This window comes from Suncus etruscus, chromosome 6, assembly GCF_024139225.1.
Source record: "Suncus etruscus isolate mSunEtr1 chromosome 6, mSunEtr1.pri.cur, whole genome shotgun sequence".
Taxonomy (NCBI): Eukaryota; Metazoa; Chordata; class Mammalia; order Eulipotyphla; family Soricidae; genus Suncus; species Suncus etruscus.
Window position 1 is genome coordinate 38,677,327 of NC_064853.1, and position 144,179 is coordinate 38,821,505.

The 144,179-nt window shown below is 42.6% G+C and overlaps 4 protein-coding genes and 2 non-coding genes across 6 annotated transcripts; all 6 read left to right on the forward strand.

Annotated features, from left to right (window-relative positions):
* Positions 1-18,457: 18,457 nt before the first annotated feature.
* Positions 18,458-18,564, forward strand: LOC126012951 (U6 spliceosomal RNA). The gene has a single exon (XR_007497292.1). It is a non-coding gene; the product is annotated as a U6 spliceosomal RNA (small nuclear RNA).
* A 3,528-nt stretch (positions 18,565-22,092) lies between these two features.
* Positions 22,093-48,319, forward strand: RHBDL2 (rhomboid like 2). The gene is made up of 7 exons (XM_049775525.1): positions 22,093-22,333; positions 23,222-23,370; positions 27,538-27,650; positions 38,153-38,253; positions 41,494-41,554; positions 46,742-46,803; positions 48,140-48,319. The coding sequence occupies exons 1-7, from the start codon at positions 22,094-22,096 to the stop codon at positions 48,317-48,319; spliced, it is 906 nt and encodes a 301-aa protein (XP_049631482.1). The 5' UTR covers position 22,093.
* On the forward strand, positions 29,624-29,730 carry LOC126012911 (U6 spliceosomal RNA). Its single transcript, XR_007497255.1, has one exon. It is a non-coding gene; the product is annotated as a U6 spliceosomal RNA (small nuclear RNA).
* Positions 48,320-56,206: 7,887 nt separating the features above from the next.
* On the forward strand, positions 56,207-62,318 carry GJA9 (gap junction protein alpha 9; the record flags this gene model as incomplete). The annotated part of the gene is given in 11 exon segments (XM_049775526.1): positions 56,207-56,292; positions 59,652-59,854; positions 60,623-60,744; positions 60,746-60,806; positions 60,809-60,868; positions 60,871-60,969; positions 60,972-61,133; positions 61,316-61,392; positions 61,428-61,579; positions 61,900-62,170; positions 62,172-62,318. Coding segments are annotated over 11 exon segments (1,440 nt in total), but the record flags the coding sequence as incomplete, so codon positions are not given.
* A 2,301-nt stretch (positions 62,319-64,619) lies between these two features.
* Positions 64,620-72,079, forward strand: MYCBP (MYC binding protein). The gene is made up of 5 exons (XM_049775114.1): positions 64,620-64,703; positions 64,930-65,002; positions 69,349-69,397; positions 69,647-69,776; positions 70,861-72,079. Exons 1-5 carry the CDS (start codon positions 64,620-64,622, stop codon positions 70,903-70,905), a joined length of 381 nt encoding a protein of 126 aa, XP_049631071.1. The 3' UTR covers positions 70,906-72,079.
* Positions 72,080-77,456: 5,377 nt separating this feature from the next.
* Positions 77,457-99,221, forward strand: RRAGC (Ras related GTP binding C). Its single transcript, XM_049774880.1, has 7 exons — positions 77,457-77,708; positions 79,385-79,588; positions 81,387-81,586; positions 86,667-86,781; positions 88,432-88,574; positions 93,397-93,545; positions 97,696-99,221. The coding sequence occupies exons 1-7, from the start codon at positions 77,472-77,474 to the stop codon at positions 97,845-97,847; spliced, it is 1,200 nt and encodes a 399-aa protein (XP_049630837.1). The 5' UTR covers positions 77,457-77,471; the 3' UTR covers positions 97,848-99,221.
* Positions 99,222-144,179: the final 44,958 nt, after the last annotated feature.

Genomic DNA, 144,179 nt, shown 5'->3' on the forward strand with positions numbered 1-144,179 from the left:
TACACATTTGAAATACCTAAGAACATTTTGGGGGAGCCTTAGACAAGGGTAATCCCAGGGAGAATTCTATGCAGCTTAAATTAATTCCCCTCCAGCAATCTGATGCCCTGGGGCCTATGTGCCTTCTAGGTGGCCATTTTGTGCTCTACTTATGACTTGCCTCCAGGTTTACCTCCCACTATGAATAAGAAATTGGACAAGGAGACTGACTAGTCACCAGAAGTCACAGGATATATCCAGAACCAACCAGTCTGTTATACTGAGCAAATTTTCCTCCGGGTGAACTTTTTCATGCCCCTCAGTTGGAAATTTCTTAACATTATTGCTTCATACTTTGTGTCAGAGTTGGGAGATAATAGCCTGGATACAAAGATGAAACAGAGAAGGTTACTGCTCTTAAAGGACATAATAATCTCAGAACATGACCTTTAGCTGGGAGAAAGAAACTCAGATAATTTAACTACTATGGTGTTACACAGAGCATATCCAGAGTGCCAAGAATATCAGTGTCCTCTGCAGTTCCACACCAGGGCTATGCAGCCCCCCCTCAAGGACTTCTTTCTACTGCCCCCATCCCCCGCCATCTGACTGAAGATAGGTAGTCAAGATTTAGGGAATGGGAAGAGGGAGAAAGGATTGAGGACACTTCTTTCCTTGCTCTGTTTCTGCTCATTAGGGGCTGTCCCCATCTGTAACCTGTTTCTCATCTCCAGCCCCAACTCTCACTAAAACTCCATTAACACCTCTTTCTTCCCCTGTCTGTGTTCAGGGTTTATCCTACTGGTGCTCTGAGGACCATATGAGGTTGGCTACATGCAAGGTAAATGCCCTACTCCATGTACTATCACTCTGGTTCCAACATCATTTTCATTTTGATTGGACTGGGATAGAGTCTCACAAATACCTATGTACCTGATAAGAACCCCAGAACTCCAAATGGACTATACTGGTCAGCAGACACCTGGCAACGAAGCCCTCTCAATATTAGTCATATTTATCCTCATCAGCATCCTAAAAATTACACCTCTGATGACATTTCTCCACCATTTTTTTTTGTACCTGATGTATACCCATTGTATGTTTCTTATCTGTGCATGCATAGTTCTCATAAATAAGCCTGAGTTTACTGAAAATCAACTAAATATATCAACTAAATATATCTAGACTATGTCACTAACTCTACCAAGCATAAGCCCAGATGCCCTCTTCTTCTTCTTCCTCTTCTTCTTCCTCTTCCTCCTCCTCCTCCTCCTCCTCCTCCTCCTCCTCCTCCTCCTCTTCTTCTTCTTCTTCTTCTTCTTCTTCTTCTTCTTCTTCTTCTTCTTCTTCTTCTTCTTCTTCTTCTTCTTCTTCTTCTTCTTCTTCTTCTTCTTCTTCTTCTTCTTCTTCTTTTTTGTTTTTTGTTTTGTTTGCTTGCTTGGTTTTGGCCCACCCCTGTGATGCTTGGGAGCTATTCCTAGTTCCATACTGGGGTTTACTCCTGACAGTGCTGGGGAACCACAGTTGTGCAGGATCATGCTCTGAAGTTTGCATTCCAGTCTATATTGATTAGATGTATCTCTTCCTCCTCTCCCTCCTCCTCCTCCTCTTCCTTCTCCTCCTCCTCTTTCTCCTCCCTCTCTCAGCTGTGTTATTGTTTTGGGAGGACACAAGGTGATGTTGGATACTCTTAGCTCTGCTTTCTGGAATCATTCCTGACAGAGCTTAGAGCACCATAGAGGATGCCAGGGATCAATCAAACCTAAGTCAGCTGCATGTAATGAAGGCACCCTTCCCATTGTACTATCTCTCTGGCCCTGATCCATTTCATTTTGATGACAGATACATTTGGGGGTGTTAGGCCAGACTCAGTGGTGCCCAAGTTTTTCTTTTAGCTCAGGGCTCAGGGATCACTCCTGGACATCCTCAGTGGACTGACTGTACATAGTCCAGGAGGTCAAAAGAGGGTTAGCCACATGCAAGGCAACCCTAACCCTGGTACAATGCCTAACCCTGGTACTATCACTCTAGGCTCTGAAAAATGTTTTTACCTCTTCCTTGTGGCCCCACAAAAGTTTTTTGTTTTCTTTTCTTTTTTGGGTCACACCCGGCAGTGCTCAGAGGCTACTCCTAACTGTATGCTCAGAAATTGCCCCCAGCAGTCTCTAGGGATCATATGGGATGCCAGAATTCGAACCACCATCCTTCTGCATGCAAGGCAAATGCCCTATCTCCATGCTATCTCTTCAGCCCCACAAATGATTTTTAATTAAGCGTTTACTTGAATTATCATAGTTTGTGACAAATAATTTTCATGTTTACTTCCTTCTTCCTCTTCTTTTTTTAAATTACAAATGAAAACCACAAACAGGTACAACAAAGACATTTTCTCTCTCACTGGGTCACCCAGTCTGAATTTATTGCACTGGCTGGGCAGGCAGGTGTGGGTAGGGAAACAGTCTGAGCAGAAAGTGGGGGTGGCTGAGATGGGGGCATCAGGCTGAGGCTGGATGGACTGGTATCCCTGTCTCCATTCACGGTTATCGAGGATAGGATTTCTTCAGTGAGCCCTGTTTTTCTCTGCAGAACAAACCCCCATTCTCCACCGCCCAGACTTGCAAGGCATGGCCTTCACATTCTGCTTGTTTCCAGCCTGGATCTCTCCAGTCATTCTTCTTGCAGGCCCTCATGAAGGAGTTAAGATACAATCAAATCTTGTCTCTGTTGATCAAACTTTCTATGGTGGGGCTGGAGAGATTGTATAGTGGGAGAGATAGGCAAGGATGGTTAGCTTGTTTTGCAAGAAGTTGATCTAGGTTGAATTCCCAGCATACCATAGGGTCCCCTGGAGTACAGATAGTATGAATGTGGAGCCAGGAGTAACCCCTGAGCCTCGCTAGGTTTGCCCCCCCCCCCAAAACCAACAACAAAAACCCCTCAACTTTTCTGTGACTCACAGAACCTACTCAGTGAAGTTCAGTCCAGGCACAGAGGGTTCACCCTGCTCTCTCTCACCCACCTCCTTATAAGTCTCAATTCCAAGAGCATCCAGGGACTTAGCCATGCCTCCAGGCCTTCCTGCTCTGTAGTGTGGAATCTTCAGTTCATCTTTTTGTTTTGTTTTGTTTTTGGGTCACACCCAGCAGTACTGCTGGCTCTATGCTCAGAAATCACTCCTGGCAGACTCGGGGGAACCATATGAGATGCTGGGATACAAACCACCGTCTGTCCTGGATGAACTGTGTGCAAGGCAAATACCTTACCGCTGTGCTCTCTCTCCCGCCTTCTTCAGTTCATCTTTCACCGTTCAGGTTATCCTTTTTAGTGCTTTTTTCCCCCAAAACTCTCCCAGGGATCAACCTACAGAGCTCCCAAGCACCTTCTCAGGGGATCTTTGTTCACCTCCTCATCCTCAGGGCCTGAGCTGGACCCTTTATTCCAAATATAGGACCTGGATACACCTTCCCCAGGTTTTGTATCTCCACCCCGGAGCCCAGTGATAGCCTGACTTCACCCCAGAGGGTTTCCCCTGCATGCTCAGCGCAAAGGACTGGAGACCAGAGTGGCCGGCCTGCACGAAGGTGGGGGCCGGGCCAGGCCAGGAGCTGGAGCAGAGGCCGGCCGGCCCCCTGGCTCCGATCCAGGCGGGTGGAGCGCGCCGACTCATTCATCCTGGGCCAACCCCGGGTGCCCGCCGAGCTGGCTGGCCCGGCCCCGGCCGCTCCGCAGGGCAGGGCGGGGAGTTCCCGGGCTGCCTCCCGAGCGCGCGGGCTGGAAGCCGCTGGACGGCTCTGGGTGGGGAGACACCTGGGGCGCCGCGTGGGCTCGAGCCACCGGGCGCGGAGGCAGCTCCTGGGCCGCGACGCCGAGAAGCCAGCGAGTAACCGCTCGCGTCTGGGACGTCCAGGCCTCGGCTCCCCCGGGTAAGCGGAGCGGGGGGGACCCCAGCCGCATAGCGCGCGGGGGCCAGGCCTGGAGGAGTCGGGGGGGACCGTGGGGGATGAGTTCCCGGGAGGATGCAAGGTTGGGGGGAAGGAGGCGGAGCGGCCGGTGCTCCCGAATCACATTCCTTCCTAGTTAGTGGCCCTGCTGAATGGGCGGTTGGGATGCTGCGACTTTGCTCTTAAAAGTTGGCAACAAGTGGGTGCGAGCCCTGTTGTAGGGAGGCCCGCACCTGATAAAGTCTTTCTGCCCCGATGGGTCACTGATTCTCTCCCTTCTTCATGTTCTTCCCAAGTCTCCTCTCCACTTCTGTGTCCCACACCACTCCCCCTGGGTGTCCCTCCAGCCTAGGGCTCCTGGGCATAGGCCTTCAGCTAGGCCCACTGCACCAGGGCTCTTGTTTTCTCCTTCTTGGATGGGAGCCTAGAGATCCCATTCATTCATTCTTTCGTGAGGTATTAGACACCACTTGGATTCTTCAGGGAAAGTACTTGTAGTCTGTTCCTACCTGGATAAGATGACTTGAGTTTCTTTCACCACATTTAATGATGGTCTATTAGCTGGCGGGTAGCCTGGTGTTGTGGAAAGCTGCTTTGAGGCTATGAAGAGTTTTATTATAAATAAAAATTATTATAAATGTATAGATCTTTATGAAGTGTTATAGCTCACCTCTCCTTTCCTCTACTGTAAAATGAGACTGTAGACCACAAGAGTTGAGATCTGTTAAGCGCCAAATGGAGTGCCAGGTATATCCTAAAGCCCAGTAAGCATCGGTGCACCTCCCTCTCTTGTACTTCCCTTCTGCAGTGTCCTTCCTTTAGTCCCAGGCCCCAGTTCCTTCCTTGAGTAAAGATATAAAAGACTCTGGATGCAGGACTGGGAGTCGGGCTTATAGGGAAGTTTCCTGCTGCTAGTTTGAGGGCTGGGAGCACCAGTCATCATGCTGGGTGTCTCAAAGGGAAGTTACTCTGAGCCAGGAAGAAGGGAGCCAATCAATGCTTCAAATCAACTCACCTTGTCAGGGTACAGGTCTCCACAGGCTTGCTTTCACATTAATCATAGCCTGTTAATAATTGTTTATTTTTCGTGTGTGTGTGTGTGTGTGTGTGTGTGTGTGTGTGTGTGTGTGTGTGTTTGTTTGTGACACCCGATTGTGCTCAGGGCTTATTCCCGGATGGTGCTTGCAGGACCATACGGGGTACCAGGGATTAAACCCAGGTTGGCCAGGTACAAGGCAAATGCCTTACTCACTGTATTATTGCTCAGGTTCCCCATTTTATAGAACATATGGGGAAATTAAACAAATAGGCTAAGGGAGTTACTTAAAGTCATATGACTAAAAAGTAATGGTTCCATAATTCAAACCTAGGTCAGACTTAGACTCCATGCTCATTGTTCAATTCCAAGTTTCTCCATATCAGAAAGGACAAAAGGGTTTTGCCCTTCCCCAACAGCCAGCCAGCCTTCTTTCCTTCCTTCCTTCCTTCCTTCCTTCCTTCCTTCCTTCCTTCCTTCCTTCCTTCCTTCCTTCCTTCCTTCCTTCCTTCCTTCCTTCCTTCCTTCCTTCCTTCCTTCCTTCCCTCCTTCCCTCCCTCCCAGGGGTGCGCTCTGGGATTACTCCTGATGGCATTTAGGGACCATATGGGGTGCCAGGGATTGAACTTGGATTGGGTACATGTTAGACAAGCACCCTACTGGCTACTATCACTCTGTCTCCAAGGACTGCTTTCTTTAAGTAGGGGGAACATATGCCTTCCCTGATTCATTAAGTCATTTACTCCCTTGTAAATCATCCATCTCATCAAGGGTTCCCCAGTGGGATTACATATTGGGTCACAGTTGTTTGATAAATATCTTTTATGTCCCTGGTATTGAAATGTTCAAGGTATCCTTTGTGGGTAAATGAGTCCAAAAACATTTATTGATCATTCAGCATTCTCTAGAAATTCAGAGAAATGAAGAAGTTTTATCTTCAGGATATTTTCAGCTTTGTGGAAAAAATAGTGATAACACAAGGAAGACGACAATACTGTGGACAGGAACAGAAGCTGCCTAAGGATCTAAGGGGAATATGTTTAATCCTACTATGTCTGTGTAGTTTTCCATAATATTTTTAGTGTCTAGTACTCAATCAGGCTTTGCAAAAGAGGTTAAAAAACTTTGGAGATCAATCTCTCTCTCCAACCCCACTCCTGGGATTGAATCCAAGGCTCCATACATATAAGACAAACTCTACCACAGAGCTACATCCCCAACACTAGGAACAGAGTCTGGGTTTCTTTTTTTAATTTTATTTATTTGGTTTTTGGGCCACACTGGCGGCGCTTAGGGGTTACTCCTGGCTCTGGGCTCAGGAATCGCTCCTGGCAGGCTTGGAAGACCATATCGAATGCCAGGATGCTGGAAATTGAACCCAGGTCCTTCCTGAGTCAGCCACGTGCAAGGCAAGCAAGCACCCTATCGCTGTGCCATTTCTCCACCCTCTAGAAATAGTCTTGAAGTGGGCAGTTTCTTGTTTTTTTTTTTTTGTTGTTGTTGTTTTTGTTTGTTTGTTTTTGGGTCACACCTGGCAGTGCTCAGGGGGTTACTCTTGGCTCTATGCTCAGAAATCGCTTCTGGCAGGCTTGGGGACCATTATAGGATGCTAGGATTTAAATCACCGTCATTCTGCGTGCAAGGCAAATGCCTTACCTCCATGCTATCTCTCTGGCCTTGGCACAGTTTCTTTTATCAGGAACATGTATAGGGAGGGAAAGTATTCTAGCAGAGGCAGATGCTCATGAAAAGGCCCAGGAGGAGGCTGAAGTGTAGATTATATGCCAGTGGCCCTGAAACTGGGGAAGCTTAGTATGGATAGCACTAATGAAATCCCTTTCCTTATACCCAAATTCTGCATGTACTTTTTCATAAAAGCAATCCTTTCGCTTTTATGAAAAGCAATTTGTTCTTTTCCTTTGCTTTGGTAGTTCCATCCTGAATCATTCTGTGATATAGTGAGTGTGGAATATTAAAATACCAAACAATAGTTTTTTTGTTCCTGAGAGAGCAAGCAGAGAAAGTAAAATAAAATGAAGGAGGTGGGGCCAGAGTGACAGCATAGTACGTAGGGCATTTGTCTTGCCTGAGGCCAACCCAGGTTCAATCTCTGGCCTCCCTGAGTATAAACCCTAAATGCCACCCAATATGGCCTCAAAACAAAACAAAACAAAAAATAAAAAGAAAGAAAGAAGGAAGGAAGGAAGGAAGGAAGGAAGGAAGGAAGGAAGGAAGGAAGGAAGGAAGGAAGGAAGGAAGGAAGAAGGAACAAAACCCAAAGATAAGAAGGAGGGGTGACTTACTATACACACTTAGTATTTATTTTGTATATTTATTTGTTTATATTTTGTGTTTGTTTCGGGGTAACACCTGGCTCTGTGTTCAGGTCAAAGTTCGGAGCGCCATTTGTTGCATTAGTTAATTAAAGATGGGGCTGGATGGCAATGGATGGAGGCCTTTGTGCTTAGGCCCCAGCCACGTGGCTTCATCCCCCATGCAGCCGGTGAGTCCCAGGCCCAGGTGAAATCACTCTCACATGCAGGCATTAGGAAGCATCTTTATTCATGCCCTGACCACCACAGGTGTGTGGCCTATCTCATAACCTTTCAAGCATTCGGCCATTCTTAGCCCTGCATCTTATAATTCAGCCATCTTCCTCCGAGAGCCCAGCAGGGCCAAAAGGCAAAGACCCTTAATCCCCTGGCTTCCGGGTTTATCTACCTATTCCAAGACCCCTCCCAGGAATGGGCCGGGTCTTGCAGGTAAGGTCACACCTATTATCCGGTTCCCAAGACCCCTCCCAGAAATGGGTGGGTCTCAGATAGGTACCCTACAATGTAGGATCAGAGGCAGTGCCTGATTGAAATGGGATCAGCCATGTGTATGTCAGGCTTCTTACTCCTGTACGATTTTTCTGACTCTCATATTGTATTGTAAAATAAATATTTAATTAGCTGAAAACATGATTTAAAGGACTGAACTTGTGTTGTGCATATAGGAAGCCCAGGTTCATTCTGCTGAACATGATTTCCCAAGCATTTATAGATATGGCTAGAACCCCTTTTAAAATTTATTTGGCACTAATTATATTCTGATGGTATTTTTTTTTTTTTTTTTTTTTTTTGGTTTTTGGTCACACCCGACAGTGCTCAGGGTTACTCCTGGCTCTATGCTCAGAAATCGCTCCTGGCAGGCTCAGGGGAACATATGGGATGCTGGGATTTGAACCACCGACCTTCTGCATGAGAAGCAAATGCCTTACCTCCATGCTATCTCTCTGGCCCCTATTCTGATGATATTTTAAAGGTTTTTTTTTTTTTTTTTTTTTGGTTTTTTGGGCCACACCCGGCATTGCTCAGGGGTTACTCCTGGCTGTCTGCTCAGAAATAGCTCCTGGCAGGCACGGGGGACCATATGGGACACCGGGATTCGAACCAACCACCTTTGGTCCTGGATCGGCTGTTTGCAAGGCAAACGCCGCTGTGCTATCTCTCCGGGCCCTATTTTAAAGGTTTTTTTTTGTTTGTTTGTTTTGTTTTGTTTTGTTAATGTCACACCCGGTGACACTCAGGGACTATGTGTTTAGAAATCGCTTTTGGCTCAGGGGACCATATGGGATGCCAAAGATTGAATCCAGGTTCGTCCTGGGTCAGCCGCTTGCATGGCAAATGCTTTACCGCTTGCTCAGACCCCTATGATTTTATGGATAACTGGTTACTTAATTAATTTTTTAATGTTTTAGCCACTGTGATTTACAGTACTGGAAGTGGTAGTGTTTCAGGAGTAACACAATCCAGCACTGTTCCCTTCCCCAGAATGTCCACTTTCCTCTACCACTGCCCCAATGCCCTCTCCCCAATCCTAATCTCTATATACTGCATCTCTCTAGTAGTTTACCACTGAAGACAAATTCTTAGTTTCGGAACATTTATTCTCTCTCTTTTTTGTTTCTTTATTACCCACATATGAGATCATTCTGTTCCTTTAACTAATTTTACTCAATATGATACATCTAAAGATCCATTCATGTAGCAGAAAATTGTGTGATTACATCTTTTCTTATAGCAGAGTAATATTCCATTGTATATATGTACCATAATTTCTTTACCCAGTCATCTATTCTTGGTCACTTAAGTTGTTTCTAGATTTTGGTATTGTGAGTGAATAGTACTACAATGAACATAGACATGAAAATGTCTTTTCTGGGGCCTGGAGAGATAGCACAGTGGTGTTTGCCTTGCAAGCAGCCGATCCAGGACCAAAGGTGGTTGGTTCGAATCCCGGTGTCCAATATGGTCCCCTGTGCCTGCCAGGAGCTATTTCTGAGCAGACAGCCAGGAGTAACCCCTGAGCACTGCCGGGTGAGACCCCCCAAAAAAAAAAAAAAAAGTCTTTTCTGAATGGGTCTTTGGGGAGGAGGTAATTACCTAGAATTGGAATTGCAGGATCAATTTCAAATTCTATGAGAAATATTCATATTGTTTTCCAAAAAGTCTGAACCAGCCAACAGTCCCACCAACAGTTAATGAGTTCCTTTTCCTTCACTTCCTCACCTCACCAGCACTGGTTCTATTTTGATGTGTAAGTCTCACTGGTATAAGAGAATATCTCGTTGTTTAGATTTGTATTTTCTTAATGATAAGTTATGTAGAGCATTTTTTCTTTTTTAAAGTAAAATCAGGGGCTGGGAAGGTGGCGCTAGAAGTAAAGTGTCTGCCTTGCAAGCGCTAGCGTAGGATGAACCGCGGTTCGATCCCCCGGCGTCCCATATGGTCCCCCCAAGCCAGGAGCAATTTCTCAGCGCATAGCCAGGAGTAACCACTGAGTGTCAAACAGGTGTGGTCCAAAAACCAAAAAAAAAAAAATAATAATAATAATAAAGTAAAATCAGATTTTATTAAGAAATTCTGAGGAAGGAAGAGAGAGACAGAGAGAGAGAGAGACAGTGAATAATAGAGTGAGAATAATTAATTCAAGAGAGAGTACAGGCTTCTCCAAAGGTGAAGAGAGTTCTGGCATTCACCCCAGCATTAAAGTATGAATATGGTCCACCCCATGCACATGTCAACTGCATCTCTCCTCTTGAGGTATGTGCTTTCTTACTTTCATGCTGGATTGCTTACCAGGGCTTGCTCCACCTTTGGAGAAGCCTGCTTTCTCTTGAGCTTTCTATTTTCCCTTGCTTACCCTCTTCCTCTTCGTCCTCAGTATCTTTACATAAAGTCAGTTATAACTTCCAAAATAAGTGAAAGTACATATCCCAAGAGGAGAGATGCTGGTGACATTTGTTTGTACCCAGGCAATACAGAAGTGCTACAGTCATACAGGGACCCAGGATGCACAAGTAAGTACAATGTAGAACATTTTATGATATACACTTTGACTATCTGTACTTTTTTTTGAAGAACTTTCTGTTCATGTGTTGTCTCAGACAGACTATTTTTTGATGCAGTTGTTTGTTTTCCTTATAAAGTTCTACCTGTACTTTATAAATCATAGACTTTAAGCCTCTAGCCAATAGTCTCTTCTGGTCATTGTTTCTTTTGCAGTGAAGAAGCTTCTTGGTTTTATATAGTAGTTATCTGTTTATCTCTGCTTCCATTTGTTTGACCAATGATGTTGGTTAACTGAAACTATCTGTAGCTTCAACACCAGGAAGTGTTCTACCTATGTTTTCTCAGTATTTATGTCTCAGAATTTCTCAGAATTTATGTCTGATGTTGAGGTTTTTTTTTTGTTTGTTTTTTGTTTTGGTTTTTGGGTCACACCTGGCAGAGCTCAAGGGTTACTCCTGGCTCTGTGCTCAGAAATCGCCCCTGGCAGGCACAGGGGACCATATGGGATGCTGGGATTTGAACCACTGACCTTCTGCATGAAAGGCAAATGCCTTACCTCCATGCTATATCTCCGACCCCCGATGATGTTGAGGTTTTTAATCAATTTTGATTTGACGCTTGTGCATAGTTAGAAAGGGATCTGCCTTCATTACGTGTGTGTGTGTGTGTGTGTGTGTGTGTGCATGTTATCCCAGTGCCATTTGTTGAAGAGGCTTTTCTTGCTCCATTCCATACTTTTAGCCATATTTAAACATTTTTTTTTTCTTGGTTTGTTTTTGGATTACACTCAGCAGTACTCGGGGTTTACTCCTGGTTCTGCACTCAGGAATCACTTCTGGTGGGCTCAGGAGACAATATAGGATGCCAGGGATTGAAATTGGGTTGGTTGTGTGCAAAGCAAACATCCTACCTGTTGTGCTATCTTTCAGGCCCCTTTAAGGCAACTTTAACAAATTATATTATGTCACATAGATGCTCCGTAGTAAAATCAGGATTTACACTCTAGCACTTTTCTCCAGAATTTGTGTTCTTGGGGTGGGTGGATGAGATGGTAACATGGTTAAGTCACTTGACTTGCATCCAGCAGACCAAATTCAAGTTTTAGAGTATGCATATTATTTGCTAAACCTTGCTAGAGGTCACTCATGAACAAAGAGAGTTAAGAATAGCCACTGGGGGGCCCAGAGAGATAGCACAGCGGCGTTTGTCTTGCAAGCAGCCGATCCAGGACCAAAGGTGGTTGGTTTGAATCCCGGTGTCCCATATGGTCCCCCATGCCTGCCAGGAGCTATTTCTGAGCAGATAGCCAGGAGTAACCCCTGAGCGCCGCCGGGTATGGCCCAAAAATCAAAAACAAACAAACAACAATAACAAAAAAAAAACAACAAGACAAAACAACAAAAAAAGAATAGCCACTGGGGGCTGGAGCAGTAGTGCAGCGGTAGGGCACTTGCCTTGCATGTGGCTGATCCAGAACAGACCTGTGTGATATCCCTGTGTCCCATATGATCCCCCAAGCCAGGAGCGATTTCTGCGTGTAGAGCCAGGAGTAACCCATGAGTGTCCCCGGGTGTGACTCAAAAAACAAAACAAACAAACAAAGAATAGCCTCTAAGCACTGCAGGGTATGGCTTCCAAATCCTAAATAAATAATAAAAAAAAAATAACTTGTGCTCTTACCATTAAACTACTCTACCTTAAACTTAGCTTTTACCTTTGTTATACAAAGTCACAACCTGGGTTAGTTGTCAGGAAATGCAAATGAACTCATTTACAGGAGTAATTACATTGAATTTATTTTTGTTTTGGGGCCACACCTGGCGGTGCTGGGACCTACTCCCAGCTCTGTGCTCTGGGATTGCTTACAATGGGGCAATTGTGGGGCAGGATAGAATCTGGGACTTCTGCATGCGAAGCATGTGCACTAGCCAGTTGAGTTATTTCTCTGGCCAAGGAAATAATTTGAAATGCAGGTGGATGTGCTCACAGACAGAATTATTCAAATCTGCTGATGAATTTGACAGTAAAGATTCCAATTGACTGACTCAGACAATTGGGTTCTTTGGTGGATGTTTTCTGTAAATGAAACTGGCTCATACTGTAGTTCCAAGATTTGGGTAAAAACATAGCTAAAACAGGTCTCTAATGAAGACTGCTGGAAAATTCCATCTTGGAACTGATTTTTAACTTGGAACAATCTTAGTGATTAAATTTAAATGTTGAAAAAGAAAAAAGAAAAAAAAAAGGGTTGTGGGGCCAGAGAGATAGCACAGGGGTTAAGTAAGGCACTTGCCTTGCAAATAGTTAATTTGGATTTGTTACTCTGGCACCATATATGGTCCCCTAATCCTGACAAGGAGTGATCCCTGAACACAGGGTCAGGATAAGCCCTGAGCACCAGTAACTGTGACCTCTAAAACTAGCCCCCCCCAAAAAAAAAAAAAAACTCTTTTGTGCTTGAAAAAAAATTCCCCTGGATTTTGGGGGGAAATATAGCTATATTCAATAATTGTTCCTGATAGGAATCTGGAGACCAAGCATGGTGCCAGGAATAGATCAAGACTGCAAGGGGAGGAAGGGCACACTGTCCCTTGTGTCATTTCTCTGGCTGAGTGACCACACTTTAAAGTTTTTAATTTATATTAAAACAACAGGGATATACCTGGTAATACTCAGAGTTTACGTCTAGCTCTACACTCATGAATTTTTCCTGGTGGTGCTTGGATGGGATGATAGGAATAGGTTGATCATGTAGAAGGCAAGAGCCATACCTACTGTACTCTAGCCCCCAAATTATTTATGGATATTAAAGATATGACTTAATGAACACAGAATAAAGCACTTGCCCTGCTAGTGTGAGGTTATGGGTTTAGTCCCCAGTATTTCCTATGGTTCCCAGAGCCTCCAAGGTGTAATTTCTGAGTCCAGAGCCAAGAATAGCCTCTGAGCACCTTCAGGTGGGCCCAACTCCCCCCCCCCACTCTTTAGGGGATCAAAGAGCAACAACAATCTTGCAGTTTTCTGGTGAACGGCATTCATAAACATCATGTCTTGTGCATTTACAGTACAGGAGGCTTCCAAAAAGGTGAGGTGAAGGGGCTTGCCTATTGGTATGCAATGGTAGAATTGCAGCAAGAAGCAAAAATCTCAAAAAAAAAAAAAAAAAAAAAAGGGGCCGGGTGGTGGCGCTGGAGGTAAGGTGCCTGCCTTGCCTGCGCTAGCTTAGGACGGACCGCGGTTCGATCCCCCGGCGTCCCATATGGTCCCCCAAGAAGCCAGGAGCAACTTCTGAGCGCATAGCCAGGAGTAACCCCTGAGCGTCACAGGGTATGGCCCAAAAACCAAAAAAAAAAAAAAGAAGCAAAAATATCTTTTTTCTTTTCTTCTTCTCTTCTTCTTCTTTTTCTTTTCTTCTTCTTCTTTTCCTTGTCCTCCTCTCTTCCTCTTCTCCTCCATCTCCTCCTCTTCTTCTCTTCCTCCTCTTCTCCTCTACCTCTTTTTCTCCTCCTCCTCCTCCTCCTCCTCCTCCTCCTCCTCCTTCTTCTTCTTCTTCTTCTTCTTCTTCTTCTTCTTCTTCTTCTTCTTCTTCTTCTTCTTCTTCTTCTTCTTCTTTTCCTTGTCTTCCTCTCTTCCTCTTCTCCTCCTCCATCTCCTCCTCTTCTTCTTCTCTTCCTCCTCTTCTCCTCTTCCTCTTCTCCTCCTCTACCTCCTTTTCTCCTACTCCTCCTCCTTCTTCCACAACCAGCAATGCTCAGGGGTTACTCCTGGCTCTGCCCTCAGAAACTCAGCTTACTAAAAGGCCTTCTGTCTTGCAAAGTCTCCCTATCCTCATCCATCAGTTAAAAAAATAAAAAAATCAGTCCCTTCAGAACCTTATGTGGCTAACTATTTTAAAAATAAAAAGATAAATGCCCTATCTGCTGTGCTATATTGCTCCAGCCCCTTTATAAAAAGTTTTAAAAGGATGAGGCTGGAGTGATAGCACAGCAAGAGGGCATTTGCCTTGCATGTGGCTAACCCAGGACAGACCAAGGTTTGATTCCTGGCATCCCATATGGTCCTCTGAGCCTGTCAGGAGCAATTTCTGAGCACAGAGCCAGGAGTAAACCCTGAGCACTTCTGGGTGTGGCCCAAAACCCCCCAAAAAATCTTTTAAAAGGAATAATTATGAGTTCCAAAGCTATAAAGATATTCAGGACTGATTTTTGGGTATACAATGTTCCAATGCCAATCTCTTCAGTATCTAATATCCTCCCCAATGTCCCCAGTTTTCCTCTCCCCTCCCACAGACTATCTCTGTGGCCGGAATTTTCCCCTAACATATCACTCATATCCCCATCCCAGTGACAAGTTTCCTACTGAAGATCAGTTCTCTGAAGTAGAATTTTCTGACTGATATTTCAGTATTCTATTACTCCAACTTATTCCTTCCTTCTGCCATCACTCATTTAATAGTTTATTCAGCAAACACACCTACAGAAGGGTTATAAAGTAAATTTGACCTACTTTTCTGGAGCTATACAGAAACAGAAAGGGACATTTTTCAACTGTTATGAGTGCTGGGAAAAGAGCCAAGGACTGTGGGATGAGTGAAGCTGGGGCTGTTACTTCTAGGAGGTCAGAAAAGATTTCCAGAGGGGGTATTATTGGTCTGGAGGAGTTGCCTTGGTGCTTGTATTGGGAGTGGGGGTGGTTGTTGAGTGGAGAACAGAGGAGAAAGATTTAGGTGGAAGGCCTGGCAAGGATAAAGACCCCAAGACTATGGTACTTAAGGGTACATTAGGGTGGGCCCCAGAATTGGCTCAGTGATGATGCTCCAACCTTGTAGGCATTTGGCTGAGAGTTTGATTATGCTGAGTGCAGTTCTGGTAGCACGTTTGGAATCTCTGGTGCTGCCACCAAGTTGTGTTGGTATTGGAACTGAAATGTGCAACCCTCAGCAAACACTGCAACTTGTTACTGAATGCCTTAACCAAGTGTGTCACCGTTACCCTGGTTATTACAGCAGCAGAAGTAGCAACAACGACAGAATTCCTTAGGGAGGCAGATTCACAGACAAAACCCCAGTATAGACCTTGTGTATACAAATTTCTCTAGCAAGAGTGTTGAGTTTTGACTGCACTTGTCAAATACCACTGTCCAGGGGTTCAGAGATAGTACAAGGGATATAAGGTTCTTTTTCCTGGAGCTACATATGATCCACTAGGCTCTGCCAAGAGTGACCCTGAGCAAAGAGTCCCAAGTAGCCTTAGAGCATGACCTGGTGTTATCCAAAAATCACACCTCCAAAAAACAAATTCCAATAACTCCTCCCAAACCAACGTACCTCTGCTCAGGTCACTATCAGTTCAAGAAGCATCTGTAACTGAGGCAATGAAAAGAAAAATATTTAATGAAGTTACTTACAAGGATACTTTCATTAGATACATACAAATAAAGGCAGTGATTGTGCCCTCTTCAGAATCTGAAGCCATGTCTGAAACTCATAAACAGTGTTAGCTCTGGAATGAAGGAGCGTCAGGGCTTTCCTTTACCCCTGTGCTCTTGTGTTCCAGGTTTGTTAACTCAATGAAGTAGTGTCTGTCTTTGGGAATCTTCCAGATTGCATTTCTTAGTGTTGAAAGCAATGTTGAAAGCCCAACCACAGTCAACAACTGTGATGTGTTGGGGATTGCTGAGAAATAAGATAAAGTTCTTGTATTCCTACTGCCATGTGTCTTATTACTAGTATTGCTCCTATTCCAACAGTGTACAAAAGGATCTAAAATAGCTCTGTGGTAAGGCAGAGTGGCTTAGTAGAGAGGGCTCAGGGTCTAACCTCAGAAAAATGGGCTTGGGCTATGACTTTGCTGGGCTCGGTGTATAATTCCAAGTACCATTTTTTCTCTTTATCATTGTACATTTATAAAAAGGGAGTGAGGATGACATCTGATCACCAGGGAAACCAGAAGAATCTGCCACAATAATCTAAGTGAAGTAGCCTTGCAGATGGCAGGGGAGGATTCATGATTGCTTTTGAAGGGGAGAGTCACAGAATAGTTTTGCTGAGAGGCCCTACTTGTGCAGAGGTCCTGATTCCTCATCCCTTTGCTCACAAACCACTTGGAAAGCAGCTTTTTTTTTTTTTTTTTTTTTTTTTTTTGCCACTCTCAGCAGAGCTCAGGGCTTACTACTGGTTCTGCCTTCAGGGATCACTTCTGATAGAGACTGAGAACCATAGGGGATGCTGGAATTCTAATCCACCTGGCCACTGTAAGGCCAGTGCCTTAGCCATTGTACTACTGTCTGGCTCCTGGAAAGCAGCTTCTGCTTTGTTTTGTCTTCTGTTTTTGCATCCATGGGACCAAACCAAGGCTGTCTTGTATATAAGACAAGTGTCTTAACCCACTGTACTATCTCTTGGCCCCCGGGAAAGCAGCTTTTAACATGGTCTAGTGTGAATATTCAGCAACTTAGAAAGCAGAGTAATACTCTTACCCTAGTTACCCCCTCAACTTAGAGGAAATGTGTTCTGCTTCAAAAAGAAAGAACACTTTTGTGGAGACATTATTATTATTTTTTGGTTTGTTTGAAAAACTTTTGCCTATTTATTCCAAGTGTTTCCTCAGAGATCTGGCAGAAAAGAAAACAACTACAGCCACAAACCCATAATATTGAAATGCTGGTTTTCAATTTCTGTAGCTAAAAAAGGACTCGTGCTGGTTAAAACCACAGAGACAGTTGCAGACTCTGGAATGAAATGATGATGGTTTACATGGAGATGAATGACACTGTTAATTGCTGGGTGCAGATGTCCAATCTGTGGATTCTCTAATTACCCTTGTTGCCTAGCAACACCACCAAAAGCCTGCCCACTGGCCAAACTGGGCAGCAGTCGAGCACATTCACCCAGCTTGCAGCCCAGTCTCCTAGATGCTCAGACCACATCAAAGTTCAGTGACTTGTCCTCCTAGCACCCATGAATAGGTGGGTCGAAGCTGTTAAATGCAAAAGAAAACAAAACCAACATTCAGATATTTAAAATATGCTTGGTTGAATGCAGCCAAAAAGCCATTAAATGATACTATAACCAAAAGTTTCTTCTGAGGAGGCCTTGTCCCCAGGAGGGTGGCTTACAAGAAGGGAATGGAGCCTGATTTAGTCCTTCAGGTCTAACCTTGCAGTTAACATCTGAAGCAGGGAGTTCTTGTGGGATTGAGCCCTATGTGGAGCAATCCTACATATCGAGTGCCAGAAGTGTCATTTGGAATAGAGAAGGTTTTTCTTTAATTCCTTAAAGTTCATTCTATAAAATTATTTTACTGATTTAATAAATCAGAATCTCTTTCTGTCCCTTGCAGGTCAAGAACCTAACACCTGGTTCTGTGCTTTCTTTAAGCTTATTCCCAAATGTGGAATAAGAGATGAGTTTGACTTGCATGAGGAAGATCCCAGATAAAGTTTAGAAGAGTTTCTTTTTTTCTTTTTTTGGTTTTTGGGCCACACCCAGCGTTGCTCAGGGGTTACTCCTGGCTGTCTGCTCAGAAATAGCTCCTGGCAGGCACGGGGACTATATGGGACACCGGGATTCGAACCAACCACCTTTGGTCCTGGATTGGCTGCTTGCAAGGCAAATGCCGCTGTGCTATCTCTCCAGGCCCTAGAAGAGTTTCTTGACTATTCAGATTTCTTAGGGTTCCTGGCCTGCAAAGGACAGAAAGAGTACCTTCAATATTTCTGACTGACTGACTATAAACTGGAGGTCCTAGGGCTGGGGACATAGCTCAGAAATCAGAGGCTTGCATGAGTGAGGACTTGATTTCAATCTCCAACACTGCACAGGATCCTCAAGTACTACCAGGTGTGGTCCTGGTGGGCCCAGGTATCACCAGGGTAACATTGGTGCCTAGCATGCTGGGCCTGAGTAGCTCTGCATTGCCAGGTCTAAGTGTAGTATCTGCCCAAATGATTGTCACTAGTAATGATTGTCACTAGTAATATCCCCCAGATTCCCTGAGTACTGCTGCAGAGACTCCTCAGATTGTTGGTGTGTGTGTGTGTGTGTGTGTGTGTGTGTGTGTGTACCCCATAATCCTCTCTACAGGTTCAATTATATGTAAAAATGACTCACAGAACCAAGGAAAGGCTTTACTTACTATTGCCAGTTCATTAAAAAGATACTACTCGTGCTCGCTTCGGCAGCACATATACTAAAATTGGAACGATACAGAGAAGATTGGCATGGCCCCTGCGCAAGGATGACACGCAAATTCGTGAAGCGTTCCATATTTAAAAAAAAAAAAAAAAAGATACTACTCAGGACAACTAAATATAAGAGATGTATATGATAAGGAAAATGAGAAGAAATTGCTCTCTTTTTTAGCCTGTAATGTAGAGGCATTCTAACCATCTATTCCAGTTGGCATTACAGGAACATTCATAGTATGGAAAGCCAGTTTTTTTGATCCTTGAGTATGCATGTGTGTTAGGTCAAAAGTGGACTTATTCCTGAATTTGTGTGTTCTTGAGAATTATATGAAAGGTTTTCATATATAACTTAAGATTAAGAAGTTTAAGCTTATTAAACAGTTTAAGTAGATGAGTCCTCCTGGTCTCTCTTCAATATCCAGGCCTCTCCTTTTACCCATCTATGACATTAGACCCTGTTCCTGGATGCCTTGTCCTGCCCTGTTCCCTGGTCCTGCCCCTCACTGTTTGCTCACCACCAGTGTATGATGCTCTGATCTTGCCCCCTACACTTTTCTCTATCCAGTGATGCATTCCTGGTCTGGAATCTGCATCTAGAACCCTGTCACCTTGCTTGGATTTGCTGTTCTGTACTCTCATGCTATGCTTCTGTTGGACTGTAACACAGAGTCTCTCTATCCTCTGTCTTTCCTTAGACAAACTACAGCCATGTTCATGTAGATGTTGCTGCTCTGCCTTTCATCAGGGCATTAAGGGCAAAAGGAGAGAGAGAGTGTTGTCTGACTGATGGGGAACTTAGTTTTTTATATTTGGCCACACATGGCAGTGCATAGGGTTTACTTCTGGCTCTGCTCAGCGACCATTCTAGTAGGGTTGGAGCACTATATGGGTTGTCAGGGATTAAACATGGATTGCATGTATGCTAGGCAAACACCCTTTCTGGCCCCCAGGGGTTTCTTTTTAACTCCTGCTATTTTCTACCCCCCAGCCATCCTATTATCTATTTTGATTGTTTACCTTTTTGCAGGTGAGATTTAAACTAACTAATTAGTTTACTGGTGCCATTCCCTTCCACTTCCTTTGTGTAATGTATATCTATATAATTTGATTTGATTTTGGGAGAGTTGGGAAGGGCTTGGGCTTCCATTTCAGGAACAGTGTGGGTCTTTAGAGGTGAAATGGTTGGAAACCGAAGCTTTATTTACTATAGCTGATTTCCAAAGCCCTTGGAGTCTATAGGCCATACCCATGCAAGGACAAAATCAGTACCATGACCTTGGATCAAACTTGCTTTGTAAAGCCCTAGGGAGAGGTACCTCAGGCCTAGTAGCAGATTTCTGGCCCCTTGACACAAAGAACTATTGAAGGACTGTCTGAAACACAGCAATCCTATGGAAGCACATTGGAATCTTGGATAAGTTTCAGACTGAAATCAGTCTAAACCAACCAGCTTCATAATATAGTTTTGTGTACTTGCTCAGATTTCTAGAAGTAGGGTGGTTCTGTGAAAAGGCAGATAATTATCTGTTATATTCTGTAGATACATAATTATCCAGTTGCCTTCCCAAAAGGTTGCAGCATGTTATGCCCCATAAGTCACATGGATTTCCTCATAACCTAAGGTGCCCATCTGATCAGTAATGTTTCCTGGGTGGTGGTTGTACTCAGAAATTGAGGTGTAGCCTCAATTTCCAGTAGTATAACAGGAAATCTGATGGGAAAGTTACATAATAATCTATCTACCTCAGTGAACTGAACCAGTAACACAGAAGGCAGGACTATCACCAACCACAGCCCAGTAAATCCTTAGACACAGACTAGTAATACCATGGAGAGAGATAACAATCATTTAAATTGACCATTGTTTATCTAAGATTTGATAATTCCAGTTGTCTTTGTGTTGTAACAAGTGATATGAAATAAATCTGCTTATGCCTGCATGGGGGCAAGTATGGGTGGTGGGTGTGGATGACTGGGGATACAGGTGGTAGGACTGGTGCTGGCACATTTAATACCTGAAATGACTGTATTATGAACAACTTGGTAAATGACAGGGCTATAATAAAAATTTGAAAGAAAAAAGTAAAGTGAAGTGTGGGGGCCGGGGAGACAGGGAACATCAGGCCCAAATCAGCACTTGTGAGCACCAAGCACACCCAACATTTGAGGGGAGAGAAACTAGAGAGCCCTTGTTCTCAAGGAGCAGGGCACATAGCCAGGTGCCAGGGGCAGTTAGAGTGGTCAGAGAACAGAAAACAACCAACACTCCAATCATGCCGGCACCACCTCTTTTTCTAGAGTCTCATGTAGCTGGAACACAGGGCAGATCTCTTGATGGCTCAGGCCCAGGAGGAAGCAGGCACTTGAGTATCAGCTAAACGGCAGGGGACAGAGGTCTTGGCAGCATAGGAAATATCTCACTGAAATCATGGCAATTGTGGGCCTAATGTTGTACAATCTCTGGAGATTTTGAAATCTGGAGAAAGGAAAATTTGGGGGAAATGTAATGTTTCTTCCTAACTCCTTTTCTAGCTATAAAATTGTGATGCCAGCAACACAGAATTTTATTTCCTCTTGAAATGATCATATGCATTACTTAACTTTACAATAGATATTGTTAATATTTATTATTCTTTCTTTTTTGGTTTTGTTTTTGGGTCACACCTGGTGACACTCAGGGGTTACTCCTGGCTGTGCACTCAGAAATCGCGCCTGGCTTAGGGGACCATATGGGATGCCAGGGGATCCAACCGCGGTCCGTCCTAGGTCAGTCGAGTGCAAGGCAAACACCTTACCGCTGTGCCACCACTTTGGCCCCAATATTTGTCACCCTAATGTTGTTGTTTTGGGGCCATACTTTGCTCAGGAGTTACTCCCAATTCACTGCTTGGAAGTGACTCTGGCTCTATGCTTGGCAGGGGGGGTCACTCCTCAAGAAGTTTTTGTTCATTTCATTTCCCCAATTTTTTATGGTTCTCAGGGATTACTTCTGGCTCTGAGCTCAGGAATCACTCCTAGCTGGGCACAGGGGATCATGTGGAATGCTGGGGATCGAATCCAGGTTGACTGTATGCTAGGCAGGTGCCCTCTCCACTGTCCTATTGCTCTAGCCTCCCTTTTCCTCAGTTTCTGATGGGTCAGTTTTTTTGTGTGTGTTAAGCACTACCAGTCAGTGCCTTATATACCTTGAATTTTACCTCTTACTAAATGGTTGTTGGGTAAATAATTTCTTCCATTCCATGGGCAGTCTTTATATCCTCCTGATCATCATGTCCTTTGAGGTGTAGAAGCTTCATAGTTGAATATAGTCTCATTTGTTTATCTTTGCTTCCACTCGCTTAATCAGTGGTGGTTCATCCTTGAAGATGCCTTTTAGATTCAATGTCAAATAGAGTTCTGCCTACATTTTCTTCTAAGTACTCCAGTGATAAGGTATGAATTTGAAGAATATAGGGGTAACAAGTCATTGACTTCCTTTTAGTAGTTCACATTAAAACCTTGGAAACCAATGGTTGTGCCAGAGAGCCCAGGAAAAAGCCATGGCTGGCAGACTCTAGGGTCAACTAGCTTGTTTCTACCTTCATATTCCTTTCAGGTAGAGTGAGATACCTGGAATGGTGACTCCTGGGGATTTGGAGATGGAGGAGGTGAGTTTGAGTATGGATGAAAGTGCCAGAGACACTCTGGAGGAAGAAAAGGAAAGAACGAATGAGGGCAGTGCTCCCCCCAAGAAAAGAAAAGTCTTCAGGATTGTCTCAAAATGGATGCTTCCTGAAAAGTCCAGACCAATATACCTGGAAAGAGCCAACTGTTTTCCACCCCCTCTGTTTATCATCTTCATCAGCCTAATCGAGGTAAGTATGGAGGACGGTGGAAAAGTATGGAGGATAGTCACAAACTAGTTGGAGGTTTAGATCTGATCTGGCCAGGTGGTAGATAAGAGCTCAACAACCCCTTTTATATACACCCCAAGTCCACCTTCTCCACTGGAAAGGGAGAAAAATGCTTTTCTCTTTCCCTGGTCTATCCTTTGGAGGCCAGCAGTGACCTAATTTCATATTAATCTGTAAATAAAAGACCAATTGGTGGGGGAGATAAGGCTAGAGAATTTCAAGAGAAAAAGGGTTTAGGAAGAGTTTTTTTAGAAAAGAAGTTGCAAAAAAAAAAGAAAAAAAAAAAAAAAGAAAAGAAGTTGCATAAGTTTTATAGTGCAGGTAATATGGTTACAATATAATTAATATAAATTTGAGGGACAAAGTCATTGCACTGTCTGCGCAGCAAAAGGCCCAAGGCCTGTCACGTCAAGTCCATCTCTGCATACTTTCCAATTCCACTCACTTGCTGGTAATCTCAGTTTTGTAGCCCAAGGCCAAGGACTTGCCATCATTTGATACTGCCCATTCACGTTGATTTTGTACTTCTATACCACAGATGAGTGAGATTATTTGATATTTGCTCTTCACTCTCTTGACTTCCTTCATTTAACACGATGCCTCCTCTTTCATACATGTTGCAGTGAACAATAACTTTCACCTTCAGAAAGAGTCTTTACAGTTTGAGCCAGGGCTGCTACTCCCAGGAAGAAGCAAGCTTTTTGCCTATGTTTGATATGGACGTTCATTTCTGTCCTGAGCATATGCCATGAGTGGCCTCCAGCACCTGGTTCATGCCCAAGGACACTGATAGGCCACTTTGGTCAGTGTGAAAGCTTGGCTCACCTTCATGCCTGTCCTTATTGTCAGCTGGCAGTGTTTATTTACTATGCTGTGTGGAAGCCCCAGAATCAATGGATCACCTTGGGCACGGGCATCTTGGAGAGTCCTTTAATCTACAATCCTTTCAAGAGAGAGGAAGCCTGGAGATTTGTCTCGTACATGCTGGTACATGCTGGGTAAGAAATGGCAGTGATGTCCCTGTTGACAGAGGTGATGATAAGGAATGGTAACTCCTGGGATCAGCGATGTATCTCAGTGGTAAAGCACTTATCTTGCACGTTTGAGGCCGTGGGTTGGATTTTTGGCACTGATGGGGACAAAAAAGAAAAGAAAAAAAAGAATTGTAACTAATTTACCTGATTTCTCTATTATTGATAAATCACTTTCATATTCATATCTTGTTTAATTCTCACAGCAACCATAGCAGGCAGGGTGCTACGCACTGCTTTATTTCTGAGGCTTGGGGTGTAGTCACTGGACCTGGTCATATAGCTCAGTTGTAGAACTAGGACCTCTGCCCATTTAAATCTAGTGCACTTCATATTGCATTATAATTGCCATCATACTGGTCTTTACATAGGAATATTAGCGAGAAGAGACCTGTTACACCTATCACTTCATTACACCAAAAGAATGTTCTTCTAGCTGGATACTTGAGTGAGTGAGTGAGTGAGTGAGTGAGTGAGTGAGTGAGTGTGTGTGTGTGTGTGTGTGTGTGTGTGTATGTTGCTGGAGATTGAGTCCAAAAAATAAACATGCCAAGAATATATTATATTACTGAACCACATTCTGATCTTTCCCTCTGCATAAATCAGTTAAATATTTCCTTCACTATTAAAGATATAGATCTTTAGTCTTCCTTTCCCAGTCCACATTTACCTGCTTTTGTCTGGTTTCCTTCCTTCCTTCCTTCCTTCCTTCCTTCCTTCCTTCCTTCCTTCCTTCCTTCCTTCCTTCCTTCCTTCCTTCCTTCCTTCCTTCCTTCCTTCCTTCCTTCCTTCCTTCCTTCCTTCCTTCCTTCCTTCCTTCCTTCCTTTTCCTTCCTTCCTTTCTCCCTCCTTTTTCTCACTCCCTCTCTCTTTTCTACCTTTTAGTTTTGTGCTTGATTTTTTACATGCTAATGGCTTTTGATAATCTTGCTTTGAATCCGTGCTTCACCACACCCATGGTAGACAGTGAGCAGCTTCCTGCAGGCACCATCTCTCTGCTGTACTCCTGGAGTTTTAATGGGGCCAACTTTACCTCTGTGATCTACCCAGCCCTGGACTTTCAAGGATAATACTTTTGACCAGTGGCAGGACACAGAACTCAGAAGTTTCACAAGTCAGGGACAAAATCACCAATTGTCCAGTTTCTATTACAAGTCCACACTTTCCATTGAATAGGTATGTCCAGAGAAAATATGGCTTCTGTATATATGGACTTAAATTATATAGGAGGGGCTGGGGAAAGAACTGAGAGCATGGTTTGCATGTGGGAGCTTCAGGTTCTATTCCCAGCAATGCATGGACTCTTCAACTCCACTAAGAATGACCTCTGAGCACCTACATTGGGAGCAGCTCCTAAGAACACTGGTTGTTTCCCTAAAACAAAAAATTAGTTAAATGAATAAAATAAATTGGTAATAGATAACAACTAGTTAAGTAAAAATGGAAGGCAGAGTAGCATTCTAAAATAATATAGCAGTACTTAATCTCTTTGTGCCTCAGTTTCCACAGATATAATAGGTTACTTTTTTCTTATATAATTGCTACAAGTAATTGAGATGATTATCATTGTGATTTTTATTTTTAATAACAATTTTTTTTTTTGGTTTTTGAATCATAACCAGCAGTGTTCAGGGGCTACTCCTGGCTCTGTGCTCTGTGTTCTGTGAACCAGGGTTGATTGCATGCAAGGCAAGTGTCTTAATTCCTGTACTGTCTCTCTGATCACCTTTAAATGTCTTAAATTGACATAATGCCTTCTAGCATTGCAGCACTACAAGTTAGCATTGTATGTATGACATTAGGTTAAATATTGGATGTTCAATTCTATTGTTTCCCCCTTTGTCCTGATTTGCAAGGCTGCGTAGGATGTTTTACGTATAGGATCTCATAAGTCAGAAACACTTTTGAATGCAAATAATGAAAAAATTTAAAAGAATTGGGGCCAGAGAGATAGCATGGAGGTAAGGCATTTGCCTTGCATGCAGAAGGCTGGTGGTTCAAATCCCGGCATCCAACATGGTCCCCTGAGCCTCCCAGGAGTGATTTCTGATAATAGAGCCAGGAGTAACCCCTGAGCGCTGCTGGGTGTGACCCAAAATCCAAAACAAAAAAACCAAAAATCCGGGGCCGGCGAGGTGGCGCTAGAGGTAAGGTGTCTGCCTTGCAAGCGCTAGCCAAGGATCAGGACCGCGGTTCGATCCCCCGGCGTCCCATATGGTCCCCCCAAGCCAGGGGCGATTTCTGAGCGCTTAGCCAGGAGTAACCCCTGAGCGTCAAACGGGTGTGGCCCAAAAACCAAAAAAAAAAAAAAAAAAAAAAAAAAACACCAAAAATCCTGGGAATTAACCCACTTTCTCCATAGGAAGCCCACAGAATAGGTGGTGGGTTCATCAGTGCTATAAAACCTTGACTCAAGGTCCTCTGCTGACATTCTGCTTTTCCCAAAACTGTCTCTCCTGGTTCCGAGTTTTTTTCCCTGATTACATTTAGTGCAGCAGTGGACTGAGGTTGTACAGCCACTGGGGCATCCATCTCTTTAGTCAAGATGGAAGCTCATTCTTAAGTAACACTGTATCACATTGCATCATGTTGGCTGGAACTATGGACCCTGTGCCCTATATTTAAAAACATTTGGGGGTGGGGTTATTTTGGGGCCACAACTGGCAGTTTTTAAGGATCACTCCTGGCAGTGCTGGGGGACCACATGCTGGGGATGAATGCAAGGGAAGCACCCTACCCACTCAGCTGTCTCTCTGATTCCCCGTTTCTCCTATTAAGAGAGGATAGTAAAGCCACACCATCAATTTCAGCCTCACAGGAGGAAGGGAAATGGATAGGGATTTACTACAGTGATCTAAATGGAAAGAGGGCAAGATAAGAATGACAATAGCTCCCTAGATAGTCTGGGTTTAAGTCAGAACTAGAAAAGTGAATAAAATTTTGTTGAAAAAGTTAGAATGTGGGGCCGGAGAGATAGCATGGAGGTAAGGCATTTGCCTTCCATGCAGAAGATCAGTGGTTCGAATCCTGGCATCCCATATAGTCCCTCAAGCCTGCCAGGAGTGATTTCTGAGCATAGAGCCAGGAGTAACTTCTGAGTGTTGTTGGGTGACCCAAAAACAAACAAACAAACAAAAAAAACAAAAAAAAAAAAAAGAAAAGAAAAGAAAAAAAAAGAAAAAGTTAGAATGTCCATCTGGGGCATATGATAGAATCTCATTTTTTGTGCCATGTCTGCTTTTGCGAGCAGAAGAAGAGTGCTCAGGTGGTTTTTAGGGGGGTGGTTATTGATCACCTTACCCACAAGCTGTTCCCAGAGAACTGAATGTGATGGTTTCTTTGAATTTATTCAAATTTACAAGATGCACATTTTCTTTATGTCTGAAGACTCCATGAGACTAATAGTCCATGAGACTAATTTTGCTAAACTATTTTATTTTTAAAATGTTTTGTGTATTTTAAACCATACCCACATATGGTCAGGGCATAGGGCTGGCTTTGCGCGCAGAGATTATTCTCACCAGGGACGAGGGTGGAGATTAAGACCATACCTGGTAGTGCTCAAGGTTTACTCTGGCTCAGGGATCACTCCTGACAGTACACAGAGCACCAGATGTGGCACAATCAAGGCAAGTGCTTTAATCTCTCTCTCTCCCTCTCCTCTCCTCTCCTCTCCTTCTCGCTTCTCCCTCTCTCTCAAATTTACACACACACACACACACACACACACACACACACACACACACACACACACTTTTTCCCCAGCAGAAAAAATAAAACAGAATACAAGAGTAAGGAATCGATGCTGAGCTGCCATGAAATGGCACCATCAGTCAAACCCATATGTGAAATTCATGTTCATTAACCCAGTCTCATTACTCTTCATGATGTTATCAGGGATTTTTATAATACAGAACTAATAAAATAAATTCATACTTCAAAATATCACTTATTTGTTCTGAATATTTAAGCTCTATGAGAGGTCTTATTTTTGAAAAATTTGCTTCTAAAATATGAGGAAATATGATACAAATTAAGCTAGTCCACAACTAGCAGTAGTACATTAATCTCCTACAGAAGTAACTGCCGGAATGCCTTCGAATTCCAATTTGACAACTGTGTTTATCTCTACAGCGTTCAACACATCTTGGGGAACCTTGTTATGCAGCTCACTTTGGGCATCCCTTTGGAATTGGTGCACAAAGGCATCCGGGTGGGGTTGGTGTACCTGGCAGGAGTGATTGCAGGTTAGTGTTCAAGGTCACACAGCATCAACATCTTTGAACTCTAAGGATTAAAAGCAAAAGGTTTATAGTGAACCTGCAAATAAAGTGAAAACTGATTGCATTCCTCATATGTGCTGGAGAAAGGGATCAACATTAGAGAAAAGAAAAGCATTTTGGTTTTTGGGCCACACCCAGCGATGCTCAGGGGTTACTCCTGGCTGTGTGCTCAGAAATAGCTACTGGCAGGCACGGGGGACCATATGGGACACCGGGATTCGAACCAACCACCTTTGGTCCTGGATTGGCTGCTTGCAAGGCAAACGCTGCTGTGCTATCTCTCCGGGCCCAAGAAAAGCATTTTGAGTTAAATTACCATGCCTGCCTCAGGTTCTCTCAGAGACAGAGGTCTGCACAATTGGAAGCTATAAAAAAATTTTTTTTTGGATTTTGGGCCACACCCGGCGTTGCTCAGGGGTTACTCCTGGCTGTGTGCTCAGAAATAGCTCCTGGCAGGCACGGGGGACCATATGGGACACTGGGATTCGAACCAACCACCTTTGGTCCTGGATCGGCTGCTTGTAAGGCAAACGCCACTGTGCTATCTCTCCAGGCCCTGGAAGCTATAAATTTTTGGTGTAGAGGTTCCTATATTGAGTAAATGCCTAATGCTAGACCACGAAGACCAAGTTAATGATTCTTGGAAGTAACATTTCCATATTTGCATTTTAAAGAAATAACCAGAGGCGTGTAGAAAAGTGCTAATATTCTGGCCCAAACACAGTCCAGTAGGAACTAGTAGCAGTACCAGTGATCTCTACCACTGGATATGTCTCATATGATCTAGTATGTTGTGGCAGACAATATTAAAGTTTTTCTGTTCAGTTATTTATTTACTGGGAACATTTAAAATGTAAGTTTTAATAAAGGTAAGTATAGATTTATGTACAGCTGTAGGAAATTCATACCTAGAAGCTCCATATACCCTTTAACTGGTTACATCCAATATAGTAAAGGTACAAAATATTTCCAGTACCACAAGGATTTCTCATATATATATATTTTTTTTTGGTTTTTGGGCCACACCCGGTGACGCTCAGGGGTTACTCCTGGCTATGCGCTCAGAAGTCGCTCCTGGCTTGGGGGACCATATGGGACACCGGGAGATCGAACCGCGTTCTGTCCTAGGCTAGCGCAGACAAGGCAGGCACCTTACCTCTAGCGCCACCGCCCGGCCCCGATTTCTCATATTTTTATAGCCATTTTCTTCCCTCTAATTTCCCTTCCTTTTGGCAACCATTAAAGCTGTTCTCTATATAGTCCATTTTCTCACTTAGAAAATGTTATAGATAGACTAATACAGTAAAGGGTCCTTAGGGATTGAATTTCTTCACTTAGCATAATTTTACAGAAACTTGTCAGTTGTTGAAGATATCTATATAACACCTTTATATTCATATTCGTATTTATATATTTAATTTTATTTTATTTACATTTATATTTAGAATGTACCACATGCAATGAATATACTACCATTTGTTAACCCCTTCACTTATTGAAGAACAATTGGATTTTTAGATTTAGGCTAGTACAAATTAAAGTGTTATAATCATTTGTACAGCTGTTGGTAACTTATGTACTGAGTTTTGTGGATATAAATTTTCATTTCTCTAGAGTACATGTCCAAGAGCACAGCTCTGGGGTTGTACAGTAATTGCATATTGATGTTTTATGCTGCTTGCACCAATCCAGGGCCTCACTCATAAAAGACATGTGCTCTATCACTGAGACACATACACAGCCCCATATGTAGTTGTTTCAAGAATCCACTAAATATTTTCAGAATAACTGTGTCAATTTACATCTTCTTAAAATTATGTAAGCTATTTAGTTTCTCCATATTCTGGGGTTGAGGTGAGGATTTCTGGTATTCTGCGTTCTGTATTGTTCTATGTTATTGTTCTGTATTATCATGTAGTGATTAGAAATCTAATCCAGTGCTCGCTTCGGCAGCACATATACTAAAATTGGAACGATACAGAGAAGATTAGCATGGCCCCTGTGCAAGGATGACACGCAAATTTGTGAAGTGTTCCATATTTAAAAAAAAAAAAAAAAGAAAAGAAATCTAATCCAGAACCTCACATTTGGAAGGCCACTGAGTTACATCCCCAGTGTAGTATTATTCCCATTTAATCCCACCACATTTAGCTCAGTGCTAGGATTAAGTAACTCCAGTGTAGCTCAGGGAGTGCTAAGAGTGCCAAGAAACGAGCTTGTGTTGGCCACATCAAGGCAAACACCCTACTCACTGTATTATCTGACCCTCAAGAACTTTCTTTATTTGCTTTTTAAGCCATTCCCAGCAGTGCTCAAGGGTTACTCCTGACTCTGCACAGAAATCACTCCTGGTGAGCTCAGGGAGCCATATGGATGCTTGGGATCGAACCCAGGTTGGCCAACATCCTATTTGCTGTACTATCGCTTTGATCCCCCAAACATCTTTTCCATTTTAGTCTTCATAAATGTATAGGGATGACTCATTGTGGCCTTAATTTGCATGTTCCTAATATCTAACAGTATTGAACATATTTTCAAGTAATCTTTTGGGTTTGTTTTTGCTTTGGGACCATACCTGGAGGTACTCAGAAATTATTCCTGGTTCTGCACTCAGAAGTTATTTCTGACAGATTTGGGGTCCATATGGGATGCTGGAGATTGAACTTGAACAGGCTGTGTACAAGACAAATGCCCTACTTGCTTTGTCATCACTCTTTGTCATGTACATTTTTTTGTTTTTTTTGGGTCACACCTGGCAGTGCTCAGGGGTTACTCCTGCTCTACGCTCAGAAATCGTTCCTGGCAGGCTCAGGGGACCATATGGGATGCCATGATTCGAACAACTGTCCTTCTGCATGCAAGGCAAACACACTGTCTTCATGCTATCTCTCCGGCCCCCCTCATGTACTTTTTTGACATAAATGTATCCCTTTAGTAAAATGCCTGTTTGTGTCTTTTGCTCATCTCCTAAATCATTAAAAAATTATTGTAATAGGATGTGCAGATTCCAGGATTTTTTTTTTTTGGTTTTCGGGCCACACCCGTTTGATGCTCAAGGGTTACTCCTGGCTAAGCGCTCAGAAATTGCCCCTGGCTTGGGGGGACCATATGGGACGCCGGGGGATCGAACCACTGTCCTTCCTTGGCTAGGGCTTGCAAGGCAGACACCTTACCTCTAGCGCCACCTCGCCGGCTCCCAGATTCCAGGATTTTTAATACAGAAACCTGATGCCAACAATAGGACTGTGTGAAAAATAAAACTGTATTGGCACTACAGACAATGACTTGGATTGAATAAACTAGTTTTCCTGGAGCCTAGAGTTGGTCTTATGCCAGGAAACTTCACGGTTAGGGGTCTCCTTGTATTTAGACCAAGGCTTTTCCTTTTCATGTCCCCCATATTTTGGTGGGCCTTTGCAAACAATATTTGCCACTCTAACACCGTTTTTACTGTGCCCTTTTGACTAACCCTTAAAAAAAAAACCTCTTAAACGTTTGATGTTAACTTAAACTAATATGTATGCGCATGAAAATATAAAAAAATACTATGCCTTCAATGTTTAAGGAGTCACATAAATCTCATGGCTTTAGGTTGCTTGGTGTACTGCTAAGAAATGTTATAATGTACCACAATCTGGGGACTTGTGGACAAAGTAATTGTACATGGGTTCTGCCTTATTTTTCTTAATGTTCTTTGACTGTAAGTTCAATATTTAGGCGTCAGCAAGGGGATTTCTTCTGAGAACTCTGTTTATGGGCGATTGTCCTTTCACTGTAACTTTACCTTGTCCTCTTTGCATTATTTTTCTCATAATTAAAAATAAAAAATTTAAAAAATTATTGTGGGGCCGGCATGGTGGCGCTAGAGGTAAGGTGCCTGCCTTGCCTGCGCTAGCCTTGGACGGAACGCGGTTCGATCTCCCGGTGTCCCATATGGTCCCCCAAGCCAGGAGCGACTTCTGAGCGCATAGCCAGGAGTAACCCCTGAGCATTACTGGGTGTGGCCCAAAAAACAAAAAAAAAATTATTGTAGTTTAGGTAACACATTTACAATATATTTAATGTTTGCAGTTTGCTATACAATGCCACCTAGAGTCCAAGACACTACACCACTATCCTTAAGTCTCTTCTGATTTTCCATTCCCCATTTCCTTGTAATCTGTTTTGTAATCAAAGGCCAAGAGTTTGTCATCATTTACTATTATCTATTATCTTTTCCCTTCTATATAACAGAGTTGAGTGAGATATACAGTATTTGTTTCTCTCTCTTATTTATTTACCGAATATATTGTCTCCAATTCCTCCAATAACTAACTGCAATATTTTTTTCTTTTTCTTTTTTTTTGTTTTTTGTTTTTTTTTTTTTGGAATTACCAGAAGCTCTCAGGGGTTACTCCTGGTTCTGTGCTCAGAGTTTAGTGTAGTCATCTTGTCTTCCTAGCCTTAAAAGCTTCTAATTTAATGATCACTAACAGTTTTAATAAACCACAGTGCCTCAATAAAAATAGGGATGGGATAGAAAGATACATTTATCTTGTTTAAACCACAAAACCAAAACCAATCTCCTGAAAAGCTCTAAACCCAAATACCTAAAAGGGTATTTGCCTTGTATGTGGCTGATTTCGATTCAATCCCCAGTATTTCATCTGACCCTCTCAAGCACTGCCAGGAATGACTCCTGAGTGTAGAATCAGGAGTAACCCCTGAGTGTTGCTGTTGCAGGGTATGGCCCCCAAACAAAAAACAAACAAACCCACCCTAAAACTTAATAACACTGCTCACTGAAAAATTAAAGATATTTTAAAGAGATGCTATAGGTTCCCAACAAAACCAAGAGAAAGTAAGAGGTTTCCCCTTCACCATATGCTTTTACACAATGCCTTCCTGGTGAGCAGTACTCCTGAGCAGGGTACAATTTTATAGTTGCCGAATCTTCGCTGATACGTAATGCCACTCAAATTCACAGAAACTATGGTTCACTCCTGCTGTTCATTGTATGTTTTTAGAAGAATAGGAAAAAAATGGGTGTCCAGGGTTGTGGAGATGGCTCAGTTCTCTGGAGGATGCCCTTTGCATGTGCGATGTCCGGGGTTGATCCCGAGCACCACATGATCCCTGAACACCATAGGTTCTAGCTCAAAAACCAAAACAGGCATGAACCCATTGCTGTGGTATCAGAGAAAAAATTCTAAAAGCCCTCAGTTCTTTGTGCTGGCACTGTATGGTTCTCCAGCAGTGCCAGGTGCTCAAGGCACCTCTGGGTCCAGTGATAATAATTAGGATCAAAACCAAATCCTTGGGGGGGGGAGGGGGAGTGAGAGAGAGAGAGGAGAGAGAAAGGAGAGAGAGAGAGAAGAGAGAGAGAAGAGAAGAGAAAAGAGAGGAGAGGAGAGAGAGAGAAAGAGAGAGAGAGAGGGAGAGAGAGAGAGAGAGAGAGAGAGAGAGAGAGAGAGAGAGAGAGAGAGAGAGAGAGAGAGAGAGAGAGAGAAAACAAGGGAGAGCTAAGCAGAGTCAAGTGCATGCTTTGCATGCAGGAAGCTTTAGTTCTTTCCCTAGCACTGCCTGGGCCCCTGAGCACCACCAGGAAAAATTTCTCCCCTCAGCAATAAGCTGGGAATATCCCAAGCACTGCTGTAGTCAAAAGCCAAACCACGCCTAACTGAAATCTATTGGTTTAGTATTATAGTTACATGTAACTACTAGCAAGCAGGTATGCCCATTATGCACTGGGTGGATATATTAGTTTCCTCCAGCTGCCATGACTAAGACAAATTCGGAGACTTAACATGACAGAATTGCATTATATCAGCCATTCTGGAAGTAGCTTGTCTGAAATCCATGTGCGAGCAGGGCCTGGTTCCCAGTGCAGCCAATGGGAAAATCATTCCTGTCTTTTTCCAGCATCTGAGGGTGGTGGTGGTGATCATCATCATTGGTGTTTTTAGGCTCACAGCAGTGGAATCATCTCCACCTCTGTATTGATTGCTGCATGGTGTTCTCCCTTTGTGTGTCCCATCTTATTTATTTATTTGGTGGGGGCACACCCGGTGGCACTCAGAGATTACTCCTGGCTTTGTGTGCAGAAATCACTCCTGGCAGGCTTGGGGGGCTATATAGGATGCTGGGAATCGAACCTAGGTCTGTCCTAGGTTGGCCGCATGCAAGGCAAACGCCCTATCACTGTTCTATCTCTCTAGCCCCTGTGTATCTCATCTTGTAAGGACACAGTCTTATTGTTGATGAACCCACTTTGCTCCAACTTAATAAATCACATTTATTTAGATACAAATTTATACATGTTACATTTTGAGGTGCTGGGAGTAGGAACTTCAGTGTATCTCTAAGGGGACCTATTTAGGGGACCTATTACTGTGTTCAGTCTTTTTAAAAAAAAAAAACAAAACTGTTCCAGACTTTGCCCTCCCCACAGCAGGAGAAATTGAGAGCAAGAAGCAGTCATGAAATGCATTATGGAGTTGGAATCGACAAGGTTTAGTGACATATTCCCCAGACTATCTTCTTCCTCCTTTTGTAGATCCTGTTTTTCCACCTTCTGTGTCTATTCCTGTACACACCTGTTTTTCCTGCCTTGGAAATCCTTTTGTCATGGTCAGGTGCTGCCTGGCTCCAGCATCTATCCCCCTACTTCTCTCACAGCTTGACTCCAACCTGTTCAATCAGCTCTGTGGCCAGTTTCAGAGAAGAGAAGAGAGGTTGTGAAGAACACAGTTACATCTTCTGCAATAGCTTCTTGACTGGCATCACTCTGTCATTTTCATCTAGTTTTTGTTGTTACTGTTTTGGGGCCACATGTGGTCTTGAACTAGGTCAGGGGATCTTATGAAATGCTGGGGATTGAAGCCAAGTCAGCCATGTGCAAGGTAAGCTCCTTACCCACTGTGCTATACTCTGGCCTCTTCATCTGTTCTTTACACAGTTTTCCCAGATCATGTCCTCAAACACAGATATGATCTATTCTACGATGGGGACTTTCTAAAACATCTACAATGGCCAAAAGAAGACTGGGGTTGGAGAAATAGTAGAGCAGGTAGGGTGCTTACCTTGCATGTGACAGACCTAATTTCTGGCATTCCAAATGGTCCCCAGAGGTGACCTCTGAGCACAGAGCCAAGAGTAAGTCCTGAGCACCATGGGGTTGTAGCCCAATAACCAAAACCAAAACCAAATAGGAAAAAAAAAAAAAAAAAAAAAAAAAAAGCCCAACCAAGGTTTTTCTTCAAGATTACCCTCCACAGCTTGGCCCCTTCACCTTTCTTTGACTTTTTTTTTTTTTTTTTTTTTAAGAAAGCATAGTTTAGGGCCAGAGAGATAGCATGGAGGTAAGGTGTTTGCCTTGCATGCAGAAGGTCGATGTTTCGAATCCCGGCATCCCATATGGTCCCCTGAGCCTGCCGGGAGTGATTTCTGAGCATAGAGCCAGGAGTAACCCCTGAGTGCTGCCAGGTATGACCCAAAAAAAAAACAAAACAAAAAAAGAAATAAAAAAATAAAAAGAAAGCATAGTTCAAAAAAGAGACTACATAAAGAGGCCATAAAGAGGTGCTCAGGGATTACTCCTGTCTCTGCTCAGGAGTCACTCCTGGTGGGCTTGGAGAACCAAATAGAATGCCAAGAATCAAACCTGGGTCAGCAGCATGCAAGGCAAATGCCCTACTCATTGTACTATTGCTCTGGCCCTGAAAAATGTTATTGTTTTTAACATAACCACTTTTTTGAGGTAAAATTGGCATATAAAAATTTTACATATGCAACTTGATGAGACATTGTACATTACCCCAGTGGTGCTGAGGCCCACCAGGAAGCCTTACGTTTCCAGGTCCCAGTGCATGCCAGGCATGTGCTTGAGCCCTTTGAGATATCACCCTAATTCCTATATTTTAACATTATATGTGGTGGTAGGACTCATCAACAGTGCTTCCAGATACTTGGTGTGGTTATGTGTGAGCCTAATCATTTAGTGTTCAAGACCATTGACAAGGTGGTTCCTGGACCTACCAGTGTTGGGAACCTCAGGGATACCCTATTGGTGCTCAGGGGCCTACAAGTACATATCTGTCATTGTTGGGGGGGGATGCTGTATGGGGTATGTAGCTTGGGGTCCCCTATATGCAAGGAGAAATCTGCAGCCTTTGGAGCATCTCCCTGCCCTGTTTTAGTATTGTAAAGATAAATTTCTCTGTGATCAGGGAGCTCAAGGGCTATAGTGACCAGAACGATGGCGCAAGCCCTAAGGCGTCTGCCTTGCGCGCACTAGCCTAGGATGACAGGGTTTGTTCCCCTGGCGTCCCAGATGGTCCCCAAGTCAGGAGCAGTTTCTGATCGAATAGCCAGGAGTAACCCCTGAGTGTCACCGGGTGTGGCCCAAAAACAAACACAAAAAAAGGGCTATAGCACATGCTTTGCAAATAGGATAATCCCTACATAGTTCTTGGAGCAACACAAGGAAAAAGCCCTGAATGCTCCTGGGTATTGTGCCTCCAAAACAAGACCAAACCAAATAAATAAATTTCATGTCTGAGAATCACACTAGAAATAGCCTTTAAAAACAACTGCTAGGGGCCGGGAAGGTGGCACTAGAGGTAAGGTGTCTGCCTTGCAAGCGCTAGCGTAGGATGGACCGCAGTTTGATCCCCCGGCATCCCATATGGTCCCCCCAAGCCAGGAGTGACTTCTGAGCGTATAGCCAGGAGTAACCCCTGAGCGTATAGCCAGGAGTAACCCCTGAGCATCAAACGGGTGTGGCCCAAAAACAAAAAACAAAAAACAAAAAAAAACCCTGCTGTTTTGCCCCCTCAAAATATACATTTTCATCTAATTAAAGAACAACTACACTGATATTTTATAGCCTAACATTTGAGAACCACTGCTCCTGTCCTATGGAACTTCTCTTTGATCTTCCATTATTTACATCTCTTTGTTTCTATGTCTTTGTTAGTCCAGCTCCCCTTTGTTTTCCCTTTCCAAATCTTAAGGATTCTAATGTTTACTCAAAAGGCTATCTCCTTTTGAGTTGAGTAGGTACTCAACTCCACCTTTCTGTTGAGAAAGGCATTATTTCCTAAGTGTCCATAACTCATTCTTTGGGGCATTTAGGGGCCGGAGTGATAGCACAGTGGTAAGGTATTTGCCTTGCAAGCAGCCAACACAGGCTGTACTCCGGTTCAAATCCCAGCATCCCATTTAGTCCCTCGAGCCTGCCAGGAGCAACTTCTGAGCACAGAGCCAGGAGTAACCCCTGAGCACTGCTAGGTGTGACCCAAAAACTAAAATCCCCCCAAAAATCATTTAGTTGTTGAAATTTGCAATTCTGGGGGGATACACTCAGTGATGCTGAGGAGTTACTCCTGGCTCTGTGCTCAGGAATCACTCTTGGCGGACTCTGGGATGCTGGGGATCTAACCCAGGTTGGCTGCATGCAAGGCAAATGTCTCACCTGCTGTACTAACACTCTGGCCCCCCAAATTTTCATTTTTATGGTAGCCATTTGTGCATCAATTTATTAGAACTCCAAACAAAAACTTTGTCATTTAGTATAAAATAAAGGTTGTGGGCTCGGAGAGATAGCACAGCGGCGTTTGCCTTGCAAGCAGCCTATCCAGGACCAAAGGTGGTTGGTTCGAATCCCGGTGTCCCATAGGGTCCCCTGTGCCTGCCAGGAGCTATTTCTGAGCAGATAGCCAGGAGTAACCCCTGAGCACTGCCAGGTATGGCCCAAAAACCAAAAATAAATAAATAAATAAATAAAAACAATAAAGGTTGTATTCTAAGCAATGAAGGTAGGGAGTCTGAAAGCAAGACCAAGCAAGAAACAGCACAGAAAGCATTATCTTAGAATTTGCATGAGGTATGAGAACTTTTTTTTTTTTTTTTTTTTTTTGCTTAGGCAGTCTAACATTGGGTCAGCAAAAAGGTTTCATTTTGCCTGATGAATCTGGATGGATAGCATGCTGAGAAGGACGTAGGGTTGAATCCTGATTGCATGAGGGAGTTAGTTATTAGATGTTATTAAAGTTCAAATCTTTGATATTTTGATAGTTTAACTAAACTATGAGCTATTTTGAAATAATGGCTAGTACAAGTATAGTACATGCAAGCATCTGCTACATATATCAACCAAACTTATTTGTGTTACTATTCACTGAGGACAATTACATACATACATATAGGGAGAGGAGAAAAGGCATAGAGAGGTTAAGGAACCTGTTCAAATCGCACTGCTAGAATTTGTGTTCCTGTCATTGTTATACCAATTCATGGTGAGCAGTACATGTTTTAGAGAAATGGAGGTAGTTATTAGCCTGCATAGCCAAACTTCTGTAGATGGAAGGGTCAATGAGAATTTGTTCCTAATGAGACAAACTCCCCAAAATGTTACTTAATATAGAAATATTTGTTGTTTATGATCCTACTAGTGATGTATGATTCTTTATGTTTTATTTCCTTAGGATCTCTTGCCAGCTCCATCTTTGATCCACTCAAATATCTAGCAGGTGCTTCAGGAGGAGTCTATGCTCTGATGGGAGGCTATTTTATGAATATTATAGTGGTAAGAACCTAGGGGGTGAGCTTTATAGACCTTTTAAAAAATAGATATTTGTTCAGAAAAACTTCATTTTTCTATATATACTAAATACTCCTATTCTTTTGGGCTACCAGGGTTTTCCTCTTTTTTTTTTTTTTTTTTTTTTTTTGGTTTTTGGGCCACACCCGGCAGTGCTCAGGGGTCACTCCTGGCTGTCTGCTCAGAAATAGCTCCTGGCAGGCACAGGGGACCATATGGGACACCGGGATTCAAACCAACCACCTTTGGTCCTGGATTGGCTGCTTGCAAGGCAAACGCCACTGTGCTATCTCTCCGGGCCCCAGGGTTTTTCTCTTATACTTATATTTATTTTTCTCTCAAAATATTGTGTATTACATAAACTTTAATTTTCAATATGGAAAGTTGGTTTAGATTCAAGTGTATAACATTATCATTCTATGACTTCATATGCTACATTGTAATCATTACCAAAATAAATAAACATTTAATATGAGGGGCTGCAGCAGTATGGCGTTTGCCTTCCATACAGCTGACTCAGGACGGACCTCGGTTCGATTCCTGGTGTTCCATATGGTCCCCCAAGCCAGGAGCAATTTCTGAGCACATAGCCAGGAGTAATTCCTGAGCATTACCAGGTGTGGCCCAAAAACCAAACAAAAAATTTTAAATGGCAAATTAGAAATCGAAAATCCCCTATAGTACTTATTAGTAGTTTAATATATATTCTCTAAAGCCTTTTATTTCTACATGCATTTAGAATCCTACCAATATGAATACAATAGTAATAGAACCGGTCTTACATGTTATGTTATCAGACTTACTCTGTGCTGATCCTAAAGCATTCTGACCAGCCACTTGTGTTGGTTCTCAGAAACCTCACCTCAGTTTGTGTGTGTGTGTGTGTGTGTGTGTGTGTGTGTTTTGGGTCACACCCGGCAGTGCTCAGGGGTTTTTCCTGGCTCCAGGCTTAGAAATTGCTCCTGGCAGGCACCGGGGACCATATGGGACACCGGGGTTTGAACCAATGACCTCCTGCATGAAAGGCAAATGCCTTACCTCCATGCTATCTCTCCAGCCCTCACCTCAGTTTTTTTAAGTGCTTAATCATCTCTCTTAATATAACCCTACCACGATATATGATACTTCATTGAAACAAATAGGGTAATTTCCAGTTTTTTCTCATTTAACAAATAAAGCTATACAGAATATTCTTTTATACTTATTTTTATGCAATTATCTTTTATGTGATTAGGGGGTTAGTAGGATGAATTCCTAGAAGGGAATTTACTGGATGAAGGACTTAAATTGTCACAGTTAGATGCCAAGTTGTCCTCCAATGTTGGCATACCATTTTACACCTTTAAGGTATAATATGTGAGAATGTCAACAACTTTTTGAAACAGTCTAAGGGTGGGAGAGATATTAGGAAGGTGATAAGCACTTGCCTTGCTCATAGGCACAATCCCATGTACAGCCTATGATCTCCTAAGTGCCATGAGGAGGGACCCCTGAGTACAGAGCCAGTCATAGCCCCTGAGAGCACCCATCAGGTATGACCCAAACCCCCTCTTCTCCAAATAAATAAAACAGGCTAAAATTCAGACTAATTTTAACGTTTTATTGGATATAGGAAAAGAGATAACAGGGCCTTCTACTCAGGGATCATTCCTAGAGGGAGTCAGGGATCATATGGGATGCCCTGATCAAATCCAGTTTAGTTGCTTACAAGGCAAGCACCCGACTTACTGTACTACCACATAACTACCTAGTTTTAAGTTCTTTTTTTTTTTGGTTTTTGGGCCACACCCGGCAGTGCTCAGGGGTTACTCCTGGCTGTCTGCTCAGACATAGCTCCTGGCAGGCACGGGGCCCATGTGGGACACCGGGATTCGAACCAACCACCTTTGGTCCTGGATCGGCTGCTTGCAAGACAAACGCCACTGTGCTATCTCTCCGGGCCCCAGGAGCAATTTCTGAGCCTGGAGCCAGGAATAACCCCTGAGCACTGCTGGGTGTGACCCAAAAACCACACACACACACACACACACACACACACACACACACACACAAAGAACTTGAAAGGGAAGGGAGAAGAAACTTAATACGCTGGAGAAGAATGTCTTTCTGGCCCATTGTGCTCTCTGTGAGCACCCCTGGGTGCTCTCTACAAGTTAGGTAGAGATTCTTCAAAACTCAACTCAATGTTTTTTATTCTAATATTTATTTATTTAGTTAGTTAAATTTTTTTTTGGGGGGGTCACACTCGACGGTGCTCAGGGGTTACTCCTGGCTGTCTGCTCAGAAATAGCTCCTGGCAGGCACGGGGGACATTATGGGACACCAGGATTCGAACCAACCACCTTTGGTCCTGGATCCGGCTGCTTGCAAGGCAAATGCCGCTGTGCTATCTCTTCGGGCCCCATATTTATTTATTTATTTTATTTTATTTTGGATTTTGAGCCACACCTAGTGATGCTAAGGGGTTACTCCTGGCTGTGTGCTCAGAAATCTCTCCTGGCTTGGGGGACCATATGGGACGCCATGGGCAAGGCAGACTTTTTACTGCTTGTGCCACCACTCCAGCCCCTTTTTCTTTCTTTTTTTTTTTTTTTTTTTGTTGTGGTTTTTGGGTCACACCCGGCAATGCTCAAGAGTTATTCCTGGCTCCAGGCTCAGAAATCGCTCCTGGCAGGCACGGGGGACCATATGGGATGCCGGGATTCGAACCGATGACCTTCTGCATGAAAGGTAAATGACTTACCTCCATGCTATCTCTCCGGCCCCTCCAGCCCCTTTTTCTAATATTTTTAGTTTTAAAAATAATTATCTCAGAAAAAGTTCTACTCAAATTTAAGTCTTTGCTAATTTCTACAATGAAAGGGAATAAAGCCTTATCAAATAAATATTGATCAAAAATCCTCTCTGAACTATTTAGTTTGACAGCATCTATCTACCTATTAAGATGCTAAGTATTTATTTAATATTACTTATATTTAGACTATTTCCTGATAATAAAATAGAGTTGCTTTGATAATAGAATTAAGAACCATGGTTCTTTTGGGTCTCCAAAGTACACCAGCATTATATTTCCTTTAAATATTTGAAGTTCGAAAATGTCAATGATTTGTTTTGGTAAATATTTGCTATTCAAACTTTATTTAAAATTTATTTATTAAAATTATTTACTAAATGTAGTTTATCAGCTATATTTATTAATTGTCTTTATATTTTTTTCTTTTCAAGAATTTTCGAGAAATGATTCCTGTCTTTGGAATTTTCAGACTACTGGTCATCATCCTTATGAGTAGGTTTGTTTGGGGGACACTTCATACTGTTGGTTCAATTTTTGAAAGATTTCTCTCATTTCCTAAGTAGTAACATATGGGGTGACTGCTAGCCTGTAGTCAGAAAGAATTATGGACTCCCAAGCCATCTTTGCTTAAGCAGAAAGTTGTTAATGGAGGAGTGTTTATAGACCCTCATGGGTGATTCTAGAAGTGTCTTAATAACATGTTTGATTTTTTTCTTTCTTTTTCCTTTTGGTTTCTGGACCATACTTGGTAGTGCTCAGATTACTCCTGAATCTGTGCCCGGTAGATGTGCTAGGCATTGATACTGGGTTGACTGAATGCAAAAAATGTCTTGCTATCTCTTTGAACCCTACTCTTTGTTTCTTTTTGGAATAAAAGAAGCCAAAGAGAATAGAGTTCTTGGTAATCCTTCTACTTCAGCTATAGCAGAGATAGTTAAGCTCACACAAGATTGTTCTCACTCATGCATTACATCCTATTATATGAGTTGGTTTGAAAAAGAGTTGAAAGCCACTGACAAAAATATATTTTATTTGAAATGCCTGGTATTTAAGGTTAAAAGAAAAAAAACTAATCTAGCATATAAGCATGGGATAGTGGCTGGTATCACAGATGGAGCAGAGATGAAGGAACTAAGACCAGGGAATGAAGAGAACTATTAATGTGGTTTTAGATATTTTTAAATATAAGAGAAGAGAATTATAGGCTCTTGTTGTTGAGAAGAATGTTTACTCTGGAGAGAGATGGTTTAGATGGTTTAAAAAGAGATTGCAGATTTTAAGTGGTGTAGGAGACATAGGAGCAAAGAGTCATGGCTGTAACATATTTTTCTACTTGCTCTTGTCTAAATTGTACCCATGTGGAGGAAGGGGAGAGATGGCAAATTCTCTGGGATTACACATCAGACTTGGAAGCCACAGCAGAGGGTGACATTTGATAAAACCATAGATTGTGGTTTAATTTTTGGAGATGAATTGTTTGCACCATATCTGTGGTGCTCAGAGGCTGTTTAATGCTGGGGATTGTCTATAGGGTCCCACATACCTAGCCCTTTGAGTTATCTCTCCAACCCCTGAAAGTCAAAGATTTTAATTATCTCATGTTAAGAAAAAATGATTCAGCTAATCATGGGAACAGGGACAACAATTTTTGAGGAAAAAATAATATTTTTTCAATTATTAAAACAGTTCAATTATTAAAACTTTTTCAGGGCTGGGAATTTAGCTTATTGGTAGAGCTCATGCCTCATCTGTGCTGTTCCCAGCAATATAAACAAACAAATATTAAATTCTGAGAAAAGTCACTTGTTTATAGTTTATATATTATTATATATTATCTTTCTTTAAAAAAAAAACATTCTCCCAGGAGAATATATGTGGGAGAATTACTTAAGATCATTGCTGTGGGACCAGAGATAGTACAGTGCCTTGCACATGGCCAACCTGGGTTTGATCCTGACAATGCTGAACAAAATGGCATTTCCACCAGCAGTGAATGAGAGTTCCTTTCTCCCCACAGCCCCATCAGCACTGATTGTTCTTATTCTTTGTTATGTGTGCCAGTCTCTGTGGCCTAAGATGGTACCTCATTGTTGTTTTGATTTGCATCTCCCTGATGATTATGATGTGGAGCATTTTTTCATGTGTCTCTTGGCCATTTGTATTTTTTCTTTGAGGAATTATCTGTTCATTTCTTCTTCCCATTTTTGATGGGGTTCTGTAACTTTCTTATAGGTTAATCTCTTTTTCTCCCTCCTCTCCCATAGATTAATCTCTTGATCCTATTTGCATCGTCATTATATTGCTGGTTAAACTGTGCTCTACCTGTATAGATTTAATAGTTACTGTTTTGTTCTATGCACCACTGCAAAACAATTTTTTTGGGGGGGGGCCACACCCGGCGCTGCTCAGGGGTTACTCCTGGCTGTCTGCTCAGAAATAGCTCCTGGCAGACACGGGGGACCATATGGGACACCGGGATTCGAACCAACCACCTTTGATCCTGGATCGGCTGCTTGCAAGGCAAACGCCGCTGTGCTATCTCTCCAGGCCCGCAAAAAAATTTTTTTAAACAACTTTAGTGGTTTAATATTAGTTTGCACAGTTTCGGTGAAATGCAAAATGCAAGTTTTTTGGGTTTTTTTTTTGGGGGGGGGTTTGGATCACACCCAGCAGTGCTCAGGGGTTACTCTTGGCTCTATGCTCAGAAATCACTCCTGGCAGGCTTGGGGGACCATATGGGATGCCGGGATTCGAACCACCGACCTTCTGCATGCAAGGCAAGTGCCTTAACTCCATGCTATCTCTCTGGTGATTCTCATCTATCCAATTGGGAATATTTTCCAATTGCGATAATTGATTGTGTATATTATGATTTTCAAATTATGTCTGCAAAATGTTCTAATGTCATTTCTACAGAAGTCAATGGAAAAGGAACTTGGATACCATACACTCTTATTACAGTGCTCATCATAAGAATGTTTTAGCAAACTTATTTTCAAACTGTATATATATCTGCAGAAGTGTTCTTGTGATTTGTTTAAAGAAGTTTATGGAAAAGGGACTTGAATGTTCTAGACTCAAATTACACTGCTCAGTGTAAGAATGTTTAAGAAATTTCAGGGATCGAGAGATAACATGGAGGTAGGGCATTTGCCTTGCATGCAGAAGGATGGTGGTTCAAATCCCGGCAGCCCATATGGTCCCCTGAGCCTGCCAGAGCGATTTCTAAGAACAGAGCCAGGAGTAACCCCTGAGCATTGCCAACTGTGACAAAAAAAAAATGTTTAAGAAATTTCAAATAGGGGCTGGAGAGATAGCATGGAGGTAAGGCATTTGCCTTGCATGCGGAAGGACGTGGTTTGAATCTTGGCATCCTATATGGTCCCCTGAGCCTGCCAAGAGCGATTTCTAAGCATAGAGCCAGGAGTAACCCCTGAGCGCTGCTGGTGTGACCCAAAAACAAAAACAAAAACAAAAAAAGTAATTTCAAATTAAGTATATCTGTAGAAAGGTTCTAGTGTTTAAGTTCAGAGAAGTCTATGAAGAAATTTTGTGATATGTATAAGACAAAAATTTGAAAAAAGCTGGTTGTTGTGAGAATATGACCTCTGACACTTTTATGCCAACTTTTACTGTGCCTATTGCAAAATAGCAACCACTTTTATAAGTTCTGATCTGGGGTTCCTGCCTCTGGCTGAGAACAGTAGAGTAAAACTATGTAGCTTTTCTTTCTTCTGTTGTTGTTGGTTGTAAAATAAAATCGCCAGTTGTGAGACCACCCCAGGCACCATATCTCTAACCCTGGGCAGACAGGTTTAAAGAAGCAGGGTATTGGGGAAGGATTAAAAAAACCAAGCTAGATGTATTAACACACACACACACACACACACACACACACACACACACACACACACACACTAGTGAGTAGAGTCATGGAGCTAGTGGCTTCTCCTCGTTGTGTTGTTTCTGAGTACAAAGCCAAAAGTGACTTTTCTTTTTTATCCCAGAACAAAATCCACCAGGGTAGGGGCTGGGAGAGTGATCTAGGTGGGCTTTTACATATCCAAGGAGAGATTTAGCAGTAGGAGGAAGATGGGGAAATGCCTTTGTTTTGGGTTAATAGCTGAGTGCCATCTTACACTCATGAGCACAGTTTTACTAAGGTTAGCCATCCTCACTAGAATTGCTGTTCTAGCACAGTCTTGTTGATCTCTCTGCTTCAGACCTTGCTTCTGTATCATCTACTTCCTATAAAGTAGTCAGAACAATCTTTTAACTCAGCATTAGATATGGCCCTCAGAATATTCTGAGGGGACCACAGGTAAAATAATGTAAGTGGAGAGGCAGTGAGGGAATCATTTAGTGGGTGGGGGGGACAGGCACAGGAAGAAAACAAGATTGGAAGGGAGCCAGAGTTAGAAAAAAGTTAAAAAAAACTGGATTAGATATCACTCCCGGGCCTGAAGAGATAGCACAACGGCATTTGCCTTGCAAGCAGCCGATCCAGAACCAAAGGTGGTTGGTTCGAATCCCGGTGTCCCATATGGTCCCCTGTGCCTGCCAGGAGCTATATCTGAGCAGACAGCCAGGAGTAACCGCTGAGCACCGCCGGGTGTGGTCCAAAAACCAAAATAAAAAAAAAAAAAGAAAGAAAGAAAGAAAGAAAAGATATCACTCCCAAGGCTTCCTTACATACAAAGTCTCCTTCTGGTGGGCCATAAGGGTCCCACACATCTGCCTCCTGCTACCTGCTTGGTCTCCTTACCTGTCACTCTACCCCTAACAAGTCAGAATCACATCAGGGTCTTGTAAATTATAAACTTCTGAATTCCACCTCTAGAGTTTTTGGTTTATTAAACTGTGGATTGGGCCTGGAAACTCTGATTTTTGGGGTGGGAATCACACGAGCAGTGCTCAGGATTTACTCCTGGCAGTACTCTGGGGACCATATGGAACATAGGGGGTAGAACCCAGGTCAGGTGCATGCAAGGCAAGTGCTTACCTGCTGTACTATCTTTCTAGGCCCAGAAAACCCTAATTCCTATTAAGTTTACTAGTGATAATACTACTGTTGTTTTTTTCCCCTTGGGGGAAAGGAGTAGGAATGATGGGCAATATAATTTGAAAATCACTGATCCAGGTGAAACTGCTTTTAATTTTCTCAAAACACACAAAGAATTTTTCCTACCTTAGGATCTTTGTACTTCCTCTTTCTTCCTGAACTACTGACTACTGAATCTCTTTTAATGCGATTCATAGCTTTATTTTCATCAAATGTTATATTGTCAGTGACTCTAGTAAACATATACCTACTCCCAACATTCCCCATTCTCCTCAGCATCATTTGATGTAATGCATGTTTTATTTGTCTGCCAATTCCTGCTACATCATGAGGCAGAGTTGTCTGATCTGTTCACTAATAGGATCTTTGTAACCTAGAATAGTGTCTGGCACGGAAAAAACTATAAACAGTTTTGTATGAATAATCTTCAAGGTAAGATAATGATGATACCTGGTTCCTCAGGTCTTGGTAAGGATGAACAACATGAGTTCAATATATGTAAAGCTCTTAGTAAAGTAATCAGTCAGCATGAGCTGCTATGATTAGATGGGAACCGAAACCTTTTGACACTCTGTTGTGGAAATCCTGAGACTTCATCAGGCTCTTTTTCTTTGCAGTTGGGTCAGACATGGGATTCGCTCTCTATAGAAGGTTCTTTGTTTCTGCAAGTGGGTCACCGGTAAGTTCAATTGATCAGATTTAATGAAAAATCATTTATCAATTGCCGAAAAGATGCATCAAAAGAAACACTTTTTAGTTTTAAACAGCGTTTTTCATTTGGAAGTTAGTTTTGAGGAATTTGGGATATTGTTTGGTTTTTTTTTATCAAAGGTTCTTGTAATTTATCTTCATTTTGCTCTTTATTTTAAGATATAATTACTTTATTAAGCACCATGGTTACAAAATTGATCATGGTTGAGTTTAAGCCATAGAATGTACTCCATCCTTCACCAGTGCACATTTCTCACCACCATTGTCTTGCCACTCCTTATTTGACACTGTGATTTGCACTATTGTTAATGAAGAGTTTCCGTGCATATCACTTCATCTCCTTTCAGCACCCAGGATTCAGAATTTTGGGTTGACCTTTTTGTTATGTTTCTGAGCACTAGCTCAGCTTCTCTGAAGGTGCTGTACTAGAAACTGTCCCAGAGCAGGAGAGAAGAGTTGGGAAAAGTATGAAAATATTTGAGTTCAGAAAAATTTACAATGTAAGTTAAACTGGTGTTTCCAATTTTGTTGGGATTAGTCTTTGAATTTGGTTTCTATTTGAGCATCTGTGTATGATGTCTTAATTCTACACTTATATTGGATCTGATTATATTTCTTCACATCCACATGGCAATCCCTCTCACTCTTCTTGGTTGTCCTATATCAAACCATTCTAATGATGATGGTGATCAAGAATGAGAAATAACGACTCTTGATTCTCAGAATCAGTGAAATAACTTTTTTGTTTTTGTTTTTGGCCCATAACCGAGCGGAGCTCAGGCTGGTTCTTCCCTCAGAAATTACTCCTGGCAGGCTCAGGGTCCATATGGGATGCCCGGGATCAAACCCAAATTGTCCTACCCACTGTACTCTCTATCTGGCCTCTGAAATAACTTTTTTTTTAAAGTTTTGCATATGTTTTAGGACATTTTCTTTCTACTTTTTCATAGATAAAGAGTTTTCTATATCTTGCCTTATGTTCTGTCCTTCAGACTTAAAATCTTTTTGTTTGGCTGTGCCATTTTTTTTTAGTAAGAGATGCATCTGAAATATATTGTTAATATTCTTTTTTTTTTTTTTTGTTTTTGGGCCACACCCGGTAACGCTCAGGGGTTACTCCTGGCTATGTGCTCAGAAGTTGCTCCTGGCTTGGGGGACCATATGGGACACCGGGGGATCGAACCGCGGTCCGTCCAAGGCTAGCGCAGGCAAGGCAGGCACCTTACCTTTAGCGCCACCGCCCGGCCCCAAATATTCTTACCACTTATTTACCACTTTTTTTCTTACCACTTTTTTCTCTACAGGTATCTTTTGCAGCTCATATTGCAGGAGGATTTGCCGGAATGTCTATAGGTTACACAGTATTTAGCTGCTTTGATCATGCACTGTTGAAAGATCCAAGGTTTTGGATAGCAATTGCAGCTTATTTAGCTTTTACTTTATTTGCTGTGTTTTTCAACATTTTCCTGTCTCCAGCAAAATGACCACCTCTAACATAAAATAATGGATTAAGAAGAGCTATCTGAGAGAAAACAAATAAAGGACTGGATAAAAAAAAAATCTATGAAGAAACAGAATATCCAGCACTGCTAGCAATTTTATAAACAGGCAAAATGCCAATGAAGCCATCAGTGCTTAAGGAAGAAGCTTAAGGAAGTGGTGCCTGGATGCAAAGGGATGGAAGAGGAATTGAGATGAGAAGTGAGAACCAGAGGTTGGGTTTTTCCCAGGTCAATGATGTACATTTATGTACAAATGTGAAAGTCATTCTTTCCCTGGAGATTTTGATATAGAAATTTCTTGATAGGTCATGTATTATACTGTTCTGATAATAAAAACTTTTCATACCTTGTATCAGATTGATAATTTTTTTTACCACTGTTCTTATAGATAGAACTTTGTTGGAGATGCTTTATGTATATTATTGATCATATTTTTTAAACAACTCAGAAAGGTAGCTATTACTTTATGCCTTTCAGAGGAGGACATGGAAACGTAAAAAAAATAAAAGTAAATAACTTGTTGCCAGGGAGATAATATAGGGGTAAATACATTTGCTTTACATGTGGCCAACATGGTGACACCACATATGGTACTGAGTATGGCCAGATGTGGTCCCAAAACAACCATAAAAATAAAGCAATTTGTCTAAGAAGGGGCTTTTTTTTTTTTTTTTTTTGGTTTTTGGGCCACACCCGGCAGTGCTCAGGGGTTACTCCTGGCTGTCTGCTCAGAAATAGCTCCTGGCAGGCACGAGGGACCATATGGGACACCGGGATTCAAACCAACCACCTTTGGTCCTGGATCGGCTGCTTGCAAGGCAAATGCCGCTGTGCTATCTCTCCGGGCCCCAAGAAGGGGCATATATATATATATATTATATATATATATATTTTTTTTTTTTTTTTGGTTTTTGGGCCACACCCGGCAGTGCTCAGGGGTTACTCTTGGCTGTCTGCTCAGAAATAGCTCCTGGCAGGCACGGGGGACCATATGGGACACCAGGATTTGAACCAACCACCTTAGGTCCTGGATCGGCTGCTTGCAAGACAAACGCCGCTGTGCTATCTCTCCGGGCCCGAAGGGGCATATTTTTAAAATCTTTATTTTTAAGCACCGTGGTTACAGGGTTATTCATGATAGTTTTTTTTCACAGTTACAAAATTGTTCATGATTTGAGTTTGTCATACAATATACAACATTTTTCACCAGTTCACATTTCCTTCCACCAATGACCCCAATTTCTCTCCTGTCCTCCCCTTCACCTGCCTCTGGTGTAGATATTTTTCTTCTCCTCCTTTTTCTTTCTTTTTCACTCTCTCCTTTCTCTCTCCCCCCCCCCCCGTTAGGACATTGTGGATTGCAATACTGTTAGTGAGGGGTATTGTGCCTATCACTTTATCTCCTTTCAGCACTCAATTCTTGTCCAGAGTGGTCAGTTCCAACTATCATTGTCATTCATAGTGGTCCCTTCTCTGCTGTAACTGCACTCCCTCACTATTTGTGGCAATCTTCTGACCATGTATTGGTCCTCCTGGCCCTCATCTCAGTCATCTCTGGATATTATTACCATACTTTTTTTAATATTCCACAAATGAGTGCAATCATTCTCTGTCTATCCCTCTCCCTCTGACTCATTTCACCTAGCATAATACTCTATATCCATTCATGTATAAGTGGATTTCATAACCTCATTTTTCCTAACAGCTGCATAGTATTCCACTGTGTAGATGTTCCAGTTTCTTCATCCATCCATCTGTTCTTGGGCGCGTGGGTTGTTTTCAGAGTCTGACTATTGTGAATAGTGCTGTAATAAATATGGGAATGCAGAGGGCTTTTCTACATTGTGTTTTTGGGCTCCTAGGGAATATTTCTAAGAATAGTATTGCTGAGTCATATGGAAATTCAATTTATAGTTAGAAGGGACAGATTTTAAAGATGTTTAATTACTTGAAAGTCTCCTCTCCTACACTACTGATTTAACAGTGTTGTTTCTTGAATAAAATTTAAGAGTAACATAAGGGTATAAAAGTCCTAAATTCTTGAAACATCAACTTTAAGCAAAAACAATCTGTCAGACTACTACCAGCTCCACTACAAAATAAACCAGGACCCTAAATAATGTCAATTCTGAATCAGAGCAATAGTGCATCAGGTAGGACACTTGCCTTGCACGTGGCTGACATGGATTCAATCCTTGGCATTCTAATAACTTTTCCCACCCCCACGCAGCATCCCTAAGCATCATGATATATGGCCCCCAAATAAAATCAAACCAAAATTGTCACTGGGGTCTGGATGAATTAGAGGGCTATGTTGAGTCCTCTTGAGGAGAATGGATACATGGGTGGCAAAATATGAAGAAATGAAAGCACACACACATTTGTGTGGAGAACAGCATTCTAAGTTTTATATCCAGACTAAAGTTTTTTCTTTTAAATAAGGGTACATTGCCAGTCACAAGTAAAAAAAGCTCATATTTTGTTTCTTTGCAAAGTACAGAAACTTATTAGTGTACATTGTTTGATCTTTAAAACAATACACATGACTTTAGGTGGTTTGTAACCTTAGAATAGTATACAGTTCTGTTAGGAGCCTAGCGGATAAAAGAAAGGTACGTTTTAACATCTCAAAGTAGTTCTTCTCTGGCCTGGCCCTAGGTGTCATATGATGTAAATTAAGAGATTAGCAAGAAACCAGATTTCCTATATCAAAATCCTTTACTAAGAGAACATGTTTCTAGCTCTAGGGGCTAAGACTAACTTCCTAAGGTCTGGCTTTGAAAGAGATAAACTTATATGAAAGAGGTACAGAAACTATACCTAGTAAAATCCAATAGCCCAATGCTATTCTGGCCAAACCTTTTTGGAGTGTAGATTAGTTATCAGGTATTCAAAGTGTCTAGGGGAAATCCCTGACGCAAAGGAATCCTTTCTATTACAAACTGCTATGGCATTCAAAAACAAGGAGAAAATAGTTTATGATGCTGAATCTTCCAGGTAAAGAGAAATTTAATCAAGGCTTTATGTTTGCCTGTAAATATGTACAGCAGAAGGGAGAATAATTTTAGACCAAATAATATAAAGAAAATATAATGTTAGTACCATAACATGAATCTCAAAAATATCTCTATGGAATTCCTCAACTCTCCATGCAGTTTTCCACAGTGGGCCTTTTGGTGAAATTCCTTGGGGACATATGGATAGCCATCCATGCCAGGAAATATGTCTGGTGGGCTTTTTGTCCATCCCCCACTAGTAGAAATATAGAAATTCCTATCAAAGGCGCAGACACAAAATAATGCCAGTTCCATCAAAAATCAGCTGTGATTGCTTTTTTTCTCATCAGTGTTTTAACTGAGGGAAACATTTGAGAACCTGCTGTATAGGATTAAACACTAATGTAGATGTAGAATGAGTGGCAGAATTACCTTAAGGATGTCTGATGATTTTCTGAACTGCTAGTTTAAGGTTCTTAAAGTGTGTCAAGGATCCCAGGGAATCTGGACCTGATTATAAATCTTCACTGCTGGGTTCTCCATCATAGTAAGATTCCCATCCTTCATATGTCCAATGGCTTTCCAGAGAGTGGGCAAAATTATCTGAATGCTGAGAACCCTGTATCCTTCTACAGAGTATCCAGATTGTTGCCATTTCTTCTCATAAGAGTTTTAAGGTCATCTAAACATAGGAAATATTTTTTTCTTCTTTCACTATCAACATGTTTTATTTACAAACACCCTCTAAACAGGTTGCTATATTTTGAAAGGAACACAATTAGATACAGTGAAAAAAGTAGCACTTGAACATTTTGAGGAAAATTGATCTGGGATTTGTAAACTTTTTTTCATGTGTATGATAATTTGCAAATGTTCTTGCAAAGATCCGAACAAGAACATAAAAGCTGAGTGTCTTCTTTGGCGGTGTAGAGATGAGGTATTGTTTATATCAATACCATAAGAACCAACACTACTGTAGATATGTGTCCCCAAAATATAATAACTGAATCCCAAAAATGAGTTTGATAGGGAGGTAAGTAAGATGGGGTTGGGACAGAACACAGGTCATTGGTGGAGGGATGCTGACACTGGTGGTGGGTTCCAAATTGGAACACTATATGCCTTAAACTTTTATTACGGGGCCAGAGAGATAGCATGGAGGTAAGGTGTTTGCCTTGCATGCAAAAGGACGGTGGTTCAAATCTCGGCATCCCATATGGTCCCCAGAGTCTGCCTGGAGCCATTGCTGAGCATAGAGTCAGGCGTAACCCCTGAGTACTGCCGGGTGTGACCCAAAAACAAACAAACAAACAACAACAAACCCAACAACTTTTATTTATAAATCATGGCATCAAAGTAAAAATATTTTAGTGTTTTACCTATCCACTCAAGCAGGTTCTTTTCCATAGTGGTGATGGCTGTCAATACTTGTTTGTACGTTCTTGTAGACATTTTCTAGCCTGTAAGAAAAGGAGAATTTTAACTGATAGCTAACTCACAGCTATCTCACAATTGACAACCGACAACTGAACTGTATTTGCTCTATATACCTGAAGAAAAAAATTTAGAGGGGTTGTATCTTTTTTTGAGGGGGAAGCTTACTCCTGGCTCTACAGTCAGAAATTGCCCCCAGCAGGCTCGGGGGACCATATGGGATGCTGGGATTTGAACCACCGTCCTTCTGTATGCAAGGCAAATGCCTTACTCCTGTGCTATCTCTCCGACCCAGGGTATCTCAAAAAACAAAACAAAACAAAACAAAAAACCCAAAACAACCCTGTTTTGTAAGCTGGAGGCAATGGATTTGCACACACACTCTGTGCTCTATTAGTATCCTATATAAACAGTCTATGTTCTCTGAATATTCCAACTATCTACAATAAATACCATATCAATTAGATTTAAATTGCCTTTTAAGTAGTTTTGCTACTAACCTCCCAGAAAGCACCATAATTATAATTCATGTGTCAACTAAGAGCGCAAGTCTTGGCAAACACCAATGTAAAGCACAGTGCAAACTTTGTGAGCACTGTGCAAGTTTTGAATACCACAACCTGATGTATATATACATAAATACATATCTCTATTCATATATATGAACATATATATGAAGGGTATTTGAGCCCTACCTAGAGGTGATTGGGGAAACTGGCTCTGTGTTTGAAACAGGCATATGCAAGACAAGTTCCTTAATCCCTGTACTATCTCTCTATCCATTTATGTATTTTTTTTGAGTCACCCCCAGCAGTGCTCAGGGATTATTCCTAGTTCTACATTAAGGTATTACTCCTGGTGGGGCTTGGAGTAGCATATGGGATGCTGGGGATTGAACCCAGGTTAGACACGTGCAAGAAAAGTGTCCTACCTGTGTACTATCATTTCATCTCTTGTATCCATTTATATTCTTACAGACAGTATTTGAGAGCAACAATTTACCAATTATTTTGCCAAATGAGTTATTATAAATGTTTAAAAAATTGCAATTTAAAAAATTTGCATTGTTTTTAGTCATGATGAAATCACAAAGTTATTTATGACTGGGTTTCAGACATACAATGTTTTAACAGCAATCCCTTCACCAGTGTCCACTTCCCTCCTCCAATGCCCTCCTACCTCCATTTGCCTTTCATCAGTCTGTTGCTTCTACGAGCAGTACTTCATATACATACGCAAAATTTTCCATAATGCAAAGTTTTCCACATATTTGTATTCTGACCATTAAAAAATATTTCCTTTGGGACCAGAGTAGTAGTAGTATGACCTGGCATCCTATATGGTCACCTAAGCACTGCCAGGAGTAATTATGGAGCACAGAGCCAGGAGTAACCCCTGAGCATCATCTGGTGTGGCTCAAAAAAAAAAATTATGAGGGCTGGAGCGATAACACTGTAGTAGGGCGTTTGCCTTGCATGCAGCCTACACTGGATGGACCCCAGTTCTATTCCCGGCATCCCAGAAATCTCTCCTGGCAGGCTTGAGGGACCATATGGGATGCAGGGGATCAAATCTGGGATCAAAGCTAGGTCTGTCAGTTGCGTGCAAAGCTGTGCTATAACCCTGGCTCAATACAATTTTTATAAACTTAATTTGCTCTTCTCAAAATTCTTTTTTTTTTTTGGGGTTTTTGGGCCACACCCATCAGTGCTCAGGGGTTATTCCTGGCTATCTGCTCAGAAATAGCTCCTGGCAGGCACGGGGGACCATATGCGACGCTGGCATTCGAACCAACCATCGTAGGCCCTGGATTGGCTGCTTGCAAGGCAAACGCCGCTGTGCTATCTCTCCACCCCTTAAAATTCTATTTATTATGTATATAATTTACAAATTTCATGTATATATTTAAATTATAAATTTTACATATAGTATGCTGGATAGATATATAATTTTAATTAATTAAACTGATCATGATTAACCTGATTAAATCAAATCGGCAAAGAGATCTAGAAGAGAAATATTTATCTGCCAACTCAGCAGGTTACTGTCTCTGAATATCAAACTTGAATGACTTGATATTGATATGTTAACTAAAAGTAATCAAATTAAATACATTATTTAAAATACAATTAATTATATTAATCCTTAATCCTCTCTGATTTCCTATAGTTAAAAATTATTATTGGGGTAACAGTACAATAGTGTTCATGTTTATGCCTTTGTTGTATAAAGTTATATTCTGCCATCATCATCAAAGTGCTTACGACCCTTCACTACTCTTTGTGTTCTTTCTAGTTTGTCTTCTATCTCCCTGGCACTCTAACCTCAGTTGTTGTCAGTTCATGTCTTGTTTTCCTTTGCCATTGTACATTCCCTTTGTTTCTTTATATATCACATATATGAGAGATCATATGGCACTTGTCTTTCTCCACCTGACTTATCTTGCTTAACATGACACTCTCTGGTTCCATTCCAGTGGAAGCAAATGACAATTATTCCATTGTGTATTTATAACACAAATGCTTTACTCATTCATTTGTTGTTCATCAGTTGCACTGTTTTCAGATCTTTGCTATTATTGATATATATATATATATATATATATATATATATATATATATATATATATATATTCTCAATGTTTGGGGGCCCATGTGCTCAAAGGATGTGATGGTGAGTAACAAACCTGGGTCTCCTGCGTGAAAGAATGTACTCAGTCTTTTTTTTAAAAATAATCTCTTTATATAATGACCATGATTATAAACATGTTTGTATTGTCATAAAAAGGACCCCCCCACACACACTCAGCCTTTTGAGCTATTTCTCTGACTCAGAAATTTATTCTTGGTAACATGGGGCCGGGCGGTGGCGCTGGAGGTAAGGTGCCTGCCTTGCCTGCGCTAGCCTAGGATGGACCGCGGTTCGATCCCCCGGCGTCCCATATGGTCCCCCAAGAAGCCAGGAGCAACTTCTGAGCGCATAGCCAGGAGTAACCCCTGAGCGTCACAGGGTGTGGCCCAAAAACCAAAAAAAAAAAAAAAAAAAAAAAAAAAAAAAAAAAGAAATTTATTCTTGGTAACAAATTTACCACTATTTTTTTTCTTTTTGGTCCACACACGATGACGCTTAGGGGTTACTCCTGGCTATGCACTCAGAAATTCATTTGCTCCTGGCTTGGGGGACCATATGGGACGCTGGGGGATTGAACCATGGTCTGTGCTAGGTTAGCGAGTACAAAGCAAATGCCCTACTGCTTGCACCATTGCTCTGGTCCCATAGATTTATCACTATTATCAGAGTAACCAGCTGAACTGAAAGTGATATTTTGTTCATATTTTAATCATAGGCTTGCTTAAAGAAATAAAGTGGTCTTCAGAAAGGAGGAATTCATATGTTTCCTCTAAAATGGCTCAAAGCTAAGATGGTGCTTTAAATAAATATTGGGGATTGGAATGTCCTTGGAAGCATTCTGGAAGAAATCCACACTCACTCTACTATGATTGGAAAGATCTGGCTTACCATCCTGTCAGAGCCAAATTGCCAGAGATGGGCCCATGCTGCTGGAGTCTACAGGGCCTTGTAGGCAAGAGGTCCAGGATCATTTAATAAAGCAATTTAAGGTTTTAAATGCTAATGAGGACTGTCAGACATTCTAAGACCAATAAGGGAGAGAGAAGACATAATGGGATACCTCAAGGGGAGCCGGTTCCATTTCCCACTCAGTGGGAGTAAATACCTGCCCTTAAGGCTTATTCAGTCCAAAAACAAATTAGAAAGCAGGATACCAACAGAGAGATTTTAGAGCCCCACTCAAGGGTGCATTCTCGAATCCACCACCGGGACATTGCCCTGAATGTAGTAGAGGCAATCACTGGGCAAGAGATTGCTGATCTGCCATGTAAAGAGGGCAGCCCCAGACCTCCTAAATCTGGGGTAGATGCTTTAATTGTGACATTCTGGTCACTACAGAGGAGAATGCAGGGCCCTCCCTACTCCCACCTTCTGGAGACTGTCACCAGGACCATGCCCATGATGCAAAGTAGGTAATTACTGGGCAAGAGATTGCCCTACTAATTTTCAGCAAATGCCAGGAAACTGGGAAGGGGCCTACTCCCGGCCACACAAGTCATGCAGTCCTACTCATCAGTTTGCCACCACTGGAAGTGCCACCCTAGGCATTCCTTGCCCGATTGATATAACCCTGACTATAGCACAATGCCCATACAAACTGCATTCAGGCATAAAGGGACCGATACCACCAGGCACAATAGGTCTGCTGTTGGGCAGGAGCTAACCCTTGTGGTCTCAGAACAAATGAACTATGGCAAGTGGATGTAAACCATGTTAATCCCCCCTGCAAAAAAAATACCTGCATGTGGCAATTAATACTTTTTCAAAATTTAAATGGGCAGTCCCTATGTCATCGGTGAGAGCTAAAGCAGTTTGCTCCTTTCTATTGCAATGCTTTTCAGCTATGAAAATTCCTAATATAATCAAAATAAATATGGACCAGCATATACAAGCAAAACTTTCCAAGTCGGGCCCGGAGAGATAGCACAGCGGCGTTTGCCTTGCAAGCAGCCCATCCAGGACCAAAGGTGGTTGGTTCGAATCCGGGTGTCCCATATGGTCCCCCGTGCCTGCCAGGAGCTATTTCTGAGCAGACAGCCAGGAGTAACCCCTGAGCACCGCCGGTGTGACCCAAAAACTAAAAAACAAAAACAAAACAAACAAAAATAAACTTTCCAAGTCTTTTGTAATGAGTGGCAGATAAAGCATAAAAGGTGATACTATGCAATCTATAAGGACATATGAAGGAGCACATAGAATACTTAAAACACAATTAATGGGGCCGGTGAGGTTGCACTAGAGGTAAGGTGTCTGCCTCGAAAGCGCTAGCCAAGGAAGGACTGCGGTTCTATCCCCCGGTGTCCCATATGGTTCCCCCAAGCCAGGGGCAATTTCTGAGCGCTTAGCCAGGAGTAATCCCTGAGCATCATCAAAAGGGTGTGACCCCTCCCCCAAAAAAACCACACAATTAATGAAAAATAAAAAACAGGGAATGCCTCCAATTGACTTTCTTTTTCTTTTTTCTTTTTGGTCCCACCCAGCAACTTCCAATTGACTTTCTATCAATATCATTGTTTTCTCTAAATTTTCTAAATCTACCACAAGGAGAACCATACACAGCTGCTGAAAAACATTTCCAGGAAAACCTAAGAACCCAAAAGACAATTAACTCATCTGGGTAAAAACTGATAAGGACTGGGTTGCAGGAAACTTCACCTTACATTTCTACAGAAGACATTCCCCAAAAGAAGCTATGGATTCACTGTGTCATATAATGACTCACCAAATTTAAATCCCAGAAAGATTTTGGACTTGAAAAAATTTGAACTTCTCATTGTTTCAAAAGCCTATGAAAAACTATCTTTACTTCAAGCAGCTTAGCAGCATCTACACATTTCTTTAAGCTTATTTAGGAATTTAAATAGTCATTAATTTTACTATATTTTACTTTTTTGAACAAATAAGATCCCAGTTAGCTGTTATTTATATTAGTTAGTGATAAAGAGGAAAAACAATGCCCTTACGTCAGCAGGAAGTAACAAAAGAAAAAGATCATGTTGTCCCTATTCCCTGACTATAGAGTTTACATTTCAATGTAGTTATAGGTTTAGAATTTAATGTTTATAAAATGTTAATAATTTCCCATTGTTTTAATAGTTTGTTGTAAATAGGTATGTATCAATTTTTCTTTCAGATAGTTCTCATGCCCAAATGCAACTTGGAAATGGGAATCTAATTATGGGTAAGCACTTGTTGATACCTTACATTTATTAAATGAAGTTTCCGGGGCCGGAGAGATAGCATGGAGGGTAAGGCATTTGCCTTTCATGCAGAAGGTCATCGGTTCGAATCCCGGCGTCCCATATGGTCCCCCGAGCCTGCCAGGAGCGATTTCTGAGCATGAAGCCAGGAGTAACCCCTGGGCGCTGCCGGGTGTGACCCAAAAAAAAAACCAAAAAAAAAAAAAAAAAAAAAAAAAAAAAAAAAATGAAGTTTCCATTTTCTCCTTTCTGTTCTCTTGACAACTGAGTAAAATGCCTCCCTCTAGTGAAAAACTGAAACTTAAAACATGATCTGCAAAGGGATCCTGAAATGTGCTAGTTCCTGATTCTCCTGCCAAATCTGATGACGCCATCGCTGAAGCACTTAACTACGGGAAACCAGCTATATTCTAATTACTCTGCTCATATCTGAAGACATCATCAAACTACAACCCTTTGGATCTGACCTACCTGGAATTATCTACCTTAAAAACTTTTAAATACGGGCCCGGAGAGATAGCACAGCGGCGTTTGCCTTGCAAGCAGCCGATCCAGGACCAAAGGTGGTTGGTTTGAATCCCGGTGTCCCACATGGTCCCCCGTGCCTGCCAGGAGCTATTTCTGAGTAGACAGCCAGGAGTAACCCCTGAACACCGCCGGGTGTGGCCCAAAAACCAAAAACAACAACAACAAAACTTTTAAATACAAAAAAGGGGGATTTCTAGTCCTACAGTTCAGCACCAGCCAGCCATAAAAAGGGGGTCTGCCTATTTAAATCGACTGTATCCTTTTGCTTTACTTGGCCCTCAATCTGAATTTACCCTGGTCTGAAGCCCAGCTCTCTCTCTCTCTCTCTCTCTCTCCTCTCTCTCTCTCTCTCTCTCTCTCTCTCTCTCTCTCTCTCTCTCTCTCTCTCTCTCTCTCTCTCTCTCTCTCTCGGCTTCTCTAATAAATAAGACTGTGATTTATGCCAGAGTCTTGTCTACAAGGCTCCAAGGACTCCAGCAATGTGGGCCCATCTCTAGCAGTTTGCCCTGACACCATCCTGTTCAGTGAATATGGTGAAACATTCATATTCCGAATTCTTGTTCTGGGTATTGCAGAAGAAGATGTCTGGAACGATAAGCAGTCAAGTTTCATTTGTAATATAGAACCTGGCTGCAGAAATTTGTGTTATGACCAGGCTTTTCCTATATTACTCTAGATAAAAATTGGGTTTTACCTGATGCCAACAACAGCGATTATGCGAAAAAAAAGTTTATTAGGATCACAGACAATGACTTGGGTTGGACAACCTAGTATGCCTGGAGTCCAGAGTTGGTCTTATGCCAGAAAACTTCAGGGGTAAGGTCTCTTTGTATCTAGGCCAAGGCTTTTCCTTTCCATTTCCCCCATATTTTGCTGGGCCTATGCAAACAACAACAATTGCCACTCTAACATCGTTTTTTTACTGTATTTCTTTTTTTGTTTGTTTGTTTGTTTTTGTTTTTGGGCCACACCCGGCGGTGCTCAGAGGTTACTCCTGGCTATCTGCTCAGAAATAGCCCCTGGCAGACACAGGGGACCATATGGGACACCGGGATTTGAACCAACCACCTTAGGTTCTGGATCGGCTGCTTGCAAGGCAAACGCTGCTGTGCTATCTCTCCGGCCCCTGTATTTCTTTAACTCTTAAAACTTTAACTCTTAACTCCTTAAAAAAAAAAAAGAAAGAAAGAAAGAAAGAAAGAAAGAAAGAAAGAAAGAAAGAAAGAAAGAAAGAAAGAAAGAAAGAAAGAAAGAAAGAAAGAAAGAAAAGAAGAGCAGCTTCCTAAACCTTCTGCTAGGGCTTTAATGAGTTCATTGGTAATTCAACAATTTTCAATTTTCAATTTTACTACTAAACTTTTTCTTCTTTTCTTTCTCTTCCATCTCTTTAGCTTTTCTATATTTTTTAAAATAACTTTGCCTTTGTTCTGCCTGAAACAAATGTATTATGATCAATTGTGTATGTATCTTCTTTAAATAAATTTAAAAAATTTAAGTTTTAGAGGTGATTTTTGTGTCTTCACCATCTCTGGTTTATATGGGCCATGCTTTATACCAACTGAGCATTCTGGAGAAAGAAAGGCAGAGGAAGAAAGCTCAACTGCGAGGAGAACTAGAGAGAGGAAAGTTTTGAAACGTCTGTTGAACAGAGAAAACTGGAGCAAAAAATTTGCAAGATAAACTAAATAAACTAAATAAAGCCCCTTTTAGAGGAACCTTGCTTTGTACTTATGTGACACATATTTTACTGTGGTTGAACTTGGGTTTATAGTTGGACAGTATATTTTATATGGATTTCATGTGCAGCCTTTATTTAGATGTCATGGTTATCCATGTCCAAATATAATTGTTTCATTTCAAGGCCAACTGAAAAGATATTTATGCAATCCATAGCCACTGTTTCACTTTTCTGAAATATTCTAGAAATTTTCTACCTAGGTTTAGAGAAGATTAAAAGAGGGCTTTGGGGGCAATATAAATTGAAGACGGACACAATAAATTCTTTTCTTTCTTTCTGTTTTTTGGGTCACACCCAGTAGCGCTCAGGAGTTCTTCCTGGCTCTACGCTCAGAAATTGCTCCTGGCAGGCTGGGGGACCATATGGGATGCCGGGATTCTAACCACCAACCTTCTGCATGCAAGGCAAACACTTTACCTCCATGCCATCTCTCCCGGCCCCCAAAAATTCTACACAAACAAGTCAAAACAAACTTTTGCCAAATATCAGAGTATGCATGCAAGTCCATTGAAGCAATTCTCTTCTGTTATCTGATAATAATTAGTTAATGGGAAAACAAACACACACACACACACACACACACACACACACACACACACACAGCAGTACTCATTAGTTTAAATTCACCTGCATTTCAGTCAGATCCTGATACACAGAGTGCAAATGATGAGAGATGCATTATGGACAAACAAGAAGCAGTATCTTTTATTGAGAGGTGCACATTTAGTATTAATCTTTTTTAATACTCTAACTCTAGTAATAAAGATGAAACTCAAGACACAGTTAGAATATAAGGTAATAGCAGGCCCGGAGAGATAGCACAGCGGTGTTTGCCTTGCAAGCAGCCGATCCAGGACCAAAGGTGGTTGTTTTGAATCCCGGTGTCCCATATGGTCCCCCGTGCCTGCCAGGAGCTATTTCTGAGCAGACAGCCAGGAGTAACCCCTGAGCAACGCCGGGTGTGACCCAAAAAAAACCAAAACCAAAAAAAAAAAAAAAAAAAAAAAGAATATAAGGTAATAGCAACTAATTTAGGAGAAAAAGAGACATTGAAAGCAAAGAAAACAAAAGGAATGACTATACTAGAAGTCACTGTTCTATGTCAGGAGTCCCTACAAACCTGGAAAACTCCTTGAAGCAGTCATCTCAAACCACTTTCTCTTGGCCCCTTCATTGCATGTGGAAACCAAAGTGGCTTCCTGATACATGGGCTTCCTCTACAGAACATGAAAATTAGGTGTCTCCTCCTAAGGATAACGTCAAGGGCTAGTTCAGAAGGGGCATATTCAGAACACTTCCTCCTTTAACAGGCACATTTCCAACTACTTGACATTCCAGGAATTCCAGATTCTTTGAGAGAATTGTCTTTCAAATCTCAGCTGGTCAGAACCTGTATGAATTCTACTTCTAGTCTTTCAAATAACTCATCATTGCAGACAAAACCACATTGGTAGAGGGGCGCCACAGATCTTCAAATCTGAATGATCTCAGGACACTATTATAGAAGCAGGCTAAGGGAGCACAGTCAAAATAGATAAGACAAGTTCTAAGGACCACCTATGTTTAGGGGGAAAGAGTTTGGGCTTCATCCAGCTAAGCTAAGGGCTTGCTATTGTTAAAGTTGCCCAGATAAAATCCAGGCCTTCCACATACAAAGCATGCCTGCAGACCTTTGAAGTATTTCCACTGCCCAGGATCAACTCTTCAGATAATTGCAAACCTATTTCAAGCAGAGAAAAAAATTTTTGATTTTGAGCTGTGACAGGCAGGGGTGTGTACATATCCAGTTTGGAGATCAAACCCAGGTAGAATGCTTGCATGCACTTTACCCACTGTACTATTGCTCTGGCCCCAAATGGGTCATTTTCCATTAAAAGATATAGACATACTACATAATACCAAATCAGTATTAATTTTTTGGGGCTACACCCGGTGGTGCTCAGGGATTACTCCTGACTCTTTGCTCAGAAATCACTCCTGGCAGGCTTAGGGGACCATATGGGATCCCAGGAATCGAACCCATGTCCATCCTGGGTCGGCTGCTTGCCTGGCAAACACCCTACCACTGTACTACATCTCTGGCCCCAAATCAGTATTACGTTTTAAAAAATTCTTTCAGAATTCATAGAAACTGATTTTTGAAAAATAATCACATTCAAAATTGAAGCTAAATAGCTTGGAATAAGGCTTTCCTTTGAACGAACCAGTCTTTAATGTTCGTGATTTATATAATCTCTTTTAGGTTGCTCATCTTTTTTATTTCTGGACACAATTTCATTTGTCCTTACAATTCAATTTAGGTTTCCTTGAGTATAATCATGTGACTATGTGATAAGTAAAATCTTAAAAATGAATAGTTACTTTATTCTTTTTGAGTCCCGTGACTCAGTACCCAGATTAAATTTTTGGCTATGCCATTTACTGGCCACCAAGCCTGCCACTTAACTGACAGGATGGGATTGAAGCCAGAAATGAGTTTCATACAAGTGACTGGACTACATACAGCAAATGTCCACATGTACTTTTATGAGCATGGAGCTTGCCCTCAAGAGGCCCAAATCAAGAAGCCCACAACATAAAAAAAAAAACACACGGACACTTTAAAAATCTTCCTCAAGCCTTGGAAGCAACTTTTCTGAGCCTGAGACTAGATCAGTGATAGTACGATGGGAGTAGGACAGTGCTTCTCAATTATTTTCTGTCATGCACCTCTAGGAAGAAGAAAACATTTTTCGAGTCCCCCCGCCCATGCGACTGTAAATAGTATCTTTATTAAAAAAAACTTTAGGGCCCGGAGAGATAGCACAGCGGCGTTTGCCTTGCAAGCAGCCTATCCAGGACCTAAGGTGGTTGGTTCGAATCCCGGTGTCCCATATGGTCCCCCGTGCCTGCCAGGAGCTATTTCTGAGCAGACAGCCAGGAGTAACCCCTGAGCACCACTGGGTGTGGCCCAAAAACCAAAAAAACAAAAACAATAAATAAATATATATATTTATATATATGCTATCTCTCCATGCTATCTCTCCAGCCCCTAGAGCTGATTTCTTAATCAGTGATGTCTGGATTAATGGTTACAATGAGCACGTTTTGCAATGCATAGCTTTTCGAAGCGGGGGTTTGAAGCAGGACACAGCAACTCAGCTCCAGAGATATACAGAGACATAAACACGGGGCTTAGCTTGTTATGACAGTGTTAAGGTCAAATGTGTCCCCCTTTACGGAGCCTTGCGCCCCCGTGGGAGGCACACCCCATTATCTGAGAAGCACTGGGGTAGGGAGTCTGTCTGCCTTGCTCAAAGCCGTCCAGTTTCCATCTCTGGCATCCCATGCGATTCCCTATGTAATTCTGGGCACAGCAGTCAGGGCTAAACTAAACCAAAGTTACCACAGCATCCGAAATCCAGAGGGGGGGGGGCACCCACGTCCCCATATGCCTCCACCCAGCCAAAGTGCCAGTTCCCCGGGCCAGCGGCAGATCCCATCCCCAAGCGCCACGCCCACAAAGGACTCCACGTGAAGCCCTGTTGAGCCATCAGCAGCTCCAGGAGTGAAAACTCCCAAACCTGCTCCCCGGCGCGGCGGGGACCGGAAGCGGAAGAACTTGCGCCGCTCGGGGGGGCGGGTGTACGCAGCCTCCCTAGGGTCGGCTCTCTCCGGGGCTATGCTGAGCGTCCTGGATACTATGGCAACAGGCCCCACCCCTGCGATTTCAGCCCGTGCGGAGGCAGTGCGCAGGCGCACGAGCCCTTCTGCGCATGAGCGGTCCAGCCCTCGGTCCTCCAGCCACGGTCTCGGGCGCCAGCTCCACGGCTGCCGCTGTCACTATGGCCCATTACAAAGTGAGGGGTGGCGACTTGCGGGTGGGAGCCAGGTGCTGGTGAGCACCTGAGTGGGAATGGGAACGCGCATGCACAGGTTTTGCGCGGAGGGCGGAGGGTTAAGTTCGCGAGGCGAAGGCGGGTTGCCGGAGTCTCCAGCGCCTTTTCCTCCTCCTCCCTTCTCCTCCTCCGGGCTCCCCGGCTTCGACCACTCACTCCCTGACCCCGCCGTGTCTCTTCTCTCCAGGCCGCAGACTCGAAGCGCGAGCAGTTCCGGAGGTATTTGGAGAAGTCCGGGGTGCTGGACACGCTGACCAAGGGTGAGCATGGGCTAGGAGACGCTGCCCCCTACTAGGGGGTCATGGAATGGGGGACCAAATGGGATGAGATGTGCAGGACCTGTATAGGTGCCCCCCGAAAAGGTGGGTCTGGACTGGCCAGACTTTTTTTTTTTGGGGGGGGGCCTATATACGCCTGGGTGGCCTCGCTCTACATGCCTCTAGTGCAACTTAGTCGCTGTTGCAAAGTCTTAACTTCCGTTGCTGCGCCTCGAGCAGCCAGCAGTGGGCAGGTTTGCTAAAGACCCAGAGATTTATTTATTTATTTATTTTTTGGATTTCCACCCGCCTTAGTTTTTGTGGCTGTCTTCAAAGTTCTACTCAGAAGTTTTCTTAGAGCAAAAGGAGAAGTTGGGGGCCGGGCGGTGGCGCTAAAGGTAAGGTGCCTGCCTTGCCTGCGCTAGCCTTGGACGGACAGCGGTTCGATCCCCCGGCGTGCCATATGGTCCCCCAAGCCAGGAGCAACTTCTGAGCACATAGCCAGGAGTAACCCCTGAGCGTTACTGGGTGTGGCCCAAAAACCAAAAAAAAAAAAAAAAAAAAAAAAGGAGAAGTTGGGAAAAGAAAAAGGACCAAAGTTTGAAAGAGGCTATGAGGTAGTTTAAGCCAAGCTCGTGAATTCATGTTCGATTTGGATGGGACTTTTAACCCCCTTTGGTAGTCTAGAAATTCTACTTTTGTGTAGATTTGAAGTTAAAATGGCTTTGCAGCTTTAAAAAGTTTAAATTGGTACAATATGTTCATTGTTCTAAATGGTAGCTTACAGTTACACTGTGTCTCTTCTACAGGGTTTAGGATCTAAGCAGATGAATTAGGTGTTCACATAGGAAGCTTCAAGAAATATTTTCTGAGGCCGGAGAGATAGCATGGAGATAAGGCATTTGCCTTGCATGAGAAGGACGATGATTCGAATCCCGGCATCCCATATGGTCCCTAAGCCTGCCAGGAGCAATTTCTGAGCATAGAGCCAGGAGTAACCCCTGAGCGCTGCCGGATGTGACCCCCCCCCAAAAAAAAGAGATATTATTTTAGCTCAAAAGCAATATTTTGAATGTTTTAATCACTCTACTCCCCGTCTGGTACGATAAAGGGTGTAGAACAAAAAACTTGGAGGAGTAATGATCTGGCTCCATAAGAGGCTAGTTAATTAAGTGCCTGGGAAAAGATTGGGCAGCTGCTCTTTGGCCAAAGGGAAAAGTTAGGTGGAAATTGTGGAAGAATAATTCTGGGTCCTAGAATAACACAGAGCTTTTAATTCTTAAGCATCGGCTATTGATTTTGAAATGATACTTTTGGGGAGGGAGTGATAGTACAGCTGGTAGGGCTCTTGCTTTGCACACAGTGTACCTGGTTCTATTTTTGTGTGTGTGTGTGTGTGTGTGTGTGTGTGTGTGTGTGTGTGGTTTTTGGGTCACACCTGGCAGTGCTCAGGGGTTATTCCTGGCTCCAGGCTCAGAAATTGCTCCTGGCAGGCACGGGACCATATGGGACGCTGGGATTCGAACCGATGACCTCCTGCATGAAAGGCTAACGCCTTACCTCCATGCAATCTCTCCGGCCCCCCTGGTTCTATTTTTTACACCAAATATGGTCCCTTGAACTCTGCAGGGTCCTGAGTACAGGGTCAGAAGTAATTCCTGAACATAGCTAGGTGTGTTCCAAAAATTAAAAACAAGCCCACAAATTCATTTTTTTTTTTTAAATTTATTTTGGGGGGGCTGGAGAGATAGCATGGAGGTAAGGCGTTTGCCTCTCATGCAGGAGGTCATCGGTTCGAATCCCGGCGTCCCATATATGGTCCTCCCGTGCCTGCCAGGAGCAATTTCTGAGCCTGGAGCCAGGAATAACCCCTGAGCACTGCCGGGTGTGACCCAAAAACCACAAAAAAAAAAAAAAAAAAAAATTTATTTTGGGTCATACCTGGCAGTGCTCAGAGGTTACTCCTGGCTCTGTGCTCAGAAATCGCTCCTGGCAAGCTCGGGGGATTATATGGGATGCTGGAGATTGAACCCTGATTGTCCTGGTTTGGTCACATGCTAGGCAAACGACCTACCACTGTGCTATCACTCTGGCCCCATTTCAGCTCCGGCTATTTTAAAATTTTTTTGGGGGGGTTTTGGGCTACACCTGGTGACGCTCAGGGGTTACTCCTGGCTATGTACTCAGAAATTGCTCCTCACTTGGGGGACCATATGGGACACTGGGTGATTGAACCACGGTTCATTCCAGGCTAGTGCCGGCAAGGCTGGCGCCTTACTGCTTGCGCCACCGCTCCAGCCCCACAAATTCATTTTTAAGTAAAAAAAAGAAAAACACTTTTAGTTTTCTATTCTAGGTTTTAGAATTGGAGGAGCCAAAGTTCCTGCTCTACAAGTTTGTATCTTAGTCAGACTTAGTATATAAGCCAGAGGAAACTTATGAATAAAACATAGCCAAATAAATGGGAAAGCAATAAAAAGCTGTGGGTATGCTACTTTATATAAGGTGTCATCGTGGAAGGCCTCTTCAGAAGTTATATTTGAGCAAAGATCAGAATGAAATACTCAGTGCTGTCAAGAGTTTCGAGAACTGCTAAACATACTGGAGGGTGTGAGTGAAGAAAGATGGAATGTCAAAGGGCTGACAATTGTAGGAGGTAATTGAAGATATGCAGCCCTGTGGACATAGAGGAATCTGCTGGAGGCTGCTCTTTCCCTTACTTATATTTACTGGCAGCTAATTTCTCACCTCAGTCTTCTTTGATATCCATTCTCCTAAATAACTGTGTAGTATCTATGACTATGACTTAGACTATGTAGTACCTTTGAGTTCTATTTAAACTCACTATCAGCCTCAAGTTTAGGTGCTTTTACATATGATTATAATTTTATTTTAGCTTGGGGGGGGTGGTCTCACAAGTTGTCCTCCAAGCATCTGAGAGCCACCTGCTGTGATACTCAGCCAACGGGGCAGGGTGGTCCAATGCTATGGCCCAGTAGTGTTGGGAGAAATTTGTAACATCCATTTTATTTCTAGTAATGGAATTGTCTCTTAACTCAGTTTTTTTTTTTTTTTTTAAATTAGCTTATTTTCAAAAGGATTTGAAATTGGTTCTAACATAGTCTTACAAAGGTGTTTTTTTGGGTTTTTGCTTTGTTTTTGGACCATACCTGGCTATGCTCAGACTCTGCTGCTGGCTCTGTGCTTAAGGATCACTCTGGGGATGTGGGCTCTGGGAACCATATGGGGTGCCTGGGATGGAACCTGGGTCAGCCACGTGCAAGGCAAAATCCCTACTCACTGTACTATCTCCCCAAAGTAGAACTATTTTTTCATTTCTTTTGGGCCATACCTGGTGGTGCTCAGGGCTTACTCCTGGTGGGCCAGGGGGTTGAATCCAGGTTAGCTGTGTGCATTGCAATATCCTATCTATTATACCATTGCTCCAGCTTCAGAGTGTTTTAAAAATGACAAGTTATTTGGAGAAAGAGACTTTTAGTTATTTGAGAGCTATATCAACCTTGGAAAGTCCTTGCTAAGGCAAAAAAGGGAGCATTGAGTATACTGTTCTTGTCTGAGTAGCAGGAAATAGGTTTCTCCTAAGAAAAGTGTAGGACACTTGATATTAACATTATTATGTTAATAATTATCAACCTTGTAAGTACCAATGATAGAAATTTAGGTGTAAGAAAGAGAGAAAGGCCCAGAGTGATAGCACAGTGGGTAGGGTATTTTTCTTGCACACAGCTAACCCAGGATTGATTCACAGTATCCCATATGGTCCGGGGCATGCCAGGAGTAATTTCTGAGTGCTACCGGATGTGGCCCCCAACCCCCCAAATAAAGGAGAGGTAAGAAAAAATGAGGGTAAGAGAGGGCTGCTTAATCACAACCATTGAGGCTACTACCACTCCCTCTCATTCCACTTTCCCTCTGGGCAATATCCCCATATTAGAAAACCCTTGTGCTAAAATTCCTTGAGAGTAGGGCTCTTACTTGCTTGTTCACCATTGTATGGACAGATTGATCTGTAATGTGTGTGTAAGTAAGGCACTTAATATTTGAGGTAGGGAATATAATTTCAGTCATTCCAGTTAAGATTTTAATCGTGGGCCCCGAGAGATAGCACAGCGGCGTTTGCCTTGCAAGCAGCCGATCCAGGACCAAAGGTGGTTGGTTCGAATCCCGGTGTCCCATATGGTCCCCCGTGCCTGCCAGGAGCTATTTCTGAGCAGACAGCCAGGAGTAACCCCTGAGCACCGCTGGGTGTGGCCCAAAAACCAAAAAAAAAAAAAAAAAAAAAAAAAAAAAGATTTTAATCGTTACTTTTTCTGTCTTTTGATTTGCAGTGTTGGTAGCCTTATATGAAGAACCAGAGAAACCTAACAGTGCTTTGGAGTATCCTCATTTTTAAAATCAGAACAGTTTCTTGTTATTTTTATCTTTTATTCATTGACATAGATAATAATTGTTAAGAGGTTTTGATTATTGAAATAGTTACTTTCTTTTGACTTTCTGAATGATAGTTTGAGTAAATATTGGTAATAGGGTTGGGCAAGTTTGAGCAGTGATATTGCTGCTACTTTGGGCTATTATTTCATTTGTTTCACTCAGCTCTAAAGAGTAAATTCTTAACTTTGAAAATAGTTTTTTAAAGCATCACTTAGGAGCTGCTACCCCAGAAAATCCAGAAATAGAACTGCTTCGCCTAGAATTGGCAGAAATGAAAGAGAAATACGAAGCTATTGTAGAAGAAAATAAAAAACTGAAAACTAAGGTAAAATTCTTAAAAAGAATTCATTGTATATAATTTCACCTTTCATGATTGTAGGAGTAAAATCTTACTAAAACGGACTATAGAGGAGGGAGAAGTCCTATTAATCCTAATAGTGCAAGACAGAACTGATGCTTTCTTTACTAAGAAAACCCACAAATTCTAAATAGGACAAGCAAACTTGTCAAAGATATCCTTGGAAATATGTATCAACATAAAGATGCCACTATGTTAATGGTTCTTAAAGTCTGAACCAGCTGATGTAAGTAGGTCAGAATAGGGTTTATGATAGTTAACCTTTTTAGAGTTGAGCATGTTTATAGTTTTATGTGATAGCCCTAAGTTAATGTAGGCCTATAAATTAGTTTGCACCTGATTTTGTCTAATGCATAAGTTTTTTCTTCAAATCCTCGTGAGAATTTTTATGAGCTTCGACTTAGTCAAATCTAAGCCTTGAGGTTTTACTACATTCTGAATTACAGAATATTTTACATTATTGAAGGCATTTCTCATGGTTTTATCTTCTCAGGAATTTTATAAGTGAAACAGACTGTTTTATAGGTGAGGAAATTAACAAATCCTGAAACCTAAGTGGCTAATTGGAAAGTCTGTGTTCTTGCAGGGAAGCATAACTTAGCATAAAAGAAAGTGTACTGTGTGTATTGGGTCCTGGGTTGGATTCCTTTGCATCATAAAACACAGTATCTTAAAGATTTCCATAATGTGCAAATTCAATAAACTCTCTGGAACTTTAAAGTCAGAGACTTTAGCTGCAAGATAAATAGGATAATTCTCCCCTCCCTTTACTTTTTCAGAGAAAGTCCAATAAAGCCATGTGAGTTTTTTTTGAAGATGTTTATTATAGATCAAATAACTGAGCAGTACAGGCTTAAATTGGAATTAAATTTTAGTTTCCCATTAAGTTTAAAAATCTATTTGGAAGGTGCTTTTATGGGTTTAATTATATAAGAGCTTAAGCCACAGAATGGCTTAAAAAATAGGATATTATCTAGTTTCATAACGTTTAAGTTGTTTTACCCAATTTAGAATAAAATTCACCTTAACTCCTCTTGTCTTTGCTCCATAGCTTGCTCAGTATGAACCACCTCAGGAGGAGAAGCGTGCCGAATAGAATTCTGCTCCATTGAAACGACACTGAAAAATGGTTTTGTATGATTTGAATAGTTTGTATAGTGTATAATCTTTTCTGAACAGATGCTATAGAACTCTTTTTTAATATGTTAAAAACTCACCTATTACACTTTAACTGTTCAAACACATAGAATCACCAATAAAAGCTCAATATAACTTTCTTTGGGTCTTAAAAGCAAGAAGAATCCAAAGTGCATCCTAAAAAAAAAAAAAGACATCTAAACCGCCATTTAATTCATGACCTTAAAGACATTTTGCTTATCAGTTCAATGAAGAATGGTGGTTCTGGTTGTATTTTAGGATGGAGCTGTTTCTCAGATTAGTTTGGGATACAAGCACAGGTATAATCATTCTTGGAAAAGAAGTGACCCTGTGTTTCTATTCTCTAGGCAGCTGGACAGATGTGTGACATAAGATGCTTTTACAGGAGTTTCTAGGAACCGTCTGCTCCTTTATGTTAACACAGAACAACTCTCTTCTTTTCCACCACTTGCCTTAGACAACTGTGTGTGTGCCAGTTTGAACTCTGACACCACTCTTTTCCTTCTATGCAATCATGCCCTACCTGATAATGTCGTCTTGTTATTACTCATGCATCAGTGGATTCTAATTGCACATCGGCCTTTTGTTGTTACTTTTCAATTTGCTATAATTGTAGCTATCCTGATTGTAATTTATGTAACTTTAAACAGGATCATACTGTTCCCAGCCTTATTTAGTTGCTTAGTTGAGCACAGAACAGAGGCAATATAAGACTCTGGACTCATGCACAGACTGGAATGAGAAGGGGAATGAGCCATCTATCATGGCACTATTGTTTGTGGGTAAAATAAAATAGTGATTTTTCCCTCCCTCAAAGTATTTTTCTAGCCTTTAATTCATTTTATTTTCATAATTCTCGTGAATTAGGTAGGGCAAATGTAAAGGGAGATTGGGTGCTGAATTTTTAGGCCAAAGACTGATTAATACAATTTTTTTTTTTACTAACTGTAGAACCTTGGGCATACCAGTCAACTGCTCTGAGATTCATGTCCTCAACTGTTAAAATGAGAAAGTACTATCTGTGCTGCCTACCTCACAGGGTTGTTGTGAGGTTACATGAAAATGTATGTGAAAGATTTGTAAATGGTAAAGCACTATATTCTTGTTTGTTAGTCTTTTTTTCTTCCCTTTTGAAGTTTTATAGTCAGATATTTAGTTTTACTGATCACTTATTTTCTGTACTGACTGACATTAAGTTCTATTTTATGTATTCTCTTCCTGTTGTGAGAAATTTCTTAATCAACATACACATGGGAAGTCTTCTAATGAAAGTTGACTTAATAAGCAAAAACCTCACCACTAGCAGAACATTGGGACCAAGGCGATTACAAGGACATTTTAATTAGTCATGTTTCCAGGAATGTGGCACTGGTCTATACCTCTCTAGTCACATATTTGCTTTCGGAAGAACATTCCCTTGAATTGGTCTATTTTTTTAAACCAATGTAAGTGCCTCCATACAGGGGGCAGTGTGTCCCAAAGATGAATAACAAAGCTAGCTGTAAGACAAATGTCTAAGCAATTCCATACATATGAGATAGGACACACTCAAAGCTAAAATATGAAATGTAGCCCCCATGGGATCTTGAAAGAGAACAGAGGGAGAACTGTCTTCTTTAAGTAGTTCATCTTTTTTTTTTTTTTTTTTTTTGGGTCACACACAGCAGTGCTCAGGGGCTACTCTTGGCTCTATGCTCAGAAATTGCCCCCGGCAGGCTCGGGGGACCTATAGGATGCCGGGATTCGAACCACCGTCCTTCAGCATGCAAGGCAAATGCTTTACCTCCATACTATCTCTCCAGCCCCTAAGTAGTTAATCTTTAAGTAGTTAATATGACAGTCCCTTTGTAGATATTAATTAGAAATTTGTCAGCTATCTCTGCCACTCTTTCCCTGAACTAGTAATGTTAGGTGACTATCTCTTGTACCATTCTTTTGGATAATGATAACATGTGGGTTGCATAATTATACTCCGGTGGGACTGATCAGTCAGTGCTATATATAAATCCAGGTCTGCCTGGTCTCTGGGGAGTCCTCAATATTTCTATCAAGGATTTGGAAGAAAGTATATAAAAAGGGGCTGGAGCGATAGCACAGCAGTACAGTGTTTGTCTTGCACGTGGTTGATCTAGGATGGACCTCGGTTCGATCCCTGGTAGTGACTTCTGAGTGCATAGCCAGGAGTAACCCCTGAGCATCACCAGATGTGGTCCAAAGACAAAAAAAAATGTATATAAGAAGATGCTCGGGCCCGGAGAGATAGCACAGTGGCATTTGCCTTGCAAGCAGCCGATCCAGGACCAAAGGTGGTTGGTTCGAATCCCGGTGTCCCATATGGTCCCCCGTGCCTGCCAGGAGCTATTTCTGAGCAGATAGCCAGGAGTAACCCCTGAGCACCGCCGGGTGTGGCCCAAAAAAAAAAAAAAAAAAAAAAAAAAAAAAAAAAGAAGATGCTCATTGGAGTATTAAATGGATTCCATTTATTCTCTTGCTTAGCTTCAGCTGTCTTACCCATAAAACACAGATTTTTAAAATTTTGCATGCCAAGGTTATGAGGGACAAATTAAATATGGATATAAGAGTACCTTGTATATTGTAAAGAACTCTATGTAGGTCAGGTAGTAATAACACCGGATCTGTAACTGCCACAAAGTTGAAAGAGCTGGTTGGTCAACTATATTGAATTTAGCTAGAAAATAATTAACTTTTGAGTATCCAAACTATTAAGCCTAAGCCAAAAAGTTGAAATAATAAGTTTTAAAATATTTAGGCTAGAAAATTCAATTATGGGGTCTGGTAGATAATTCAGTGGGCTAGAGTACATGCTTTGCATATGGGAGTCCAGGTTCAATCCCTCCAGCACTACCATACATTATTAAATGTGGTACCAAAAACAGCAAAAGAGAAAAAATTACAATGTTAAGTAAGTAGGATTGTTGACATAGTACTACTTTTATTGATTTATCAGTGTGAACCACTCTCACTTGAGGTATTTAAAAAATTATTACATTCTGGAAGAATTTATAGAAATATTAGCCAGGGGCTAAACAGTTACCTTTAAGACTAAACTGTGAATATTGCATTGGAGAAGCCAGATATTGAAGGATGTTGAAAACGCAAATACATATAAAGGAAACCAATAGGAAGAGGCATTTATAAGATTATGATGCACAGAATAGCCACTAGCTACAACAGGCAAAAAACCAAAACAAAACTAACTCCTTAGTCCCTAGCAACATTTCTAATGTGCAATCTATAATGATTACGAAACAATGCAGGTGTAAAACATTTCTAGAAAATTCCATTGATCATCACTGTAGAAGGAATGGTTGAAGGCACTGAGTGAGGATGGTTTAATGTGGAACATAGAATACTTGTTGAGTAATGAAGTCTACAATCTAAAAGTTGAGAGGTTGCCATGAAAAAGCTGTAGACTACTAGTTTATATTCCATTAGGTTCAGGGAGATTCCCTGAAATCTAATTCTGGGAGCCGGAATGATAGTACATTTGCAGCCAACCCGGGTTCAATCTCCAGCATCCCATATGACCTCATGTACTAGAGTAATTTCTGACTGAAGTGCCAGAGAAACACTTGAGTACTGCTGGGTGTGACCCAAAAAGTAACAACCAAAAAAATTGGTTTTGGGGCCACCCTTGTCAGTGCCCAGTTGCTATTCCTGGCATGGGAAATCCCTCCTATTTGTAGAGGTGCACTTGCAAGTGGAGGGGTCATGAAAGTTTTGCTACAGTAAAATGAAATTCACTGCTCTTTGAGGAAGTTTTTCTGTTGTACTTAGGCTCTAGTATATATTACATATCAGTCTGAAAAATTGTAGACTAGATTGTCTTTGCTATGCGAGGTTAGACTAAAGAATGGCACACATCACAAAAAACGAGCAATCAGTGCTGACAAGTCCAGTCCAGTCTAGTCCAGTCTTTATGGAAAACAATTTAGAAAGTCCTCAAAACAAAACAAAACAAAACAAAAACCCCTGGAAATTGAACTCTCAGATGATTTAGCTATAATATATCCTAGGAACACAAAAACAATACAAAAATACCTTCTGCACACCTATATTCATTGTAGTGGTATTTACAATAGCCAGAATTTGGAAACAACCCAGATGCCCAACAATAGAGGAATGGCTAAAGAAACACAATGGAATACTATGCAACTGTCAGCAAAAAATGAAGTCATGAAATTTTTCTATACATGGATGGACATGGAAACTTATGCTGAGTGAAATGTCAGAGGGAGAGAGATATAGAATAGTCTCACTCATTTGTGGGATTTAAGAACAGTAAGAGAAATTATTGCAATAATATCCAGAGAATAGAGATGAGGGCTGGAAGAACCGGCCTACAATATGAAGCTAACCACAAAGAGTGGTGAGTGCAATTAGAGAAAAAACTAACAAGTGTCATAACAATAGTGAGTGAGAGAAATAAAATGCCTAGCATGGGGTAGGAGAGATAGCATGGAGGTAAGGCATTTGCCTTGCATGCAGAAGGACGGTTGTTCGAATCCGGCATCCCATATGGTTCCCCCAAGCCTACCAGGAGCGATTTCTGAGCATAGAGCCAGGAGTAACCCCTGAGCGCTGCGGGGTGTGACCCAAAAACACACCCCCCCCCAAATGCCTGGCTTGAATACAGGTGGGGGTGGGGGAGGAAGGTGAAAGGGGCATTAGTGATGGGAAGGTTGCACTGGTGAAGGGAGCGTTGTTCTTTTTTTTATAAAAAGAAACCCAACTACAAACATTTATAATCATGGTGCTTAAATAAAGATATATATAAAAAATAAAATGTACCTTAAAAAAAAGTATACTGAAAGTTTCTGGGGCCGGAGCCATAGCACAGGGGATAGGGCATTTATTTGCCTTGCATGTGACCGACTGAGACTGACTTGATCCCCGGCATCCCATATGGTCCCAAGCCTGCCAGAAGCTATTTCTGACCACAGAGCCAGGAGTAACTGGAATGCTGCTGGGTGTGGCCCCAAAACAAAACAAAACAAAACAAAACAAAAAGGAATGTATCCTACCTTTGACATCCAGACTATATACCTAAGACTTAGAGTTGCCTGCAAAGGATTTCCTAACAAAATCTATGTTAGTTTCCTTGAAGACCATGACCATTTCCATCCAGCTTTAAGAGGAAAGTTTTTTTTTTTTTTGGGACAAATTTCCAGTTTTAGAGTATCAAAATTTTAGCGTGTCAAGGGTGAAAACTGCAACGTCGTCAAACATACTTAATGGTAAACAACTAGTTTATTTCATCATTCCTTGGCCACTGACTTCAAGGTTATAAAGATGCAATGTTCTATGGGACACGAGATGAATGGAATTATTGGAGGACTAGATGTCAACTCTGTGTGTGTGTGTGTGTGTGTGTGTGTGTGTGTGTGTGTGTGTAAATTGAGTTAGCTGAATTTGAAGTAGCAGTAGTGTGTGTGTGTGTGTGTGTGTGTGTAAATTGAGTTAGCCGAATTTGAAGTAGCAGTAGTATTCCCTATCAGTGACTTGCTGAAGAAACTGTTCTGACTTGATTATATTATTGGCTGTCCTATCAGGATTTTAGCAACCTGCTAGAACCAACTCTACCCATGACAGCTGGGTCTTCTCTACTCTGCCTATCCCAGCTATATCCACCCATCTAGCCTTGTTCAGAACACCAGACTTCATCATCCTTTCCTCGGAGCATTGAAATGGGGGCTCCCCCTGTGGTCCTGGAGGGCACCCAGCGGGGGGGGGGGTGTACTGTAGGGACAGTGCTGTACCAGGATCATCCACCCGCAATTCTTGCTCCAGTGTTTCGAGTTTCTATTTTCCCGGCTCTGATCTGCCTCTTGGACCTTTTCCATGCCATAGCTCGTGTCGAGGGTACTTACGCAAGAAATCCGATCACTAGGAATCCTCCAGCAACCTGACAGGTAGGCAGCCAGGCAGGTAGGCAAAAAAAAGAGTCCAACTAAGCCGGTTCCAGATTGGGGCTCCCAGGCTACGACGGGCATCGACCATTGAGAAGAATACGCATCTAGAAAGCCAGTCATTTCCTAAACCCCCCCCTACCTGTCGGGGTTGCACCTTTCACCGTCGAGGCCCTCCCAAGCTCAGCCCCATCATCTGGGGAGGAGGAGGGCCGCGAGAGGGCTGGGCCGGGCGGGCCGGGCGGGCCTGTCGGTCTCTCGCTCTCCCTCTCTCCCCTCGTGACTCCTCCTCCCCCTCCCCTCTCCCAGCGCTCGGAGTCAGGTGATTCCGGGCACGTGACGGGCACCACCTACCCTGCTGCTCCGGATTGACAGCTCGAGCGGCCAATAAGAAGTCTAAATCTAGGCGCGGAGCCAATGGGAGCCGGGCTAGGGGCGGGGCTAATCCCGCGGTGGCGGCGGCGGCGGCGGCGGAGACGGGAGGCGGCGGCCTGGCTTGGCTCGGCCTGGCCTGGCCTGTCAAGGCGCGGGCGGCGGCGGCGGCGGCGGCGGCGGCGGGTCCGGCTCCGGCACCATGTCCCTGCAGTACGGGGCAGAGGAGACGCCCCTGGCCGGCAGCTACGGCGCGGCGGACTCCTTCCCCAAGGACTTCGGCTACGGCGTGGAAGAGGAGGAAGAGGAGGCGGCGGCGGCGGGCGGCGGGGTCGGGGCGGGGGCGGGCGGCGGCTGCGGCCCGGGGGGCGCGGACAGCTCCAAGCCCCGCATCCTGCTCATGGGGCTCCGGCGCAGCGGCAAGTCGTCCATCCAGAAGGTGGGTGAGCGGGGGCGCTCCACTTCGGGTGCCCCGAGGCCCGCGCAGGCGGCTCCTGGTTCGTCTGATCTGGGGATCGCGGCCCAGGAGGGACCCCCGACTCCAGAGCCCACGCCCCAAGTCAGCTGAGGCTGGCGAGGGGTCCCCCTCTCTAGGCGACGTCAGCAAAGGGGACGCAGGTGCCCCTGGCACCGCCCGGGGTCTAGTCCCGCTGCCCTGACCGAAACCAAGCAGGCCTCTGGGCTCCCAACTTGCAGAACTTCACCGGCTCCCCTGCCCCGGGTCGGGGGCGCCCCTCTCCCTGCAGGTGATCCGGGGGTGCTGGTGAGCCCCAAGGAGTGGCATCTGGCAGGGCACTAAGTCCTAAGCTCCCTGCTGCTCCCTGCTCTTGCTGCTGCCACCACGCAGGGAGCTTGCATGGGCATTCTTGGGACACTGGGGTGTTTAGGCCGCTTGGACGGCTGCTTTGCTCCCATGTGACTATGTTTAGGGGCTCTGGATCCCCTTTAGGTGTGAGGATCCCAAACTGGATAGATAGGGAAGCGACATGGACGGCGCCCTTGAGTGTCTCCCTACACACCCCGAGCGAGCTGGGATGAAAATGCCAGAAAAAAGGACTTTTTTTTTTCCTATGCCCTTTCCACTCTGTTGCAAAGGTCTCACCGAAATCTCTGATATTGGGGAGACCTGGTTTGGGTAAAATGCAGCTGACTTTCCTCTTTATTGTTTTGCTTTTCGACTTTGCAGCAACATTTGAGTACATTCATGGTAGTTATTATTAGTTTTTCTTTTTAAAAATGATCGCTTACTTGGGTTTCAGCACACACACCCCTTTTCACCATTGCAACTTTCCATGGTAGTTTTTTTTTTTTTAATCAAATTGACTTACTTCACTTCTTATTGAGTATCTCTTGTGATTAACTGGCTATTTTTCTTTTTTAGAATGTAACAGAGGCAACTAGTTTTATGTTAGGGTTATGTCGATTGTGATATCTGTGTACCATTTCTTGTGAGGCCCCTCACAATCGCTCCTATCCCCTGTACAGTCTTTTTTTCTATTTCTTGTACACGATGACAAATTCAGTGAAAGCCTGGTAGGGCCCGGTTATTTGCATTTCTGATGATTCCTCAGTGCCTGAAGTAGGCATTTCTATTTCTCAAGGAACAAAGCTTCTTAAACTTCAGCCATAAGCTTTCATGATCTTAAGACAGTTTTTAGTAGAATTAATACACTAAATAAAATACGAAAAAAAGTCAATGGAGATAAGAAACAGTGTTCTTCTTGCATGTGATGCCAGAAAAATCACAGGAATGTTTCAGCTCTAGAAGCCTTCCAGGAAAGTAATCTCTTGTCTTTTCTGTTAAAGAGATACTTCATTCAGTGTTCACCTCTTTCTACATTTTTAGCATAGGAGCAAATTCCTTGTATTATAAAGGGTAGATTCTTAAAGGGTTGAATCTTATTTTAATTATTTTGTGTTTGAGCCACACCTAATTGCCTTCATAGATTGCTCCTGGAAGTGCTTGGGTGACCATACACAGTGCTGGGGATTGAAAGATGGAACCAGGAATGGCCGTATTTATATTTTACTTGCTGTACTGTCACTCAGGCCAGGGAATTTGAACTTTAAATACTGAATTGAAGAATCATAAAATCATTTTCTTTCTTTTGACAGGTGGTGTTCCATAAAATGTCACCTAATGAGACCCTATTTTTGGAAAGTACCAACAAGATTTATAAAGATGATATTTCCAATAGCTCCTTTGTGAATTTCCAAATCTGGGATTTCCCTGGGCAAATGGACTTTTTTGATCCAACTTTTGACTATGAGATGATCTTCAGGGGAACTGGAGCATTGATATATGTCATCGATGCACAGGTAGTTAGAAATAATGATGCTTACTTCTCTGGTGGTAAAAGATGTAGAAAAGGGAAAGTTACTTACCTTCTTTGTCATGTGTTTTCTTACAGCTTTTTGTTTTCTGGCTCTTTCCCGGGCAGTAAATGCATCTGTAAAGGTGCTTTTATGGATCTGTCAGGGTGCTGATATAAATGTAGAAAAATAAGAGATTTTTTTTCATTGTTCTAGTTAATGAGTATTTACCAGTTTTATTGGGTAAGAGTAGATATTACAGTGTTTTATAAGAATTTTCAGTAGTAATGTCTTACTGAAAAGGTCTCATCAACTCCTGTAGTATAAGTAAGAATATGAGAACTTAATCAGTAAGTATTATGGTGAATTGTTTCTTTAATTGTTCAAAAACAAGGTTAGCCCAACAAATACTTCACAGGAATCTAATCTAAGGAATAGGCACAAGGGTAACTGGAATCTACTCCTATCTTTAAGAAGCTTACTTTTTATTTAATTTTTGGTTTTTGGGTTAGATTTTTGGGTCATTCCTGACTCTGCACTCAGGAATTATTCTTGGTTGTTCTTGGGCTCCATATTGGATGCTGGAGATTGAACCCTGGTTGGTGGCGTGTAAGGCAGGTACTATCTCTCTGGTTCTTAAGAAGCTTATTTTTTTTTTAATAAGCTTTAAAAAAATTATTTAGAAGTGCTTTCTGAGTGATAGGATTTGTAATGGTGGTGTTACACACACCCATTCAGTTTAATTTAATCTTCACAATTTTGGATTTCTAATTTTTTTTTTTGTTTTTTTGTTTTTTGTTTTTTTGTTTTTTGTTTTTGGGCCACACCCGTTTGACGCTCAGGGGTTACTCCTGGCTATGCGCTCAGAAATCGCCCCTGGCTTGGGGGGACCATATGGGACTCCGGGGGATCGAACCGAGGTCCGTCCTATGCTAGCGCTTGCAAGGCAGACACCTTACCTCTAGCGCCACCTTCCCGGCCCCTGGATTTCTAATTTTACATATGAATAAACCAAGATCAGAGAGTTTAAGCAGACTGCTTAGAATCACACAATAATTGACTGTACTGGGATTACTTAAAAAGAATTCTTGGGGCCGGCGCGGTGGCGCTAGAGGTCAGGTGTCTGCCTTGCCAGCGGTAGCCTAGGACGGACCATGGTTCGATCCCCCGGCATCCCATATGGTCCCCCAAGCCAGGAGCGACTCCTGAGCGCATAGCCAGGAGTAACACCTGAACATCACCGGGTGTGGTCCAAAAAAACAAAAAACAAAAAACAAAAAAAAAGAATTCTGTTGAGGCCAATAATTCCATGTAGTTCCATGGTAAAGCACTTCCCTGCATGTTTGAGGCTCTGGGTTTCATCCCTGACATAGAAAAAACCTAAAAGATATTCTGTTGAGAAATTTTTATTTCTGTATTTATTTGTATTATTAGTATTAAAAATAACCTTTAACTTGGCAGTTGCATTTATCTTGCAATCTGTTTGGTGTGGTATAAGTTAATGTACTTTTTGAAAGTTCAAGTTTTTGTGAAGTTATGCTAATTTTTTGTTTTTGGACCACACCTGACAGAACTCGCTGGCTATTCCAGATTGTTCTCAGTGGTTGTTCCTGGTGATGTTGAGGGGATCATGTAGTGCTAGGGATCATTCAAGCCCAGACCTTTTGATTTGTGAAGCATGTGATCAGCTGCTTATTGATCACATTGTGGCCCAAGATAACTTTTTTGATAGGAGGTAGAGGAGCTTATTGCTTGACTTGAATCTTACTTTCTTTTGAAACAGTAACTTTTTTTTGATTCACAGGATGACTACATGGAAGCTTTAACAAGACTTCACATTACTGTCTCTAAAGCCTACAAAGTTAATCCAGACATGAATTTTGAGGTTTTTATTCACAAAGTTGATGGTCTATCTGATGATCACAAAATAGAAACGCAGAGAGACATTCATCAAAGGGCCAATGATGATCTTGCAGATGCTGGGCTAGAAAAACTTCACTTAAGGTAACAACATGTGCTTGATATATGAACCCTGAAAATAAGAGAAGTGTGTTCCCATCTCTGTTGTAATCCACTATAGTTTCTGTTACTGGTGTACCCTTCCCAAAGCCAGAAGGGTTGTGTTAAATTCAAGCAGTATGGGGAGCCTGCTACTATAGAAGTTAACTTTCCCCTTCTTTTCACATTTTCTTGAAGGTCAGGTCATGTGAAATATTTCTTTTGGCCCTTTTACAAATTCATACACTGACATAAATCTGCTGTCAGACTTCTTCCCCTCTTGACTTTTTTTCTTCTCTTGCCTCAACTCTGCCACATTTGAGACAGATTGTAGAAATCTGTATTTTTCTTGTATTTATTTCTCTTATATTTTGAGTCTTGATAGTATCTTGATAGTAAAAACAATGTTTTTATAATTCTTTTTTTTTTTTTTTTTTTTTTGGTTTTTGGGCCACACCCGTTGACGCTCAGGGGTTACTCCTGGCTATGCGCTCAGAAGTTGCTCCTGGCTTGGGGGACCATATGGGACCCCGGAGGATCGAACCGCGGTCCGTCCTAGGCTAGCGCAGGCAAGGCAGGCACCTTACCTCTAGCGCCACCGCCCGGCCCCTATAATTCTTAAATTTGAATCTTTGTTTTTGTTTTTTGGGCCACACCTGCTGATGCTCAGTGGCTACTCCTGCCTCATTGCTCAGGTGACCATATGGTGCCGGGGATTGAACCCAGGGCTTCCCAGCCCATTGAACTCTTTCTTCAGTCCCTAAAGTTTGAACCTTTATCTTAAATTTTATAGGTGAATTTATATTATAAATTTACATAGGGTTGCTGTTAAGTTTTTGTTGTTTTGGGGCCATATGGTGCTTGGCATCACCTTGGTGCTCATGGTAATGTAGGTCTGGGGATTAAACCCAGATCCAGCATGCAAAGCATATGCTCTAGCACTTTGAGCCATCTTTTTGGCCCTGTGCTGTTATACCTAAAAGGCTGCTGATTCATAATTATGAATTCGATGTGATTTAGAAATTAGTATTAAAAAGCATCTCTGATACTTGCATTCTAAAAGTATATGAAGAATGTTTCCAATGTCCAAAATTTGTGTGTGTGTGTGTGTGTGTGTTGTGTGTGTGTGTGCTGTGTGTGTGTGGTATAAGTAGAAATGAGTAATAGGAAGTTCCCAAGAAAGTGATCTCCTAATAAAAGCAATTTAAAGAGGAAGCAGACACACACACACACACACACACACACACACACACACACACACACACACACACACACACACAGTAATTTCCTTATTCCTGTTCTGTTTTAATGACACACACATATAAACATGCACATAAACACACACACATAGCAATTTCCTTATCCCTGTTCTGCTTTGGTGATTTCCCTATAGGTTCAAGGCAATCCCACCTTTACCCCTAATATTCACTGAGGCCTCATTTCCAAGATCAGTTATTCTTCTAGGAAATTACATTTAAAAAAAGTCTCATTGACATCTAGTTTTCTATGATTTAAAATTTTAAACTTGTTACAAATGCTTTAAACAAATTAACATTTGTAAGAAAAAGTGAAAGTGTTTCTCCATAACATTGTTTTATCTTATAGGAATCAACTCTTAATAATACATTTTTGTTTTTTTCTTTTTGGACTATACTCAGCAGTGTTCAGGGCTTCCTCTTGGCTCTGTGCTCAGGGATCATTCCTTTTGGAGCTCAGGGACCATTTGTGCTGCCAGGGATAGAATTCAAGTTGGCCACATGCAAAGCAAGTGCCGAACCTGCTGTACTATTTATTGCTCCGACCCTTAATAATGGATTTAAAACCTTATTTGCCCTGATGCCCTTGGGAATCCTGCTCTTGACATCATGTCTGTGCACGTTTTTTGGACATCTCATTCTAGGGAATACCATATCATCATCCCTATCCTCTGTTCTTCATTAGGGCCTCATTGTTATCCTCACAGAATGAGTCAGGTTCTTCTGACCAGTTAGTGCATGGTAGGCTTCATTTAATTTCAAGTTTTCAGAAACTCAGCTTACTAAAAGCTTTGCAGATTCCCCCTATCCTCCTTGTTTATCATAAAAAAAAATCATAGTTCCTGCATGACCTTATATGGCTAACCTTTTTGTCTAAAAGAAACTTAAAATACTCCTTTGTCCCTAGTTCCTGTGAGGAATCACCTTGGCTTCACCTGTTTTAGTGCTCTAGTAGAATCCCATATTGCATGGGGTTAGGATCTTTTAAATGTGTCATGGATACAGTTGGATGGTAAAGAGTATGCTTTCTGATTGGGAAAAGTAGATAGATTTGCTTAGTGTTTAAATTGTTAAAAGGTTGGCTAGATTGAACACAGTGGGCTAGAGTGCATGCTTTATGTGTTGGAGGCGTGGGTTTGATTCCTGGCAGCACTTACTGTCACTTGAGCATTGCTAGGAGTGGCTTCTCAGCACTGAGCTTGGAGTTGCCCTTGAACACTGCCAAGTATAAGTCCCATGGCCTCTCTGCAAAAAAAACATTGTTCAAGACCCTTTCTGTGTTAAATCTTGTAAAATCTGCATACTGCTTCTTTTAATGGAATAAAAAGAAAACAAAACAAAAAACATAATAAATAATGCCATGCCAGTCTCATTTCAGTCTGTACATTAGTTTTTGTATAGAAGGGGCATGACATGAGGTCCCTCGGCCTAAAAGCATTTGTCGTGCCTCATGGATGGGCCTCATTCGTCATATTCCCACTTCCTTTTAGTTTCCTAAGTTCCTGTTCAGTGTCTATAGGGCCCTGTCTCCTCCTCCTCAATTATTTATATAAATAATTTATATAAATTATCTATATAAACTTTAAACACTGGTTGCTTTAGTTTGTTTCTTCAGCGGATACTTAGAGCATTTTTGTGGTTGTGGGCTTATAACTACAAGACTGGTGAAGTCTGTCCTCATGGAGCTTACATTCTGATGACTGAAGTAGTTCAGAAGCACTTAGAGTATTTTTTGCTCTATAAGACACACCCAACCATAGATACACATAGTTTTTAGACGAGGGAACAAGAAAAAAAAATTTTTTTTATATATTTGATTTTTGGGTCACACCCGGAAGCGCTCGGGTTACTCCTGGCTCTATGCTCAGAAATCGCTCCTATCAGGCTCGGGGGACCATATAAAATGCTGGGATTTGAACTACCATCCTTCTGCATGCAAGGCAAACGCACTATCTTCATGCTATCTCTCTGGCCTAAAAAAATATTTTAGAGGCCGGTGAAGTGGCGCTAGAGGTAAGGTGTCTGCCTTTCAAGCGCTAGCCAAGAAGGACTGCAGTTCGATCCCCCATGTCCCATATGGGACAATTTCTGAGCGCTTAGCCAGGAGTAACCCTTGAGTATCAAATGGGTGTGGCCCAAAAAAACAAAACCAAAAAAAATTTTTTTTAAAGCAAATAGTGTACTAAAATATTTAATAAACGCAGCATGAGTCTCCATCAGCGACTGGGAAGAACCAACCTAGGAGGCTGAAGTATATTTACAATATGCCAGTCCATAGCTGGTTAAACACATTTACCTAACTCATTTTTTACATCAGAAAATAAGAAATATTTTTAAATACTTTTTCATTAATATAAAAAATATAAAAATCGCAACAGCGATCAAATAGTCTTAAATGAAAGCTTTATATGTGATGGTGAAATTGTGTTAACATGAATGCTCGTACTATGTGGTATGTCTGCTTAATGAAAGGGCGTAACACTGAGGATGACAAGTGATAAGTATATGCTCTCCTCCCCTGTACTCAGGCTTTAGCTCCAGGCAGCATTTGCTGCCTAAGATGCACAGACACTTTCCCCCATTTTTTGTGGGGAGGAAAAGTGCGTTTTATGGTATGAAAACAATGGTCGGTGTTTAATGTAATTTTAAGTACTTATCAGTGTTATTAAGAAAAAAGATAGGAGGGAACTGGGATGGGGGGAGGACAAATTTGGTGATGGGTATTCCCCGATTCAGTGTTAATATGTACCTAAAATACTACCGTGAAAGATATGTAAGCCATTATGATCACAATAAAAATAAAAAAAGAAAAAAGATAGGAGAAGGTTAGTTAATGGGCAGATAAAAGATGCTATTTTAGGGCTGGGCAGTGGCGCTAAAGGTAAGGTAAGGTGCCTGCCTTGCCTGCGCTAGCCTTGGACGGACCGCGGTTCGATCCCCCGGTGTCCCATATGGTCCCCCAAGCCAGGAGCAACTTCTGAGCGCATAGCCAGGAGTAACTCCTGAGCGTTACTGGGTGTGGCCCAAAAACCAAAAACCAAAAAAAAAAAAAAGATGCTATTTTAGGTAGAGAGGTCAGGAAACAATGCTGAGAAAGGGACATTTTAGGAAGAAAACTAGAATTATGTTGTTATTTAATAAATAAATAACATCTTCTCAGAGCTTTCTGTTTGTTTTTAATCTTGTTTTGTGAGTTAAAAGCTTACGAAACTAAGTCTTTGGATCAGGTTACAAAGAATTAGGTGAACATTTAAATTTCTGCACCTGAAAATGTTTATTTTTTTGGACACTACCTCAAGTAAAATGCAGTAAAGGAATGAAAGTAAGCCAGGTAAGAAAATTGCATTCGGGCCCGGAGAGATAGCACAGCGGTGTTTGCCTTGCAAGCAGCCGATCCAGGACCCAAGGTGGTTGGTACGAATCCCGGTGTCCCATATGGTCCCCCGTGCCTGCCAGGAGCTATTTCTGAGCAGACAGCCAGGAGTAACCCCTGAGCACCGCTGGGTGTGGCCCAAAAACAAAAAACAAAAAACAACAAAAAAAAAGAAAATTGCATCCATCAAGAAACTTGATTACGGGCGGCGTTTGCCTTCCAAGCAGCTGATCCAGGACCAAAAGGTGGTTGGTTCAAATCCCGGTGTCCCATATGGTCCCCCGTGCCTGTCAGGAGCTATTTCTGAGCAGACAGCCAGGAATAACCCCTGAACAATGCCGGGTATGACCCAAAAACCAAAAACCAAAAAAAACCAAAAAAAACCCAACTTGATTATGATAATTGTCATTAAACTTAAAAGATTTTCCAATTAAATTTGCCATTTTTTTTCTCCTAGCTTTTATTTGACTAGTATCTATGACCATTCAATATTTGAAGCCTTTAGTAAGGTGGTACAGAAACTCATCCCTCAACTGCCGACCTTGGAAAATCTATTAAATATTTTTATATCGGTAAGTGAATTACTTAATTCGCTATAAGTTTTTGGGGGAGGACATACCTGGTTGGTATGGAATTAATAACTGGGTCTGCACTCAGGAATCTCTTCTGGTGGGCTTGGGAACCATATGGAATGCCAGCGATTGAACTCTGGTCAGCTGCATGCAAAGCTAGTGTCTGCCTGCTGTACTATCTATCTGGGCCTTCACTATAATTTATGATTCCATTTTAATGGGATATATTTGTTATCATAAAATGTGGATTGAATTAGTCTGAATGAAGCTTAAAGATTTATGCTACATGTAGGTAATAAAAAGGAAAATAATGAACAGGTAAAAGAAAAAGGATTAAATGGCTTTATTTTATCTTTTCTTCTTAAAATTTTTACTTATTTATTTATTGCTATTTTTTGTTTTGAGGCCACACCCAGCAGCGCTCAGGGGTTACTCCTGGCTTTTCATTCAGAAATTATTCCTGGCAGGCTCGGGGGACCTTATTCGATTCTGGGGATCGAACCCGGGTCCATCCCGGGTCATCCGCATGCAAGGCAAAACACCCTATCACTCTGGCCTCTTATTTTACCTTTTTAAAAATTATTTCCATTACCTTTTAAAACATGTAAAATGTTAAACAATTCTCTCATGTTTCTTAATTAAAAATATGAGTAGCTGGGAAGGTAGCTCAAAGGACTGGAGTACTTGTTTTGCATGTGGGGTCCCTGGGCTTGATTCCTAGCAATATGTGGTCTCCTGGGCACTGCTGGGAATGGGTTTTGAGCACTTTATCAAGTAACCCCCCAAATATATAGTTATCTTCATTATTGTCTTTCCTGAAGGAAGAATAATAACTTGGAAAGACACAGCTTTGGGAATTTGATTCACTTCAGTTTCTCCTTTATTGAAAGTCACATGTAAAAATCAATCTTTTGCAAACTATACTCTTAGTATATTATCTTTTACATTCTTATTTTGAGGATTAAGCTTTATATAAAAAGTTGTTCCTCTGGCAAATTCAGTGTTTAGTTGTATTTTCCAAACATTACTTTGAAGGACTGAAATGATGCCAATTCTTTCAGGCTTTAGGTTATACTAGATATTGATATCAAACTAATTCCCTCATGGTTTTTTGATTGCTAAAATATTTTTTAGTAGCAAAACTGTTCTGATTAGAGATTAATTATTTTAATAAGGATTATTGGGGGACTGGAGATATAGCTTAAAGGGCTAGAGTGCATGCTCTGGATGCAAGAATCCTAGGTTCAGTAGTACTTCATGGCCTCCCCTACCCACTACCTATAGCATCTCTGAGCAATATAGGAGCTAGAGCAAACATACCCCTCCTTCCTGAACCAAAAGCATTATTGAATATGGAATATGACTTGATTGGGGGGGCTTTTAAAAATTATTTTGCTGATAGACTAGAAAACAATATTTTAGTCAAGAAAAGAAAGAAGCAGATTTTACTAGTATAATTATGTCAGTTAATTGGAGCAGAGAAATAATTGCACTTTTATTATTTGGTTAATAGAATTACCAATAAAATACAGCTTGCTTTCCAAATATTGATCTATATAATAAAATTGTCCTCAGGTTTAAGAATTTTGGTAAATTACAAATTGATTCTTTAAAAAAGCTGAACACTTCCCCGATTTTTTTTTTTCTAAGAATTCAGGTATTGAAAAAGCATTTCTCTTTGATGTTGTCAGCAAAATCTACATTGCAACAGACAGTTCTCCTGTGGATATGCAGTCTTATGAACTTTGCTGTGACATGATTGATGTTGTAATTGATGTATCTTGCATATATGGGTAAGTTATAGTCATATTTCTGCATGATTTCCGATAAGGGGAAACTAAACGACCAGTGTCAGGGGGATTGTGTTTAACAATTACTGTTAAAATGGAATTGTTCTGACCGTGGTCCCTGAATTTGGAGCATGTATGTGAGCTACTGAGTCTTAGCCCTTTGAATGGGAGGTAAAGCAATTGAATTGTGACTAGACTTAAAAGTTATTTTGTTATTTAAAGTTAGTCTCTTGTTATTCGGGGTGTTTGTATTTTGTTTTCTTTTTTTTTTTTTTCCTGACTTTCTTGAGCTGTCCCACCATGGAGTTGGGGAAAGGGAAGGTTTCTCCCAGCTCCTCTTCTTGGGCCACTGGGTGCGAGCTGAGTCTCCCTTCCTGCTGCTTTTGCTGTCACATGGGGTCCCCTGGAGGCTGCAGGTCATTACACAGGGTTCTTATTCTAGCATTTAGCTAATTCAGAAATTATATATGTAAATAAACAATAAACACCCCCCCCCCCCAATATCTGTCTGTGTTTAGGCCTTATTCTACACTCAGATATCAGTTTTCGTGGGCCCAGGGAGTTAACCCTAGATTATGTTTTAAAATTCTGAACAGCATAGTATTTGTTGCTTATTCAGAAAACTGGATTGATTTTTAAAATTCTGAATAACGAAGTTCTGTTCTTAATTTAACCTTAGGCATTGTGTGATGAGGGGTCCTTAAATATTTTAGAGAGCTAAGAAAGAAGAAAATAGGAATTAGGTGTTAGAAGGACTTCTGTAGGTCAAAATCTCTAAAATGCAACCTTTTCCTTAATTTAAATTCATCAAACTCTACACAGGAATTTATGAAAATTTAGCAAGGATTTTGTGGGCTAGTCTAGGGTAACTGAAAACTTTGGAAAATTGATTGATAATTAAAAATCCAGTGAGACTGGAGAGATAGTAAAGGGATTAAGGTGCTTGCTCTGCACATGACCAATTTGGTTTGATCCCTCTCACTACATATGGTTCCTCTGAGCACCTCCAGAAATGATTCCAGAGCAGAGACAGGAACCCTCCCCCACTAAAGAAAACCAATAAATTCCTCATTCTTGGGGTAACTACCTGGCACCCATATCAATCCCCTGAACCCACAGGAGTGATCCCTGGGTTAACATCAGGACTTCTATTTTTATTTACTTTTTTTCAGGGGGCAAATATTTTTATTAAGGTGTTTAGAGTTTTTATTTAATTATTATTATTATTTTGGTTTTGGGGTCACACCTGGCAGTGCCCAGGGTTTCCTTCTGGCTCTACGCTCAGAAATCGCTCCTGGCAGGCTCGGGGGACCATATGGGATGCCGGGATTTCTTTTTTTTTTTTTTTTTTTTTTTTTTGGTTTTTGGGTCACACCCGGCAGTGCTCAGGGGTTATTTCTGGCTCCAGGCTCAGAAATTGCTCCTGGCAGGCACAGGGGACCATATGGGGTGCCGGGATTTGAACCAATGACCTTCTGCATGAAAGGCAAACGCCTTACCTCCATGCTATCTCTCCGGCCCCGGGATGCCGGGATTTCAACCACCGTCCTTCTGCACGCAAGGCAAACACCTTATCTCCATGCTATCTCTTCAGCCCCATTATTTAATTATTTTTTAACATTAGTACTTCTAAAGCATTCTTTGGTGTGCTGTCATTATTAACAGGATTTGTTATTATTTTTTCTCTGTTTTAATAATCTCTAATCCAACCCTTTTCTTGGTGTGTCTGCTTGATTTGTCTATATTTTTCATCAGTTACCAGTTGCCTCTTAAGTGGTTGGTGGTGAGAGTTTGGGGCCATACTCTGAGTGATCAGGGGCTATTCCTGGCTCTGTGCTCAGGGGTCACTGGGCATTGCTGGGTATTGAACCTGGTTTGGTTTGTGCAAGGCAAGCACCTTATTCCCTTTCCTATATCTCTGGCCTATTCTGTATTACTCATTCCTATTTGGAAGTGATGTGGTTTGGGGATACACCTGGGAGTGCTCAGGGGACCATATGTGGTGTCAAGAATTGAACAGGGATTGGCTATGTGCAAGACAAATAAGTGCTTTAATCCCTGTACTATCTTACTCATTCTTTACCTGTCTGTTGTGTTCCATTTACATTTATTTTTCACTTTTTGTGATGCTCTTCATTATTTTCTTTTTTTCTTTTTTTTTTTTTTTTTTTGGTTTTTGGGCCACACCCGGTAACACTCAGGGGTTACTCCTGGCTATGCGCTCAGAAGTTGCTCCTGGCTTGGGGGACCATATGGGACGCCGGGGGATTGAACTGTGGTTCGTCCAAGGCTAGCGCAGGCAAGGCAGGCACCTTACCTCTTGCGCCACCGGCTGGCCCCTATTTTATTTTTTTCTATAATGAAAATGGTCTGACTATTTCTTACATTACTCAATGAAGTATTCTCATTTTTGGAGAACAGGGGCTGGAGATATAATCCAGAATGTAGGACACTTGCCTTGCAAATGACCGTCTTGGGTTTGGTTCCAGGTATCCCATATGGTCTCTTGAGCCCTGCCAGGAGTGATCCTGGTACACAGAGTCAGGAGTAAGCCCTGAGCACAGCTAAGTGTGGTAAAACAAAAATAGAAAAAAAAAATGGAGAACATTTTTTTTTTCTTTACAAAAAGATAAAAATTTGGGGCCAGAGAGATAGTACAGGTAAGATGCTTGTCTTGCATGTGGCCAACCTGGGTGGTTTTTGGGCTACTCCTAGTGACACTGAGGGATTACTCCTGGCTATGTGCTCAGAAATTGCTCCTGGCTTGGGGGACCATATGGGACGCTGGGGGATTGAACTGTGGTCCATCCTAGATCTCAGTACATGCAAGGCAAACGCCCTACTGCTTGCACCACCACTCCAGTCCCTGACCTGGGTTTTTGTTTCTTTATTTGTTTTTGTTTTTTGTGTTTTGGGCCACACCTGGCGGCGCTCAAGGGTTACTCCTGGCTCTTCACTTAGAAATTACTCCTGGCATCATATGGGATGCAGGAGATCAAAACTGGGCCTATCCCTGGTCATCTGTGGGCAAGGCAAACACCCTACCGCTGTTCTTTCGCTCTGGCTCCTCACCTGGGTTCGATTGCCAGCATCCCATATGGTCCCCCAATCCTGCCAGGAGTAATTCCTGAGTAGAACCAAGAGTAACTCCTGAGCACCGCCTTGTGTAGCCCCAAAACAAAAGAAAATAAACAAAAAATAAAAATTTATAAACCAAATTTTGTTATTATTAAAAAATAAAATTTAGGGGCCATAGAGCTAGCACAGTGGCAGGGCATTTACCTTGCATGCAGCCAATCTAGGATGGATGGTGGATTGAATCCCAGCATCTCATATGGTCCCCTGTGCCTGTCAGGAGTAATTTCTGAGCTCAGAGCCGGGAGTAATCCCTGAGCGCTGCCGACTGTGATTCAAAAACCAAAAATAAATAAATAAATAATAAAATTTAGTTGTAAAGTTTATTTTTAGTATAAGCTAGTCCTAAAATAAATTATATATGTTATATATATATATATACATATATATATATATATATTTCTGTTGTTGTTGTTGTTAGTTTTTGTTTTGGGGCCACACCTGGCTCTGTGCTCAAGAATTACTCCTGGCAGGCTTAGGGGGCCATATGGGATGCCAAGAGTTGAACCTGGTTTGACCATGTGCAAGGCAAATGCCCTGTCTGTTGTGCTATCGCTCGACCCCAAAATAAATTATATTTTAAAAAGTGTACTGCTGAAATAAAAATACCCATTATCTCATTTTTCTTAAACACAGTCTATCCATGTGAGTTGGCCTTATTATAGTTTAATTAATTTTTTTTTTTTTGGGCCACACCCTGTGACGCTCAGGGGTTACTCCTGGCTATGCGCTCAGAAGTTGCTCCTGGCTTCTTGGGGGACCATATGGGACGCCGGGGGATCGAACCGAGGTCCGTCCTAGGCTAGCGCAGGCAAGGCAGGCACCTTACCTCCAGCGCCACCGCCCGGCCCCTAATTTTTTGTTTTTTGGGTCACACCCGGCAGTGCTCAGGGGCTACTCCTGGCTCCACGCTCAGAAATTGCTTCTGGCAGGCTCGGGGGTCCATATGGGATGCCGGGATTCAAACCACTGTCCTTCCCCATGTAAGGCAAACGCCTTACCACTGTGCTATCTCTCTGGCCCCTAATTTACTTTCTTGAGTCTCTGTTTTTTCTTTTGAAAGGGGGACTAAATATACTTCTGACAGTTCTACTTTGATAAATGAAATAGCTTTCATACCTATTAAGGCTCAATATGCAATCATCAGGATTCCATAATGTTCTTGACAGACCATATATATTTTAATTTTTTTTTTTTTTTTTTGGTTTTTGGGCCACACCCAGTAACGCTCAGGGGTTACTCCTGGCTATGTGCTCAGAAGTTGCTCCTGGCTTGGGGGACCATATGGGACACCGGGGGATCGAACCGCGGTCCGTCCAAGGTTAGCGCAGGCACCTTACCTTTAGCGCCACCGCCCGGCCCCTTTTTTTTTTATACTTTTTTGGCTAATAGCAATTTTCATATTTGAGGACCTTTTTTTTGCACATTGTCAGTAAAGTTTAGTGTGGGGAGATTTGAAGCTTGCTGTAATTTTGTGTATCTTAGACAAAAGACAAGGCGTGCCTGGAGTACTGCATTAATAATATCTGTCAGTGTTCTACCTAAATGACACCTTCACTTCCCAAATTATTTAACCCAGTATTCTTTCTCAGAAGACATTCAGAAGAATGAGTGGAAAAGTATGTTATTGTGTAAGTTAATTGTGAGAACCTACTGAGTTCGGCAATGAGCAATATTTTTTCTTAAACAGGTTAAAGGAAGATGGAAGTGGAAGTGCTTATGACAAGGAATCTATGGCAATTATCAAACTGAATAATACAACTGTCCTTTATTTAAAGGAAGTGACTAAATTTTTGGCACTGGTCTGCATACTTAGGGAAGAAAGTTTTGAGCGAAAAGGTAATTTTTCTGAACTATGATTTTCTTTTATATTATTTAAGTAACATTGCCTCATAGATAAATAGCAGGTTTGCATCATTAAATATCTAATGTGATATACATCAAGTTCAGAACCGAAGGGCCAGTTTTATCCATCACATTGTCTTCTTTTATCTGATTCCCCCCTTTTATTCTAGAAGCCATTTATTGATTTTTACCAATTTAGCCATTAATATAGTTTAAAAGTTTATTTTTACTTTATTCACTTATTCACTTATTTTTTTTTATTATTATTATTATTATTATTATTATTATTATTATTATTATTATTTTTGGTTTTTGGGTCACACCCGGCAGTGCTCAGGGGTTACTCCTGGCTGTCTGCTCAAAATAGCTCCTGGCAGGCACGGGGGACCATATGGGACACCGGGATTCGAACCAACCACCTTTGGTCCTGGATCAGCTGCTTGCAAGGCAAACGCCACTGTGCTATCTCTCCGGGCCCGGGATTGCACTTTTAGTTGCAGACTTGCATGTATTTTTTGGGGAGGGGAACGACACATCTGATAACACTCAAGGTTATGCCTGACTCTGCTCAGAAATTACTCCTGGCAGGCATGGAGGACTATATGGAATACTGGGGATCAAACCTGGGCCAGCCATGTGCAAGACAAATGCCCTACCTGCTGTGCTATTGCTCTGGCCCCCAGTTTTACATGTATTATGAGGTTCACATACACCTGACCATGAACTAGTGATTGTACCTGCTTTCAGTGCTGTAGGACTCAGAGGGCAGAAAAGCTGAGACTGAGTTCTGGGCGTTTGGACAGCACAAGAGATTGAATTTACGACCTCTTACTATCTTACTAGCAAGACATGTGCTTCCAGCCATTGAGTCATGCTCCCACTTTACTCTTTTTTTGTGTGTCTGTGTGTGTGTGTTTTGGGTCATACCCAGCAGTGCTCAGGGGTTATTCCTGACTCCAGGCTCAGAAATTGCTCCTGGCAGGCACGGGGGACCATATGGGACACTGGAATTTGAACCGATGACCTCCTGTATGAAAGGCAAATGCTGGGGCCGGGTAGGTGGCGCTGGAGGTAAGGTGTCTGCCTTGCAAGCGCTAGCCAAGGAAGGACCGAGGTTCGATCCCCCGGCGTCCCATATGGTCCCCCCAAGCCAGGGGCGATTTCTGAGCACATAGCCAGGAGTAACCCCTGAGCGTCAAACGGGTGTGGCCCAAAAACCAAAAAAAAAAAAATAAAATAAAATAAATAAAATAGAAAGGCAAATGCCTTACCTCCATGCTATCTCTCCGGCCCCTCACTTCACTCTTTTTATCTTTAATTTTTGATCCTTATTTTTGATCCTTCACTACTTACTTCATTCCTGAAGTTTGGTTTGTTCCCCACTGTCTACAGAAATTTTTGAGAAATAACTATAGTAACTTCTTGCTATACTCAGTGTCCTTTTTTATTATTTCATCTCTTAAGGCTTTTAAATTATTTGACCATGCAGGTCTCCTTTCTCTTTTTGCTTTTCTTTTTTTTTTTTTTTTTTTTTTGGTTTTTGGGCCACACCCGTTTGACACTCAGGGGTTACTCCTGGCTATGCGCTCAGAAGTCGCTCCTGGCTTGGGGGACCATATGGGACACCGGGGGATCGAACCGCGGTACGTCCTAGGCTAGCGCTGGCAAGGCAGACACCTTACCTTTAGCGCCACCGTCCGGCCCCTTCTCTTTTTGCTTTTCTAAAGATGAACTCTGAGTTATTTTTTTTTAAGCCAAAGAACTCTGAGTTATTTAATGCATTTAATTCCCTGACCACCTCTCTTATTTACTTTTTTCTCAGTTCTAACTATTCTTCAAAGTCATGTATTTCTGCTCACTTTCTAGTTATTTGGTCAGTTCATGCAATCCATAACTTAATCTTCTCTATATAGTTGATTCAAAAATTCACTTTTCCAGCTCTGACTTGGGCCAGTGTGCCAACCCCATGTACAGAGCTATTAGTAAGATATCTTTACTTACATATTACTTGTCTGGTTGTGGAAACTGATGGCTTTTCTGCTCTGTTCCATGTCCCTCCTGGTTGCCCTGCCTTTCTGTTACTGGTTACACAGTTTTCCTGGTTTGAAGCTTAGCTCTGTTTCATTCAGATCTAGAGAGATACTTTCAGATCATTTCACTATAGTCTGTGTTCTCCTTTTCCATTCTTTTCCTGTATTATTTATAGGGATTTATTTATTTATTTAACCAAACTCACTGTTTCCTGGTGGTTTTATTGTTGTTGTTGTTTAGTTTTTGTTTTGGGGCCACACCTGGTATTTACTGGGTTACTCTTGTTTTTTTTTTCAAGTTACTCCTGCCAGGAATCATTCCTGGTGGGCTTGGGGGACCATATATGATGTCAGGGATCAAACTTGGCTTGGCTGTTTGCAAGGCAAATGCCCTGCCAACTGTGCCTCCGCCACTCCTGATATTGTTTCTTGATTTCTTTCCATATCTACTATTAATTAATCCAGTTTAGAGCCTCATTCTCAAAACCTACAGTGCTGTAATAACCTTTTTAACATATATTAGGCTTTTAATGCTTATATTGAAAGCTTACTGTGTATCCTCTACACAGGCAGACTTCACAGATTTAATGATTCAGATTTATAATAGTTGTATATTAAACTCTTTTTCTGGCCAGGACTGAGGAGTCAGGACTGGTGCCATTCACAGGCCCTCAGGTTTGATTTCCAGTATTACTTAGCTTTCTTATCACTTTTGGAAGTGTACTGATGTCCTGTATGTCATTCTGCAACAAAATTATTATTTTGTTTTATATTAGCCACACTCGGTGATGCTCAGGGGTTACTTCTGGCTCTGTACTCGGGAATTATTTCTGGTGGTGCTTGGGGGAACACATGGAATGCCAGGGATCGAATCCGGGCCAGCCACATACAAGGCCCATACTGTTTTATTGCTCTGACTCCTTCAAACAATAACTTTTAAATTTGATGTAGACCCATTTGTTGTTGTATTTACTAATTCATTGACAACAACAAGGCTTTTTTTTGTTGTTGTCTGGGAGGGTAGTATTAGGGGTTGAACCTAGAACTTCACATATGCAAGGTAAGTGTTGTTCTACTGGGCAACATCCTCAGTCCTTTGTTTCGGTTTTATATCCACTATTTTCTACTTTGACCCTCTCTCCAGTCAGACCAGTTTCACCCATATTATGCTCATCAAAGGGGAGCAGAGTGAAGAAAGACTCCATTCTCTTCCTTTTAAGGAGATTTCTTTTCTTTTCTTTCTTTTGTGCCAGAGATGAAACACAGAGCTCCATACATGGGAAGTGTGTGTTCTGCAGCTGAGCTGCATTCCTGGCCATTTGGAAGGTTTCATAGAAGGTCCCACATACCTTGCCTTATTTCAGTGATCATATGGTTCAAACTGTAATAAGGAGTAATGTTTTTAGATTAACACCAGTGTTTTCATCCAGAATTGGCATTCTGTTTCTGAGGAGGGAGAGGAAACACTAACATTGGTAGGCAACGAGCTTTCTCTATTCAACCAAATTCTTTGGAAGCCAGTTCATGCAGCACGTGAAGAAGGAGCTGCCCTGCCTGTTGAGACATTCTCTAATGCTGTGCTGGTCGTCTTTTCTGGCACCCAACGCTCTGCTCATTAGTTTGCCAAACTATTACTCTTCCAGTTTGCTTTAACACTTCATTGACTGCCTCAAAGACTTACTTATAAAAGAAAAAGCTTGATAATATTAAGTGTACTTTACTTTGACTTTAGATTTCATTGTAAGTTTTCTTAGCAAACTTTCTTTGGCAGGAGTCACTTCTAGTGGTGCTTAGGGCCATCAGTATCATACCTGGCATTGCTTGGGGGAGGTACGCATGATAATGGGGATTGAATTTAGGGCCTTACACATACTAGGCATGTTCCCTGATATCTGAGCTGTAAACTCAGCCCCTGAATGTTTGTTTAAGAAAAGTTTTTTGGTGGTGCCAGGGATTGTTCTTAGAACTTCACACATTGCTATCTACTACTGAGGTACATTAGGCCCTGAATACTTCTAATGCAGGAGAATTTTTTTGTGATCACCAGATATTTCCGGATGGTTGGTCTCAAAATTGACATTTAGGATGCATGATTTTCTCTTTCTCTCCTGCAGGTTTAATAGACTACAACTTCCACTGTTTCAGGAAAGCTATTCATGAGGTTTTTGAGGTGGGCGTGACTTCTCATAGGAGCTGTGGTCACCAGACCAGCGCCCCCAGTCTGAAAGCATTGACACACAACGGCACGCCAAGAAATGCCATGTAGCATGAATTCCAGTGGCTGGGACTCTGCCAGCTCACTCTGCACTCCAGGGTCATAGAGAATGTGCTACAGGACATGGGAGTAGCGTCTGTGGAATTCTGGTGCCCGTCCCACTAGGAACAAGGGATTGAATTCTCATTTGGATGAAAACCCCTTCAACCAGTGGTGTGCAACCGAAGAAATTATTGCTTAAAAAAAAAAAGAAAGAAAGAAAAAAGAAACCTGGCAAAAACGAATTCTAGAGACCTCAGAACTCAGAACTTAGGAATTTTTTTCCTTGTAGTTGTCCTACATGAGGTCATTGGGATGTTTTGGACCTGGAGATTCCACCTCCTGCCCATCCTTACCAAGGAATGTTGCTGTCAATTACCAGTCAAAAATAATAGAACTGAATTTTTATATGCTTCCCTTAGGTTTTTATTTGAGTAGTCTCTGAACATTCTGCCTTGCTTAAGTTTTAACACTGCCTCTCAGATTTCTATATTGAACATTGCACACCTGAGACCTGAGGCTTTGCTTGCCAACTTGGAAGATACGTCAGCTAATTGCAGAAAGGACATTCCTGTGTTTGTTACTAAAGAAATGAGAAAATTTTATGCTGCACCAAGTTGAGAGCAAGGCTGAACAGTGGCTACTGCACTAGTTCACATGAAGTACTGATGAAGAAACCTTAAAACAGAAGAAAAATTTTGCACTTGGTTTTTGGGGTACCAGTAATCTGGGTTCTTTTTCTTGCAGTAGGCAAATAATCATGACCTGTGTAACAAAGGGAATTGAGAACACGTGTTTTCCTCAGTCTCTACCTTTGGGAGCAATTCATTATAATATTTAGCTCACCTTTTCTTTAAACTTTATAAACTCTATTCCTTCCCTGCCAAGCTGTCCCACCTCTTTTTAAAGTGCTGTTCTGTTGACCAGGGATGAATCTAGGCACAGGGGCACTGCTTGCTCCCTGAGGGACAGGAGAGCACACAGGGCCACAGCATGTGGGTAGAACATGCTTCATCTCCAGTATTTTGACACCAGGTGTCAGCTGTGGTACTTCTCTGCCTAATATTTTAAATCATAATTATTTCTTTTTGTTGATAGTTAATTCTCTGAGCTGATTTAAACTTCCACATCATTTTTATTCCATTTGCCTAGTAGTCATATTCCAAAGCCACTGGACCACTTGAGTACATAAAGAGCCACTGTTTAATGTAATATGTATATTCAGGTCTGTAACCTAACAGTGTGACTTGGAGTGCTTCCTGCAGATGATTCTGACTGTTGAGTATTTACATGGACCATGGTGATATCCAAAAGAAAATGCTTTTATATTTATAGATTTCATTGAACTATATAAAGTGGGTATCAATAAATGTATTTACTCCAAAATCATTTTTTGTCTTAGCTATGTGTGGGTGGAATGGGATAAGGGAACAATGGGTTGGTTGTGCCACTATATCATTTTATGATTATTTCCCTTTGATGTCTCATGTTTAAAATATCTATGTTGGGGCCGGGCGGTGGCGCAAGAGGTAAGGTGCCTGCCTTGCCTGCGCTAGCCTTGGACGGACCGTGGTTCGATCCCCCGGTGTCCCATATGGTCCCCCAAGCCAGGAGCGACTTCTGAGCGCATAGCCAGGAGTAACCCCTGAGCGTCACTGGGTGGGCCCCCCCCCCAAAAAAAATTATCTATGTTTGAAGACTTCACATTCCTTTGTAATGTGGAAATACATGCTTTGTTTCCAGATATCTTTTGTCTCTTGGAATAGGGTTGGAGGTGTAAGCGTAGGTGAAGAGATCTATTTTTTTTTTTTTTGGGTCACACACCCAGCAGTGCTCAGGGGTTACTCTTGGCTCTATGCTCAGAAATCTCCCCTGGCAGGCACAGGGGACCATATGGGATGCCAGGATTTAAACCACCGTCCTTCTGCATGAAAGGCAAATGCCTTACCTCCATGCTATCTCTCCGGCCTCAAGAGATCTAGTTTTTTGTTGTGGTATTTTATATCCAGCTAATCTAATGCATAGTCTGGATCTGGCATAAATAATGCCTTACAGCCAAGCTCTGAGAGAGAAAGAGAGTAAGGCCATGAGATGAGTTAGACAGAATACTATGTGAAAACTTTGTAGCAATTCTAGCTTGATGGTTTTATACAGTTTCTGGAATGCTTACTTTAGAAATGTCAGTTTAAAAGGGTTGGTCAAACCTAAGCAGATTGGAGTGAAATTTGAAAACTTGTTTACGAAAGGGAGAGAGAGGACTGAATCTCATAATTGGATTACTTTAGAAGTTCAGTTTTAAAACTGAAGTAGAAATCACAGAAACATTGGAGGAAGAAACCAGACCTTAAAATGTTGGCTAATCCTGTATCTTTTTCAAATCATGGAAATAGAAATACAGAGGAGTAAAGAAACTTGCCTGGATGTAGAGAAGATACAGAGAAGATGAGCATGCATCCTCATGAACAGGTTACTATTCAGCATGGAAGTAGTGTCATTAATTACAAAAAAGCAATAGGTGTAAGCACCGCCCCTGCTAGACCAAGGGACAGGCAGTGAGCATGATGTGGGCTTCTGTGGTCCATCTGGCAGCCTGGTTGCTGTCTCTTGTCTGCAGCATCCAGCTTCTTTGATTAAGTGGAGATCATGCCTGGGAAGGAGTATACTCTGGTATATAAGAAACCTTAATTTATTTTTGCTTATTAGTACAGGAAGTTATAAATTCAAAGAGTAATTAAAAGAGGTGAAATGTGAAATACAGAACAAGTGAGGAAAAGACACAATTCAGAAAATAGACAATGGAATAGTCAAACTTCTGAAATATTTTTAGATTCTGGTGGACACTTACCTACTGGATAAATGATGGACAGTTTTTCTTTTTTTTTTTTTTTTTTGGTTTTTGGGCCACACCCGGTAACGCTCAGGGGTTACTCCTGGCTATGTGCTCAGAAGTTGCTCCTGGCTTGGGGGACCATATGGGACACCGGGGGATCGAACCATGGTCCGTCCAAGGCTAGCGCAGGCAAGGCAGGCACCTTACCTTTAGCGCCACCGCCTGGCCCCATGGTGGACAGCTTTTCTGCCCCAGAGCAAAGACACACAGTTTAAAAAAGAACATGTAAAATGTTTTGTAGTGGGACATTTTAGTTCCCTGCATTCTTCTCCCAGTCACAAATGTTCATGCATGCACTGTATATAGATGGGCATGTGTGTGTGTGTGTGTGTGTGTGTGTGTATGTTTCTCTATAAAATGTTGTTATTGTGGTTAATGTGCCTTCTACACTGAATTCTGTGCTTATACCAAAAAACATTTTAAATGATAGAAGTTTTGTAGTTGGGAAAAGCATTGTGAGAGTTTTGTGGAGTTTGTTTAGACAAATATTGCATTGTAAACAAATTCTTCCAATTTTTCAAAATAATTAGATAGTGACTACCATAATCTTATTTCTACTTAAGCTAGTTAATATTTTTTTGGGGGGGAGCACAATACCATACCCCAGTGGTGCTCAGGGGCCACACTTGCATAGGGGATATACATGGTGCCCAGATTCAAACCAAGGTCATGGTCACAGTTGCATGTTAGCACAAGCCTTGACCTTTGTACTATTTCTCTGGGTCCAGTAGTTTAGCTTTTTTTTTTTTTGGTTTTTAGGTCACACCCAGCAATGCTTAGGGGTTATTCCTGGCTCTACGCTCAGAAATCGCCCCTGGCAGGCTTGGGGGAACCATATGGGATGCCAGGATTCGAACCAGCGACTTCCACATGCAAGGCAAATGCCTTACCGCTGTGCCATCTCTCCGGCCCCCAGTAGTTTAGCTTTAAGCACTCCCTTTTTCTCTAGAGACATCTAGGGAATGTCATCTAGGGACAATCTAGGGAATGGTATGGCAGCTGGGTATGAGCTGGAGTGTTTCTGTTAATAGCATCTTTCCTGTCCAGCTCTCACAGTTTGGAGTCTTTGGCCAGAAAGAGCATCTAGGAGGGACAACTTAAAGATATAGTAGTGACAGTTGGCCCTTGAGCAATTCAGGAGTTATGAGTGCTATTTCCCCTGACCCCAACACAGTCATAAATCCACATATAACTTTGTCTTCTCTAAAATATAACTACTCGTTATATTTTTAGTTCTTGTTATATTTCTAGGCTATGGTGACTCAACACAACACATTTATGTTATTATTATTTTTTTTGACACACCCAGAGAAACCAAGGAATTACTCCTTGTGGTGCTACGGGACCAGATGGGATGCCCGGGATTGAACCCTGGTAGGCTGAGTGCAAGGCAGACACCCTACCTACTGTACTATCTTTGGTCCCGGTAATGCATTTTAAATATTACATATATTTATATTGTGTTCTTATAGTAAGTTAATAGGAGAAAATGTTCAATCATAAGAAAGTACAGTTCATACTTTATGAATTTAAGTTCTGCTGTCTTGACAAGAAAATTAATGAAAAAAATGGGCCTGCAAAATTCAAACTATTATTTAAGAGTCAACTGTACTAATAGTTATGTTAGGTGTTTATGTGTGTTACTTCATGCAGTCTTCACAATGCTTAGAGAGCTTGTTATTATGTTCTTGTTTATAGGAATACAGACACAGTGAGGTTTGGATGTGATTGGTGGAGGTAGGATTAATATTTGTACAGTTTGATCTGAAAACCTGCATCCTTTTATTACTACTTCACCTTGTTTTCCTAGTAGGGAATAAGCCTTTGCTCATTTGGCATTTTGTAAAAATATAGTAGAATATATAGTAAAAAGAAATTAGGTAGAAATATTGTTACTAAGCTGGAGAGATAGCACAGGAGGTAAGGTTCTTTCTTGCCTTCACGCATCCGACCCTGACCCTGGTTCAGATCCCTGGCACTACAGATGATCCTCTGAACACTGCCAGATGTCACTCTAAAGCACAGAGCCAGGAATGGCCCCTGAGCACTGCTGGCATGTGCTCGATTCCTGCCCCCTCAAAAGAAGAAACACAATTATTAGTTAAAATTTTGAAACATCATTTTGCAATTTCTTCCCAGAGATTTCCTATATTTAGTCAAATACTAAGGTCTCTGAAGAGTCTCATAGTAGAAAACCTGTTTCTCTTGATTGGTATTCCCTGTTTCTAAGTTTATTATTTTTGGAAGGTGAGTTTGGATTTTTTTTCTGGTGGGGGTTGCCGCCTGTTGTGCTCAGGATTTACTCCTGGTTCTGCACTCAGGAAGCCTGTATAGGACTTTGCTAAAAAGTTTGGCCAGAACTCCAGTGATTCCATTTCTTGGCATCTACCCTCCAAAACAAAAACAATTAAAAAAGATGGGCTCACCTACTTTTATTGCAGTGCTACTTAGTACAATAGCCAGGAAATGGAAACAACCCAATGTCCAAGAACATGAATTAATAAAAAAGTTTGAGGTTATGTACACAGTGGAAGACTATGCAGCTGTAAGAAAGATGAAGCCTTGTAGTTCACTGCAATGTGGATGGAACTGTAGGGCATCATGTCTTATCTGTTGAGTATAGAGACAAAACAAGGGAATAGACAGTATCTAACAACGTTGACCCCCTGGCTTTGGGTCACAAAACTCAGACAATTGGGACAGTTGAGAGTAATAGGAAGATAGGACTGGAGTTGATATAGGGACAGTGGTGAAGAGTCATGAGTGCATCTGTTGTTACATCAGGACCATAAATGTGTGTGTGTGTGTGTGTGTGTGTGTGTGTGTGTGTGTGAAGCCTTGGGGACCTATATGTGATGCTGAGGGTTGAACCCATGTCAGCTGCATACATGGCAAGAGCCTAACCTTGTTTTAGCCCCATCAGCAGTACCATAAACTATTACTTTGCATAAAGTATAACAATTTTTTTTAAATGCCTTTTGGGGCCAGCTCAAAGGGCTGAGAGTATGCTTTGCAGGCTAAATGCTTGGGCTCAATCCCCAGCACCTCATAAGTGCCTTCAGGAGTAGCCATCAAATAATGATGGGTGTGACCCAATAACAGAAAGAGCCTGTTGAAGTACCATATCTGTGCTTTTCTGTGTAGTTTCTAATTCCAGTCTTCAGTCTGTAATCTCATTCTATTTTAATAAGTTGAGATTAGATACAAACCTCTCCACTCCCTTTACCTGTTCTTCCTTGAGCCACACCCACTTTTCCATACATGGGTATGTTCTCTACCAATATCTTGGTGACTTGCTTAATATATTGCCTCACTACCCATTTTGTGTGTGTGTGTGTGTGTGTGTGTGTGTGTGTGTGTGTGTTCAGGGGTCTCTAGGCCTCTTTGGCATTCATTGCCCCTCAAGTAGATAATGGTAGGAGAGATAAAAAATATTATTACACTAGCATTTTCATATCCCAAATGTTGAGGAAGGACCTAAATTTGTTTATGGTCTCTTTGCAGGCTTGATGTGAAGGCAAGGCTGCTTCAGTGCTGTTTTACCAGTCTATTCAGTTTGTCTATTATGCCCATGTAATGTTGTGTATAACCTCTAGGTGGGGGTGTTGTATTAGTTAAACACAGCACCAGCTTTGCTGTGGCAGAATGGCTCTGTTCTCTGAAAGTTTAAATTGCTTTATATCACTTAAGTGCCAAACTTGGAGATCCAAAGAATTGCTGAGTTTATTTCCCCTGCAATTCAGGACTGCCACAGACATTCCAAAGGAAATGGAGAAGTTTGTGGGTTTCACTTTTTGTATCTGTTAACAGTTGCTTTTTATGGGGGGGGGGGTTTGGAGAAGTTGAAATTCTTAACATCATGCGCTTTTTGGACGGTAGACTACAAAGGGGCCGTAAGCAGACCCCCAATCTACATTTCTCTATAGCTGACATAATGATTTGCTCCCTAAGCCATCTGCTATAGCTGTGTGTGCTCCTGAAGACTCCCAGGGAAGGAAGTGCCGCGTATTTGAATGAAAATATCTGCTTTCATCACTTGCCTTTGACTCAAGTGAGATTTGTTGTAATTATATCATGCCTCAGAGCTAAAATACTGCAAAGGAGAAGGCTGCAGCATATTATCTTTCTCTGGGCATTTGTTTTTCTTCTGGAGCTATATCATCTCTTCACAATCCCCAGCTGTGACTTTGTTCTGCAAAGATAAATTTTAATGTAAAAAGAACTAGACACATCGATGCATTTTAAGAACTGTTTAAAATATAGTTGAAAAAAATGGCAAAAGGACAGTCATGGCGAGGAGCTGAATGGAAGTAAACGAGTCATGGAAGTAAACCCTAGTCACCCTCGGGTTGCTATTACCCATGTGCTATCCTGAAAGAGCTGCAGTTTCCATGTAAGCTCCTTGCACTTTAAAAGCATCATTTGAGCTAAAGTGATTAAATGTCAGAAGGCACATGACATGATTAATTTGATTTAATACAACAGCTGAACAGACAGAAACTTGAGTTATAAAAATGTAATATTAATTGTCTACAAATGCTTTTTTTTTTTGTGGTGATTTTTGGGTCACACCCGGCAGTACTCAGGGGTTACTCCTGGCTCCATGCTCAGAAATTGCTCCTGGCAGGCACGGGGGACCATATGGGACGCCAGGATTCAAACCAATGACCTTCTGCATGAAAGGTAAACACCTTACCTCCATGCTATCTCTCCGGCCCCTACAAATGCTTTTTATCCCTCCCAGTTTCCTTCCCCCTCCAACCTTTTTAAGGGTGATCACACCCAAGTGTGTGCAAAACTTACTCCTTACTCTGTACTCTGGGATCACTCCTGATAGTGCTCAGGGGACCATATGCAATGCCAGTAATCAAGCCATGTTGGCTATGTGCGAACCAAGTGCTTTAACCCCTGTACTATCTCTTCAGTTTGGATTGATTTTGGTGGTGTTGATGGGGGCCACATCCCACAGTTCCTGGCTCTGTGCTCAGGAGTGACCTCTGGTGGTACTTGATGAGGCCATACTTAATGGTGTTTTTGTTGTTTTGGGTCACACCCTGCAGCGCTCAGGGGTTACTCCTGGCTCTACGCTCAGAAATCGCTACTGGCAGGCTTGGTGAACCATATGGGATGCAGGGATTCAAACCACTGTACCTCCTTCTGCATGCAAGGCAAAAGCCCTACCTCCATACTATCTCTCCAGACCCTGTTAGTTCGTTTTTAAATCGAGGCAGCATTGGTTTATAAGGGTAAATATTGGTAAGTTTAAGGGAACAATGTTACCACTGCCAAAGCATCAATATCTGTCCATCACTGTTCATGACCATTCCAGTTTACTAAATGACCACCTTCACTCTCTCATTTTGGTGATCTCTGTCTGTGGTTAGAGTCCAAGTGTTTTGTGTTCATTGGATGTTATTTGTTTCTTTGCTTTGTTTACCATATATGAATGATATCTGACATTTGCATCTTCTGACTTCACTTAACAGAACCAGTAGTACCATCTCTGTTGTAGAAAAAATGCAGGATTAAATCTTTTCTTATAGTTGAGTAATAATTCCATTGTATAGACAGACCACAACTTCTTTTTTCCTGTTATCTGTTGTTGGCACTTGGATTGTTATTAATTTTGGCTATTGTATATAGAGGTGCAATGAATGAAGGTGTGCATTTATCCAATTTATGCTTTGTGTTCTTGGGATAGATATCTAAGAGTAGACTGGCCAGATCATGTGGCAGTCCTAGTTTTAATCTTTGGAGAAATTTTCACAAAGAGGCTGAACAAGTGTATATTTCCAGCAATAATGGGTTTCTTTTTCTTCATTTCTTTTAAAAAAAGATGCTAACACATTTATTTTGATAAATCACAACGATCGCTTCTTTTGCCTGTCCTCTCATATTTCTAGTCAATTTTAGGTTCCAGGTAATGCACATGTTGAGAAAGAAATTTTAATTTATTTGAGCAGCCTGGATTCATTATATTGTAAATAGCACGATAAGTATTTGCTTTAGTCCCAGAAAAGCTCAATGTCCCAGATATTGCTTTTACAGCTTTAGAAGGCAAACTGGGAAGCTCCCAACCCTATTATTTCCTTAGTACCTACTTATCTTAATTTTGGAGAAGGAGCAATTGGCCAGTTTTATTTTTTTATTTTAACACTATGATTTACCATGTTGTTCAAAATGCAGTTATTTCCACCATTAAAAGTTCAAGCATCCGGGGCTGGCGAGGTGGCACTAGAGGTAAGGTGTCTGCCTTGCGAGCGCTAGCCAAGGAAGGACTGCGGTTCGATCCCCCAGTGTCCCGTATGGTCCCCCCAAGCCAGGGGCAATTTCTGAGCGCTTAGCCAGGAGAACCCCTGAGCATCAAATGGGTGTGACCCGAAAAACCAAAAAAAAAAAAAAAAGTTCAAGCACCCATCCCAATCCAGTGAAACACCCATCCTTCATCAGTGTCCCTAGTCACCCACCCACCAACATAGCCTGCTTTCATGCAGGCACTAATTTACTTCATATTGTTTGTTACAACACTAAGGAAACTGGAATTATTAAATTAACATAGGTCATATGAAGTGATTGTTATCTCTCTCCAGAGTATTACTAAAAGTGTCTTAAGGCTTTACTGGACTGTGTTTGGTAATAGTTGAGCCTTCTGTGCTACTGGTTAGACTCAATCAAGTCGGAAGATTTCTATGTAATTTTCCCATCAGATTTCCTGTGATACTATTGGGCTGACACTACAAGAAATTGAGGTGTTGTGTAGCCACTTGGGGCTGTGTGGTCCAGGATTAATAAACCTAAGACAAATTAGATGACTTGGAAGTTTGATAAGGTTAAGTTGAGGAGGTGGACCCTTTATGTTGGAGGGTGTTGAAGGTGATGTTAGGCTGCTGTAGTTCATGTAGAAAGGGGAATCTATCCCTTTCTGAAAAGACCATAGACTAGACTACCTAGGAAAATATCAATGGGCATTATTTTATTCTGGCTATTGGCCGTTTTTTTTTTTTTTTTGTGCTTGGAGGCTGCTCTTTTGTTGCATAGGAGCCTTTTTTGGTGAGTTATCTAAGGTAGAAGGTTCTCTGGGCACTGGTTCCTTGTTATGTGACCTCTGTGGCTGGTTATTGATGCACGAGGCATAATTGAGAAAGACATACTATTGGGAAAAATTAGACTCAGTTTGGTGTCACTGGTCACAGGATCTCAGTGGCAAAGTTCACCGGCCAGTTGGATGCCAAAAAGATGGCAGATCTGAAGTTTAAACTTACAAAAAAGGGGAAAAGGTCAAAGTAGGCAAGTAGAAGGAGGAGTGCTGGAAAGCAGGTCATGTGATTTTGGAATAAGTGGAAGCCATGTAGAGGAGAGAGGACAAGGTCAAGGACACTAATAAGGACAGATGTCACAGGTGTAAAGGTACCTAAAGGATACCACTTTTAGTTTACCTAGGACATCCCCCAAATTGGAGATCTGGGCCACTTTCCTCTTTTGTAGTTCTTTTTACTATGTTATTAAATTGTTCATTTATTTGTATTTTTGGGCCATACTCAGTGGTACTGAGAGCTTTCTCCTGACTTTAGGATCATGGGTCTCAAGGGACCATGTGTGGTGCCAGGGATCAAACCTACTGTACTATAACACCTGACCCTATGCTGCCAGGGACCAGATCCACTATACTATCACTCTGGCTATTATTAAATGTTTAAAGTATTTATTCTTTTTTTTTTTTTTTTTTTTTTTTTTGTTTTTTGGGCCACACCCTGTGACGCTCAGGGGTTACTCCTGGCTATGCGCTCAGAAGTTGCTCCTGGCTTCTTGGGGGACCATATGGGACGCCGGGGGATCGAACCGCGGTCCGTCCTAGGCTAGCGCAGGCAAGGCAGGCACCTTACCTCCAGCGCCACCGCCCAGCCCCTTTATTTTTATTTTTAATTTTTTTGGTTTTTGGGTCACACCCGGCAGTGCTCAGGGGTTACTCCTGGCTCTATGTTCAGAAATTGCTCCTGGCAGGCTCAGGGGACCATATAGGATGCCGGGATTCGAACCACTGACCTTCTGCATGAAAGGCAAACGCCTTACCTCCATGCTATCTCTCTGGCCCCTATCTTTTATTGTTTATTATTTTGGGCCACACCCAGTGGTGCTCAAGGGTTACTCCTGGCTCAGCACTCAGAAATTGCTCCTGGTAGGTTTGGGGGACCATATAGGATGCCAGGAACTGAACCTGGATCCATCCAGATCGGCCATATGCAAGGCAACCACCCTGCCATTATACTATCACTCCGGCTCCAGTATTTATTCTTGATTTCTTTCAGATTCAAAATGAAAGTTTTAGAAGTACTTAATTTGTATGATTTTATATTTTATGCCTTACTAAGTCCTGACTGCATTTAATCTTGTTTTTTATAGGTGACCTTGTGCTTGTCTGTATTTTGGGAGGGATGTGTTTTGGGATCAGACCTGCTGTATTATTATTCTGGCCCTAGTGGCTCATGATTCTTGATAAGGAGCATAGTCAGATTGTAAATAAGGAAATAGTTTCTGGAAAAAAGTGAACTAGACAAAATTTTGGTGGCCAGTTCCAAAAGTCAAAAGGTATTGTTTTTCAGATGAAAAAGTGAGGAGTGAGGTTCCCTGAAGTACAGTCTGCTGAGAAAGTTCTGTGTTCCTGTCTTCAGCACATAAGGGTTGATGTGGTACCAGGTGACAAGAGACAAGAGAGACACGGGACTTTTGTTGTTTTACATACAATGAAAAGATTCTTGCTTTTGCATTATTCTCTAAGGTACTCAGGGTTTATTCCTTGTTCTAAGTTCAGCAATCACTCTTAGTAGAGCTCAGGTTTCTCATGTGTAAGGCAAGTAAGTGCCCTACCTGATATATCTATCTTTCCAACTCTGCAAGTTTTTTTTTTTTAATTAAAAATGTACTTTGAGTGGGGCTAGAGAGATAGTACAATGGGTATGGTACTTGCCTTGCATGTGTCTGACCAGGATTCACAATCCCTGCCATCCCATATGGTCCCCAGAGTACTGCCAGTAGTAAATTGTGAGCATTGCCATGCATGACCTAAACCTCCCCTCCCATCATCCAAAAAAGAAACAAAATGCACTATGAATAAAATAAGAAAAACTAGAAAATATATTTGCTAACTTCTTTTTAAAATATCTTTATTTTATTTGCTAACTTCTAATAAATATACTTTCTCTTTTTTTATTTTGGTTTGGACCACACTCAGTGGTGCTCAGGGATTTTCTCCTGGATCTGTGCCCAGGGTGTCACTCCTGGAGGTGCTCGGAGAATCGTGCCGTTGGATTCAACTGGGCCTCTGCATGCAAATGTGCTACAGCCTGTTGAGCTAATTTTCCTTAACATAATTTTACAAATTAGTAAGTAACACATTCCAAAATGAAATGAAGAAAAGACCTAAGGGTGTGACAGGCTCAGACAAGTTAAAGGAGACCCAAATCATGATAAATCATTATGCCTCCCAGGAACAGAAGAACTTTCTTTTTTTCTAAATATGTGTTGATGCAAATGATGGCACTCAATGTTGGTGAAAGAATAAGAACAGGATCTTTTCTTTTTTGAGGATGCAGGGTAGAGGGGCACTGGGGCCTCACCTGAAGATAACTCCTGCTCTATACCTGCTGGTGCCCAGAGAACTATGTGGTGCCATGAATTGAGGATCAAACTAGTGACTATCTTTTAAGGCCAAGCATATGTTCTTTCCTACATGTTCACAATCAAATTTAGGATATTTGAAACAGGCTGGATTAACTCTTAAACCTCTTTGAAATAATAGATTTGAAAATCTTATTTTTTAACTTTATGAAAATGTTTTCTAGTTCTTTTTACAATAAATATATAGGAAATATTTTTTATACATATGGATTTATTTTGGGGCCACACCCTGTGGTGCTCAAGACTGACTCTTGGCTCTATTCTCAGGGATCACTCCTGGTGGGTTCAGGGGACCAGGATGATGGGGATTGAATCTGGGTCTACCACATTACAAGGCAAGCATGCTACCCACTGTACTATCACTGTGCCCCCCACATACCACTGTGCTATCCACTATGTATTTTAAAAATTCTATTAAAAATTAATGGGAACATGAAACTACTATACCTGTTGGTTCTTTCTTTTTTTACTCTCTCCTCTTCCCTTGTGGTGTTGGTACGCTGGGATCACATATTTAGTTGTAGTGCTTGCACACTTAAATTCTTTCCTTTTTCCATTTGTTTTATAGTACTAGGGATCTAACCCAGGGCTTCATATATGTTAGACCTGTGCTCTCCCACTGAGCTGCAACCCAGCCACTGTCTGTTGGTTTTTCATATGCATTAAAACACAGTCCTAGACTCAGAGTGGGGCTGAATATACAGTGTGAAGTTTCCTGACATTGAGGTACTCTCTGTATGATCTTCAGCTTGCCTGGCACTTCCTTTCACTACTGGTCACACAGTCTGACCATCAAGTCCCCTCACTCTTGGAGGGTGGTCCCTGTAGTGTCTGTTATTCTAGTCTAAGTTGTATGGGGTTCTCATTTCTAGCTTCCCATTAGAATCACTTAGGGAGATTAAAAAAACCCAAAACAGCGGTATCAGATCCAAATTGAATAAATAAGGGTGCCCTCATGTGACTTAATATCACTCTTAGTGCTCTTGAGAATCTGGGCCTTTAGGTTGGATCCAACTATTTGCTATTATGTTCTATGTCTCAGTCCAAGTAGTTTGACATAATTGAGGCTATAAAATCGGTACCAGCTTACCAAGCACAAAGAATTTTGCTTTGTTTGCTCTCTTTTTTTTTGGAGATGGGGAGAAGGGGTTGTAACAACATCCAGCAGTACTCAGGACTTACTCCTGACTGCTCTCAGGAGTTCCTCCTGGCAGGCTTGGGGACCATCTGAAGTGCTGGGGATTGAACCCAGGTTAACTATATGCAAGGCAAACATTCTACCTTCAGTAACATTGCTCCAGCCTTAATGTCTCAAAAAAAAAACAAACAAACCCAAAACCAAAACAAAACATTATGGTCGGGCTGGAGCAATAGTGCAGCAGTAGGGTGTTTGCCTTGCATACGGCTGACCCAGGATGGACCTCAGCTCCATCCCTGGCATCCCATATGGTCCCACAAGGCAGGAGTGATTTCTGAACGCATATTCTGAGCATCACCGGGTGGGGCCCAAAAAACAAACAAAAACAACATTATGATAAAACAAGGTGACTAGAAAGATCCACATGGAAGTTAGATCTCTTAGCCAGAATCATTCTTTCTTTGAGATTCCTTATTTATGAGAATTCAGAGTACCTGCTTTGAGTCAGGCTTATTGAAAATTTATGTGAAAAATTTGAAGCGAGGTGTGTTTGAATCACTTGGTTAAACAATGAAATGTGATATGATGGGCCCGGAGAGATAGCTCAGCAGCGTTTGCCTTGCAAGCAGCCGATCCAGGACCAAAGGTGGTTGGTTCGAATTCCGGTGTCCCATATGGTCCCCTGTGCCTGCCGGGAGCTATTTCTGAGCAGACAGCCAGGAGTAACCCCTGAGCATCGCCGGGTGTGGCCCAAAAACCGAAAAAAAAAAAAAAAAAAAGAAATGTGATATGTCTCACTATTTGAAAGCAAGCTGGACGCCACAAGGTGATTCCTAAATTTATCTACCTCTGGTACTTGATAAGGAGGGCTTAATTGTTAAAGATTAACAAATGACATTAAAACCAGGGAGCCATCTAGTATCTCTACTTTGATATTTCTCTCTTCTTAGGGTCTTTTGGTCTTTTAGCTATACCCCATTCCACCTCCTACCACTAAATTTCATTTGAAATTTCAAAATTTTCAAAATGGAAAATCTCCATTATTTTACCTCAAATAGCTTGCATAGTACTTAATACTATGTAAGTAAACCAACTCAGGGGGCCGGCGAGGTGGCGCTAGAGGTAAGGTATCTGCCTTGCAAGCACTAGCCAAGGAAGGACCGCGGTTTGATCCCCGGTGTCCCATATGGTCCCCCCAAGCCAGGGGCAATTTCTAAGCGCTTAGCCAGGAGTAATCCCTGAGCACCATGGGTGTGGCCTGAAAAACCAAAAACCAAACCAAACCAAACCAAAACAAAACAAAAAAAACAACCAAAAAAAACAAACAAACCTCAGGTCTAGAACTGACAATTTCAGGAATATTTGTTCTAGAACTTGGGTGCCTTTAGAACCTGGGTGTTATTTTCTTAACTGTCAGTATTTTCTCTCCCACAAAATCATGCCTCCTTTCTCTTCGAACTGAAGGTTCTCCAGCCCAAGTGGAACATCCCCAAACTTATCTGGTTGTGTCTTCTGTTGGCAGGCATGCTGCCGTGAAAGTACGTCATTTCAGACGTCCTTTAAAAAAAATTCCAATTTCATCATTTCACAGAAGAATAGATCAATATTTCTACAGTTAAGAGTTTAGTTAAAAACCCTGCTGTGCCATGAAATAATGCATCTGCTATTGGCACAGAGCGACTGGGATGTTAATTCCCTGGTTTTGTGTCAGTTAAGGGCAAATTAGCCTTCCAGCACCAGTCATGACTCATTATGTCATTATGTAGAAGGCACTTACTGTACCTCCACTACTATGCAATTTAGATCCAATAAAAATTGTGACAGCGTTTTTATCCACTTCATTAAGCTACTAATTTCTTGTAAAAAAATGTACATTAATCTTTTTATAGCTTCATGCAGAGTGGCATATTTTTAGACTCTAACATTGATTAGGTCCTGGTTAAGAATAATTTTCACAGTACTTTTAAGAAATGTAAATAAAGTTACAATAATTTAATTTTTCAACATAGTTATGACAGTATTGATCTTAAAATGAACATGTTGGCTGAATTAAATGTGTAGCCCAAATGAAATACAGACTGAATCTTTAAACATGCAACAAATTACAAAAGCCTGGCTTAACAATACCCTGCAAACAGAATGAAGAGAGGGAGCATGAACCGCCATGGAAAATATTAATTGCTCATATTTTAAAAGATGTAAATGGGCCTTTTTTTGACATCTGACTTTCCTTACCCAAATGTTTAAAAAATACAGTACAAAAAATTGTCTTCCTTCTTTGATTTTTCATTCCTTGTGAAGTATTAATGGCTCTTCTGCTGGAATGCATTAGTGAACAGTAGAAAGGGAAAAAGTTCCCTCTCTAGGGCTGTGAAATTAGCAGGCTGGAGTCAGGAAGGTTTTCAGAGGGGAGTGTGGGTGGTTGAGAGAGGGTGTTGGCAGTGGGGTTTGGTGGCAAGTGTGGCTCCTCTTCATCCCAAATCCTCACCCTTCCTTAAACAGGACTGACCACATCGTGAGTCATGTCTCGTCAGCCTGCTCTTTCAGTGCAGGTGGCATCTGATGCTAAGGTGCCGGCTTCCCATTTGATCCACAATTTTCAGCAAACTTTGGCTCGGAACTCTGTGCTGAGTTCTGACTTTCCTCTCCTTTGGCAGTGGAATCTTTTACTTTCTCAGTCCAGGGGACCCCACTTTTGTCCCATCTCCAAACCTCCTTCATTCTATTCTCCTTGGTGTGCTTGGTGCTCTGAAGGGTGTGGGATAGTGGACAGAGTCGCCCAGAGTGTGAACACTGACAAGTCAGAACTTTGATCTACTCGGGAGGTAACTGTGTTCCCTCTCCAAGCCTGTGCCAGTCTCTTGTAAGCAGACTCCATGCTGGGTGGTCACCAGGGCTGTACTGAACCTGCAGTGCAGGGACAAACCCTCTCTAGAGATGCAGGAATTTCTCCTGGAGCTGCCCATGGCCAGGATCTCTGTGAGTACTTCCAGTGCTGAGAAGGTCATTTTTTCCCTTGCTATTTCTTGAATGTTTTGAGTTCTGCCATTGCCATGAAAGATTCTAAGTGGGGGTGTGAAAGAGCTTCCTCTCTGGTAGCTTCTTAACTTTACTAGAGTCTTCTGAGCTCTTCTGAGTCCTGCTCCCAGCCAGGCCCCTCTCAGAATGAAAGAGCTCAGCTGCATTCTTGATAATTCTCCTCCAGTTCCTGCTCCCTGGCCCCCTGATCTGGGACTCTCTGGTTGTCCCCAAGTAAGCTTTGTGAGGCCAAGGCTCTGTGGGCTGAGGGTGCCCACTGGAGAACCCACAGTGGCTATAAATGTTCATCTACTTTTGGGGCCCTAGACATTGGGTCCAGAGCCTCCTTTCCCTAGGCCATTATTCCCCTTTGTAGTTACTGCTACCACTTCTTGGCTGCTCCCTGCTTCTCCATATTCACATGCTGTTCCATGCTGCTCTGCGCATATTTCTTGCTGCTCCATGTTCTTCGCTGCTCCATAAACATGCGCATATTTGCATGACTGCTCAGGTGGTTTCTAAGAGCAGAGATGCTTGCGGTTGCTCCTTTTCCACATTGCCTGGTAGGAAAAGCCATCAGTTAGTATCAGTTCTTCTTTCAAGAGCATCACAAGGCAGATAAACTGGGATCCAGAGAGGCCAAGTGATTAACCGAAGGCCACATACGTAGCTAGGGAGTTTTGGAGCCAGGTTAATTATCTGTTCATACGCTTATTTGTTCAAGGAGTGCTCAGGAGACATTGGGGTGCTGGGGTCAAACCGGGACATGCACTTTAGTCTTTTGAGACATCACCTCAGATTACAATAAAAGGTGGTTGTTGATTTTTTTAATTGGAGCCAGAGAGATAGTGTAGGGGTTAAGGTACTTGCCTTGCACATAACTGACCCTTGTTGACTTTCTGGCACCACATATGGACCCCTGAGCACCACCATGAGTGATTCCTGAGCACAACTGGGCGTGAACCACTCCCATCCTCCAAATAAAGAACTTTTGCTATTGGAGCAGCAAAGTGATCCTCGGGAGCCTGGGCACTAGAGTTGGGATGGTTTGGGGCTCTGGTTCCAGTTCCCCCATAGATGAATTTAGTTATCTGAGGTGAATTACTTGATTTCCCCTACCCTCAGTTTCATCTGGTGTAAAATGGGGATAACTATTTGTAAATGTCACCTAATTGTGTTGAGGATGAAATGAGATGAAATGTGCTGTTCTCCATCTAGTTCCTGGCACATATTAAAGTCAACAAATGGTAGCTGTTATTATTGCTGTTATTATCATTGCTACCACTTCCTTCCATTCTCACCATAACCCCATGCGGCAGGAATTCATTTATTCCTCTGTGGATATTTATAATCTCGAGAGCTAAACTCAGCAGAGGGGAAGGAGGCGTGGCATTCATTGTTAGGCTCTCCTTGAGCTGCTCCAGAATACTGCTCACCTCCAGGCTCCTTAGCTCCTGCCTTCTTCCTTCCTTCCAGATACTCAAGTTTAGAGATGCTGGACTGCTGGGGGAGGGGTATGACCCCTACTTAGGAGGCCAGACAAGTGACACAGATGCAGTGGCTGGGGAGGCAGGATCTAGCCTGGAGGAGGAGCTGGGCTGAGCCCCCAAAACACCCAGCCTCCGTCTCTAGGCAGAACAAGTGTTCGGGGGTCACGTAATTACTCCGTGCAGAAAGCTCTTTCAACTTAAGTAGAGGGTTCTGTATGTGATGCTGTCTGCAAGGCAAGCCCGGGGACTGACGGGAGGTTAAGTTCTGTTTCTCTTCAAAACAATGATTCCTCGGAGGTTTATATAAATACTCAATCAGTTTCCTATTATGACAATGTGAAGGAGCAGTTGGTTGCGCTTCATAATTAAGACTTGAAGAAAAGTCAGTGACAGTGAATACATTAGACATGGATGATTTTGCCATCCCTGTCCTTTTCCCTGTATTTGTCCCTTAGTCTCCTCCTAGGAGCACCCGGTGGGTCCCTGGACTGCCAGGCAAGTGAGACCCCCTCAGGCTCAGGCAGGCAGAGGGCTTGGGACCACCGCCCTCTCCCCACTGGTCTGTGGAGTCCCAGCGTGGGAGGGGCTACAAGCCAGCTCCTTTGCCAGATGGTGTTTGATTCGAATATTGATGTTAATGGCATTTGGATAATGACACTGTTTGTGTCAGGGGCTTTATTACTGTTCATCATGGTGCAGTCCTGGAGGGAGGTATTCCATTTAGTTACCTTTGTGTGAGTGTTGCAAGAGTGTAACTGTGACCAGGAACCACTGTTCTAGGCTCTGAGATTCTAGGGTATTTGGATGCTTCCTGTATTCCCTGGCAGTTCAAACTCCATTCCTTTTGGTGAGGCACCTTGGAGATTTTGCAGGGCTTCCATGGAAGATAACTCACTTTATCGCAATCACTGGTCACCCAGATTTTCTGGTGCTCTCCAGCTAGACTTTCCCAGTCTTGGGGTTGAGGAAGTCTTTCTCGTTGCAACCTCTCCACTCTAGATACATCAAAACCCTACCTTTTACACTTCCTGGGGGAGTTTGAGCTTCTTCCTATTAAAAATGAATAATAAAATCCTCCGCTTTCATTCTAATGGGGTTAGTGGGAGGTGTTTAGCTTTTTATAGCTAGCTAGATGATCGAAAGAGGCAGATGAAGCCATCACAAAATTAAGGAAGAGGTCATCATTAGAAGGCCAGGGACAGGGAGTCTTTTAAAAGCATTTCTGGTCTTAATTCAAAGCGCCTCTCTGGAGAGCTTCAGCAAGCAGAGGCTGTGGGTCATCTCTGCTGGAACCAAAGCTTTGGCAAGGTAGGGACTGTATGGCAGGCTTCCCTGCAAATTCTGTAGAAGGAAAGTCTCTTCAGACCAAATGTGGCACTCTCAAGATGGATTAGCTGGTAAAGAGTTAGGTTGGTTTCTCTACATCTGTAAAAGCGTCTGTCCTAGGGCTGGGGTGGTAGCTCAAGCGGTAGGGCATTTGCCTTGCACGTGCTTACCTAGGACAGATGGACCACGGTTTGATTCCCTGGCATCCCATATGGTCCCCCAAGCCAGGAGCAATTTCTGAGCGCATAGCCAGGTGTGGTCCAAAAAGGGAAAAAAAATTTAAAAACGCCTCCTGTCCTTGCAAGAATGTTTGTATAGATAAATGGGAACTCAGGTATTTCTTGGGCCTGAAATACAGCTTCAGAGGCTGTGCCTGTGGTTGTTAAGACCAAATGCCCCAGGGACCTTAGATCTCAGGGCAAAATGGGAAATCAAGAGGCCAAGTTGAACTTCTAGAAGCAGCATCCAAATGGATTGCGCTGTGTGCTCCCACTGCAGCTCTGAATCTGAATACAAAATAGAGAAGATGCTCTTTTGCTCCTTTCAGACTAATGATTTTGTCCTTTTTCCCTCTCCTCCTCATTTTATTTCTTCATCTATAACATCTGCAAGAGGGCAGCCAGACTAATAAAACTGCGCTCAGCTTGCCTAATGCCAGCCATTGATTCAGGGTGGGACCCGATTAATCAATGGGATCTTAGCAGTGTTCATCCCCAAGGGACAGCAGGTCCAAAGATATCTCTTGCCCATGCAGAGGGGAGGACTTGAGAATGCATAGAGCTGTGTTCTGTCTGTGCTTTCTGGGAGGTTATGATGGGAAGGGTGAGCCTCACCTCATAAGCCCCCACAACCCCCCAGCTCAGCCTTTGAGGCAGTTTAGTCCAGTGTTAGGGGGTTCACTTGCTCTGCAATGACATCATTGAAGATTTGCTAAATTCAGAGGGTGGGTCAGGGAAGAGGGAAAAGGGGTGTCTAGAGCAGAGAAAATTTCATTCCCACCTACCACTTGGGAATTGGTCTTTGGTCACCTGCTGAGTGTGCAGTAGAAGAGCTGGAGGCCCAGCAAGGAAAGAAATTTGCTCAAGGTCAGACAGGGAAGGCAGTAGATTTAGTCTTCTGGTCTCTTGGCCAACTCCCCTGCCTTTCTGGTTTTCTACAGGATTTTGTAGGAATTGAAACCAGTTCATGGAGGGACCACAAAGGATGTTTCTAGCAGAGAATCCAGGTGGAAGAATTCCATTAAAATTATCATTAAAAATGATAATAATGTTAGAAATAGGCAGTGCATATTCCTTCTCTGCCTTTCTCTTGAACAACTTTATTTTTATTGTGAGCAATCCATGATAACAAAGTACTTAGTGCTCAAAATACAATTTTTTTTTTTTTTTGGTTTTTTGGGCCACACCCGGCAGTGCTCAGGGGTTACTCCTGGCTGTCTGCTCAGAAATAGCTCCTGGCAGGCACGGGGGACCATATGGGACACCGGGATTCGAACCAAACACCTTTGGTCCTGGATCGGCTGCTTGCAAGGCAAACACCGCTGTGCTATCTCTCCGGGCCCTCAAAATACAATTTGAAAAATGCTATGACAAACACCTTTGTAGCCACCACCTGGGGCAAGATATAGAGTTTTGCTTGTCCCCCCAAAACCCATTAGCTATCTTTCCCTTATCCCAACTTCTTCCCTCCTGGGAAAAAAAAAACCCTATCTTGCATTTGTGAAGGTCTTTTCCTTATGACTTTGTACCCCAACCAAATAGCTTAGAGCTGCCTGCTTTAAATATTTTCCAATGATATAAACAGAATCCTCTCAAATGTGTGTGCTTTTCTGTATCTTATTTCTTTGATCCACCACATAGAGATTCATCTGTAGTATAGCAGGTAGCTGAATTTCATTCATTTTTACTGCCAGTACTTTTTTGGCATAGAAATGATCTTCAAGAGCCCTCCTAGAGCTTTGTGCCATGAAATAAAGTGGGATCCTTGACTTAGTGAATTACTAATAGTGAAGAATTAGAATTCATATCTAGGCCTAGTTGGGGGTGGTGTTGGAATAAGAATGTCCCCTAAGGGCTGGTTCGGAGGCTTTTGCTTCTGGCTGCTCTGACCAAATGTTAATGTCATTTTATAACTTCAGTGGTCTATTTGTTTCATAAATTCCCTAAAAATTATACTAATTTAAAGAACAAAGAATTGTTCCGGAGGTCTCACTCTACATGCAGCTAGATTGGGGTGGAGTAGGGAGGGGGTGGGAGAATGCAAAATTCTTTGCTCTTACAAAAGAGGCAGGTGACTTTGACTGAGTGTTGTGCTAGAGGCAGATGTTTTATATCTCATATCCCCACAGCGCAGTATAGAGTCATTCCATAACCGGATTATCAATAAGCATGTGCAATTAAACAAAAGAACAAAGGTCATTTAGTGTGGCCCTCTACTGGACACCTGGATTTTCTTTTCTTCTTTATTTGGTTCTTGGGCCACAATCTTCTTCGGTGCTCAGGGCTTACTCCTGGCTCTTCTCAAAGATCACTCCTGATGGTCTCATATGAGATTCAGGAATGAATCCTGGTTTGGCTGTGTGCAAGACAAGCACCCTGGCTGATGTATTATCTCTCTGATCCCCTCTTCCTTTTTTGGTAACCCAGTGCTAAGGGGGCTGCTCTTGGCTCGGTGCCAAGGGATCTTGCAGTACCAGAGAACCTGGCTCCTTCATGCAAAGCATGTGTTCCAGCCCATTGAGCCATCTCCCTGGCCCCTGAATTCTCAAAATAGTAGTTTTAATCAATGACAAGATGATCTCCTTGATGGTTTGACAGAGACCCTTGGTAGACAAAACCCAGAGCATGGGTGGAGGCAAGTACGATTGTTTTATTTTATATGCCAAGAAACCTTAGAAAAGTCACTGTTTAACCAGGCACTCAGCAACTTGCAAGAAACAACTAAAAAGGGAGCATGGAGACTTAACCATTTCTTTAAAAAATGACAGACAAGAAGGCATGAGGAAGAGAAGTTCTGATGAAGAACAAAGCCTGCAAGAATTTCTTCGGCTGGGCAGCTCCAGATGACCTGCTCTGAGGTATGGGGCTGTGGCTACTGAAACCTCTGCAAGGGCCTGTGACCTAGCATTTTGTACTTGCTCCTGGCTGAGAAGAGATAGCTGAAGACCCTGGCGCTGCACAGGTTGGCTTGCGCTTTCTTCCTCCATTTGATGCCTGAGAACCTCACCCTCCCCAGCCAAGTCTGCACCAGCATGGTAGCCACTGCGGGAGCTGCAGGTGCAAATGCTTATCAGTGAACAACATTTCAAGTCCAACCTTCAAAGATGAAGATATTTAGGACACTCAAGGCTTACTGAGCAAAAGTCGTTGGAGACACCCGGGATTTTCCTGAACTCCATCCTGAAAGGTGAAAAAATCCATCCTTGTTTGTGCAGGCGCTTCCTTGTAATTTGTTAAATATTTATTCATGGGATTGATCATTAAGTCAGCCTTCCCCGCCAGCTGTGAACCCCCACGGGCCATTTCAGCTCCAGTGGTCAGCTGGAGGGGGCAGTAGGTAGTTGGCCACAGACACTCATTAATTGAGCGAGTGCTGGCTGAGTCGTCTCGGTGGTGGCCTGAAGGTAAAAGTCAAAACCACCGGCGACTCTTGCTCCGGCCCATCCCGGGCTCCGAGACGGACGCGCTCAGCTCGCACCACCTCGCACCACTCGAAGCCCCCTCCAGAGCCCGGGAAGGCACCGCGGGGAGGCCCGCCTTCCTGGAAAGCCACACTTGGAATTGTCTTCCAAAGCTGCGACACAGCCCCCGGAGTTTGAGCAGGAATAAATCATTAGCATTTTATTTACAATTCTGGGTTTACAATTCCTAGAAAAGGATCCTGCTGTTCCGTGCGGATTTCTGCTTGGCTGGCTGGCTTTCCGCTGCGATTGCCTCTTCTCCCGCCCCATTCGGGGCGCCGGGTTAGGCCTACACTTAGTGGGACCCGAGTGGGGCGCGAGTCGGGGCGCAGAACAGGGATCACCTCGACACCCCGCGCGCGCGCACCATTCTTTGAGACTCCTCCGGATCTTCTCCGTTTTGTACGTGGAAAGGAGTTTGGGTGCAGAAGGTCCATTTCTTGACCGGGTCGCCCAACTCGGGCTGAAACTTGCACCCCGCATCCTTGGCTTCCAAGCCCCGCCGCGCTCCTGCAGTCCCGGGGTCGGTCCTCTCCATCCCAGCCGCCGCCTCTTCTGCCCGCCGCGCCCGCTAGATGGCATCCTTGGTCTCCGCTCCAGAGGGTCGGTGGGAGACCCCGGGACCGCTCAGTTCGGGTCCATCTGGGCCGTGGTGCCCCTAGGTCTGGGGTCAGAGTTCAAGTGAGCAAAGAAGGGGAGTTGTCAGAATCAGTCCAGACTCCCGCCTGGAATGGACGCGGGTGGAATTGGTGGTGATGGGGTATCTGGGGGTTTGCCCTCCGCTCCCTGGAGCGGAGCCCGATGACTCTAGGGATGCGGGGATGTGATTCTGCGGGGTGACAGGCTCGAGCCCCAATCTTAGATGCGTACAGCACTAGAAGAGGAGATTAAAATCTGCGGCGGAAGGTCATCGGGCCCCTCCAGATCTGGCTTCCCTACTCAGGTGAAGGCCTTTCCTACTCAAGACTTGGGGTGAGCTGAGCTTTGGAAAGACGCGCTCCCCTCAAACCCACGCTGGTAGGCGGACTGAGACCCTTCCCACCCCTGGTCACCGTTGGGGAGCAGCACTGACATCTCCCTCACCCCCAGGCTGGCAGCCCGGATTGGACCTAGAGAGGTGGCCGGTTCCCTGAAGTGTGGGATGCGAATTCCTGAATTTCTTTATTGGCTTCTTTTAAGCCAAAGTCTCTGCCTTCCCCTGTGACCCGGGAGACTCTATCTTCTCTCAGCAGCCTCCAGACAGATGAGGGCCCTCCTTCCCCCAAGTCTCCCTTCTCAGGAGTTGGCTTATTTTATTTGGGGTAGGGGATGCCTGGGCTCCATAAGAATTTAGGGGGGCTCTGCAGGCATCTTCCTTCACTGGACCAGGACAGACCTAACCCCTCAGCCATGCGAGGGGAAGAAAGTCTGTGCCAAGGTAGTCACTGGGGGCTGGAAGCCACCCGTTCAAGGACTCTCAGGCTGCTTCAAATTCTGTGCAAAAGCCATTTCCACTTTGGAGCTGCAAGTTCTGACAAGGCCCTGCACGTTGCTTTGGGTTTTTGAGAAGGAGCAGAGTCCTTGTCCCAGAGCCCAGAGCCCATCAACCCCAGAAGTGGCTTCAGGGTTGAAAGGCAGACCCCCTGAAAAGTGGGGATCCATATCCCGTGGTGGTCAGGACCAAGGAGGGCGGGACTGTGAATTTGGGGAAGGGTGGTGTGAATATTCAGGACTTCTGGGTTCTTCCACTCACTCCAACCCCCACCGAGCGCCTGGCAGGCGGTGTGGGAAGGTGCGCTTAATTGGTACCCACCTCATGCCCCTCTGTTAAGATCGCAATTTCCATGACAGAGCCGCTCTCTAATGGAGCCTGTCAACTCGGCTTAGGCCGCAATGGCTCAGAGCACACCCGCTTGGGAATGTGGGATCCGAGGCGTTAACCCGCGCCTTGCAACCCGATGACGCAGAGGGCCGTGGAATCCTATCTCCAGGGCGACTCGAACCTGGCACCTATCGGGCCCGCCATCAGAATTACTCAGTAATTGTTCCGCACGGGCCGTGCAATCAATCGGCTGGCCAGGGCTAGGAGGGGGAAGAAAGGTGACAGTCCCCGGAGGCCCCAGGGCGCGTGCTGGATGGAGAGGACCCCGCTGAACCTGGGCATCTGGCTGCCTTGAACCGGGATTTGGGGAGGGGGGCGAGGTCTTCATTGGCAGCCTCAAAGGCTGTTTGAGGAAATGGAAAAACTTGTTTCGGCAGCGTCAGTCTTGCAAAGGGGTAGCCAAGCAGTTCGCATGCATTCTGTTCCTCGCGCTGCCGCCACCGCCTCGGCTGCTCAGAGCCTGCTGGGGAGGAGAGAAGAAAAGGGGGAGCCTCCAAGTTCAAGTTCTGGACCAGGCCTCCGAGGCTGTGAAGGATGGCTGTAGGCGACGCAGGGGCAGCGCCAGCATAGCGCCCTCTGTAGAAGCACCGCTGCCTCTGCGCCAGTGTGTGGGTCCTGGTTCTCCAAACGTGGGGTATATGGGCCAGAGGGCGCTTAGCTTGACCCTTTGTTCTGCATTGTGAAATATTCCTGACCTATGGCATCTTGCACCATATCCATCACTTCCACTGAGCTGCCCCTGTCCAGCCTTTTTTTTTTTTTTTTTTTAACTAGAAACCCACCCGAGGCTCTCAGGACTGCAGGATAGACTTGAAGTTTTGGGGTGCCTTTTTTTTTGGGGGGGGGAACAAAGATACAGAAGATGGGAAACAGTTCATTCCTTCTTTGAAAGACAGCATTGGAAACATTCCAGTAAATGAAGGTTTTAGTGAATGAGCTAGTTGCAAGAATCAGATCTTATTTTATTTTCTTGCTCACTCTAGAATGTTGCTGGGAGTTATGAAGATACCAAGATTGGGAGGGTTGTGGAAAAGAGGGTTGGGGAAAGGGATAGGTTTTTTTTTTTTCCTGTGGGGGTCACACCTGGAGGTGCTCAGGGGTTACTCCTGGTGCTGCACTCAGGAGTCACTCCTAGCGTGGGGGTGGGGGGTGGGAGACCATACAGGATTCTGAGGATGGAACAGGGTCAGTCACGTGGAAAGTAAACACCCTATCTGTTGTACTATGGTTCCGGTCATAGGAAAGAGCTCATTGGAAGAAGATCTAGAAAAAGCCTTTACTTTGCAGTTTGCTTCATGTCAGGGGATTTTTGGGGTCCAGTTCATAATCAATGTGACTTCAGGACAAAAAGTAAGGATGCTGATTCTGGAGGCCAAGGTGCTTTAAGATGATCTCTGCAATCACAAAGGTAAAAGGACTAATGGGGCAGGCTGCATTTCTTGATATCTGACATTTCTTGATCAACCGACACATGCAGGTACTGTACATCTAATCACCATAAATTTACTCCATCTTCAGAATAGTCCTATAATGTGGGTGGTATTGTTAGTCCCACTCTGCTGCTGAAGAGGCCAAGAACTGAATTAACATAAGATGACAATTCTGGAAAGGGGCAGTAACTGAGCTTAGCCCAAGTCCTCTGATCTCAAGGCCCTTCTGCTCTTTTGTTACACTCCCTTGCAGTTCTCTTGTGCAAAGTACTTTTGTATGTTGGGAAACACCCTTTAACCTTATTGAATGGGTCAAAGGATTCTTTTGCAAAGAATGAACATTTAGTTAGTTGTTATGCTTTCTTTTCCTTTTCCAAATTAGAACATCCCTATCCCCTACTCGAACTTTCTCACGTTTAAAAAAAAATTTATTTTGGGGCCACAACCGAGCAGCACTCAGGGGTTACTCCTGGATCTGCACTCAGAAATTAATGGCAGGCATGGTTGTGTGTGTGTGTGTGTGTGTGTGTGTGTGTGTGTGTGGTGTAAACCATATGGAAAGCTAGGGATCAACCCAAGTAGGCCTCACACAAGGCAAACACCCTACCTGCTGTGTTATCCCACCAGCCCCTAAAAATAAAATTTTAAATTGAATTATTGTTGTGAGATATAGTTGTTCATAATTAACTTTTAGTCATACAATGTTCCAACCCCATCCCTTCACCAGTGCACATTTCATGCCACCAATTTTGCTAGTTTCTTTCCACCAGCCTGCCTCTCTATGGCAGATCTCTCTCTCTCTCTCTCTCTCTCTCTCTCTCTCTCTCTCTCTCTCTCTCTCTCTCTCTCTCTCTCTCCCTCTCCCCCACCCCTTTTTATCCTTTTAGGCACTGTTTGTTCAACCTTTCTCACTTTACAATGGGCCAACCCGAAGAAGCTTCTAAACTTCATTGTTACCTAGGATTGTCATAAAAAACTAGTAACCAGGGTTAGGAATAGTTGGTGCACTTGCTTGGGAGTCAGCTGGAAGGTTTTCCTGGAGCCATTCTTCTCTTTGTCCAGTGTACCCCAGAGCCCATGTGGAACAGGACTATCAGTCCTCCCTTAGGACCTCCCTCCCCTGCCTTCCTTGTCTCTGAGGCTGCAAAGAGGGTAAACTAACCAGAAAACCAGAACACTCTTGGCACTGGTTGGGAGTTGGCCCAGAGCCATGGAGAGTGAGAAACTTTCAAATTTCAAAACTGCCCTGGGCCAATTTAATAAACTTCTGCCTCTTCCATCTTCTCCACATTTTTGAATTCTCAAAAATTCACTCCCATCTAAGATGCGTACTAGAGTGGAAGGATTTTGGAATGTTAATAATGCAGAGTTTTACAGCATAGCAAGGTGAATTCTCAGGGGGTAATGGTTAACATCTGCTTTCTCTTTTCCCAAGATAGCAGTGGGGGAGACCTGCTCACACACCGATGACACACTCACATTCACTCACACACACACACAGTCGGGGTGTAGGAGCTGAGAAACCCCCCTTTCTCCCTCTCTCTGTCTTTTTGTAAAGGGGTAAATTGTCCCTGGCTCTGGCACTGGAAACAATAACCAAAAAACCGAGATGTAGAAAATGACAGTGATGTTAAAAATAAAAGTGAAAAACCTCACCCCCCAAAAAAAAATTTCCCACAAAACCAATTTCTCAGGGGGTGTTTTCTGGCCAGTGAACAAGACCCTTTCTTCCAGGGGGCCTGGAGGATTCCATGAAGCTCTCTGCTTCCTCCCAGCAGGGCAATTCTTAGCAATCAGCATCAGAGAGATGGTCCTGACATGCCCCCTGGGAGGCAGCAGGACGCTCTCTATCAGGAGACAAAAGGCAAGCACTCAGTCTCCAGTTCTAGACATAGTTTCCAAGCCTGCTGGGAGCTGTACCCATCCCTTGGAGGGTCTCTGTGCTTCTGCCATCAACTTGACTCTTCATGGTAAAACACAAAGGCTAACAGTGACACCTAGACACAGAGGTACCTGGGTTCCCCAGTCCCAAATCTACAGCTATACAGTAACAAAGTTGTTCATGACTGAGTTTCAGTTGTACAATGTTCCAACACCTATTCCTTCACCAATGCACATTTCCTGACACCATGTCCCCAGCTATCCCCCTGCTTTCCTAGACTACCTTTATGGTTTATAGCAGACATTTTCTTCTTCTCCCCAACCCCACTCCAGGGTGCAGGTTTTTTATACTTTTTTTTTTTTTTGCTTTTGGTTTTTGGGCCACACCCAGCTGTGCTGGGGGTTACTCCTGACTGCAATCAGAAATCACCCCTGGCAGGCTCAGGGGACAATATGGGATGCCAGAAATCAATCTGGGTGGGTCCATTCTGGGTCGGCTGCATGTAAGGCAAACACCCTACCACTGTGCTATCTCTTTGGTCCCTACACTTTTTTTTTTTTTTTTTTGGTTCACACCTGACGGTGCTCAGGGGTTACTCCTTGCTGTCTGCTCAGACATAGCTCCTGGCAGGCACGAGGGACTATATGGGACACCGGGATTCGAACCAACCACCTTAGGTCCTGGATCGGCTGCTTGCAAGGCAAACGCTGCTGTGCTATCTCTCCAGGCCCTTTGTTTTTTTTATTAAGACCCACTTTATGGGGCTGGAGAGTAGCACAGTGGCGTTTGCCTTGCAAGCAGCTGACCCAGGACCTAAGGTGGTTGGTTCAAATCCAGTTGTCCCATATGGTAATCCCGTGCCTGTCAGGAGCTATTTCTGAGCAGATAGCTAGGAGTGATCCCTGAGTGCCACTGGGTGTGGCCCAAACACCAAAAAAAAACAAAACAAAACAAAACAAAAAAAAAAGATCCACTTCACACCTTTTGAATTGTTCAGTTTAAGAATTAAGATATTTAGGGCCCAGAGAGATAGCACAGCGGCGTTTGCCTTGCAAGCAGCCGATCCAGGACCAAAGGTGGTTGGTTCGAATCCCGGTGTCCCATATGGTCCCCCGGGCCTGCCAGGAGCTATTTCTGAGCAGACAGTCAGGAGTAACTCCTGAGCATCGCTGGGTGTGCCCCCCCCAAAACAAACAAACAAACAAAAAAGAATTAAGATATTTAGACATTAAGACTTGGAAGCAGGTGACTCCAAATCTCATTTATAATCTAGCCCTGCCCTCTAGATGCATTTGAAATGTGCTATGGCAATGATCCAGGTTCGAGTCAAGGTGCAGTGTAGACTTCCTTTGTAAGGGAAACTCTTGGTTAGGTCCATCGATTAAGAACAATGGAGCCAGAGTCACTTTTGAAAATGCTGAGTGCCAACCGTGTGCTTGCAGCTACCTAGAGATTTTTTTTTTATCATGGAGTTTGGGGACTGAAACGATGTCACAGCAACATCTTGTGGCTGAGAAATGTGAAAAAGCGGGCAAGCATCATTGTTCAGAAGCCTTCCGTGCCGAATATTGGAAGCCCATTGGAAGCCCTGAACTGGTGCTCTCACTTCTCTCGCTCTCTTGCATAATGCAATTTAAATCCCTTGTTAATTTCCAGGTCGAGTTTCATTCATGAGGATAATCTTTAATTGATGTTAAATATAGGGATCAAGTTAAGTGCATTATTTCTTTTTTACAAAGTGCTAATTGTTCATGTTCTCATAAATTATTTTCTCTTCTCATGTAGCAGGTTTTATGAAAGAACTTTTCAGCCAGTGCTTTTAACCTCATTGTATGAATATTATCCTGTAATCAGCAGGTCGTTCAGATCCTTCCTGTGCTGATGATCTTTATGTTATCCTTCAGAGCAGAAAAGAGAAGAAAAATGAGCTCCTTTTGAGCATCTGTGTGTATGGGTAGGCTCACAGGCTTGAAAAAATATTTATTCCTCAAACATTTTAAGCTTTAAGGACTTTAAGGGCACATTTTCAGCTGTTCTGTCCTTACCTTTGAGGAATTTGTCCTGCAATTTTTTAAAGGCCCTAACAAGTTATTTTATTAAAATATTTTTAATTGTGGCAAAATATATGTGCCATAAAATGTACCATTAACCATTTTTAAGTGTACAGTTCCATAATGCAGAGCACATTCATGGGCTGCTTTTCATCTAGAAAAACAGAAACTGTCTCTATTAAATAATAGTTCCCTGCTCCCCCTCCCTGGAGGAGCCCCTGGATACCCCCATTCTACTTTCCTGTTGCTATGAATTTGGCTTGTCTAGGTAACACATAGACGTGGACTCATAGACTGTTTTTGTTTTCGGTTTTTGGTTCATATCTGGTCATGCTCAGGGGTTATTCCTGGCTCTGCACTCAGAAGTCACTCCTGGCAGGCTCGGGGGACCATATGGGATGCCAGGATTCAAACCAAGATCCGTCCTGTTGGCTGCATGCAAGGCAAACGCCTTACTGCTGTGCTATCTCTCCAGCCCCATAGACTATGTTTTTGTGTGTGACTGGCCCACTTCACTTGCTAATGTCCTCAAGGATCTTTCATTTACAGATCAGAATCTCCTTCATTTTGATGGAGTGTATGTTCGACTATACCCTGCAGTGATCAGGGACTATTCCTGATTTTGTTTGTTTTGTTTTGCTTTGTTTTTGCAAAGGAATGACCATGACAGGGTTTGGTACTGACCATGTGTGATACTGAATTTGGACCAGTGTCAGCTGCATAAAGGCAAGTACCTCACGCCCCTGTATTACCTCTTATAGCTCCTCTTCCTTTTTAAGGCTAAATAATATTCAGTTTTTGAATGTACCCTATTTTTGTATCTCTTCATTTGCTGATGGAAAAAACTTGGGTTGTTTCCACCTTGTGGATATGAATAATGTGGCTATAACATAGATATGTAGCTTAAAGCTGCTTCTATTGGTTTTCTTGATCCTAAAAAGATTAGAGGATGCTCAGGAAGGATGCTGGGCTGGGTTTCTTTTTATTTATTTATTTTTTTTTTGGTTTTTGGGCCACACCCGGTAACGCTCAGGGGTTACTCCTGGCTATGTGCTCAGAAGTTGCTCCTGGCTTGGGGGACCATATGGGACACCGAGGGATCGAACCGCGGTCCGTCCAAGGCCAGCGCAGGCAAGGCAGGCACCTTACCTTTAGCGCCACCGCCCGGCCCCTGGGCTGGGTTTCTGTAAGGAGATGAGAAAGATGCTGTATCTGCTCTCAAAGAGCTTTTGAAAGGAAGGAAAACATGGGCCAGAGTGATAGCACAATGAGTAGGGTATTTGCCTTGCATGCAGCTGATCCAGGTTCGATCCTCGGTATCCCATATGGCCTCTTGAGCCTGCCAGGAGTAATTTCTGAGTGCAGAGCCAGAGTAATCCCTGAGCACTGTTGGGTGTGGCCCCAAAATAAAAAAATACAACCCCCAAACAAAATAGGAATGAAAACAAAATGAGAGAAAAAAATTGAGAGGAGAAAACATGAGAACAAAACAATGAGAGCAAGGGTCAGTCAAGTCCTTGGGACAGGTTATTTTTATAGTTGATTTTTATAGATTTTATAGTTGAAGAAAGTTAGGTTGGAACCTATTAAGGTACTTGTGCAAGAGCATCATAGGTAAGAAAACATAGAGACTTGATCCTGGTCTGATTGCTTCAAAACTTGGACCCTTTACCCAAGCAGAACTGTGCCCCTTGCCAGGGCATAATCCCTTGGCGAAAGGTGGGCTGCTGCTATTCCCTTAGAAACAGCACAGTTGTGCCGCTGTGCTAGGAGAAATGGTGGTCACAAGGTGGCTTCTGCTCAGGAGCAGAGCAGGCTGCATGGATGAGGGGTGCTGGGTTGAAACAGAGAGCATTAGAACTCAGTGAGCTAAGAATTGGGATGGAAGATTTCTCAGGAAGGGGGGCCCATGGTCCAAGGCCCTGAGGTTTGAGTGAAGCAGGAAGGGGTCTGCAGGGTCATGAAGCAGCAGTTAATGTCAGGACTGCCTGAATCAGAAGGGCTGGGAGCTATGCAGGAAGGAAGCCAAGGTTCCAAGGACATGCTGGATAGGTAGACAGCAGGTGGGGCCTGTGGAGTCTGATGGTGTGGATTGTGTGTGTGCAGAGGCAGATGGGAAAGCACTAAAGATGTCAGAAAGGAGGAGGAATGGTGTGGTTTGGACCACCTGCACAACTTGACCTGTATTCTGAGCTCCTGATTCTAGGGGCTAGAGGTGAGGAGACACACACACACACACACACACACACACACACACACACACACACACACACACAGTGGAGCTGTGCTTGTTTTGTCTGTGCTGAGCAGACAGGAAAGTCTCCACTCTAGACTTCCCCCGAAGCCAGTTCTTGTCTCCTATCAGAGCTACTGAATGAGCTTCTTTTTCTGTGGTTCTAGTTCCAGACTTTCTATTCCAAGCAGGAGGATGAGCTGGGGTGGTTGTGAACACAGGCTCTGGTGCCTGAGAGAAGAGGGCTGGAATCCACCTCCTGATGCTGCAGTTTTCTCAAGGGTAAGAAAGATGTGATCTGGTGGTCCTGAAAATTAAACTGCTCAGGAGAGTGGGTAGGACTTGGCTATACAAAGCACTGGTTCAAGCTTGGGCCTCTGAGCATCCCAAGATGAAAGATACTTCTGGGAAGTAGCCCAGCAGGGCATCAACACTGGTGTGGGAAGAACCCATCCTTGACCTAGAATAAGAGAAAAAAAAAGAGGATCCAAAGGCCAATTTCAGGTGTCAAGAACCATATTTTCAAATTTTTAGTCATCAAAACATTGTCTGGCACTGAAGAAATCTAACTTTTCTGTGCTCATCTATTCCACAAGTTAATGGGTTATGAGGGTGGGATTTTCCCAAGTGATGGCTGAACATGGAGGGAACTGAAGCCTCATATGGGCAGACTTTGTCGAACTCTGACCCAAGGTACATCCTTACACAGTCTATCAGAACTTGTTGGTGTGGGAATGTAGTAGGATCTAAATACACATTCAGGGCCCGGAGAGATAGCACAGTGGCGTTTGCCTTGAAAGCAGCCGATCCAGGACCAAAGGTGGTTGGTTCGAATCCCAGTGTCCCATATGGTCCCCCGTGCCTGCCAGGAGCTATTTCTGAGTAGACAGCCAGGAGTAACCTCTGAGCAACGCCGGGTGTGGCCCAAAAACAAAAACAAAAATACACATTCAACTGTGTTTTTTTTTTTTTTTTTTTATTCTTTAGTCTCTATGAACCAAGTCAGTAGCTTGAGCCTTCAACTTCCTCTGCTACAGGGATTCTTGCTGGGAACAAAGTAGGTGTTGGATGAAGAGTGAAGGTTTTTGTTCCCTGCAAGCCAAAGTCTCTTCAATGATCCCGGTTTTATAGAGTGGGAAGGTCCTTAGAAAGCATCAAGAGAGCACCTCTAGAATTTGGACCAAAAGAGGCACTAGGACCTAGGAGAAAGAGGGGTGGGACTCCATTCTCTGTGATTCAGGAAGGGAACATGCATCAGAAGGCAGAATACAGTGACTGAATTTCCTTTGGGTTGGTGGGCCTTGACCACTTGAGTTTGAAGGTGAATGAGCCACCACCATGCCTTTGATCTTTTGGCTGATCAGTACTGGTAGGAAAAAGGTTGAAGGATCTCAGGGGGTTCAGGAGTAAGCCCACACAGCTAGGACTAGGATCCTTGCTTTCACTGCCACAGCCACTAATTTAGTGCCCAGAGATGTGAGCCAGGGGTCCAAAGGCATATGACACTGCTGGGGAGATTTGACACACCAAAGACTAGAGCTGGGGCTAAAACACCCAGCAGGAATCTGCTTTTGGAGGTGGCATCTTTCACATTTTCATCAGCTACTTCTTCAGATACAGGAAGGGGATGGGAAGGGATACCTGATCAGAGCACCCTGGGCCATGATCGAGGAGAAGAGCCTGGCACTGTTAAGGCTGTGTGCATGACAGTATGAGAGCAACTTTGTTGTCTGTTTTCCTGGGGAGAAAGCCACTTCCTCACCTGGCCCACAACTCCCTTCCTGATGGGTCCCTGCCAACTAACCATGTTTTCTGTCCCTTGACCCCTCCAGAACATCCACATCCTACTCCCTAGCAACTGTTCTTTTGCTGCCAGGAATTTGATTTGCACATGCTGTCCTCTTTGCATTGAACTCATTGCCTTCTTGATCTCTCATCCACCAAATTTAAAAAATTTTCTGGAGGCTAGAGAAATAGTACAGCAGGTAGGCCACTTGCCTTGCATGCACCAACCCAGGTTCTATCTCTGGCATCTGATATGGTCACTTAAGCCCTATCAGGAATGATCCCTGAACACAGAACCAAGAGTAAGTTAGAACATAGCCAGATGTGGCCCAAAAACTTAACATAATTTTTTCCTTGGGGGCCAGAGAGATAGCTCAAAGGGCTGCTGTACTTCTTGGAGCTTCTGGCCCCCCATACTGCATGGTCTCCTGAGCAGTGCAGGGAAGCAAATTGTGAGCACAGTGTCAAGAGTGGGTCCCAAGCAAAAAATACAATAAAATATTTTTCCTGGCATAAATAATGCACAAGCTAACCATACTTTTTTGATACAAATATTTTATTTAGATATAATCTACATATCATAACATTTATTCCTATATCCAGTTCAATGATTTTTAATATATCACTAAGTTGGATAACTACCACTATTCTCTAATTCTAGATTTTGGTTGTTGTTGTTTCTGGGTCATACCCTGTGGTTATCAGGCATTATTTCTGACTCTATATTCAAGAATCACTCCTGGCTGTGCTCAGAACCATAAGGAAAGGGATATTGGGGAATAAATCTGGGTTGGCCATGAGTACCTTACCTGCTGTACTGTCTCCCTGGTCCCTAATTCTAGAATATTTTCATTCCCTCAAACAAACAAACCTAGTGCCTCCTAGCAGTTATTCCTTTTGTTCTAGCTGCTTTTTCCCCTCTTGTGCTTGTGCTGGTTCACCTTCAAACTCCTTTTGGCCTGGGGATTTGCTTCTTTTGATTATGTCTTACAAGTCTTCATACATACAAGAATTCATATATATGTCTTCCTACAATGGGCCCTTTGACTGGTCTTCTCTTCACATACTATTCTGAAGTTCATGCTATAGCATGGATCAACACTCCTTCCTTCAGATGGCTTCACTGTATCCTGCCTTCTGGTGCATGTTCCCTTCCTGAATCACAGAGAATGAGGTCCCACCCCCTCTTTCTCTGGGGGACCTAGTGCCTCTCTTCGTCCAAATTCTGGAGGTGCTCTAGAATCTTGGCTGCTATGAATAATGCTGCTCTTCTCAATCAAGTTTTTGGGTGGACATATATTTCAACTTTATGGGGGAATACACTTAGGAGTAGACTTGCTAATGGCAAGTCTTTTCTAGGACCTCTGAAACCATTTCTTAATGGCTGCATAATTTTATAGTCCCACCAGCCTAGCATGATTTCTCACAGCCTACCTATGTGGTTATAACTGCCTGTTGGCTGTGAAAGACCATCTCATACTGTCTATTTCCTATTTTTAATTTTGGGCATTTATATTATTCTTGCTTGAGTTAGTCTAGATATATTTCTCTTCCTGGATTTATAATTTGCAAATACTTCATCCAGTTTAGGAGATTGTCTTTTCACTTTGCTTTGTAGAAGTTTCATATTTTGATGTAGTTTAATGTATCATTTTAAAAATATGCGTATGAGTGAGTTTTAGGTATCCTATCTAAGATGACTGTTGGCTAACTCAAGGCCATAAAGATTTGCTTCTACGTTGTCTTTTAAGGGCTCAATATTTTTAGCTTTTACATTTAGATTTATGGTTCATTTTCAGGTAATTTTGATATAGGATGATATGTGTTAGCATCATGTTAAAAATGAGTTATCGTTGAATTAACTTCACATCTTTGGCAAGAATCATTTGACTATAGATGTAAACCCCTAGCATGAGTCTATCCTATGCATGCTGTTTTCATATTCGATGTACCTGGAGTCAGGTAGCTCCAACCTCATCTCCTGCTCCAGCCCCAAGTGCAGACTCAATGATAAAAGTTGGAAGGAGGATGGTGTCTGCACTCACACCTTTGAACTTTAGGGCTTCTGAGCTCCTTTTTTTTTAACCATGCCATCCCAAGCACAGACTACTTTTCCAGGCCACTCCTTTGAACTCATTTGTTTCTGAGTTCCTTTCTGGGCTTTAAGAAAGAAGTCTTCAGTCTCCCTTAGAAGGAAGCCTTTTCTTTTAGGGTTTTTTTTTTTTTTTTTTTTGGGGGGGGGGTTACACCCGGCAGTGCTCAGGGGTTACTCCTGGCTCCATGCTCAGAAATTGCTCCTGGCAGGATCGGGATTTGAACCAATGACCTTCTGCATAAAAGGAAAATGCTTACCTCCATGCTATCCGGCCCCTGTTTCTCTTTTCAAGCCCTCTGCCGTCTTGCCCCCTCCATTCCCCAGGTACTAGGACAGCTGAAAACCCACCTAGCAGGATTGCTTGGGGAGGGAAGCAGCCAGAATAGAGAAGGGGTTGGTGAACCTTGATCCCTTGGAGGTCTGTGCTTTGCCTCATTTATAAAGTGGGGAAAATGGAGAAGAACTTGTAGTCTAGGCCTCCATGCAGCTCAGGCCTGTTGGCTTCCAGAGCCTGTGCACCCCTTAGTAGTTGCAGTGGGTGCGGGGAAGGTAAAGGAACCCCACTCAGGATAAATGATGTGTGTGCGGGCTCCAAACCTGCTTTTGCCGGGTTCCCTTCCCAGTCTTTGTTCCTGGCCAGCCCATTCTGGGAAGAGGTCTGTCTGGCCCAGCAGGGTGGAGAGAGCAAGAAAGAGGGTTCGCCCAGAAGTTGCGATCCCCAGAACTAGGGGCCTCGTGGCCCGCACGGCTTCTTAAAAGCAGGGCAGCTGCGTTCAGTCTCGGGGGGTCCTGTGCAGAGCCCGCGACCCGGGCTGGAAAACGCGCACAAAGAACCACCAGGAAAGCTCTAAAATGCTAATGCGGAGCCCGCGCGGCTGGCGGCGGCGCAGCCCGGGGCCGCGGTCACGGCGCGGAGCCTCATTATTGCTGCCGGGGGCCCGGCCGGGAGCAGCGGGGCGCGGGGCCGCACGCGGCGCGGCTGATGGCGGCGCTGATGGCGCGGCCGCGGGCGCTGCGGGTGCCTCCTCTGCCCGGCCGCGCACCCCGGGGCCGCGCCCCTGCGGTGCCCGCCTGAGCCCTGCGCACCCCGAAGCTGCAAGTGGGGCGTTGGCCGGGCCTCTCCGAGGACAAGCACCTGCGGCCTCATGCTCGTTAATTTTCGAATGTAAAAGTATTAATTTCGTTTAAAAATGTTAAAAAAACAAAACCCAAAACCCAAAACCAAAAACAGGAGGTTTGTACTGGTTGGGAATAGCGCAAACAATAAACACTGAACACAAAGCAGAAAGTCAAAAGCCAAAGTCTCTCCATCTGTTCCTGCCCCCCCCCCAAAAAAAACTATTTCCCCAGAAATGACCACCGCTGAAGCACTCGTACGTTGATTTCCAGACTTTTTAATATTCAGACCAATTTCATTTAAAAAATATTCAATACCAAATGTAATATAGTCCCCCTCCCTCCGCAGCCCCCATTGCAATCCTGTTCTACATTCTGGTCTCTCACTTGCTTTTTTTTTTTTTTCCATGTAAGAATGTGCCTGGAGATCTTCCCACGTTATCAGGCTTAGCCCTTTCCAAAAATTCTTTCCAAAAGCCGTATAATAATATTCCAGAATACTAGGGTACAATAATTAATTTAACCTTTCTCTTGCTACTCATAATTAAATGCTTGCTACGCGCCAAACCTTTAACTAAGCACCTTACTTGTATCATGTCATTTAATTGTTACAACAGAAGGCAAACCTAACAACTCTTCCTCCCTTCCTTCCTTCCTTCCTTCCTTCCTTCCTTCCTTCCTTCCTTCCTTCCTTCCTTCCTTCCTTCCTTCCTTCCTTCCTTCCTTCCTTCCTTCCTTCCTTCCTTCCTCCCTCCCTCCCTCCCTCCCTCCCTCCCTTCCTTCTATTCTAATCTCTTCTTTCTTTCTTTCTTTCTTTCTTTCTTTTCTTTCTTTCTTTCTTTCTTTCTTTCTTTCTTTCTTTCTTTCTTTCTTTCTTTCTTTCTTTCTTTCTTTCTTTCTTCTTTCTTTCTTTCTTTCTTTCTTTCTTTCTTTCTTTCTTTCTTTCTTTCTTTCTTTCTTTCTTTCTTTCTTTCTTTCTCTCTTTTTCTCTCTCTCTCTCCCTCCCTCCCTCCCTTCTTTCTTTCTTTCTTTCTTTCTTTCTTTCTTTCTTTCTTTCTTTCTTTCTTTCTTTCTTTCTTTCTTTCTTTCTTTCTTTCTTTCTTTCTTTCTTTCTTTCTTTCTTTCTTTCTTTCTTTCTTTCTTTCTTTCTTTCTTTCTTCTTTCTTCCTTCCTTCTTTCTCCTTCCTTCCTTTCTTTTCTTTTCTTTTTTTTTTTTTTTTTTTTTTTGGTTTTTGGGTCACACCAGGCAGTGCTCAGGGGTTATTCCTGGCTCCAGGCTCAGAAATTGCTCCTGGCAGGCACGGGGGACCATATGGGACGCCGGGATTCGAACCGATGACCTCCTGCATGAAAGGCAAACACTTTACCTCCATGCTATCTCTCCGGCCCCTCTTTTCTTTTCTTTTTTTCCTTATGACTGACCCTGAAGTCTTGCTTTTCTCTGGAATTTTAGAGCTGAGCCAGGCATCATTCAGGTCATCAAGTCACTGTAGGGGGCCTTTCCCTACTAGGCAAATTTCTGTCCCAGAAACCAGTTCTCCTTCTGTGTTTCTGTGGATTTCTGCTGAATTCATCCTGGTGATTCTAACCCAGTGGTTTTACTTTAGGAATAAAAGATTTAAAATAGTATTTTCTTGGTAAAATAACAAATACTGGTGACTAGGAAATTAAAATGATTCTCTAACTCCATGTTTCCTCTTTCTTTTTGAGAGGAACCCAGTAAGTATTTTTTCCAGTATCTTTCTAGATAATTCTGGTATCCATACTTTTGCATGTAGCACAGCACATAGGCAACTTGCTTTTTCCCAATTAGACTATATTTAGAGATTACTTTGTTTGGGCATATATGGAGTCATCTCATTTCCCCCTTTAATCTCATTTTGATTTTGGAAAAGACAACACATTAAAAAGCTTCAAAATCAGTGGAAACAGGAATCCAGTGAGAGGTCTCTTTCTTTCTCTCTTCTCTGGGGAGGAAAGGCACATTTATCTCCCATATTGGTGACTGCCCTAGTTAGAACATTTTTCTTTTTTTCTTTTTTGGTTTTTGGGTCACACCTGGCAGTGCTCAGGGGTTTCTCTTGGCTCTACGCTCAGAAATCGCTCCTGGCAGGCTCGGGGGGGGCCATATGGGATGCCAGGATTTGAACCAATGACCTTCTGCATGAAAGGCAAACACTCTACCTCCATGCTATCTCTCCGGCCCTAGAACACCTTTTTAAGATCCCTCTGCACTATATTCTCTTGGTGTTTTGTGACTTTATTCTATCAGTGAGAGCTCAAACTTGTTAGCAATTTTTAAAACTTTATTCATTTATTGATTGTTTTTTGGGCCATACCCAGTGGTACTCAGGGGTTACTCCTGGCTCTGCACTCAGAAATTGCCCCTGGCAGGGTGGGGAACCATATGGGATCCCAGGAATTGAATTGGGCCCCTCCAGGGTCAGCCACATGCAAAGCAAATGCCTACTGCTGTGCTATCTTCTCGGCCCAAACTTGTTAGTATTTGTTTTTCTTGAAGAGCTGCTGAAAAATATGTTGCAGTAAACATTCTAGTATACACATTTTTTATGATTGTGAGTATATCTATGGATATATTCACATCATTAGTGACAGGAACTATCATATTTTATATGTGACAATCTGATGAAAAATATTCATGATATCTGAGATAGAACATCTTTTCATTTGTAATACCTTTTGGTTGTCCTTTTTCTTCTTATTCTTCCTCCTCTTTTCTCTCCTCTTCCTCCTTCTCCCTCTTCCTACTTCTACTCCTTCTCCTTCTGTTTCCTTCCTTTTTTATTTTGGACTTACACATGGCTCTCTACTAAGGGATCACTTCCTGGTGGGACTTGAGGGAATCCTATATTGTGCTGTGGCAAATATTTTTTCCTTACCTGTAATACTATCTCTCTGACCTTGGGCATTTTTTCCTTAATATTTGAAAGTTTAAATCATTTTATTGTCAATACCAGGGATTGAACCCAAATTCACAAACCTATGTGCTACCTCTGAGCTACATAGGCCCTCAGGCTTTTGAAAATTTCCACACACGATATGGAAATTAGCTTTTTTCCTATAATGATTTTGCCATTTGATGTTTTTTTTTTTTTTTGTCTAGTAGAAACATTTCATTTTTAAATTACTGTGGTATGGGGATCAAACTCAGGATCTCACAGATTCAAGGTATGTGCTCTACCACTGTGATATCACCAGTTATTTGTGTCTCCATATTTTATAGCTTTTTGCAGATTCCAGGCCTACCTAAGTGGTTCTGGTTGGTGAAATATGAGCAGAAGTGATATGTGACACTTTGGGGACCAAGTGTCCATTGCTGGACCCAGAAAACAACTACTTTAAACTTTCCTAACTACTTAACTTCAGATGGAGAGAGAGAAAAATGCTTATATTTTGTCAAACCACCAAGATGATGGTTTCTGCAGACTATTCAGCCTGCATTACTCACTGCACCATCATAGAGTTTTTCCATTTTACTTTCATAAATTCTACACATTATTAAGTTTGTGTCTGTTGTTAACTTAAGTGGGATTTTCTGCTTCCTGTATATTTTCTGATGACTTGTGTTTTATATACAGGGAAATGATCACACTTGACATCATGTCTAGAATTGGTCACTTTACTGAAACTTTTAGATTTTCCTAATAGATTTGCAGCTGGGCTTACTGTTATTTTTTCCCTCACTTTTGCAAATTTTTTCTTTTTCTACCTACCTGCTATGAAAATTGAAAACTAGCTTATATTGCTTGTCTGTAAGCAATTAAACTTTTTTTTATTGTGGGCAAAGTGAATTACAAATCTTTCACAGTAATATTTAAGGCACATAGTAATAATGAATGAGGGGCATTCCCACCACCAGTGTTGTTCTCCCTTCACCCCTGTTCCCAGCATGCATTCCACTTCCCCCTCCTCTACCTCCTCATAATGCTAGTGCAAGTGCACCCCCCTTGTACAGCTTGATGTAAATTGGTTTCTGTTGTCCTTGACTTTGGATTTTGTATTCAAGTCTGATCATTTTTATTTCCATCAAATGAACATACGACTGTCTGGTCTTGGTACCATCCATTTTTCTCTCTCCAATTATGACGCTGATCAAGGTGATTCCAGTAATGTGACTCTATTGGAGATATAAGAAATGATATGAGAGGAGTCTAGGTGCTGTAAGTATCCATTTGGAAGAAGAAAGGGGAAAGAAGAAAAAAGTAACAAAACAAAACAAAACAAAACTAGACAAGACAAAAAACAAAATGAAACAAAACAATAAACCAATAAGGGAGTAACAACAAAAGTACAAAAAGAATAATAATAAAAAAGAATAAACCAAAAACAAAAGCCATCAACTACGAGGAAACAAACAAATTTAAAAAAAACCCAGAAATCAAAAAACAAAAACAAAAACAAAAAAACAAAAAGAAAAAAAGGAAAAAGAAAAAAAACCCAGACCAGCAACTTCTTAAAAAAGGGTTGTGTTTCAAAACCACATATCTCAAACTATCTGGCTCCGCCTTTCAAATAGAGGGGGAAACAAGGGAGGGTACCAGGACCAAACAGATATATGATGGCCAGTAGTAAGCTAGACACAGAGGGGACCACTTACTCTAGCAGCCCGGGGGGTGATAGTGGATAGTGGGGGATATAGGTTGCAGGAAGGGAATGGGGGTGGAGGGAGGACAAATTTGGTGATGGGAATTCCCCTGATTCAATGTTAATATGTACCTAAAATACTACTGTGAAAGATATGTAAGCCAATATGATCAAAATAAAAATAAAAAAAATTTAAAAAAGGGTTGTGTTTCTTTTTTTTTTTTTTTTGCATAGGCACAGTAAATATTGGAGAAATTAACATGGGAATTCCCTTGGCCTAAGAGATACATGGTCAATTAAACTTTTTAAAAATAGATTATTTTCACATATATATCACTGGAATCCAAACTTGAAAATGTCTATACCAGGCTGATAGCTCTGCAGGAGACAATGAGGGGAGCAGGACTCTAGAGTTTAGCCAGCACTTTCCCACCTCTCCTTCCTCACTCCAGTCCAGTAGTGCTGGGTGTGCAGAGTACTTTTCCCAGCTCTATGCTCAGGGATCTTTCTCAGGAATGTTTGGGGACCAAGTGATGCTGAGGATAGAACCCGGGGCTCCAGCATGCATGGCATGTGCTTTTGCCTTTGTGTGATCTTCTTGACTATTGTCTTATATATATATATATATATATATATATATATATATATATATATATATATATATATATATATATATATATTGGTCTTTGGGCCACACCCGATGGTGCTCAGGGGTTACTCCTGGCTGTCTGCTCAGAAATAGCTCCTGGCAGGCACGGGGGACCATATGGGACACTGGGATTCGAACCAACCACCTTTGGTCCTGGATCGGTTGCTTGCAAGACAAACGTCGCTGTGCTATCTCTCCGGGCCCATGTCTTTATATTTTAAAATAAAATTCTCTTCACTTTTTAGCATTACCTGAATCATGTCTGCAGACATTTGAGTTTTCCACCTTGCTGGCATTTCCAAAAGACATCAATCACATTCATGATTGTAGGTATCACTGGCTTGTTGACTTTAATGGAAAGACTTCTAGTTCTTTACTGTTAAGTATGAAGCAGATCTTTCCTTTACATTTTATTGTAAAAAATGTCAAACATAGATACATTGAGAGAATTGTATAGCAAACACTTCTAAATTTAATATATATTTTAACTATATTCTTATAAAAATTCGATATTCTTTTAACATTTATCTATATTTATAATATATATTCATCCATACTTATTTTTTTTTTGTTTTTGATGTATTTAATAATAAACTAAAGAGGGGCTGGAGTGGTAAAGTAGCGGTAGGGCATTTCCTTGCACACAGCTGACTTAGGACAAACTGCTGTTCAATCCCTCGGCGTCCCATATGGTCCCCCAAGCCAGGAGTGATTTCTGAGCGCATAGGCAGGAGTAACCCATGAGCGTCACCAGGTGTGGCCCCCCAACCAAAAACCAAAACAACAACAACAACAACCCAATTCCCCAAAACCCCCCTAAAGAAAAGCATTAGTCTTTTTTGGGGGGTGGGGGGTCACACCCGGCAGTGCTCAGGGCTGACTTCTGGCTCTACGCTCAGAAATTGCTCCTGGCAGGCTCAGGGGACCATATGGGATGCCGGGATTGGAACCAACGTCCTTCCCAATGCAGGGCAAACACCCTACCTCCATGCTATCTCTCCGGCCCCGCATTAGTTTTTTTTGTCTTCCAAAATTCTTGCAGCATATCATCAACCAGAGTTTGGCAGTTTCTCATGCTTTCTTTTCTTCTTTTGAAGTACAATTTGCATTCAATTCCTGGGACAAAACTTAAGCAAACCATCCCATAGTATCCACAAATGCACACACCAGTATAATGAAACCTTTTGGAATGTCAGCCTCATTCGAGAAAGTTCTGTGGTGCTTTCTTTCAGTTCAGTCCCCAACTCTCACCCACAGGCAATCACAATTCTGATTTATTTCTACTGTAGATCAGCTTGACCTATTCTGAAATTTTACATAAAAAATCAATCTTCAGAGATGGCTTAATAGCCTGGATCTTATGCATTGCCTGCAGTAGCCCCAGATTTCACCCCAAATGGTCCCCCAAGTAAAGAGCTAGGAGTAGCACTCAGCAGAGGGCTCAGCAGGTATGACTTCCTTCCAAAGAATCATATTTTATTAATACACCTACAGGTATTATTGGTTCCTTTTTATTGATGAGTAGTGAGTGTTTTACTATTATGAATTGAGTATTTGTGTTCCCACCCTTACCCCAAATTTATAAGTTGAAGCCCAGAACCTCACTGTGATGGTGAATTATAGATACTACTATCACTTGAACATTTTGTATTTTATATAAAATAGCTGTATTTGAATTTTTCCCTCCCTCCTTCTCTTCCTTCCTTCCCTCCTTCCCTCCCTCTCTTTCTTTCTTCCTTCCCTCCCTCCTTTCTTCCCTCCCTCCCTCCCTCCTTCCTTCCCTCCCTCCCTCCTTTCTTCCCTCCCTCCCTCCTTTCTTCCCTCCCTCCCTCCTTTCTTCCTTCCCTCCCTCCTTTCTTCCCTCCCTCCCTCCCTCCTTCCTTCCCTCCCTCCCTCCTTTCTTTCTTCCTTCATTACCTTCCTTCCTTCCTTCCTTCCTTCCTTCCTTCCTTCCTTCCTTCCTTCCTTCCTTCCTTCCTTCCTTCCTTCCTTCCTTCCTTCCTTCTTTCCTTCCTTCCTTCCTTCCTTCCTCCCTCCTTTCTTCCCTCCCTTCCTTCCTTCTTTTCTCCTTCCCTTTCTCCCTCCCTTCCTTTCTTCTTTCCTCCCTCCCTCCTTTCTTCCCTCCCTCCCTTCCTTCCTTCTTTCCTCCCTCCCTCCCTCCCTCCCTTCTTCCCTCCCTCCCTCCCTTCTTCCCTCCCTCTCCTCCCTCCCTCTCTTCCCTCCCTCTCCTCCCTCCCTCCCTCTCTTCCCTCCCTCCGTCCTTCCTTCCTTCCCTCCCTCCCTCCCTCCCTCCCTCCCTCCCTCCCTCCCTCCCTCCCTCCCTCCCTCCCTCCCTCCCTCCTTCCTTCCTTCCTTCCTTCCTTCCTTCCTTCCTTCCTTCCTTCCTTCCTTCCTTCCTTCCTTCCTTCCTTCCTTCCTTCCTTCCTTCCTTCCTTCCTTCCTTCCTCTTTGTTGGTGTTCTTTGTCCAGGAATCACATACTTAAGTTATGTTTCTTGCATTTGTTTGTGGTGATGTTGGGGATCACAATGGATATGCATTCCAGAATCACACTTAGTGATGTGAAGTGATGCAGAGATTGAGTTTGAGGCCCATGCCTGCAAACAGGCACTCTGTCCCTGAGCAACATTGTTATGTCTTTGTATATAAGTTTATTTTGGGGACATATACATATATTACACAAAATTTGCCACTGAAAGTTCAGTTCTATCCTATATTATAACAATTTGGTCTGTATTCTTTGATTTGCTATTGTTGTGAATCATCATAATAGATTTTCTAAAATTGAACCAGCCTTGCATTCAATTTAGTTATGGTGTTTAGTTTTATGGTGGCAGAATTCAGGTGCATTTTAAACCCATTTAGATTATTTTCTCTTCAAAGGAAAAACATTTTAATAATGTTTTTTTTTTCATAGTAAGGTTTTAATGCTGTATTGGTTTTGAAGATGAATAAAGAATCATTTTTAATATCTTTTGTTCTCGCCTGTTATTTTTTTTTAAATTGCTTTTTTTAAACACCATGATTCCAAGGTTGTTAGATATATAGTTGTAGTTTATTTAGTTGTCCATGATTGATTTTCAGTTATACAAAGTATAACATCCTTCACCAGTGCACATTTCTGCCATCAACATCTCCAGTTTCCCTCCCGCCTCTGGGGCAGATGCTCTCTCTCTCTCTCTCTCTCTCTCTCTCTCTCTCTCTCTCTCTCTCTCTCTCTCTTCCTTTTAGACACTGTGGTTTGCAATATTGTTATTGAAGGGGATAATGCCTATCACTTTATCTCCTTTCAGCACCCAATTCTTGTTCATAGTGATCAGTTCCAATTGTCATTGTCATAGTGGTCTCTTCCTTCTCTGCTCTAACTGCTATATGTGGCAAGCTTCCTACCATAGACTGGTACTCCTGACCCTCATCTCTAT

Excerpts from the sequence above, each read along its gene's own strand:
- RHBDL2 (XM_049775525.1), top strand. The coding sequence starts at position 22,094 with ATGGTGACTCCTGGGGATTTGGAGATGGAGGAGGTGAGTTTGAGTATG. Across the intron at positions 23,371-27,537 it reads TACATGCTGGTACATGCTGG|CGTTCAACACATCTTGGGGA; the intron begins GTAAGAAATGGC and ends TTATCTCTACAG. Across the intron at positions 41,555-46,741 it reads ACTGGTCATCATCCTTATGA|TTGGGTCAGACATGGGATTC; the intron begins GTAGGTTTGTTT and ends TTTTCTTTGCAG.
- MYCBP (XM_049775114.1), top strand. The coding sequence starts at position 64,620 with ATGAGCGGTCCAGCCCTCGGTCCTCCAGCCACGGTCTCGGGCGCCAGC. Across the intron at positions 65,003-69,348 it reads GCTGGACACGCTGACCAAGG|TGTTGGTAGCCTTATATGAA; the intron begins GTGAGCATGGGC and ends TTTGATTTGCAG. Across the intron at positions 69,777-70,860 it reads ATAAAAAACTGAAAACTAAG|CTTGCTCAGTATGAACCACC; the intron begins GTAAAATTCTTA and ends TTTGCTCCATAG.
- RRAGC (XM_049774880.1), top strand. The coding sequence starts at position 77,472 with ATGTCCCTGCAGTACGGGGCAGAGGAGACGCCCCTGGCCGGCAGCTAC. Across the intron at positions 79,589-81,386 it reads TATATGTCATCGATGCACAG|GATGACTACATGGAAGCTTT; the intron begins GTAGTTAGAAAT and ends TTTGATTCACAG. Across the intron at positions 81,587-86,666 it reads CTAGAAAAACTTCACTTAAG|CTTTTATTTGACTAGTATCT; the intron begins GTAACAACATGT and ends TTTTTCTCCTAG.